This window comes from Rhamphochromis longiceps, linkage group LG16 (assembly GCF_057381845.1).
Source record: "Rhamphochromis longiceps isolate RC_006_pf linkage group LG16, R_longiceps_female_GT1.1, whole genome shotgun sequence".
NCBI classification, from domain to species: Eukaryota; Metazoa; Chordata; class Actinopteri; order Cichliformes; family Cichlidae; genus Rhamphochromis; species Rhamphochromis longiceps.
In genome coordinates, this window is record NC_140572.1 from 37,029,415 (window position 1) to 37,151,310 (window position 121,896).

The 121,896-nt window shown below is 41.5% G+C and overlaps 3 protein-coding genes and 2 long non-coding RNA genes across 11 annotated transcripts; 3 read left to right on the plus strand and 2 right to left on the minus strand.

Annotated features, from left to right (window-relative positions):
• Positions 1–12,257: 12,257 nt before the first annotated feature.
• Positions 12,258–90,888, minus strand: ramp1 (receptor activity modifying protein 1). Of its 2 annotated transcripts, none has more exons than XM_085385396.1 (3): positions 90,317–90,888; positions 46,103–46,241; positions 12,258–13,005 (listed from the first exon to the last, which is right to left on the minus strand). In XM_085385396.1, the coding sequence occupies exons 1-3, from the start codon at positions 90,372–90,374 to the stop codon at positions 12,750–12,752; spliced, it is 453 nt and encodes a 150-aa protein (XP_085241522.1). In that variant the 5' UTR covers positions 90,375–90,888; the 3' UTR covers positions 12,258–12,749. The 2 variants fall into 2 exon arrangements, with proteins under 2 accessions (XP_085241522.1, XP_085241524.1); XM_085385398.1 differs by having other exon boundaries at positions 46,103–46,238; positions 90,317–90,887.
• Positions 79,098–79,802, plus strand: LOC146651621 (uncharacterized). The gene is made up of 3 exons (XR_014907979.1): positions 79,098–79,234; positions 79,308–79,478; positions 79,558–79,802. It is a non-coding gene; the product is annotated as an uncharacterized LOC146651621 (long non-coding RNA).
• Positions 84,211–84,779, plus strand: LOC146651622 (uncharacterized). Its single transcript, XR_014907978.1, has 3 exons — positions 84,211–84,345; positions 84,419–84,589; positions 84,669–84,779. It is a non-coding gene; the product is annotated as an uncharacterized LOC146651622 (long non-coding RNA).
• A 2,189-nt stretch (positions 90,889–93,077) lies between the features above and the next one.
• map3k19 (mitogen-activated protein kinase kinase kinase 19) lies at positions 93,078–108,344 on the plus strand. 5 transcript variants are annotated; one of them, XM_085383547.1, is made up of 18 exons: positions 93,078–93,204; positions 94,029–94,161; positions 94,607–94,801; positions 98,280–98,440; positions 98,605–98,720; positions 100,114–100,274; positions 100,904–100,964; positions 101,819–101,906; positions 102,607–102,735; positions 102,896–103,050; positions 103,118–103,152; positions 103,269–105,491; positions 106,289–106,393; positions 106,650–106,888; positions 106,985–107,237; positions 107,347–107,555; positions 107,654–107,707; positions 107,923–108,344. In XM_085383547.1, the coding sequence occupies exons 1-17, from the start codon at positions 93,194–93,196 to the stop codon at positions 107,667–107,669; spliced, it is 4,290 nt and encodes a 1,429-aa protein (XP_085239673.1). In that variant the 5' UTR covers positions 93,078–93,193; the 3' UTR covers positions 107,670–107,707; positions 107,923–108,344. The 5 variants fall into 5 exon arrangements, with proteins under 5 accessions (XP_085239673.1, XP_085239672.1, XP_085239671.1 ...); XM_085383546.1 differs by having other exon boundaries at positions 107,654–108,344; XM_085383545.1 differs by lacking the exon at positions 107,654–107,707.
• Positions 108,345–108,491: 147 nt separating this feature from the next.
• Positions 108,492–121,155, minus strand: ccnt2a (cyclin T2a). Of its 2 annotated transcripts, XM_085383551.1 has the most exons (10): positions 120,958–121,155; positions 120,174–120,255; positions 119,953–120,081; positions 119,589–119,649; positions 118,331–118,393; positions 116,864–116,909; positions 113,123–113,286; positions 112,888–112,958; positions 110,483–111,758; positions 108,492–110,306 (listed from the first exon to the last, which is right to left on the minus strand). In XM_085383551.1, exons 1-10 carry the CDS (start codon positions 121,113–121,115, stop codon positions 110,233–110,235), a joined length of 2,124 nt encoding a protein of 707 aa, XP_085239677.1. In that variant the 5' UTR covers positions 121,116–121,155; the 3' UTR covers positions 108,492–110,232. The 2 variants fall into 2 exon arrangements, with proteins under 2 accessions (XP_085239677.1, XP_085239676.1); XM_085383550.1 differs by lacking the exon at positions 108,492–110,306 and having other exon boundaries at positions 110,346–111,758.
• Between the last annotated feature and the right edge of the window lie 741 nt (positions 121,156–121,896).

The window sequence follows — 121,896 nt, forward strand, 5'->3', positions numbered from 1 at the left end:
TCCCATCACAGACCGATCAGATGAACAGGTGATGAAGGGCCTAGATAAAGAATATTAAAGAAATATAACAGTAAAACAGAACAGGGATGTTGCATGAAAGAACTGTTAATCCTGTGAATCCATAATCATTATAAGTGAAATGAGCTGAAAAGAAGGATGCTATATTTCTTTTACCGCTCTGCGCTGCTGTTTATTCAAACGTGACAGCTGAACATCAGGGCTCTGAAACCTTTGGCACATTTCAACGTGTTCACTGCTTACACTCTCCAACAGGCTGATGAAGGAGATGTGGAAAACACTTTCGTTTGTTGATGGCTCGAGTGTATGAATGATATATAGCTTACAAATGTAACTGATCGGTTTTCCAATCTGCGATCTATCAGCGGCAGTCCCAGCAAGTGAGAAAAACATTTTTTGTATTTCTACCTGCATACATTTAAATTCCAGTGATAACACAATGCAGTCAGGTTGTGCTGCTACAGTTTTTCAGCTGCCTTTAATGCACTGATTTTAATATGATGTGAAGTTGAATATAGAATAGAATAGAATAGAATAATCCTTTAATTGTCAAACAGGGGGAAATTTGGTTGTAACAGCAGAAAAAAAACACAAATACAAACAGAACAGGACATAGAACATCTTAAGCAGAAAATGTATTTAATATAAGCTAATTGTAAATAAAACAGCCCATTTAAAACCCAAATCTGAGCTCTGGAGTAGGTTATGTGCTCAGCAGTTGTTACCATGGTGATTTTGGTCCCAGTCACACACAGGTCTAAAAACCGGTTGGCAACCATTTGGAAACCACTGTCGTATTCGGTGACCAACTTGCAAGTGGATGCTGGTGGTTTGCTGTAAAATCAGTTGCTGAAGCATAAAGTCTGGTCAGTTACCCCAGTAACCACTGTTTGCAAGGGAAAAGCGTTTTTATTCCACAAGTGGCAGGAGAGCAGGGGAGGGGTTTCTGGAGGTTGCTGGCAGCTTGCTTTGTTAGCAGGTTGCCATGGTCACCAGTAGGTTGCATTGAAGAAATCAACTTATCCGCAAATGCAAACTACTCATCAAGCAGTACTGGGACTCTGAAAGATACAACGTGAACTGGAAACAAAGAACCTTCAATGTAAAAGTTGCAACTTTGGAAACGTGCTGTTTGCAGCAGTAACTTTGATTTGATAGTGATGTTCTCCATTTCAAGTTTGTGTCACACTTTTTTAACTTTCACTATACTTTAAAGAGTAAACAGTGAGTGTTTTTAATGCAAACTGTGGGCAGCTACGGAAATCTGCTAGCAACCAAAACAATCACAAAGAGGATTTTGGTGCAGTCGATTGCATCTGGAAAATGCCGGCAACCTCCAGCAACCACTCGCCAACTGGCCAGAGTACACAGATTTTTCCTGGAGATTCCCGTTTGTGTTGCTGACAACTCTGATTTTAATCTCAGCATAACCCACTAATGCATTAATCTTGCTTCTGCATGTAATCTGACAGGCAAAAAATCAGCAGAAAACAACATTTCACAGAATAAACTTGAACCTAAATAGGCGTGCAATCAATATGACTGATTCTGATTATAGATCAGATTATACATGAAGGAACTTGAGCTTCTCTTGATTGTAGAGTTGCAGTCACAGGGCAAATTGTTGTTGCTGCACATTCACACATTTGTGTCTAAAATGTGTGAATGGCACACATTTTAGACACCTTTGTTACACAGAGCAGTTTTCAGTGTCTGAGAAACGTCATGAAAGAACTGCATCTATTTTGAATGTAATTATGCACGTCCAGGTGTGTGTGTGTGTGTGTGTGTGTGTGTGTGTGTGTGTGTGTGTGTGTGTGTGTGTGTGTGTGTGTGTGTGTGTGTGTGTGTGTGTGAATGAGCAGATGCATATGGAGTCACACGTGTCTATGTGTGCTTCACAGTGTGTCTAAGAGTAAGTGCCTCTCTATTTCCTTTTGTTCTGTTTCAAAAGCTGCCCACACACTTGCTCCAGCTGTGGGAGGCATTTCATTGTGCTGTGAGATTAGCTTGGCAGACTGCAAAGAGTAATACATACAGCCATGCCAATTTAAACAGAAACAATGAACACATCACTGTAATTAAATAAAGCGCTATATCTCTGCTGCTTTGCTGAATCGGGACAACATTAATGTCAGATGAGCATGTACTTTTCACATTAGTGCTTAACTGCAGCTTTACAGTGATTTCCTGATCATGCAGATGCTTAAGTCATAAAAAACTGCAAAACTGATCCACTTAGTACAGGTTCATGAAATGCTGTCACACAAATGCACATCAAAGTGCTTTGTGCAGTGGGAGAAGATCAAAAAGTATGTGCCAACAAAACAAATCTGTGCAACAGCACCCACAAGCTGCACATGTATTTATACCCATATGTGTGGTTTTTTCCGACACTGAATCATTAACTTCAGTGAGCACTGTGCAGGATTTTACATCTCTAACAAAGTATAATGATCACCCACAACATCATTAGGATCAAGCCAAACCACACTGCACACATGCTGCAGCGTGATGTGAAACCGACTGAGCTTATCTCTTGTAGGAAAAATGACTTTCAGCTGTCATTTAAATAAATCCAAACACAAAAGCTCCAGTCACAAAAACAAAATGAATCATGCCACATCGCCTGTATCTGCAGCTTGAATGCAATGTCTTTCTAATGCCGGGATATCGAGGGAGTATAATCTAAACTTTAAAGGCTGTCTGTCACTGACGTGTGCTGGAATTACAGGAATCAAGCATGTGCTCATAATTGCGTGAGCACAGCAGTTCCTATCAAGCAACGTAAATGTGAGGACAGAAAATGGCGTTATGACGGTGTCTCAAGTGAGAACACATTTCTTTCTTTACATATACATATAATTATACCATTAATTTGACTGTGCAGGGCTCAGTGAACTGTTATTATATTGTCAGCTTTAATATAAGGAAGCATAAAAAACTGTTCCTGTATTTTCTGGACTCTCTGTAAAACAGTGTTTTGCCTCAGTAAACATAATGTGGATAAACTGAAAAACCTCCCACTCTTCGCTGTTATGCAAATTGTCAAAGACTGAAATATTTCTGCCAAGACTTTTCTTGCAAGTAGCATCCTACACCACTGACCTCAAGCATTTTCTGAATTTTCCTGTAATGTTTGGCTGCTAATTAGTTTCAAAGGGCACAAAGTTGTCTCAGCAGGTTTCTGTAAATGCAGGTGTTCATGCAGACTGGAGAAAATAAATGGATGCTAAGACGTTAGACTTATTAATTCTGTTCTCTACTACATTTTATTTCCCTGCTTCAGTTTTTGCAGTTAATTCAACCTCATCATAGAGAGTTAACCTAAAATAGAAATTAGGGGGGAACTTTAGAGGATGCCAGATAAAAATTAATGTGTCTTAAGGTGTACTCACACTGGCCAGTCTGCACCCCCTTTTCACCCCCAAAGCCCAGTTTGTGTGACTAGTGTGATGTTTGCCCCAAATAAGCCACAAAATGCATGAAATCATGAAACGTTTGCGCTGCAAGAGCGCTTTTCAAACCAGTGTTTAAAACATAGAAAGGGTAAACACGAGAGAGGAACTGAGATGTTGGAGCGTAGATCGTTAAGGGCAACATGAGCGCAGACGAGTGGTGAGGGGGACAGTGACGCTCAAGCAATCCCTGGTGTTAGCACTGCCTCACCCACAGAAAGATTTGGTGCTAATGACCGAGATGTTAAAAATGTGTTCTTCTTAATTTAAAATTCATTTTTTAAGTGATATAGTTCTCCAGGCTTGCTGAAGGTCTGTCAAAGTTTTCCTTTGGACGTTGGCTGTTTTATCCTCATTTTCTGTCCAGTCCTTGTCCCTGACAGAGGAATGTTAACTGACGTCTGAATCACTGAAGGATAAAAAAGGAGCCTAAATGATGAACCACTGTTATGTCTACACATAAGAGACAACTTAGACAAGAACTAGTTTGAAATCATGTCGTGAATTTACAAAAGAAATGCCAAAAATAACAGTTTGACAGGAAGAAAAGAGGATGAAACATGATGTATCTTTGCACAGCGTGTCATTAATAAGTTTTGAGGAACCTGGAGGACAATAAAACTAGCAGGCCTAAAAAACGATCTGCAGCAGTTGATAAATGCTGCTGTTTACTGATTCTGATCAGAAATGGTGTGCGGAGGAGTGACTCATTTTACAGCACGACAATGATGCCAATCACTGCTAATGCATTAAAAGCATAACTGGATAGAAAAACACACAGTGGAAGAATACCAGTGATGGACTGGCCTCCCCAGAGTAGCAGCATTACTGAAGCACTTTGGGAGCAAAATGCAGAAACATCCAAAGAAAACTTTGACTTTAACTTCATGAACTATTCCTGAAGATACTTGGGCAGCTTTCTGTAGTCTTTAACTCTAAGAAGGCTGAAGAATAAAGGTAGTCATACCAAATAAAGGGTGGCTCAATACTTATATATACATATACATCCTGTTTCACTTCCTCTCTCCCACCATTTTTCCTGTGCTCTACATCCGCCTTGCTGTCTCCTGCATCTCTAGAGACAGAACAGTGTAAGGCTTCAGAGAGCGGAGCGTGAGACTCGTATGATAACACTACTTAATCTTATGAGAAGACAAATTGGCAACGCATGACACATCAAGACCCCTACACCGAGAACACGCATTTACTGTTTCGTGTTTTCACGTTTTTCACAGCACATTCCAGATGGAGTAATTGCATCATGTACGGATTTTATACTACAGTACCCCAAGAAGTTAATTTCTTTCTTTTAGGCAGTGCTTTGTTAGGTTCAAATCTCCCAAGCTGCCTGCTGGCAGACTGAAACGTTGTATGAGGTTCCACTGGGAGGTTGCGAACAAGACAGAAATACACCAGAGCCACTTGGGAACAGACGAGCTGAGCTCCGAGCCATGAAAATGACATGCATTAACATCTCCAGCAGACATCTGTGAATGACATTAGGTGGTCTATTATCAACATGCGGGGACATCAGGAGGAGGCGAGTTGGAGCACTTCCTGACATGAGGCACTTATATACTTTTCTTTCCATCATTTCTCCTCCACGGTTCTCTTTTTCTTCTCGTTTCCTGTCCCACAGATATTTACTGGAATGGCTGCAGGAAAGTTTCTAATGAAACTGTGTTTGGCTCGAAGATGGAGAGATTCTTTGTGGTGTCATTATTTAAATGTTCGAAGCTCTGTTTGACTGGCGTTCACAACAAACCATAGTTCAGGTTCGATTACAGAGAAGTTTAATGACTGTTGACACAGTATTTCATAACTAGCACTGCCTGTGGTCACCTGCATGGCCACATGTAACTTGGTAGACTGGTACCAGTTTGGGGATGGTTTTGTTTGTGCCTCCACAGTAGCTGTGAGACACTGGATGTGACTGCACTGGCTTAGTTGAATTCAAGTGTACTTGATTACATTCATACTCAAGTCTAGTCAGTAGTTTTACTTTCTCTGCCTTGTTTGTGTCGCCGGTTCCTCGTGTTTGGTGTCTCTGACAACTGAAGCTTAAATAGCTTCAGTTGTCCTTAGTTCTTCAAACACCAGATGGATAAAAGGAAAAAAGCATCAAACAAACACGTTTTTTTTTCTTAGGGAGTTCAACCACAATCAGCTAGAAGAAAAATGGTGGAGCGGTCTCCAGCGGAGAGACCGGCGTCTACTTTTATTTTTACCAGAGCGTAACAGTAAAGTCAACTGTGTCCAGGACAGAAACATAACTTAGTAGAAACACGAAGAGTAGAATCAATTGTTTTAACGTCTGTCAACTTTTGTTCATACGTAAGTACTAAAAGAAAGCTTGTATGTGTGTCCTCATTAGGACAGGGCTTTGTGTGTGTGAGTGTGATGTAATAAGTAGTGTAATAAATTACTTTCTCCTTTTTTAATGTATCCTCTTTCATGACTGTATTTGGGTCCGCCTTCACGCTTGGTGTTGTTGTTGGTGCTTGGTGTGAAAACTGATAAAGCTCTAACATGAACAAAAAAACAAATGTGGTGAGAAACGTCTTTTTTTTATTTAGCTGAGGCAGCTCTCTAAACTTAAACTTTTATCTCTTTTAATAATAATAATGGATTGCATTTATATAGCGCTTTTCGAGACCCTCAAAGCGCTTTACAATTCCACTATTCATTCACTCTCACATTCACACACTGGTGGAGGCAGCTACAGTTGTAGCCACAGCTGCCCTGGGGCAGACTGACAGAAGCGAGGCTGCCATATCGCGCCATCGGCCCCTCTGGCCAACACCAGTAGGCGGTAGGTGAAGTGTCTTGCCCAAGGACACAACGACCGAGACTGTCCGAGCCGGGGCTCGAACTGGTAACCTTCCGATTACAAGATGAACTGCCAACTCTTGAGCCACGATCGCCCACATTTGACATGCATTAATGAACCAATTGCTTTCCAGGACCCCGAAAAGGTGAGCTTTCACCAAATTCACACGTCTTTATAAAGGCCACGTCTGTCTGACTTGGCAGGATGTTTTTATAAATACACCAATGGATATTTTCCTGTTTGTTACCTTCTGTGATGATGACAATGAGGTTTCAAGCATAGTTTTCTTGTTAATTAGTTTCAGCAGGCGCAGAAGTCCCACTTGGCGCCTAACAGCATCCTCCTATTGTACCCCTATAGCTCGTCAAGCATCCTGAAGTAGAAATAATGTTTCTGTGAGGAAATGAAATGGGCTGCTGAAGTCACTCAAGAGGAGGTGTCTAATATTTTCCCCAGTTTGATGACAAGGTTCACAGAAAGTCAAGGAAATAAGTTGGACTTTAGATGTCAGATAGTGATACCAGCATCGACTCAGGCTTTTTTACACACACAGTTCATTTTGCAGGGCAGAAAAACTGTTAGTTTGATCATTAGTATAATTAGTCTCGTACTATAAATGAAAGCTACAAAGTAATTTTTAATTACAGAATTAAAAGGAATAAATGAAGCTCTTCACTACAGTTATGAGAAACATCATGCATAGAAAAGCTATTCACAGTTATAGGAAGCACCTTTGCTCTCAGTGTGTTTACTTGAAATTCTTCACAGTAGCTCTCTTTCACATTTCCATGCTCATCTGCAATCGTGAATAATTGCAGGTGACATAAATGAATCGGGCATTCGGGAAGCATTCATGTCTTCATTCAAAACCTGCACCTGTTAAGTATTTACGTGCATTAAAATGTTTTTTGCAAGAAATCAGACCTAGATCTGTCTTCTTGAAAGGGTTACACAAATCTGATCTTTCTCTTCCACCTACAGCAGGTCAGCCACTCGCACTTCATTCGTGACGTTTCACTGTCCTGCAGTTACATATCTAAGTTAAAAAATGAAAGCTTTCGTGATCTGTATCAAAGACGAATGAAAATAACAAGAGAAAACTTTCACATATCACTGACATTAACTTTTAATGCTCATTTCAGCAATAGATGTACCTCAAACTCAAAAAATTGCTAGAGACCAGGTCCCTGCAGCATTCCTCGGCCAGCAGATTAACCCCAGCAGGACAGAAACAGCACAAGGAACACTTTGATACAGCTTCCACAGTCCCCAGATCCCAATCCAATCAAGAATTTGTGGGATGTGCTGGAAAAAGCCCGATCCACACGAGCTGCGGTGTGCTGCCAAACAACCCCCCCCCCCCCCCCCCCCCCCCCCCGAGGTTTCCCGTCCATGGCCCGACAAATGATGGGGACGAGGGGGAACCTGCACAATATTAGGCGGGTGGTTTTAATGTTGTGGCTGCTGGATATATGTTCCCCTCCAAGCAGAGCAATTTAACTGCAGACAGATGTTTACGTTCACCCAAACACCACACATCATGCTCAGCAGCAAACACAGAACGTTGTGTGGAGCTGTAATTTTCATCTACTGTAGATCGATTGTGTCCCGTCTTTGAAATACAGTCCACAGATCTCTAACCTCGTGGCTCATGTGCTTCTTTCCTTTGCAGCCACTCTGTTGTTGGAGTGCAAAATGTCTCTGCTGCAATTCACAAGAGCAGTTCTGTTTATATCAGGACAAGGAAAGTAAACGGAAGCCTCTCCAGCGTTGCACGTCTCTGGAGAGCAACTAAACTTTCTTGACAGAAGAGTGGCCCGAAGACTGAAGAGTGGCAAGCCCTCGTGAACTTTCAATATTTCCAGTAAGAGTTCAAACACGTCTTTTCTTTGCAACATCTGCTGGAAGACAAACCAATTTTGAAACTTTGAATATGAGCCTTCTGACCTCAACCCACTCAGTGTCCTTGGTCATTAAATAATCAAATCTGCACAGTACACATTTGTTAATGTAAGTGTATCTGCTGCTGTTGCACTCACGTGGATTTTGCACTTGAATCTCCTCAGGTTGCTATTCTCCTCCATAAATTATTCACCAGGGAGCTTTAACTCATTAATAAGGTCAGCTAGAGTGGGCGGAGAAGGTTATGTCTGATAGTGAGTCCTTGAAACTCTTAAACACATTTAAGTTTGTATTCCTGCATTATTCCATAAGAATGCACATTTGTTTGAATGTGTTTTAAAGTTAGCTTGCTAGCATTGGTTTCCTGGATCAGTATTAAATAATGCAGTAAACAAGCACAGATCCCTGTGAGACAGGAAAACAGCAGCTGCTGCAACAATGATTTCTTGGACCACACCATAAAGCTACCTCATTACAAATACATTACATATAAAGATTATAAGCCGGGGCTTTTGGTGCTCCTGCACTCGAGGATTTAACCATATCCATTTCTTCTTCCTGATTTCAATTAACCACTGACCGCATGACTACATCTCAGCATGATAATGAGCCACTCTGACAGACAGACTGCAGTTAAAAACGCACTCTCAACTACTTCATGTTTAATACAAGTGGAAGGATGCTGGTACATCAAAGAGACTTTACCTGAACACCATGTTTCTCAGTGTTAGATCGCTTAGCCAGAAATGATAATCAGGTGTTAATTAAAATAACAAAGAAGTCCTTTTATTCTTTTATTCCCAGCAACATTCTGGCTGATTAAACCTGGCTCAGGTCGAAGGTGGTTAGAACTAGAACTACTATGTGTAGTCGCTGCGTATGCACAGGGCGAGTCAAAAAGAATCATCTAATTGTAAAAGGCTGTATTTTTAAAGTAATGGACATGGAAGCTTACGAGAAATGTTTAAATACATGGCCGAATATAAAGTTTTACATACAAAACAATAGTCACGAGTGCTCAACGTGTACCCCTCTCACGGATTATGTCCATGCGCAGTCAAACTCCTCCCATACTTTTCCAGCATGTCTGGAGTCACTGCAGCTGCTGCTGGCAGCAGTCAGGTGAAAATGTGCTCTTTGATGTAGTTGCCAATTTAAACTAGTGTAAACCACAGAGATGGGGGGGGTGAGAGGGGGACGTTAGCCTAGCTGATGTCCATTAAGGACTGCACTCCTCACCCCCTGCATAGTGCAGACTCTGGAGCTCCTTCAGCTGCAGACTGAGCAGCATCACAGGTCCTTCATCCCGACAGCAGTCAGACTGCACAATGCACGCATGCAAAAGTTACCTGCAACAATATACATGCAAATATTTTATATCAATCATTTATAAATAGTATATATATTACTCTTGCATAGTTTTGGGGTGTTTTCTAGTATTAAAGTCATTTTTTCTTATTTTTTTTATTGTTTTTTAATCTTTTAAAGAAGTATACATCTGTAATTCACTTTTTCTCTCTGACCCTTTTGCTGCTTTTTGAATTTCCCTGGTGTGGAATTAACAAAGTCCATATCTATGTCTATGCCACGGAGTGTAGGTCTATAAAGTGTGACAGTTATCTCTCTGTGGCCAATACAGCTGCAGCAAGGAACCAAAAACACATTGTGTGTATTACTGGTGTTACTGGGATCACTTTCTGGACAAGGTCTTCAAAAGTTTCCTGTATAACAACAATGACGGGGGCACGAAGGGGAAAGCTTTTTCTTTTTTTTCTCTGTAAGTGGACAAATGAGATTCATGTGCTATTATAAGATTATGCTTACAGTTAAGTCGTGATGTGGCCTTAGCTATTTAGAGACTTGACTCTCAGAAAGTAAAAACTCCTCAGTCCTCACTACATGAAGAAAGCAGTAGTTTGCAGGCACCTGGAGTATTTACTTATCAGACAGAGTTGCAGTGCTAACAACAACACTCAAAATTTTGACTTAAAGGCAGTGTGCACTTGAACAACACTCGACTTCCATTTGTCAAGCGTAGTTCAACTCGGTCTTTTGTTGATGAGATTGAATTAAGACTTGACTTGGATTTCTCTTGACCAGGTGTCTGTTATCTAATCAAGTTGCTGGACTGGAGTTGCCGTAGACGTCTCGAAACACTTGAGACTTGATTTGGTCTTTTTGTTAATTATTTGAGACTTGGTGCTGCCTCTAGTTACTCTCATCAAGCAAAAAGCCAAGTAAAGAACAAGATCTTGTGGCTGTCTTATTGGTTGGGCTTCAAGCACGCACCTGTGACAGCACCAATACAAACAATTCATATCTGGCATCTTCACAGGCTCATTTTATGTTTTCCCAGTGGTTTACTGTCATGCGCCGTGGTGCGCGGGCACGAAAGGATCCAGGCGCAGACTCCGAGCTAACAAAAAGACACTTTAATAAAACAACGAAAGGCGACCCGGGGAAAGTAGAGAGCAAAACAGAAACTAAAAATCCGGGGAAACAATGACACGAGGAAGCCGGGATCGGGACGGGGGGGGGATAGAACGGAACCGTGGGAGCTCGGGAGGGAAGTGTGGCAGTCCGTGGGGGCAGAAAGTCCGTGGAATGGCGAGTGGGCCAGGTGAGCACCGCGAGATCCAGTCGAGCCAGAGGACAGGCAGGTAGCAGACGCCGAGTAGAAACCACTGTGGGGATGACTACGGACTGGCGTGGAGCATCCGTCAGCGCCGGATTAAGTGGATCTCCGTGTAATCACCGGGATGGAGAGCAGGTGTGCTGGTGATGGCCCAGCCCGGGGGTGTGGCTACCCGAGCATCACGCATTCCACAGACACAGGACCACGGACCATGACAGTTTAGTGTGAAAACAAGATCTTGATGATATTTAATTGCTACATTTATCAGTAATTACTGAGTGAAAAACACTCTTTTCTATATAAACAGGAGCTTCTTGCTTTGTTTATACATTATTTAACAGTTTTTCCTTTTTCACGTTTCCTACTTCAGCAAATGACACATGCTTGAACCAAGTGCATTCATTATGACTCAGCATGGTGCACTAAGGCCTGCATATATTAATGCTGGATTCATGATTAATATTTAACACATCCAGGAGCATTTTGCACTATTTACATCTCATATAATTTCCCCCAGGGATCAATAAAGTATTCTGATTCTGATTCATAAGAAACACAAGTGCAACTCCCAAGCGTATTAGACACATTAAGCAGACGTTTTATTGAACTTTGCTTCTTGGACATAGATATTTAAAACCAGTCAACAGAAGTCACTCCAACAGAAAATTAGACATTCCACAGGAAGCACCGCCCTTTATTTTTCCAAGAACTTTTGGCACAAGCAACAAGAAAAGATCGTGTCGGGAAAGTGTGGGTGTGTTTCTGACAGGTCAATGAATCTATAAAGGGAAGAGAGCATTCGAAAATATCAATGAGGAAACAGGTTGCACGGCACACTCTGCCACACTTGGAGATCATGAATCGATTGAAGCCTAAGGTTCACGATCTCTGTGTAGTTAGAACTGTGAGTTTTCCACTGTGAGTTTGCAAGTCTTTGCTCTTGTTTTCATTTTTTTAATCCATGATGGAAGCTGCAAAACACAACATCATCAAAGTCCTCAACCCCTGCAAGCGAAGAAAGACCGAGATGCAGTCCTGACATATGAGTCTGGATGTCTCTGCTCTTAATTGTGTTTCTTTAGCATATGCATGATTAATAAACTGTATATTATATATAAATATAATACACACGTCTGTTAAAGCGACTACAAGAAATCACAAAATTTAATATCTGACAGAAATAAATGTATTGACCTATAATTTGTTGTCTCGGTTATGTTACAAAGACAATCTCACATTGTATATAGTGTATATATTTATGGTATGCTGCATACACACACAGTTCATTTCCCTGGGTTCCCTAACAGAAGTCTAAACTTTGTCTCCTGCTGTATCCTCGTCGTTTGAGTCTCTGTTGATGCGTGAGGTGATGCTCATGGTTTCCAAGAATAGTTGTAAAATTCCTGTTCGCGTGTGTGTGTGTGTGTGTGTGTGTGTGTGTGTGTGTGTGTGTGTGTGTGTGTGTGTGTGTGTGTGTGTGTGTGTGTGTGTGTGTGTGTGTGTGTGTGTGTGTAAATTGATTAGCATCAGATCCAAAATGATTTGCAAGCATTTTCTCAGCAAAGAGATTTTGGTGTTTACGATGTCCTTTTAGCCGTTTCCTGTTCCTGGTCTGATGGAGGTGACCTTTGTGCTCTGTAAACTAAAGAAATGACTTCAATCCATGTGGAAGGAGCAGGAGCTGTAAAGCCTTCACTCTGGTGTGGATACAATGAAGCATCACTGAAGTAGTATATGGTTTTTAGTCTCATTTATTTCCTCTTCTGGGTCCATGATATAGCGATACTGGTCCTTTGTGTTTTACCCAGACACTGACACTCAGGAGAAGAGAGTCTTTGGTCACTGAAGGTGAGAGTGGCGTGACAAAAAGCACCTCTTGTCTTGAGTCTTGTGAACCGCCTCTTTCCTACACAATCCCCTCACTGCGCTTGCTCCTCCACACCACCAGCGCCGTCATGAGAAGGGTGACCAGGATGGGCACGACAATAAACGGACCCAGGATGCGGTTGGGAGGGTCCATGGGAAGCCGTCCGGTCAGAGAGCAGTTGTGAAAGTAGTGCCTGTGGACCCGGATGAAGAACTCATCCACCAGCCGGTTGGGCCAGAAGCAGTCCATCTTCAGCGCTACCAAGTACGTGCAGTTTGTCAGCTCCTCGTAGAGCCTGCAGAACAAAACAAAAAAAGAGAAGGCAGCAAAGTGAGACGCAGAACAAACTCGCTATACACTTACCCAACAGGAAGTGTCGCTACATCCTGTCAACACTCAAACTTCAATCATGAACTTCAGGCAAAAGCAGATCCCGATCATCGGTAGCCAAGCTAGCGCCCAGTTTTCTTGCTAACGTGATAGCTGATGCATGTAGATTTTATTGGCTGTGTCAAGTTAATTCGTTTAACTAACAGCAGCTGTCACCAGGTTTTATAAAGAATGAGAAGGAAAAAAACGGATGGCATGGCTTTGCGGTGGTTAGCACCATCGCTTCACAGCAAGAAGGCCCAGACTCCAGTCTGGGGTCTCTCTGTGCCTGCCTGAGTACTCCTTCCTCCCACAATTCCTCCCAGTTAAAGAGTCACCAGTTAACCAAAATCCATACACAGTCAGGTTAATTCTGGGTTAACTGGCGATTCTAAATCACCCTACGACAGCTGGATGAAGCTCCAGCCCTCTTTTGGATAAGTGGAAGAAAATGGATGGATGGAGAAGAAATATCAAACTTTTATATTAGAATGTTTTTAATGAAAATGATTTATTATTATTGACTACTATAATTTACTTTGTGATTCAAATGAATTTTCTATAGTTGATTTAATCCAGTATGTTTCATTCATAATCATTTGTGCAAGGCCTGGAGACATCTGAGGATGGCGATGCCCTCAGCGAGGAGACAGGATGGCTAGACAGCCCAGACTGATAGTTAAGAGTGTTTCTACTCAGGAGTGACTCGGGGACATTTCTAGGGTAGAAGGAGGTTGTCATATCAAGTACAAAGCTGTTCTGTCTCTTTGTGCAAGCAGCCGTACTGACGCAGCCGGCCTCCCCACATCTTTGTGGAAATAAAGGAGCCCGTTAAACTTGAAAACAGCACAGCGCTGGTTCTGTGCGGGCTGCTCTGATTCCAAATCCATTACGCTTCTGAAACCACATCTAGGACCACCTTCCACACTGTGGGGAATTTACACAGATAAGATGTGCTGGTTTCTGTGCCAGGCATTTTACAAGATAACCTTCAACCCCCCCCAAGCTAATGGAATTATCCAATGGCATGCTAGCACTCAGGAGAGCCTCCTGTCAGAAGCTGGTTTGGGGAACATCTTTACAGGTGCGGCTTGTGTTAGTGCAGAAAAATATGACTGATCATTTTTTTTCTTACAATCAGAAAAATAGAAAGCACAGGCTAACATCTTTAAATGTTCCTGTCTACTTCTATCACTTTAGCATGTAATAAAATATAAAAACAACCTCTTACTGTATTTAGTCTCGGGAGTCAGGTCTCCTGTAGTTACTTCATTCATGTGTCTTTGTGCTTCCTGTTTAATTATTGCACTTCCTGTTTTACTTTGAAAGTCGCATTTAGTTTAGCTTCCCTTGTCTCATCTTCTGTGATTTGGTCCAGCTGTGTGTGAGACGCTGTCCAGTGTCAGTCTGTTCTTCCTGCCTCGGTTTTTTCTACATGTTTTGGTTTTATCAAATCAAATCAAATCAAATCACTTTTATTGTCACATCACATGTGCAGGCACACTGGCACAGCACATGCGAGTGAAATTCTTGTGTGCGAGCCCCACAAGCAACAGAGATGTGCAAACACAACAACACAATTTCCTGGTCACAATTTTATTTATACTTCTCAGTTTCCCTTTTTGTGTTTTGCCTTTTACCATCAGCCACAATAAACAGCTCGCTTTTAATGCTCCACCTGCTCCACCTTTGACCCCTCAGCGCTGTGAAAAAGCCAAACTGTGTGGCTTTATCTCATAAAGTAACTTTTTCCACTCATATATGAACCAAACCATAATATTTGTGTTTGCACATTTAGCCAACATTAGCATTCACCCAGAGTGGCCACCTTCCACTTTATTCTCCTTTTAGCTCTGTCTTTTAGCCTCCTCCTGAGGGAAACTTGCGGCAGCTTACTATTCCACTTTGTTCACTAACTAGTCGCTCACTGTTATTGCCATTTCATGCTGGGCGGGTAGCGTGCAGCAGCTTTATCTGAGGATTTTGCTGAAAACAGCTGTCGGCTGCGACAAGAAATTTGGTTAATGAGACCTCTGAGACTAAACTAAAAGAGTAAGGACCATAAAACAAGAAAGAGGCTTAAATGCGCTTACAGCTCTGCGGGGAATTAAAAGGTTAGATGATGATTTTCTGTGGATGGATCGCTACTTCTAATCAGCGCATCAAGTACTGAATATGTGCTCTCTGTTTTTAACGTGTTAGTTTAATATTGAAGCGCTTTTGCCGATGCAGCCCCAACACGAGGTCTTATTTGTGGAAGGTTTGCTGATGCAAACAGCTCAGGGCAGCTTGGCACGGCACCAGCGCTACAAAGCACTGTGTGCTGCTGTAGGTAGCAAGTTCACTTTTTCTGGGTGTATACCTCCTTCCTCGACTGTTTCCTTGAAGTCCTGCAAATCATTTGCAGCAGAGATTAAAACAAAGAACATTGGTCCTGCTGCTGGCCTAATGAGCACTGGGGTTTTAGGGGATGCTTATGAGTCACTGAGCGAAAGAAAGCACAACAGAGTCGAGGCAGGCGCAGTGCACACACAGAGATGGAAGTGGTTACCAGTTCACCCCGCGTCGCTGAGGTTAGCGTCAAATTAAAGCCGACAGTATGGAGCGTGTGTGTTTGCATGTACGCGCTTCAGCAGGCTGCTAAATGCAGCTCTCGGTGTAATTTCTGTTAGGCACCATTTCATTTGATCATAAAATCTTATGCAACAGAGAAAAGAGTGATTCAGCCTGTGTGTCAGGAGGCCATTTGGCTGCTATACACACTGCACTTTGAAAGTAAATGGTATACTATTTCAGTTTCAGCACTATCTAAACTCGGCATACAGGCTGTGACATTTCAAACTGCTCTAATAGGGTAAGTGCAAGGTAAGTTTTGCAAGGTGCTTTGAACGCATTTATGCTTCTATTGCAGATTAAATGTTTTCCAACTCAAAAGGAAGAAAAGGTTATTATCTTGTGTCCACGGGAGCAGCTTAGGAGCCTCTGTTTTCTTGTAGGACTGACCAAAACTGCAGTTCCCTAGACGACCACTTGAGGCTGACTACAAAGTTAAAGTCTGTGAGGTCAAAGTTAAAATATCTCCATGTCCCCTTTAATCACAACTATACATCAATTTCAATTGTATTTTGAACCATATTAAGATTGTACTAAGATATGCGTTGTATATTGACATGGGCAACTTTCTCTCAATATATATTACTTTTGTGCAATATCTGTAAAAAAAACTGTCACAGAGTGACGCTGAAAAACTAGTTCATGCATTTATTACTTCCAGGCTGGACGACTGTAATTCATTATTATCAGGAAGTCCAAAAAACTCACTGAAAAGCCTTCAGCTAATCCAAAAATGCTGCAGCAAGAGTCCTGACAGGGACTAGAAAGAGAGCAGATTTCTCCTGTTTTGGCTTCCTGTTAAATCCAGAATTCAAAATCCTGCTCCTCACATACAAGGTCTTAAATAATCAGGCCCCATCTTATCTTAATGACCTTGTAGTACCATATCACCCTATTAGAGCACTTCGCTCTCACACTGCAGGCCTACTTGTTGTTCCTAGAGTATTTAAAAGCAGAATGGGAGGCAGAGCCTTCAGTTTTCAGTGGAACCAGCTTCCAGTTTGGATTCAGGAGACAGACACTATCTCTACTTTCAAGATTAGGCTTCAAACTTTCCTTTTTGCTAAAGCATATAGTTAGGGCTGGACCAGGTGACCCTGAATCCTCCCTTAGTTATGCTGCAATAGGCGTAGGCTGCTGGGGGACTCCCATGATGCACTGTTTCTCCTGCACTCACTGTGTATTTATACACCTGTCTGCATTTAACCATTAGTTAATATTAATCTCTGTCTCTCTTCCACAGCATGTCTTCTATCCTGTCTTCCTTCTCTCACCCTAACCGGTCGCAGCAGATGGCCCCGCCCCTCCCTGAGCCTGGTTCTGCTGGAGGTTTCTTCCTGTTAAAAGGGAGTTTTTCCTTCCCACTGTCACCAAAGTGCTTGCTCACAGGGGCTGTTCGATTCTGTATTTTTGTGGGATCTTTACAGTATAAAGTGCCTTAAGGCAACTGCTGCTATATAAATAAAATTGAATTTAACTGAACTGAACTGCTCACCTGTGTCTCAGGTGTTGATCATTCTTAATGCGATTATATAGCAAACATTATGGATTACCTTTTGGTTCATTGTAATAACAGTCAGTCCAAGAAGTACTGTGAGTTTCTTTCCTTTCAGTGACTGCAACTTTTGTATTTTCCTTATACATTAACACTAGTTAGCGGGCTCCTAACCTAGCTTGCTTTTACTTTCCCTCTAACCTTTTTTGGTAAATTTTGGTGACCAACCCTGGTCTGCTTTAAATAAAGCTTATGTGTGAGTTCAACATGGAAGATGTGCAATCTCTCATCTTTCTCCTTCCTTGGTGTTCAGCTGCTAATCTTTTCTTTACATCACTTTCATTTTCTTGCCCACTTTCTGCGAGCTAATCAGCCTGTGTGCTTTAACTCTCAGTGCTCCTCCGTCAGTCTGTACCTCCTCCTCATCTCCACCTCACCTGCTCACTCAGAGCTCCATCCAAGCCTCCATCTTCATCTTCACCACCACTGCTGGGATTCTGTTCTGCTGGGTCATCAGAGTGTAATTAGCAAGTAGCCTAATTTAATTCTCAATAAATCATATTCAGTTAGTAAACAGTATTCTTAAGAGTAGTCTAAGTACGGAGACACCGAGCTGAGGGCCTCTCGTCCTGGTCCTTGCTTACAGTGAATCACACATTTAAATTTAACCCAGAAACATAAGCTCCAAAATATGCATGTAAGAGTTTTGTTTTCAACACAGAGCTTAACCAATGTGAGGGTATCGAGTTTACTCAGAAAATTAAGAAACACAAAAATAGTCCGCTTCCTCGAATTCAATTTTCCATTTCAGCATATATCCCAGGACTGAGAGGAGAAGGTTTACAGAGATGGTTTGCCTCATTTAAACAAAGAATTAAGATAGCTTCATGCAAGGCTTGCTATTACAAACAGTAACGAAGCCTCTCGCTCTTGCTGCTATTTAAAAACCGCTTCACAATTGGCACTAATCACATGCTAAACTTGTACAGGCGGCATTTTTCTTTAAAGGTTAAAGTATTCTCTGAAGTCAAACGTGGGGAGGTGGATAAAAGAGAGAATGGAGTTCAGAAAAGGTTGTCACGTTTTATTTGTTGTTGTCTAAGACAAACAGATGATGAGACCGGAGCTTTAGTCGACATGCCTATCAGCAAAAACTGAATTCGTTAATATTGTCATTTAGTTTCTGTAACAACAAATTTCAAACACGGGTTTCCGAGGCAGAGAAATCAGCTTATGTAGGTTATCGACAACCTTTAATTCTTTGTGACGCCTCGAGCACGCGCACCCTCCGCAGCACTGCCACAAGCACAATCCTGCAGATACGACTTTGCTTCCTTTGCTAAACGTTACGCAACTTTTTATCCTCCCTACACATCGGTAAGGGGTTTATGTGGAACACAAACGAAGCACTGCACATCTAGATATTTCACTTTGATCCGCGCTGTGTAGGTGTTGGTGTGTTGGTGTATAAAACAAGCCAGTTGTTTAGTTCATCAGCATAAATTAAAGTATGCATGGTCAAACCTCAAGTGGTTTTTTAAATTCATTTGATCCATTTGGATCCCCTGAATGTGTGAGACAGAGAGAGAGACAGACGATGTGTCCAATCTCACTCATAACAAAAGGGTGTGAGATTGGAAAAATATGTCTAAATGTACAATAATTTCACAGCTTGTGCTTCGGTATGCAGAATCGTATTCTCTGAAACATCCCGCCACCGACCATCTGTGAACCACATGCAGGGAAAGGTGGAGAAAAGGCGAAGGACACAAGATGCAGACGGAGGGTCAGGCTTTTAAACCATGAGGGCGGCTGAATTAGACACGACTCTGCTGTTTCAACTAGTTTGATCCGCTGACAGAAGAGCAGTGTGAATAAATAAAACCAAAGATGATGAATAAGTAAAAAAAAAAAAAACACAGACGCTGCTCCGGTGACTTGCCGGCTCAAAACTGGTCCTTTATTCTGCAGACCGGAATACGAGGAGTCGGGCTGGCAAAATGTCCAGGTACGGCGGCAGATTGATGGGGCGTTTATGAAAAAATAATGGCGCACTGCACGCTTGTATTTTGTGAGGGACTCTGCTGTCATGTTGAGTTATTCACAGTAACTGGAACAACAAACATCGTTATCTCGACCATGGAAGTCATGCTGTCAGTGGAAAATTAATTATTAGCTGAGGAGACTTGTTGGTGGTGCAGATCTAGATGGATTATTAAAAACGAAATAGTGACAAAATAATGACACACAATCCAGGGAAAACCTCCCCTCAGTCTCACAGCGTGAGGTAAGGGGAGGGGTGATGCTTCCTGCAGAAACGCTCTTTTATTCTCTGCTGACTTTCTTTTTTTTTTTTTTTTTTTTTTTATCTCAAACTGAAAATGTCACTTGGGAAATCCAGTTAAAGTAAAAAATATACCCTTGGTTTCCTGTATAATGTTGCACTCCCCATGACCTCCGAGTTATATTATATTTAGGAGTAGTTTATATTTAGTGGCATTAAACCACTCTATGAAATTACAATCAGAGTGGCGAGCGTCCCTGGAGTCTCGCTGCTGTTAGTTCAGGTCGACTGTAACCACGCATGAAAGAAATGCAGCTCCGTTTTTCATGTCTGAAGCGAGTCCGGCCGGCAGTAGGTGTGTCGGCACAGCGGGGAGAAAAATAACTGAATCTGGCTAAACCTTGGCTGCAAATCAACTTGCTTCTCATCACCGAGCCACATGATGAATGGCTCGGCCAATCAAATCTGTAGAAAGGCACTTCCCTGGTATTACTTTGTAATGGGAATGCCATATTCTTCCTCCTTAAATTGCAATCATCACGACAAAAGATATAGCCTAATAACTGCTGAAGAAAATATTATGAAACCCTGTGCAGTGTTCAGCCCTTAAACTATAACAGGAAGTATCAGCCCACACCGCTGCAGCTGTATTAAAACGATGACACATCTCTCATGTGAAAGTCGACTCCTCACGAACAATTTTATAAACTCTAAAGAAAGCTGAATGCAGCTTTCTCACCACCGCAGGATTTGGGACATTTGTCTTAATGCTTGATGCTCCTCCTGATGCAGCTCTGAAGGGATTTTGTCTCCTGGGAATGAACTGAGGATCAGTCACTTGTCAAAACCACTGCACTAAGAAATCATACATTTTTTTAGCACTAAATTATCCAAACATGATCAATGGACACTTTGTTGCCATGCAGCATATCTAAAAAGCCAATCAGATGGCAGCAACTAGGCATGGTGAAGATCAGAATAGGAAAGAAGGTGATTTAATGAGCAGCAGACCAGTTGCCACTCCTGTCAGCGAGGGTCTGGAAACTGAGGCTGCAGTTTGGACCTGCTCACATAAATTGGACATCACAGGTTTGGAAATGTGTTTCTTGGTCTGATTCTGATGGTAGGATCATAATTTGGTGTAAACAGCATGAATGGATCCATCCAGCAGATGTTCAGGCTGTTGGTGTTGGTGTAATAGTGTGGGGAATCTTTTCTTGGCACTCTTTGGGCCTCTTAGTACCAACTGAGCATCATTCAGACTCCACCTCCTGCTTCCAGCAGGACGACGCACCAAGTCACAAAGCTAAAATCAACACAAACTACTTGAACGTTGAGTTCACTGCACTCAAATGGGCTCCACAGTCACCAGATCCCAATCCATTCGAGGCCCTTTGTGATGTGGTGGATAAAGAGATTCGCATTGTGGGCGTGCAGCTGACGAATCTGCAGCATCACGTCAGTGTGAACCAAAATCTCTGAACCATGTGCCACAAAGAATTAATGCAGTTCTAAAGGGAAAACAGTGTACCTAATAAAGTGTCTGGCGATTCAAATGAGACACCGTTCTGACTCCTGCCCTTATACATCCCTTGCTAATCACATTATGAAAGTATTCAGATGTCGCTTGTGGGCAAAGATGTTAATAAAGTCAAGAATGAGTTTCTCTCTGCTCATCAGAGTCAGGCCGTTACTACGTTTTTAATTATTTATATTCAGAGAGTGTTTATCATCTGTTTCACTTCCATTTTGTGGAGACGAGTTAGTCGACCGGCAGAGATGCCGTTGTGTTGTGAGGAGATCAAACAAAAAGAGCACGCTGCTGTAACAGTCTTGATCAACAGCGCCACGGTCACATCTGATGAGATATAAGAGATCCCTTGAAGAAAAACTGGGATGACAAGCATCAAAGAGCTAGAGCTGAAGCTGAGGACGGGGAAATTAAAGGTTTTACACACAGATACAAATCTATGAGGACCTCAAACTGTATAAGTCAGCTGTCAACCAGAAAAACCTCCTCATCACTCACACTCATTGTTGAAAATATTCCTGCTATGAATTCTTGGAGATATTGTCTTAGAGAAAAACGGAAGAAATCCATCCAAACCAAAGAAATCCAAAGAAAACAAGTCAAACACTCTACAAGGACATCTGACAAAAAGTCCTACTTTTTCTTCCTACTTTGTTATTTTGTGGACCTCCAGCGTCTTTCTTCCTCCTCTGTGTGTAATTTCTTTCCCTCCCAAGAGGAAAAGTGATAAATATTTAGCAACGTTTGAAAGGTGTGCTTTGTTCTGGTAGTGCAGTGTTTTCTGTTGCTTTTGGCACCTGAAATGCGCACATGCCGTCACATGGTTTCTCCCTCAGATTATATATGTTTTTCACTTTTCTTTTCTCTCACCCGTCGTATACATTTCAAATCAAACATCATATCATGGGGTGAACAGATGGAGCTTTGAGTGTGTGAGGATGTTTATTTTTGACATGTGTGTGTGTGCATTTGTGTGTGCGTGTGTAGATAGAATCGCTGCATTTGTGTTTGTACTTGTGTATGTTTTCTGCTCAAGTATAAATTACTCTGTCAGCTCTGTTTGCGTGAAAGTCTGTGAGTTAACATTTGCATGCGTGCGTGTGTGTGTAGTATGTTTATAAATCTTTGTGGGGACCAAACGTTGGACGTTTACTACACTTGTGGGGACCAACAGCTGTTATGGGGACAAAATCCCCGTCCTCACCAGTGTAAAGGCATTTATGTGACTCCAAATGTGGTTTTAGTGTCAGGGTTACAGTTACGTTATGGTTAGGTTTAGGGTAAGGGTCAGGGTTAGGAATGAATCTTTGATGGTTAGGGTAAGCGGCTAGGGAAAGCAATATGTCAATGAGATGTCCCCACAAGGATATGAATACACACATGTGTGTGTGCAGAGGTTCAGACATCACTGCTGGATTTGGACACATAAACAAAGTCAGATGCTACGAAGTGGTCATTGCACTCTGTGAAGTCAAGATACAAAAACCCAAAGAATTATTGCAAACAAGCATGAAACCTGCCGATGGTGCATGTGTTCATACACAGCTTACGCCTCAGGTCCAGTTCAACACTGCATTACAGTGAAGTTAAGCTAAAACACACACATGCAGTATAACCTGGGATTAAAGTGGATGTTTGGGATTGTTTGCTTTTTCAGTGGCAGTTACTGGAAGTCCTGCGTTCCACACAGCTCACCAAACATCATCAAACACAGTTTTGTGCAGTTTGACCCCCAAAAATATAAAAAGCTAATCAAAGCTTCAGTTACTGCATTCACAGACTGGACATTTAACCCTTTAAAGGCTGAAATATGATATATAATTATATTTTAAATCTACAAATTAAACGTCAGCTGATTGCAGCCTGTACACAAAGAGACAAATCTACTAAAGCGCACAACAAAAATGATGTGTTTAGTGAACCTTCTGACAAGTTTTTAAAATAATATTAATTTGCAAATATGAGTTTAATTTGTATTGCTTATAAATGTGCAATTATTTAGGTTTTGCACAGTAGGTCAGGGTCAATTTAAGCAGATGATGTTCTTTTCTAACGCGTGCTAAATTCCACCTTTTCATTTGGACAGAAGCCAAAACGGGTCACATAACATCTGCCTACATGCAGAATATTCCAGGAAGTATTTGGTTAAATCCACAAAGTAAACATCAGCTGATCGCAGAAACAAATCTACTAAAGCTCACAACAAAAATGATGACATGAGTGAGTCATTTTCTTACACTACACTGCTCTGTCGTCCTTCGGGGTTCCCCCATCTGCCGAGTGCTGCTGAAAATCCTGAATATATCAATATGAAACAGGTTGGGATGGAGAGACACAAGTTCAGAAACAAGATAAATAAAATATATATATATAAAATTAATACTCTGCACCACTTCCACTTCCAGATTCTGTCTTTGTATAGTTCCATATGTGTGCTCACTCATATGGATTTAACCCTTGTGATGTCCTCCCGATTTGCATACAATGTGAGCCATCAGGGGTCAAAAATGTCCCCACTTCATTTGACTGTTTTTTAAAGTATAAAGTATAAATTGTCAATCAATTCAGTGTTACACCTTAGTTTTACTTAAGACCAACACATTAACACAAAATTTACTCAACATTTTACATTTTAGGGCCACCAGACCTTCTTTACAAAAAATAAACCCTGTTTTTTAGCGAAAACAAATTGAGAAAATTAAATATTTAATTGTTTAGATAATTTTGACTATCTGAATAACTAGAGAGTGCTGTATGTTGAACTTTAGTGAGAAAGTTTTTTTTCAAGCGTTTGAAAATTTTTAATGGCAGCAAATAATCACACTGGTGGTCCTCAGGGGTCAAAAATGTCCCCACTTCATTTGACTGTTTTTTAAAGTATAAAGTATAAATTGTCAATCAATTCAGTGTTACACCTTAGTTTTACTTAAGACCAACACATTAACACAAAATTTACTCAACATTTTACATTTTAGGGCCACCAGACCTTCTTTACAAAAAATAAACCCTGTTTTTTAGCGAAAACAAATTGAGAAAATTAAATATTTAATTGTTTAGATAATTTTGACTATCTGAATAACTAGAGAGTGCTGTATGTTGAACTTTAGTGAGAATTTTTTTTTTCAAGCGTTTATAAATTTTTAATGGCAGCAAATAATCACACTGGTGGTCCTCAGGGGTCAAAAATGTCCCCACTTCATTTGACTGTTTTTTAAAGTATAAAGTATAAATTGTCAATCAATTCAGTGTTACACCTTAGTTTTACTTAAGACCAACACATTAAAACAAAATTTACTCAACATTTTACATTTTAGGGCCACCAGACCTTGTTTACAAAAAATACACCCTGTTTTTTAGCGAAAATAAAACAAGAAAATTAAATATTTAATTAAATTAAATATTTAAAAAAAAAAATTTTTTTTTAAATTCTCACTAAAGTTCAACATACAGAGTGCTGTATGTTGAACTTTAGTGAGAATTCTTTTTTTGAACCATTTATAAATTTTAAATGGCAGCACATAATCACACCTGTGGTCCTCAGGGCTCAAAAATGACCCCGTTTGCTTTGAAGCAACAAGTATAAAATATCATCCATCTCTGTGTTTCAAGGTTTTATTCAACTTTATTCCAACTCATTGCCTGACAGTTTTCTATATTTTGGCATGGTAGGAGGGCATGAGTCTGAGTGAAGGCAAACTTTCATGAGGACAAAGGCGTGTCCATATTTGACCCAAGTGCAGGAGGAAGCTCAGGTTTATTCCTCTGCACTGGTCCCATCATGGACAGCATTCTTTCTGCAGTTGCAGGCCAAGGGGCATATACAGTAAACAAGCTGTTACAGGTGATTGTTTTCTTTTGGAAACCTGCAATGTTAGGGACAACTCGTGTCCTGACTGCAGGACAGACGGTTTGCCATCGCACACGAGCATGTTCCATGTACAGCTGGACCTGCATCACATGCTGCCCATGTTTTTGTCTCAAAGTTCCCTGGTTTACTTGGATGTTCTGTTGGAGGGGACAGAGTCCTCTGAAGGGGACTTGGTGCTCATACAGTCACATCAGTACCAGGATCTTACATCACAGCAGGAGGAACACCCACTTGTGTTTCAAGTCAAGTCAACACCAACACACATCATACACCTCAAATGGGAGCACGTTTGTGTCATGAACGACGATCATCTATTGTGTCTTTATCAAGAAATTATGTCCTTTTTGTGCTTCTATGATTAATCTTGTGTCAGCATGAAAACTTCTCTACCAGACTCAGGATGTCATAAACTGGCCGTAGCGATTCTACTGGATGCACGGCAGTAAGGCAAGGCAAGGCAAGGCAAGGCAAGGCAAGTTTATTTGTATAGCACAATTCAACAACAAGGTGATTCAAAGTGCTTTACAGAGACATTAGAAACAAGAACAAATAAAAAGCATGATTTAAAATTGATTAAAACAAGCAAATAAACTAACTAACTAATTAACAAACAAACAAACAAACAAACAAACAAACAAACAAACAAACAAAACAGTATATAAAATCAAAACATAAAATCAGAACAGTAGATAAAATCAGTAGTTAAATGTAAGTTTTGAAATTTAAGCTTAAAGTGTGGATTTGGTGCTTTATTCAAATGCAGCTGAGAACAGGTGAGTCTTCAACCTGGATTTAAATAAACTGAGTGTTTCAGCTGATCTGAGGCTTTCTGGGAGTTTGTTCCAGATATAAGGAGCATAAAAGCTGAATGCAGCTTCTCCGTGTCTGGTTCTGACTCTGGGAACTGATAAAAGACCGGATCCAGATGACCTGAGGGATCTGGAAGGTTCATACTGGGTCAGGAGGTCATTGATGTATTTTGGTCCTAAACCATTCAGAGCTTTATAGGCCAGCATCAGAACTTTAAAGTCTATCCTCTGACGGACAGGCAGCCAGTGTAAGGACCTCAGAGCTGGACTGATGTGGTCCACTTTTTTGGTCTTAGTGAGGACTCGAGCAGCAGAGTTCTGAATGAGCTGTAGTTGTCTGACTGATTTTTTAGGTAGACCTGTAAAGATGCTGTTACAGTAATCAAGCCTACTAAAGATGAATGCATGGACTAGTTTTTCCAGGTCCTGTTGAGACATCAGATCTTTTATCCTTGATATATTCTTGAGGTGATAGTAAGCTGACTTTGTTATTGTCTTAATGTGTTTTTCTAAGTTTAGGTCTGCATCCATCACTACACCCAAATTTCTCGCCTGGTTTGTGGTTTTTAGATGTATGGATTGAAGTTCTCTGGTGACCTGTAATCGTTTTTCTTTGGCGCCAAAGACTATTACCTCAGTTTTGTTTTTGTTTAGCTGGAGAAAATTGTGGCACAACCAGTCATTGATTTCCTCAATGCATTTACCAAGAGCCTGTACAGGGCCTCGGTCTCCTGGTGACATTGTGATATATATTTGTGTGTCATCTGCATAGCTGTGATAGTTTATTTTGTTGTTGTTTATAATCTGTGCCAGTGGGAGCATGTAGATGTTAAACAGAAGGGGTCCCAAGATGGAACCTTGGGGAACTCCACATGTGATACTTGTCTGCTCAGATGTGAAGTTACCTATTGATACAAAGTATTTCCTGTTTTCTACGTATGTTTTGAACCAGTTTAGTACAGTTCCTGAAAGACCTGTCCAGTTCTCCAGTCGTTTGAGTAATATGTTGTGGTCAACTGTATCAAATGCTGCACTGAGATCCAGTAAAACTAGGACTGACATTTTTCCACTGTCTGTATTCAGACATATGTCATTAAACACTTTGGTCAGAGCAGTTTCAGTGCTGTGGTTCTGTCTAAAACCTGACTGGAAGGCATCGTAGCAATTATTCTGTTTTAAGAAGTAACTGAGCTGTTGAGAAACTGCTTTTTCAATGATCTTACTTAAAAACGGGAGATTTGAGATCGGCCTGTAGTTGTTCATTTGTGTCTTGTCAAGATTGTCCTTTTTCAGTATAGGTTTGATTACAGCAGTTTTTAGTGATTCTGGAAACACACCTGATAATAAAGAAAAGTTGACGATCTGTAACAGGTCTGACTCTAAAGTCTTTGAGACCTTTTTGAAAAAACTTGTTGGCAGGACATCTAAACAGCAGGAGGAGGAGTTCAGTTGACCTAAGATGTCCTCCAGGTCTTTGCTGTTAATAGGTTGAAACTGTTTCATGGTGTTTAAACAGTTTTTTGGTGGACACAGTACATATCCTGGATCTGCTGTTGATGTACCAATTGCTTGTCTAATTTTTTGGATTTTTTCAGTGAAGAATTTGGCAAAGTCATTGCAGGCCATGGTCGAATGAAGTTCAGCTGCCACTGACACAGGAGGGTTTGTTAGCCTGTCAACTGTAGAAAATAAGACCCGAGCATTATGGCTGTTTTTAGTGATGATGTCAGAGAAGTAGGACCTCCTTGCATTCCTCAGTTGTAAATTATAATTGTGAAGTTTCTCTTTATAAATGTCATAATGAACCTGGAGGTTTGTTTTTCTCCATCTGCGCTCAGCTTTCCTACACTCTCTTTTTTCATTTTTCACCAGTGTGGAGTTTCTCCATGGAGACTTTTTCCTTCCAGAGATAACCTTCACCTTAATGGGAGCAATAGTGTCCATTACATTTAACATGTTAGCATTGAAGCTATTGACGAGCTCATTGACTGACCCTCTGGGCAGGTCAGGTGTTAATGGGAAGACCTGGTTAAAAATTGCACTACTGTGTTCAGTTATACACCGTTTTGTGATCACTGTTGTTGATATATTTGTGTGGGCTGAGATTTTACTTTCAAAGAAAACACAGTAATGATCAGACAGGCCCACATCAGACACAGTAACCTTTGAAATGCTCAGGCCTTTGGAGATCAGTAGGTCAAGAGTGTGTCCTCTATTATGTGTGGCCTCTGTTACATGCTGAGTCAGCCCAAAGTTGCCCAGAGTGTTACTCAGGTCTTTAGTCCCTTTGTCCTGAGGGTTGTCCACATGAATGTTAAAATCCCCAACAATAATTACACAGTCAAAATCAACACAGATCACAGACAGCAGTTCACTGAGGTCATTAAAAAAGTCTGTGCAGTATTTGGGAGGCCTGTAAACATTAAGAAACACAACTTTGGATGGGGCCTTCAGCTGTAAAGCCACATATTCAAAAGACTGAAAACTTCCAGGAGATAGCTGCTTACATTGAAATGATTCATTAAATAAGACAGCAACCCCTCCTCCTCTCCTGCTCGCCCTGACCTCACTGATAAAACTGTAGTTAGGAGGGGTCGTCTCGATGAGAACAGCTCCACTGTTACTTTGGTCCAACCAAGTTTCAGTTAAAAACATAAAATCAAGGCTGTGCTCAGTGATTAAATCATTAATTAAAAATGTTTTCCCAGCTAGAGATCTAATGTTTAATAAAGCCAACTTAAGTGTTTTAGAGGTATTACTTGTCCCCTCGTGTTTGGGAGCAGTCTGTGGCACACAAGGTATGTTTACTATGTTTAAAGATCTTTTAGAGTGCAGCTCTCTGTGTTTTGACCAGGCCACATGTCTCCTGTCACCTAAAAGTACAGAAATTTTAAAACCTTCTAGTAAACAGGGTCCCAGCTTCTCCTGGGAAAAGTCATCACTGCCATAATCCTCACAGCCCGGACCCTTCACACATCACACATCAGACTGCGGAGACAGGGCATGAAGAGGAACTAAGGGGGGCGAGGCTGGGCAATGTGACTTCGATTGCTCTGTTGAGGGTGGGGCTCGATGGCGAACCTTTGGCCGCTCTGGTGGGGGGTTTATGGGGGACAAAAAGGGATTGGGACGGGGGGTAGATCTGAGCCCAGCATTGACCCGCTCCATCATCACCTCAGTGAATTTCAGGTGTGGGGAGGAGGGAGAAAGGGAGGGGGAGGAGGGTGATGGCCTGTCAGGGGTTTGGGGGACTGGGGAAGGTCGTGGTCCCTGGTCCTGGTCGTTGGTGTTGTTGAGAGAGTTGGAGGCAAATAGGGACCCCTCTTCTTGCCTTAGATGTCTCTCCTTTCTGAGGCTCTTCCTCAGATGCCATGGATGTCTCTCCTTTCTGAGGCTCTTCCCGGGTGGGGGCAAATGGAGCTCCTCTTCAAGGTTTCTGCTGGGCTTTGTCTGTTCTTGGAGTTCTGTTTGTTCCTCTTTATGAGATAACTCCTCGTTTATCTCAGCCTTGGCACCAAGCACGGATGGATGACGTATGAAATAAAACAAGTTGGAGGTGAACAGTTTCACCCCTGACTTGTTAAAATTAAATCCATTTGCTTTGAACAGATGCCTGCGTTCCCAAAAAATATTAAAGTTGTCGATAAAGTGCACTGAGTGGTCAGCACATGCTGATATAAGCCATTTATTCAGTGTAAACAACCTGCTGAATCTCTCGTCTCCTCCTCTGACCGACGGTACAGGTCCACTGATGAATACAGCTGCATTCAGAGAGTTTACAGTATTTAATAATCCAGTAAAGTCCCGTTTCAGAACCTCCGACTGTTGTTTGGACACATCGTTTGACCCTGTATGCAGAACAATGTTTGTCACAGTTGGATATTCATCTGCAATTTGAAGAATTCTCTCCTTCAGGTTGTTGACCATATCGTTAGGAAAGCAGAGGACTTTAGTGTTCTTACCGCACATCCTTTGTACATCCTTTACGGCAGAGTCACCCACAATCAGAGTTTCAGGCCTAGCCTTTAGCTTTCCCTGTGGCCTTTCACTTTTTAACAGATTTTCAGACCTTATTTCGCTGCTTTTAGATGGATGGTTGTCCGATATAGATCCAGGGTCCTTTGATAGTGGAGCAAATCTGTTCTGCAGTTTCACATTCAGTTGTTTTGGAGGTTTGTTGTTAACCTTCCTATTCACGGTTGTCCAGTCCTGTTTCCTCCCGTATACAGGGGTAGAAGAGCTTCTCTGTCTCGTAGGAAGTGAAGGCCAGTCGGTTTCAGAGATTTCAGCTCGCTGTGCCCTGCCTGTGATACGTCCTCCCCCTTCCAGGAGACATGATTTATGTCTTGGTTTTGCACCAAGACAGTCTAAGGGGGGATTATCACTTGAGGATTTATAATAATGCACAGAGTCTACTTTCTTGGTCATGTTATCTGTGCTCCTTAGCTGTGTACTAGCTTGCTCATCGCCATTGTTTTGAATCAAAGGCAAGGTTGTTTCATTTCCACACAGTCCATTTACCTCCACGTTTACTTCTAAGCGATGAATTTTTGTCTCCAGTACTGCAATCTTCTGCAGGAGGCTGTGGTAGTCATCTGTGGAGAGGGAAGGCATCTTGTTGCTAGTTAGCCTAGCGGTTAGCACCTTTCCAGGCTATTGAGGCTGCTCGGTGCCCAGACGCTGTAATCAGGCTTCAGCTGTGTCTAGGCCACAGACACATGGAGCGCTGAGGACAAGGTAACCATAAAATGTTGCTGTTTCTGTTAAGAACACTCTAGTCCTAATGATCTACAAGTGTCCAGAAGTTATCGCAGGTAAGCTCATACGGAAAAAAGGGAAAAAATCAGCATAAAAATCAATAAAAATCAATATAAGAAGCAAAGCATTCAAGAGCAAAGAGATGAAGCGTCCACACTCACAAAGGGGAGGAGCAAGCAGGTCCTCACACACCCACATATGCCTACAGCTGCATTCGGTCCATTTTTCTTCCTCTCTTGTTGTCCCTCCTTGTTCATCATTGAGTTGGCTGTAGAGCAGGTCATCTGCTAATTGGATGGTTGTTGGTTCAATCTCTGTGTGCTCTAGTCTGGAGTTCTTACCAAGGTGTCCTTGGGCAAGTTACTGAACCCCAACTTGGTCTCTGATGCATCCATTGGCATGTGAACGTTAAAAAGCAGAATACAAGCAGAATACACTGTGTATAATGCTTTCAGTACTCGAGTAGAAAAGCCACTGAAGGAGTATGGGACCTGGCACATGTGCTTGGACTGTGGTAGATCATCTTTCTCTGAGGCACATGAGAGAGTCAGGCATCGTCTGTCACTGGGAAGGTTAGAAGACCAGATCAGTGTTTCCTCACGTTACTGCAAATATTCCTCTGTCTCAGCTGATTCCTCTTTCCTGCTTGATTCTTTGTCTTCATCATAATTGAAATGGATGATGTGTAGTCCTCTGACACATCTTCTATTTCAGTTTCACATTCTGAAAATTCAAGAAACTTCAAGAAGCCCAGTCACTTTCTCTCCAAGCTCCTCAGACTACCATGTCCTGGATGCCTGAGAACCTACTTGAACATAGTTCAGATTCTTCATCACTTTTCTTCACTTCATAGCCTTCTTCCACTTCTGCAGGTGGCTGATGTGCTTTTTCAGAGAAAGGGTAGCATGTGCTCTAAATATTGACAATATTTTCTATATCTTCTAACCCTGGATCTTCCTGAACATTGATTCTCCCTCCTCATTATACTAGAGGACAATATGTGCTTTGTCCTACTGGTCATTGCTTTGCACAACATGGTAAAAAAAAGTATGCTCATCAAAGTATGCAAATCTCCAGTGCAATGGAGGCTTTTGAGGATACTTTCTGTGTATGTATTATTGTAGAGTCTACCTTACAATACGAAACACTTTGATGCGGCTGTTGTTGTGATTTGGCGCTGTATAAATAAAATTTCATTGAATATAGAGCACCTGCCTCCTCATTGTGCTGCCTGTTGTGGTTGTTATGACCAGTGCTTGACCCCACACATCAGTGATCCAAGATCAAAGATGTTTGAAAACAGTATGGTGTGAAAATACGGCTCTTTGCAACACTTTGTACTTTGGGGTCATTTTTGTCCACGAGGACCACCAACGTTATAAAATTCAATAAAAACCACATAAATAAATCAAATTACTTGAAACTTATTCCAATCATTCATAGTATAGTAATGAATAACTTCTGTTATTTTCAGCCCATTTGATGAATAACAAATACATTTTTGATAGCAAAAGATTTCTTTAGAGGACAAAAATGACCCATGGACAACACAAGGGTTAATCTATTCCTCAGAGGCTTTTTTTCAGCTAAATAAACCTGCAGCCATTGTTCACATGTTATAAATTTGCCGTTGGGTTTAGTTTCCGGCAACATTGCCTAATAAGTAGTCTTGTGATGGGAGAAAGCATCGGAGTTAACACAAAGTGTCAGAAGTCAAATTGGTATTCCAAGCTGAGAGAAGATTTCTCGACACTGAATCAAGACTAGATTGAAGGTTTCTAGGAGGGCAGTGCATGTAATCAAAGCACGTTCAGGCAGGTCAAAACTGAGCACACTGTTCAATACATCAGGCGTTGTTCACAGAAAGATAGAAAGTAACTTCACCACAGATGCAGAACTTATAAAAAACAAAGGAAACAAAAGTCAATCAGCAAAAGATCTGTGAGGAGACGTTTGGTTTGATGTGAGTCTCTGTAAATAAGGATTCTTACTGAAATCAGATCATGTCTCAAAACTCTGAAAGAACTACTTATTTAAACTAAATAAGCTCAAGGTGGCTATCAGATTTCCGTCTTATGGAGGCACTTTGATGATGCTGGGATAACAAATCTCAAGTATATGCTATCAATAAATCAATTTGTAATTACACATATTTACTAGTGAGTATGGAAAGAACTTGAAAATTAGTTACTTTGTTCCTTTGAATAATAGTCTGCAATAGACTGGTGTCTACTCCAGGTGGGTCCAGCCTCCTGTGACCAGCAATCCATCCATTTTATTGTCATAAACTTCTAGATGTCCACATAAAGGTGTGTAGTGATGGTTTATCTTCAGGGAAAGATCGATGTATTGCACTAAGGCCCAGTGCTTCCTCCAGCTTCCTTGCTGTGGATCTACAATTTCACTTTTCCACTCCTGTCACTCACATTTGCCTAAACCCACATGTGGCCGGCGCCACTATGAAATGTGAAAACTATGGACCATAACAAGCTGATTCTTACAGTCCATAGCTCACAGTGAAAAAATACAATACTATGCTTGAGAGCACGCTGTAACGTATTTGCAGTAATGACACAGATAGAGGTGAAGACTTCCTGTCATATAACTGCAATCTGATTTCTTTTTTACCTGCTTTTGTCGCAGGAGCAACAAAGGTAGCAGCAGGTGACCACAGTGAGTACATCAAAGCTTTTCTCCTTATAATGAGGCACAAACTTGTAAAGGCAGACGTGTTATTTATGATACCGTTAGAACGCAGATGAAAAACGTGGCAAATTAATTGATGGGCTGTATAAACAGGCATGGTGTGTTTGTGTTTGCTTATCTGAAAAGATAGTGTATCACTGAACAGCGCTATAACGATAGAACAGAGAGAATGAGAAGCAACGGTGCACAACAGCGGGAGGAAAATATTCTCATCTTTAATTCCTTTCCAGCTTCAGCAGAAACCCGGTGGGACCAGTGAATCGTCAAAGTGAATGTTTGCAGTATTGATGTGAAGGCACAGAACAAGAAGACGGCTCAATTAAAGCAGAAAACACCTTTTGTTGTGTGCTCCTCTAAGGGCTTCTATATATGCACATTATTAGCTTACACTATATTGGCATCTGCACACAGTGCAGTCCTAAGAACTCCTGAAATTACATTTCGAACTAAGCGAAGAAAAAGATTATAAAGATGCTGACTTAGAGCAACAATGGGAGAGAAAATGAAATTCTACGTGGGGGTTTTTTTCGGATTGCAAAGATTTCTTCTTCTCACAGCAAGATTTCTTTCTTCTTTTTTTACAGTGTGGATATGATGTGGTTTGACTTTTTTTCTTTATGGAAAATAAATCAGAGCTTAACAAAATGTAACTGGAGTTTTCTTCCTAAATTACAGTCTGCATAAATGATGCTACTGACAGGCTGCTTCCTGTTCTGTCCGTGTTTGTGTCCAGCTATCACATATCAGGCTAATGCGAATGAAAAACCACCCTTACTGAGGCAAGTATTCGAATCATCGTCCTAACGCTATTAAAGATTTATTGCATAACAGCTGCAATCATGCAGCAACGCAGCCACTGCTGGACGTTATCCAGTCATTAGAGTTATGAAAACATAAGCAATCCATTTCTAATCACCAAGTAATCAGCTGTTTAATCACACAGGTCCACAGAGAGGGAACTTCAGTAAGCTTTCCACACTACTGAGCTCACTAGATTTATCTGGCCCGGGTTTGTGCATAAACCAATATGAACTCAGCTCACCCACAAAAGGGTTTTTAAATTATTACAGACGGCTTACGAACATGCATGACTGACTGACCAAAATATCCTCTAACAAAAACACAGGCGGAAAAATCTCGCAGAATCACAGATGATGGTTATTTTCAAACGTGTGCAGTCTGAAAATGTATTTAAGGTCAAAGGCAGAAAACATCATATCATTCTTTGTATTCTAACCCTTTACTTGTGTCCAGCTGGATGCTGAGTTCAAATAATGGCTTTTTCACCTGACAAACAGGTAACTGTAGCTGAAATGACACACATCAGATTATTTAGTAATTTTTAAAAAAGTGTTTCAACCCAGCAACTACACCCAAAGGCCATGTTTGATTCTTATAACATATTTCTGTTTACAATTCTCGACCTGGAATGGCTTAAAATGAAGTTTCTTTCATTTGGGATCATTAGCTGTGTCGGTACAGAGAAATTAGCTCCAGCAATCCAAATATTGGCAAGAAATTTTTAATTGAGTGAAGAAAACCAAAGTAACGACAAGCCGTTATTTCTAGTGTGTAGCAAACAAAGTCCAGAAAAACCTTCACAAATGCGGAAGTGGAGAAGTTGATCAAAGCTCCAGAAACCAGTCGTTAAGGGAAGATCAGAGATTTTATGAAATACTGCTGCTAAGAACCAGCAGTGATGGAGACTGATAGGAATAAGAGAACTGCATGAGCCAAGAAAGAGAAAAACTGCCGGCACAATGCACTTTGCTCTCATGCTTTTTGTTTTGAGAGCTGTTTGTGCAGAGAACATCAACATACGGTATCTGCACGCATGGTTCCCAATGTTATAAATTTCATCCCACGGCCGGACCACCGCAGCCACCTTACCCAAACCCCACTCACATGACTTTGGATGAATTCGACCACAAAGTGAAAGAAAAGCAGTCAACAAGTGCTCAGCATATGTGTCCTGTTAGACTGTCTGACAGGCCAATGCCAAGTGTGCAAAGCTGCTATCATCCTCTGAAGGATCTAGAACACAGTTTTTCATTGTTTCTGGTGCATTTTTCTTTAATGAACAAACAGAAACAAAAAGAATTCCCATTTTTCATCACTAGTATCATTTTACACAGCATTTAAAAACCGAATCATGTGATATAGCATGCTGTAAAAGTAAAAATGAATACCTGTAATGAAAGCATGAATCCAGGCTATAATGATTTCTAATGAATCACCAGAATTGGCCTTTTGAGATTCTTTAAATCAGTTCACCTTTGAGGATTTCTAATTATTTCCTTTTCACAGCAAATCAAGACTAAAACAGAGCAAAGCTTAAGTGGATTTCAGAGCGTTTATGGACTAAAGCTGGAGAAGTGTGTCTGTGCATGTGTCGGGAGCTAGAATAAGCTACTTCCATAATGAGCGCAGTAATGTAATAATGTGCTACAATTAGCTGACTAACCCAACAGACGGTGTAGATAGATGAGCAGACACAGCCCTCAGTGTCTTGTGCTACTGAGGCTGGCAGATGGACTGACTAAAGCGAAAGCGTATCTAATAGACCCCATAAATATTTATAGGCACGCAATTATCTCGAGTTGTTGGTATTTTTAGAGGAAAAGATGCACTCAACAAAACCAAACTTCTCAGGATGATTCGGACTCAGCTTCTTATATCTGGTCACTGATTAGACGTTAGTGGGACTTAATTCACAAACACTGGCATGTTTTATGTCAGCAGTGCCTGAAAGAACCACTTTAAATGTCTTTACATGTTTACAGCAAATAAAGGGATATTAGGCTTTCAATTAGAGAGGAAGGACGTGGTTAGAACTGCGAAGCATTTAATTGAACTTTTCCATGATGTAACCTAGTCCTCACTGAAAGCTGCTACACGAGGAACATAGGAAGGAGTCTGAGTCAGCAAACTGGCTCAGACTTGGCAGTTACATCGATTGAAAAATTGCTAGCATTAGCAGGAAACTGTGGTGACTTTCCAGAGTGAATGTGAGGATGAGCCTGTTATTTCTTCTTGTAAAGGTTGAAAGGGTTTTAAAGTGGAAGCATATATTAAAACTTTCAAACTAGCGTTAATTCATGTTTAGATACTACCTTCGAGGTTTTGCTTTTTCATTAAATATATGTTTTTTTCTTTTTAAACATGATTAGAATTCAGTTTATTACTCATTTTATCACAAAACATACACAAAATCTGAAATGCAGGATCCGGGACGCAGACTGCTAAATAAAACTCTAAATGAAAGTGAAGTGAAATGAAAGCAAAGCAAAAAAAATCCAAAGTGACAGGTGTACATGGATGAAAAAAATCTTGGTAAATTAACATACACTGTGACAAAGACAGAGGGAAGGACTATTTATACACATGGGAAAAACACATGTGTATAAATATCTATACACATTGTTTTTTCCCCACCTGTCTCCACTTCCCGATGAGGTGAGGTGATGAAAAATACTCAGCAAAAGCAAGGATGCAAACAATATTGTCAAACACAGGGGAGGAATTAAAACAAAGCAAAACACCAGAGACAGAAACTTTCAAAGTAAAACAGGAACTAAGCTGCAGGAACAGACTACACTGATCCAAAGGAACGCTGGGCAAACTAAACATAAAGGACAAGCTGCATAAAGAATAACTAGAAGTCAAGTAAAAGCTGAAACAAAAACCAACTGGGGTCACACTTATTATTTGGATTGATGCTTTTATGGCATTTCTCTACGCTTGCTGAGTGTACAAAGAGCTTTCTGCTACAAATTTCATATATACAACATTTATTTACCTTTACTGTGAAGCACTTTGTCTAAAATCTGTGCGAAAACATACAGATGAGACAATCAAACCACTGACCTTCCAATTAGCAGGTGACTCTAGTACAGATTGTGTTTTTGAGCAACTATTACTGATTTTAATTTCATCACATTATCACTGGAAAAATTCACAACTGCCACGAAACACTTTATGGCCGGTATGGGGCTTGAACCCACAACCGTTTTAGTAGTAATAGTTGCATAGCTTCTTCAGCACTTTATTCTATTTAAATAGTTGTAGTCAATCATAAACTGAATCACTGTTTAACATATTTGGTTTGCTAATGTCGCTCAGTCCCAACTAAACATAGCACCATATAGTATGGAACTAGCTCAGTAATGTCTGCTACTCAAAGCAAAACCAGATGAGTGGGTAAAACAATGACTTCTGGTGTAGACAGGAGGATACATTTTTCTTCTTTAAAAACTTACACAGCAGTTTGGCTTAAAGTGCCAAGTTACATTTAAGCCTTCAGGCTAGTCTTAACGCGATGATAAGTGTCTGTTTTGGCTGAAAATACAGTTTAACTGTGACAGTGAGCCACACGGATAATGAATTGTGGGCTGTGTAAGCAGTGACGTTCAAGAGTTTACCGGCCTCCCTAAAACCAAACCTTCATCATGCTTTACTTGACAAGGCCTGGAGGCTACATGGTGATTCCTTGATTCCTAGCTGAAGGAAATGAAAGCACTCAGAAATTATATGGTACTTGCAGATGGATTCATAGATGCGCAGTTTAAAAAAACAAGGGTGAGCTCAAAGACGGCCCTTCATATGTTGATTTAGATTAAGAGATAAAAACAGACTGCAGACGACAGATTAATACTTAATACTGCAGGTTGATCATAAACAACATGTTCTGTGTTTTCTACACAGAAAAGAAATATGCTAATCTGTCCTCCTCGTGTAACAGCATGGGCGCATACTTTGTCTTACATTTCAGCAAGCTCGTAAACAAACACATGGTGTCTGCCTCAGGTTGTGATTAATTAACCCTCCCTGCTCAGCTGTCACTCAAAACCATTTACTGTTCTCGCACTTAGACGCTTAGAGGATAAACACACTCGTATTTTTTAATTTACCGCCAAAAGGCCTTTAAACGGTTCCTTCATTTGGTTTTGGACTGAGAAAAATGAACAGCTAATCCTGAGAGGGATGCTTGCATTCAACAACCAGCATTCTAGAAAACCTGTTATGGCACTCAGATGTCATTTATAAAAAAACGATTACAGTGTTTATACTGAGAAAGTGTGATGTGGATAGACATATACAGCTTCTAACAACACAATCTTGTTGTTAGTGTCTTTATTGCTGTAGTTACATTTCTTATATTGTTGTGAAATTTCCAAAAGGACAAATAAACGTAAATTGCTTAAACTGTGTTGTAAAATCACTCTGGTCTTTGGATTAAAACACTTCTGTCATGCCTGCTGAGAAGATCAATGCCAAGTTATAGATGTTTAATAAAGAGTCGTCTGCCTTGTGACATTAAACAGTTCTTCTGTTTTCACTTGAGTAATTTATAACAATCCTATTATCATCGTAGTAACACGTCATTCTGATTAAATTGTTTAGGACGTGACAGACCAAACTCCACTAAATGGCTCTTTGGTGTGAAATACACAGAGTATAATCTGCAGCTTACAGTCCAGCCTTTACAGGTGAAGACCTCGTAGCTGCACATCTCCTCTGTGTAGGCAGTGACCGCTGTCATGTGTATTATTAAGGGGTCTGTGGTACTCTGACAGAGGCTCCGGGGCTCTAACAGCTATGAGAACTTTAGCGAGAGCTTTCACAGCTGAATGAGATGGAAGTGAAATATGAAAAATAACAGAATAAACCTTCGTGGCTCAGACTGGGCAGCAGTGTGGGATAATTGGAGCACATCTGGCTTTAAAGAGTTATCAGAGCAAACACTTACAAGTAGTGTGAGCTGCTTTCTCGTAGAGCATCTGTGAACAGCTGTTTTAGTTCTCCCGCCAGGAAGTGAAATACTCACCACTTGCATGTTGGATCATCGTGACCTTAAACTGGAGTTTAATTTTAGGGAGGAAGAAAAAGTTGCAGGAAGCAAAGTCTGGCAATTGAAAGATAAAGTTGTGACTAACATAAGCTGCCCTCGTGCGACAGCATGAGCTACAGTCCAGGTGGCTGATACAGCACAACTGTGCGACCCTGAGGGGACGAATCCACTGTGCATACTGTCATGAATGTGGGAAAAACAATGAAGAGGCTCCAAGTTATAATCTCAATTTCATGCAACATCTTTATTACTGCACACTGCAGACCTCCTCCTGTAAAAACAGCTGTTTGGTCTCTGGATGAAAGCCAGAGATCCAGCTCTCATCGCCAGTGACGATCCTCAGCATCAGTGTTTTGATCCGTGGTGAAATTACAGATGCTGACATGTAGGTGGTCAGGATGAGACTTCCATGGAGGGGTCTAAAAATAGCAGCTCTGCTGGAAGCAGTTCCGTGGCACACCGAGAGATGACCTCAAAGAGGCGAAATTTGAATCAGATATGGCTCTCAGTTTTTACAGATGCTGAGCCTTTTGATCGCAGCTCATATGATGGGACTGCTGTAAGTGTTTTCTGTTGAGACACAACAAGCAGCTCCAGCAGGGCCACAGGCTGAATAATTATAAAATGCTGTCATAGCTTTAATTTGATTTTTGTGCAAGGATTAATGAGAGAAAGAACAATGACATATGTAGTTTCATTTATCAGAGCACTCCAAATAATAATCAGAACGATTTGCTTTTTTTTTGCAGTTGTTTATAGCATTTAGAGAATCTTTTAGTGTCTAAATTTTTAAAGTGGTGTCATCAAAGTGTTTGAAAATGGAAAAAACTGAACATGGATGGTGACACGTTATCATTCGTGTCTTCCGCTGGTTGTCTGTCTTCCCATCAGCCTCCCATCTGCAATCGTGGACGTGTCATTTTTTTCCATCTGCTAAGTGTCTCATTCATACCTGAGTGCTGGCAGGCCAAATGATTCATTTCATCAGCATTCTGCTTTTCAGTTTGCCACAAAACCACCATGACAGCGACATGCAGCAGGGCATCACGTAGCACAATAAGTTGATTAGTTTCAATTAAAGATCCCACTGCTGATAAACTGGCGGTGCCGCTGACACTTCCTCTAGTTGTGGGGACATTAAAAACGCATTGTTGTTTTTGCATCTTCCTGTTGTCGTTCTGGATGTACAAATAAGCATCGGCGTCTTTTCCTCTGCCTCTGAGGAACCAGGTTGCCTACTTTCCTTTTCCAATTCTTTGCTCTGTTTTATGCAAGCTGTAATTCTTTGGGGGCAAAGAGGCGTTACAGTTTTTTTGTTTGTGTTTTTAACTTTCAGCAGTGATGAGATGATTGTGTTCTTTTTCCTGTCCTCGCGCAGCGATGCTGAAAGTGTCTAAACAAGCTCGACAGCGGATGTTAAATGGACTCACTGAGCCACACGTCCTGCACTTAACATTTAAACGTCATTACCGTGCACAGGCTCGACGCTCACATTTGACCTCGTGAATTTCACTCGTGAAACTTTAGCTATAGATTCGATTAAACACGGTGAGCAGATCCAAATTATGAGGCAACATTTAAACTGCTGCACATGAATGCAGCATAGTCAAAAATTAGCACAGGCCCTGACGTACGCTGTGAGAGATTAGACAACTCTAGCAAAATAAATCAATTATCAGAGTGTTGCAGAACAAATGTCTGCACAGTGAAAGAAAGAGAGTGTGTGCACGCTGGGGGCTATGCTAAGCTACACTGAGCACAGCAATGCATCAACGTGTCACGATTAGCTGACTAACCCAAGAAACACAGCAGATGGATGGTAGGAAGAAAAAGAATATTAATGATGCTAAACATTAACAGCATTAATTCAAAAACTGTAAAATATTTACGATTTGCCAGCATGTAGATAAAACTTGTAGTTTTATCTCTAGTACACGGGAAAATCTCTTGAAATGCATGCAGAAGGTTTATCTGAACGCTACGATGCTGGAGGGGAAAAAAAAAGTAAAGGTCACATCATGCGAGCGCCTCAGATATTTCAATTATCTCGTTCTTTCTTGCAAAGGCTGCAAAAGCATTTTCTTGCTGATTGGCTCTGTGGCAGTGTTGTTATCGTCACTCTCACAGAATCAAACTGGCTCCTGTGGAAAATACGCTTATTTAAGCACACCTCCCTAAAAAGTCTTGTGTCAGGAGGTCATCTTATTTAAAATGATCACACGGTGACGGCTGCATCTCACACACTGCAGACCGATCAGGAATGCAAAGATGTGACTGGATTTTCTGCTGATGAGCTTTACAGCAGCTCGGTGATTAGTGCCGTCACCTGCGAGTCAAACTCATATCGGTGCAATGGATCGTGCAATGCACCTGTTTCCTCCACCAGCCTCAAAATGTCTCTAATTTATGGTGTGTTATTGAGCAATGATGCGGTATCTGCGCAGGGCGTCACTCTGGACGAGATGGGGGACGTTACAGCACACTCTCTCGACAGGGGAACAAAGTGCTGTGACGCAAAAATAGCTGCACGAGGGACTCGGGGACACCAAATGTATTTGAGATGTTACTTAACCAAAAGAGGACGTGCAATATAGCATTAGCAACTTTGCAGAGGGAAATAATACAGCAGAGGGGGAAAGGGATGATAGGGAGCAACGGAAAACACATTAAAATATGGAGCAGAAGGGATTGTGGAAGAAGCAGGGGAATGAAGGAAATAGAAAAACATTTGACTGTAGTTATGAGGGATAAAAAAAAAAAAAAAAAAAAAAAAGAAGCTGTTCCCCTTTCCAGCAGATGAAAGAGGAGATAGCTGTAAAGATAAAAGATGAAATACTGTATTTAATTAAATTTATGCCGTAATGCAGAAATAGATGGGCATGCAAAGTCAGTTAGGCGGCCTTTGAGCCTTTTTTTTCCTGTGCGAAAGCTTCAGACATCTAATAGAAGTATTGTGAGGAAAATACGCAGAGGCATTTAATAATGTATGCTGCAGTGAACATAAGGACAGTGTTAAGTATTCGATGCGGTGGGAGCCGCGTATAAACCCCGGCTGATGTGATAGTTGTGACAGCAGGAGACAGAAGTGAGACAAGATAGCTGAGGAACGTTACTACTTTTAATAGCTGAGGCACACTGAGTGGTAGGAAGGAGCCCCATGCAACTGCCCCCCCACACACACACACACACACACACACACACACAAAATGTCATTGGAACTGAATTAGAACTCTCCAGAGGAATCTTTGCCCGAACGCAGCACTTCCTCGAAGGGGAGCGACTGTCCTGATATTTGACCTTTCTTACTCAGCTGGACCGTTTTTGACATTTCGGTCCGTCATTCCCTTTTTTTTTTCTTCTTTTTCCTTTTCCCGCTTCCTGTTTTGTTTCAGACCAAAAAATATATATAAATTATGGAGAAATTAAATACTACATACATTTGATAAAACCTTTTTTTATTTGGGATTTACAAAGTTGTCCAGTATTTGTACACAAGCGTCGATGAACTGATAAACTGCACGTGTGGAAGTAACCTTTGAAGTGTATTTCTTGTAGAGCAGCAAGATGAGGATGTTTAAATGAGCTCAGATAGTCTACTAAACACATCATGGTTCTCGAGTATGTGGAACAAGGTCTACAGATTAAAGAAATAAGGTTATTTTTTAACTTAAATGCTGACATGATATAACACATAAATCATTACTGGCAAATAAACCCTGCGTTTACCCTTGAAGGAAAAGTTATGCACATTTAATCACAACAGAGCAAACCTTTTGAAAAACAGAAGAAAAGTTTGATAATTACATGCTTTTTATCTGGTTTTTAAGTCTCCCTGAGATCTTTGATAATGCACGCACTTAAACCCTATGGTTTAATGACTTCTACATCCAGATAAATTTGACCAAATTTATTGCTAGGACCTTGGAAAGCAGTGATATCACTAAAAAGACCCTGCAGAAGGGTTAAACTAACATTTATCTGAATATATAAACATACAGCACTGCATAAAAGTCACCACGCATTTCTCTAAACTTTGCTAGAAAAGTGGCCAATAGGTGCAGCGATTTATTGAAACATTTGCAAACACATGGAATATAAGGTCAGTAAATATTTGCTGTGACCACTTTTATTGTCAAGTGTTCCTCTGACTGTGAGGTGTCCACACTTGAAAAAGACCAGACTTTGAATTTCACTCAACTTTATTTAGACCAACTAGTTTGATAGCTGGTAGGTAGCAGCAGGTAAAAAACCTTTCAACACAAAAATAAAGAACATTTCATTAACCATTCAGATAAATTACACAGAAGACAGATGAAATAACAAAATACACTTCAGTAAAGCCATTTACCATGTGGTTAACTGTGTTAATTTAACTGTGGTTCTTAAATAAATATACACAATGTGTCTTCTTTGCATTTAACACTTTTTTATAAACAATTGTATTTTAAAGTATACATTTTAGAGTTCAAACATTTTAATAGACTTTAACTAAGGATTTTCTTTACAAAGAATTATTTTCTTTAAATCAAAACCAAACATTTATTCACTAGTTTTACGATCCACCCAAGGATTTGGGGTAACTATTTTTAATATTAATTAACATAAATATGTGGGAACACTAACTGCACAAACAATTTATTCAAACTTAAACATTCATTTTTGTCAATATAATTAAACTTAAATGCAGCAACTATTTCCCTAAGCGTAAAACATTTGCACAACTGAGCTTCCATAGTCCCAGATATATCTGCAAAAGCAAAATGTGAACTCAAGAGCTTACCGATAGCCTGTCTTGTTCAAAGTCTTCCTCACAGTGGAAAAGTGCTTTGTTTGCCGTCCTCTCAGTATGTTGCACCCGGGTCAAATGACTGCTGCATGCATTTAAAGGTTTACTCGGCACGCCCACCCTTGATTGCTCTAATGTGGCTCACCTGGCAGGGCGGCGCACACCAGGCCGTGCTTAGTTGTTGATTGCACCCAAGGTCTAATCAGCGGCCATGGGTAAGCAGCAGCACCGAACAGGTAGAGGGCAGGAGGAGGAAAAGAGGAATAACAGCCACACCTACTAGGTCAGCGCGACACCTCCCACTCGATCTTTGCTCAGCACTGTCTGGAAAGATCGCACTCAGGTGGGCTGGTCCCTCGCTTGATCTTCCACCGGTAAAAGGACCACAAGACGCCGGATGTCCCGATGTAAGGTGGTGCCCAGCTCAGGACTTGTGGTAGCAGGTTTTGGACTCTTGATCGCAATGCTGGAACTTGGAGTGACCCTCACATGCACATCTCGAACGATCCCTTTAGAATCAGGATTCACGCTGATGACTTTTGCGAGTCTGAACTGCCCTCTAAGGGCATTTTGGTCGCAGAGCCAAACTATGTCTCCAACAGCAATGTTTCTCTCTGCAGTATGCCATTTACTGCGGATGAACAGGTTTGGTCCAGCGAGTTGGCTCCAGGACCTCCAGAAGTTGTTGACTATGGTTTGTATTTCCTTCAGCCTTTTGAAAGGATAATTTGTGAAGTCAACAGTTTTGAAGTCCCCACTTTGTGTGGCTCGACCAAGCAACAGATTATTCGGCGTGATGTAGTCAATGCGATCTTCTCGGCTCTGAAATCTGGCATCAATGGGTCTCTCATTTGCAAGGTTGGCGGCTAGCTGGAGTGCTGTCAGAAACTCACTAAAGGTAAGAGCCTCTGTATTGCCGAGAGTATGGAGGGCTCTCTTGGTAACTCTGACAGCAGCTTCGGCGGCCCCATTTCGGTGTGGTGAGTCAGCGGGAAGAATCTTCCATGCCCAGATGGTCTCATTTTTGGCAGAGTATTCTTCAAGCGACTCCTTGTTTTGTCGTCTCAGGTAAGCATACATTTCTTCCAAGACAGGTTTGGCGCTGACCTACTAGGTCAGCGCGACATTTATACTTTTTATATGTCCAAAACTCCTTCACAAATCCTGGAGAACTATTACTCAAGACCATCAGAAGAAAGTCTGGATCCTTGGAAGCAAAATCTAATGAAATGAGGGATTTTTCAAGACGTTTGCACAGTACTGAACATGTTCCTGGATGTGTTTAGTTTATTATTTTAATAAAAAACTACTTACAGCGTCCTGGCACAGTCTTCTCACTACATGTCGTGCAAGTGCAAATGAAAATGCAGCATCAGACACGTACTCAAATGTTATTCGAGATCTAATTGTTTGAAAAGTTTTTCCGTTGTTAAACTAAATTCTATTTCTAAGATGCCAGATCTCAGCAATTACTCAGTGTTATCGCAGGTACAGACGGATGAAGGTATGAAAATAGAGTTTATTTGTGCAAAGTAAGGTCAGACCTGATGTGGAGACAGCTGACCGTTTTAAATACAAACATGTTCTTAAAACACAGTCAGGTGGGAGGTGTGTGTGTGTGTGTGTGTGTGTGTGTGTGTGTGTGTGTGTGTGTGTGTGTGTGGGGGGGGGGTATTTATGTGATTACTTAATTGTAATTTATGTTCTCAAATTGTAAAAGCAAATCTGAAAAGCTGTGACGATGCTGCCGTTTTTTGCAGCGAGCACAAAGATAATATTTGCTCACGCACAAAAAGATCTGTGTTTATGCCAGAGGCGTGCTGCTTTTGTTCAGACTGTTTCTCTGAATCCCTTCTACCCCCCTTTTTCCAACTCACTGTCTTTCTCTGTAGTCTCTCACTCAGTACATAATCAGCCTTTGGACTCTAACCAAAGCTGAAAAAAATGCAACAGCTCAAGTGAGGGATGAACAAATATACAGATTTTTTATGTAACACTGTATCGCTGCCTTATTGTTTCGATTAAAAAAAAAAAACACAGGAGGATTATTAATTTAAAAAAATCATGTGTTTTGTGTGGTGATAACAGAATGAAACCAAGGCTTTTTGGAAGACATCACAGTGACAATTTAAGCATTTTTATTGCTCTAAGTGCATAAAACCTAACAAAAAAAGGATGAAATTGCTTTTTAATGCCTCACCAAAATGTCACCATGTCCTGTTCGTGTTAGTGTGAATATAAAACAGATTTCATTCATGTCTGGCTGCTTCTCTCTCTCTCTTTGTGTGCATGTGTGCATGAGACTGTGATTATCCCACTCACTCGACTGTGTCCTCCCAGTTACACCAGTGTCTCTGATCCAGCTCTTGCATGTCCAGTCTGAACTTGCCCAGGCAGAAATCCTCAATAGCGTATTCGTAGTGAGGTCCGCAGCCCAGCGCTGACACACACTGAGACGCTGCTGAGAGAAAGGGGAGGGAAGAAAAGGGAAGGACGGCGTTAGAATAATGAAGGAAAGTGGGCTGAATGTAAGTTGGATCGCAGCACAATGCATAATTCAGTGCAGGGCTAACAACTTTTTCCAACTTTTAAAAAGTGTAATGCAAAGAGCTCTGGCCGCAGCGGGATGACGGCAGAGGGCAACACTCAAGAGAGTGTCTGTAACTGCTGCCACCTTTTGTGGATCAATGCAAACTGATCCATTTCCCCATCTGTTGAAGATGACAGTCTGCTGACACAGTGTAAGCTTTATCACTGCCGTACAAGACCTCCAAAACCACAAACAGACAGATGAGAGACAGACGAGACAAACTGAACACCAACGTTTCCGGTAAATTCTTGGTGGACATGAGGGAGAGTGCTCCAGATGCTGAGAGGGACACTTTGACATATTAACAGAAGGACTGTGTGACAAATGATGTAACGCAGGTAAGAAAGTATGTGATGGCAAAGATGTTTGGTAACACCCATTCAAGATACAGTAGTATCGGTTAAAAACGACATGTCGTAAAAGAATAATGCGAGAAGACTGCAGCTGTGGTAAGCTCCACATAAAAGCTCTGGGCTTAAGGAAATTGGTAATTTCTCTGCATTCAGAGTATCAGTGCTTTTACACCTCACTAGTTAACTTTTCAACCTTTGTTTATTTCCCTGCCCGTGTGGGTGTAAATGCTCAGATTATTCAGCCAAATTACTCAGAAACAAACAGGGTGAAGAGTCACAAGGTCAAATATAAAACCTCTCCTGCAGTGACACGCTGCATTTCAGAAACGTTAGGCTGAAAATGCAAATGAGATGCTAAATATCAGCATTTTCACAGATTTGTAAATTTTTGTTATGCAAGAGTAAAAAAAAGAGTTTCAATTTGTTGCAACGTTGTTGCAACGTTGAAGCCCCAGCTTTTTATTTTTTTATCAGTCACAACAGAGACGAATAAAACTGGAAGGTTTGTTGAATGTAAGTATTAGGAATTAAAAACAGACTTTAGAGTTCGGGCGTAAAAGTAATTATGTATCGACCAATGAAGGCCATTAAAGGTAAAAAATGTAGAACCGACAATAAATCGATAACTACATTAATTTATAATATTATATTTTTAAGGTGTTCTTCTTACATATCTGACAGCTTCAGCTTTCTTTTTTCATCACAGTCATAAACTTGACAACTTGAACTCTTTCTGACCAGTGTTGTAATAGTAATTAGTTACTTATTACTGATTACTTCTAAAAGAAAGTTATCGTTGCTTTACTGATTTTCAAAAGCAGTTAGTTACTTTATTACTTAGTTGCTTTTTAAAAACATGACACACAACCTCAAGACATTTCAGGCCAATTCTAATTTTTTCAGCATAACCCATCATATAAAGTTGAATCAAAACTTGTTTTATTAGTTTTAATCTTTTAACTTTAAGCATCAAGCAAATTCTGCAAATTTTCCAGCAAACTTTCAAACAGATGCAAGTAAAACACAGCAAAAATAAATAAAATCAAAGGCTCAGCAGCACTGAGTCCTGTCACTCTTAAATCTATTTCCACCTGTTTAGCAGGAGTGGGAGGTTTGCCCGGTGCCGCAGCGGTCATGTCAGTGGGGGGATCCGAGGGTTTCTCTGTGAATTTCACATTCCCGTGGCAGCGTGCATGGAGCTTGCTCAGATCTGAAGTTACATTTTTCGTTGTAGAAAGAAGTTTTCTTCCCACGCAGAGTGAACAGGGGACTAATGTTTTTGTAGTAATGTCAGTACTTCTACACATCCGGCTTCCTCCATATTATCTATTGTTGATCTACACACGTCTGTTGCTGCCACGGACGTTGCACGCTCATACGTCATTGTCATGAGACACTCTCACAAACAACATCACGGTTTTCTAACGCAGCGTGCTTATGGGAGAGTAACAGTAATCTAATTATTTGTAATAGTAATCCCTTACTTTACTCGATACTCAAACGCATTACTTTTAACACGTTACTGCCCATCTCTTTTTCTGACACTCTCTACTGATCTTCCAACCTGTATGTGACACCCACATCACTCTAAAGCACATCTTACTCATAATTACTCATAATACTAATTATTAGTGCTCACTCCCCGAAAATAACAAATGCATAATTTAAACACGATAACCTTCTACTTTGACCAGCATATAGAGACGTCTCTTTTTTAAAGGTAGACACTACCAATGAAGTCATGTCTCAGGAAGGAGATTTTCACATTAAAAGGTCTCCCACAAAACTGCACAACTAACTGTTAAAAAAGAGAAAACAATATATATTTCTACAATAAATTCCACGGCGGTATTTTGCTAAAAGGAAATACTGAATTATCACGACACAGAAATCAATCTCTTTCATCATTCTTCCTCTTCCTGTTTCCCTCCAGCGTTTACTCACTCCCTAAGCCTTTTATCACCTTTTGTCTTGTTTTGCGTTCTTATTACAACCGCCTTCATTTCTATTCAGCTGTTTTCCTTTTCCCAGTGAATCTTCTATATTCGTCTCTATTAATCCCTCCTTTGGCAGCTTGCTGAAATCTTATTACTTCTGGAGTCTTCTGGGAGTTTTGTGAAGTGGACAAACCATTTTGTGAATTTTAGTGTACTTATTAGGACTCATTAGTAACAACAATATAGAATTTTGAGATATATGCAAACACTTTTTGATCTTACATCGCTGTGTGCTTCAGAATATCTGAAATTAATAAATGGAAACTATATTAAGGTCAAGTCACAGCTTTAATTTACATCTAGTGTTAAAACATCAGAAAGTATCACAATTAAACACATGATGTTTTTGGGAAGCTGGTTGTTGTTTCGGTGCTAGTTAATGCAAAGGAGAGCCCACAGGTGATTTAGACTGGTGACTGGTTGTATTCTGCTAACACCAGGAGTGAAACTGGTTTATTTGTAAGAGAATAAGTTCCATTTTTTCAAAGCACTCAAACAAACACTGCCACAAAAATGAACAAAAAACATGAAGATGAGCACAAGCCTTGTTGCTTATCTTAAAGAAACACCTTGATGGCAGCACAACAAATCAGGATTGTTCTGTAGGAGAATTCACTGCATGATGCAAACCCCCAGCAACCCACACAAACAAACAGGCCAGTTGTACAGAACGTGTTGTAAAGAGGAACGTTGTGTGTCCTCAGAATATCCTCAAGTGGCAGATCTTTGGGGAAGCATTTGACTCAGCGTTCTCTTAACAAAGTCTCTTTGGAGCGTCTAAAGGTTGGTCACAACAGCGCTGCGAGTCGTCTCAGTATTCACAAATCACACCTTCGCTAATTCAGCTACCCTGGATCCCCATCGAGTTCAGGGTCCACTTTAAGATTCTTTGATTATTTGACTTTTAGAGCTCTGTGTAGCGGTGACAGGCCTGTTGCAACAGAGCCTTTCCCAAAATGTTACTACGGCAGAACAAAAATGTCTTTTTTCAACTATTTCAAGTTCCTTCCATCACAGGAGGAGCTGGGTTGACATGATTTAGTAAGCATCTGCCTCTGTAACGATGTAGGATGCTTTCTGGCTGTCTTTTTCCCAGTATAATATTAGCTCATCATCTGCATGAATGATATGAAGTGAAAATAAAAGAGGCTCAAATAAGAAACCCCTGTACGACTGTTTATCTTTAAAAGCCTTCAAGGTAAAAAGGTCTGATAATGGCAGTAAATACATGCTTTACACAGAGGCGATCTATTCCACAGAATAGCTTCTTCAGAAGAAACTAAGACTTGAGACTTTAATTATTTTCTATCAAAAATGAGCAAGTTTACAAATAAACTTAAAAAGTAAGTCAATTGATTGGTTGATTACTTCTTTGTTGTAACAATACTCTTGGGAATAAATCTTACACTGCTGTAAGGAAAATGCAACTGTGGGTTGCGCGCATGACATTTATTACAACTACACGTGTCAGTGTTTGTCTGTTGGTGCAGAGCAAAGGGACTTTGGGGCACTACACAGTATCATCATGAGGATGGTTTAAAAACAAATCTGTACAAAGTGGAGGAAATATGAGCAAACAGCTTGTGTACATTCACACTAAAAGTCCCGCTGTGAGGAAAGAGGATGAAAAGGCTCACACGACCGGATTCAAAGATGGTGATCAAAGAGTAGGATCAAGTGAACATGTTTGTGAGACAGAAATGGTGTAGAGAGAAGAAACGGAGGCTGAAACAGAGAAATAGAGATTTTTCCATATTTTTTTCTCTATCACATCCTGACAGTAATTCCAACACTTCAAACTGACCAGAACAGAACACAAGCATCAGAATGCAACCATTTCAGTATTTTCTGCACAGAGTTATTGCTAGGTTTATAAAACAAAACCAGTTTGTTATGGTTAAAAATAGATTAAGCACAAATATGCACTGGATCACAAAGTCCTGACTCCCACATGTTGGACTCCCTTATTTTCCACTATGATTAATAAAGGTGGCTCTACTCCCTACTCCCGTTATTAATGATGAATGCTTTTGTTGGCCATAAATTGTGTTTTCCACACTTGCCCAACATCTACATAATTCTTCATGATGCCGTACTGAGGACGGGGTTGCTACTGATTTCCACTGAGGAACTGGCACAACAAGCAAAACTGTGACCATTTACAGTGGCTGCCTTCATTGTTTAAACAAAAGTGAGGTGTGAATCCACACAAGTGCCTGTTGAGGATAACTAGTTTGAGTAAGTGCCCCAAAATGATTCACATCCAAGTGATGGGGAGTTTGAGTGTCTGTAGTAAATATGAAGGGATGAAAGGATGATTTTTGATGATGTTATTGTAGAATCAGGTCTGTGCAGGGAGAAGGGAAAATCATTTTTAATTTACAACACAAAAAATGATCCGTTACATCAGCCATTGGTTGGTTATTGTTTTCATCATAGCTGCCACTGAATTTTGAAACTGAGACAAACTGGACACTCGTGAGCTAAAGATGATGTTCCTTTTCTTCTCTGATGGCAGATGGCCCCGCCCCTCGCTGAGCCTGGTTCTGCTGGAGGTTTCTTCCTGTTTAAAGGAAGAATTTGCTTCTCACTGTCGCCAAGTGCTTGCTCATAGGGGTTCGTCTGATTTTGGGGGTTTTGACGCAACTGTTTTTGTGATTTGGCACCAGTAGCGTTGTATCCTGCAGAGAATGCAGCTTTAAGGGGCTTCTGCATTGGTGTTGTTAGCCTTTTAGCCTTCTCTTACATAAAATGTATGTTTCCACACTCCTCAAACCTTCACCTGAAAGCAAGCGTCTGCAAATACTGAGCACAATAAGCCTCATAGTGCATAAATTGGTTGGTCTCTCTGTTTAAATTTACATCCAGCAATCAGTAGTGGTTGCAAGACCCTAAGACCATGTTCACATGATAAATTCCACAGTGAGTGGGCTAACTGAGCTAACTGATTTGTGAGAAAGCCTAAGAGAAGCAAGAAATTACATACTGATGTGTACTAAATAAATTCTGTATGGATCACAAGTATAGTATGAGGTATTATTTGACCACTACAGCAAAATTAGCCAAATTTGCACACACAGTAAGAAAAGGGCCATATTGCACATTTGTCACATGCAGACTCATTTTCAGCGTAGACCTGTCATGTTTTCGACCCAGTTTTGCTTCATTCTACCAGTTAATTTATCGGGTATTTAAATACAGGAACTGCTGCCAGTATGAGACCTGGGGAGGCAGCAGCACTGTGGCCAAAAACCTTCCATTAGGTTGTCTTCAACCAGAAACAGAGTGGTTGGTAATGTAGCAACAGAAGATATCAGCATTTCCTGGTCGTGTGGAAACTCTACATTTATCTTCCAGTCCAATGGAAAAACAAACTCAACTTGGAATAACATTTATCTGCCTGATCTTTTCTTGGGTAACTTGACAAATAGTTGGACTGAAATATCCCAAAGTGTCTTTGATAAAAAGTTTTTTCTTTAACACGAGATGCCCTGTCCTGTTGCTCTAACATGTACCTCTTCTTGTCAAATCAATTTTATGTTCCAGACACACAGAGCAAAGGCAGAACATGATGAATCTGAAGGAAAGGTCGTGATTGACTGAAGATTTTCCCATTTTCTCCCGCGACCACGTATTGATTTCGAGCTGCAACTAAAAATAATGCCACCTTTAGACTTTCACATCTGCACCTTATCCTCCATCCTCAGACAAGAAGCAGACGCTGGAGACAAATTTATTTCTAGAAATTGATTTTCTGATTGTAAAAAAGTTTTTTCTTCACCGTGTTGACTTGCCCTTCCTTCCTGTAATTTCCTCCTGTTTGATGGAGGTAATTACTTCCTTCAATCATTCCTCTTGTTTAAGGGGAAAAGTTTGTCTCTTCTGAGTTGGGATTATTTAAAGTGAAGCGGCCTGAAATGTCTTTTCCCATGAATTAAGGATGTTGTTATAGGTGCAAGTATGCTGTTGATCTTAATTAGTAAGGGTAACTAATACATAAGAAGATGGCATAGTTTTCCATGTGCATGCCAGTGTCTTTGATCTTTAACACTCCACTATTTCTTCTTTGTCTCTAAGAATCCCATGCTGCCTCAGGAGGCTCTGTTTATGTGTGTTATTATGTGTGCGAGAGAGATAGCATTGAACTATCTATCTATTTATAATCTGTTTTGCGTGCTCATCATCATGCAAGCTAAATAAGTGACTAAATTCAGAAAGACACTAACAACAAGCCTTGCAGCGAGACAAAGGAGCTGCATCTCACAAACTGACTGCTGAAAGAATGTATCTGTTTGTGTTTGTGTTTGCGTGCTTCACAGTTATGATTTTGACCATCAGATTTCCTCAGAGCAGTGAATTTTCACATATGAAATGTTAGTGAATGCCCAAACACACAGGTCCTGACGTCTAGCTTCACAGTTCACAATCTGCTGTTGTTCCATCACACTGCAAAATATTTCAGTGTTTGAAGCTACGCAGAAACAATATGTGAGAATCAAGCAGGAAATTAATGCAACATTAAGGCAGATAGTTTAACACAGAGCAGAACATCAGTGAAAAATTCAGGTACTTCATTCAAAGCAAACACAGAAAGAGGAGTGCAGGAGCAGATGACGATATTCTAGTCAGATGAAGTAAATGTCTAAATATAGATGAAGCCACACTTCAAAACATGTTGTCTGTGGAATTGGACTTTTTTTTTTTTCATTTTTCTGCTCTGACTCATTCCCAGAATGTAAAAGATGTTGAAGCTGTGGAAAATTTCCTTTTTGAAACATCTAATGAATGGGAGAAAGTGGAAGACTAGTTTTTCACTGGGATGTGAAAAATCTCCGTGCAGTGCAAGATGTTTCCAGAACATTACACAGAATCCTCTATGATCCCATTTTAGTTTTAGACACAGTTTGCAAATAGTTTTATAACAAACCACATTAGAAACCATGAACACCAGAAACCACCAGCCACGACAAATAAGCATGAATAAAAATGTAATCTGTAGCATTTTGTTAAGTCAGAGGTTGTTTTCTCATGAATTACTAACATGTTCCTCAGCAGCATCCGGCAGTGGTACACACAGCAGCAGAGCTTGGCAGAGGAAGCAGCTCCTGGGAGTAAAATGCAAATTCAGTGCAATGCTTGATGATGGCTTGATGAAGCAGATTGGGGGCATTTTCAAAAGTTTCAGCTGTGGCCTCTGCAGCAGACAATTTGATCTCCTGTGATTGGAAAGCATGCCTGTGAGCGTGGGAGGCAGACAATACTAGCCCCGCAATACTTCCTTCATCTTATCGCCATCCTGTGAATTTTATTTGTGACAGACCAAAAGTTACTTATGTATCTCTGTGTATTTGTCAGTAATAATGTGACTGTCATCATCAGCCTGTTAGAGCTAATGTTTCTGAAACTTTGTCTCAGGCTACGTCCACACGCATCGTTTTCACTCCGTTTTGGCCTCTCGTCCACACTGAGACGGCGTTTTCCCCAAGGAAAAACGCAGCGTTTTGAAAACGCTCTTGAAAACGCATACATTTGAAGACGGTGCGTTTGTGTTGCAGCGTGGACAGTGAAAACGCAGACTTTCTAAAATGATGACGCATCATGTGATGCAGTCATGTGACCAATTAAAAAAAGATAGCGGAGGACATTATACAGCAGTTGTTTTGTTTGACAGTCCTATTAAAGATTAATATCAGTCTGTACATGCTGCAGAGAGCTTTTCTTCAAACTTATTTAATTCTCACTCACTTTTGCAACTTTGTACTTTTGTGTTACTCGCAGCAACAACTCCACCTCATTGTTAGTCCATTTAAAAAACTCGCTGCATGCTTTTCCTCAACATTCTGCAGCGACGTTTCAAAGAGCCGGAAAGTAAATAAGCAGCAGACAGAAATGAGGCAGGCCGAATCTTCTTGCGTTTCACGCATGCGTAGGACTGGAACGTAAGTGTTTTCGGCTGTTTCAATGTGGACGCACAACTCTCTGAAAACGACTAAAAAAGCGCTAGTGTGGACGCGGAGTGTTTTCAGACGAAAACGCCGTTTTCAAGTCTATCTGGCCTAGTGTGGATGTAGTCTCAGTCACCCCTCAGCTGTTCTGCAAGTTTTAGTAAGTGTTCCCACATGTTTGTGATGCAAATAAGAAACTACAGCTAACTGGAACAGTGCAGGTAAACCTGCGGTGTAAGAAATCAAGAATAATTATGAATTTATGGATTTTTTTTTTTTTTAAATGAACCAAAACCCCAGTTTGGCTGCAGAAGAAATTTCACAACTGTGAAAGTTGAAGCAAATGGATGGATTAAACCAGCTTGTTTCAGACTCTGAATCAACTGAAAAGCTGCACAAAGGCTTGGTATAAGATAAATAATGATTATTTTTTAACTGTTAACCATGCAAAGCTACTATAAGGGTCAGCATTTTGGTTTTACTTCCAAATAATCTGTGCAAAGAACCTCTATATTTGATAGCTCTGTCACTTTATCGTTGCAGTCATCAATATTTTAAGTGACAGACGTGATGAGCACAGCTACAAGGACACAGGTGGTTTAAAGTCCAGCTAAAGCACTTTGTGAATGATGGACTCTTGATACACCGGCTATAGCAGATGTTCTGCAAAAGATTCCTCGAGGACAGAGTTGAGTCACGGATGAAGCCGTTTTCTTCCCGTGTGGAAGTGACAAACAGGCATGAGAGAGGCAGCCAGATGTTTGCTGTCAACAGCCTGAAGACTAATTAGATCGCGAGAGCTGATGTTCACAAATGGACGGGCATTCTTCTCTCTGTCACTCCTGTCTGCTTCCTCCTGTCTCATTTTCATCATTTTCTCAGCGATGATTCATGGAGAAGGAAGTCTTTATCTTTGGCCTCTGTTCAGAATTTTTGTTTTGACCAATGCTGCTTCATAACCCAGCTTAATAACAAAACACCCACTTCTTTGACTTTAAAGCACATTATATTCATGAATCATCTCAGTTCAGGGAGCAGTGGAGGATAAGAAGAAAACAGAAGCCTGTTTCTCTTCCCACCTATCTGACGGCTCAATTTAGATTTTATAAAGTTAACCAGGTTTTATACATATTTTTATAAAAGCACACACATTCAACGGCTCCTGTGCCTTTGTTCTCACTAGGAAAGTTTAGAGAATGTTTCTGGTAGCACAGTTCAGTAAACTTCTAAGAAAAATCAATGCGTGTTCCCTTTTCTGCAGGCAGAAACATGACCAGAACCACAGTGATACAGCAAATGGAAAAGTAATATTAAAATCACAAGCCAGTTTTTAACAGCTTTGAATGCAGGTCTCTGTATGTGGACGGTGAAAAGAATGTTTGCTGAGAGACTAAAATCCCACAGAGACGTCTCACACGTCACTAATTAGTTGTTTTATGGCCACCGTTCTGACATGCACATATTTTAAAAACAACCAGCTTATTTAATTAAGAATCATGTAAAAACATGTGAGCCCTGCTGTATTTGGACATGGAAGTCATGCATACACGGGTAAATGATAAGTAACCGAAAAAAAACCCCAAAACCTATTTAGTCAACAGTGATTGGGTATTAAAAGATGACTGTGACATCACTGATTAGAAAAGCAAAAATTACAAACTTTGTTTGATGTTTTGCAAAGTTTGAAATAGATGCCACTAATATATCTGGTTTTGCTTTGTTTGTTTTAGTCTCTATGTCTCTCAGTTAGTTACTGACCTCATCACAACTATCTGCAGCAATCTGCAATATGTTTGCACTGAAGCAGCAATTATTTCTCCTCCACTTCTTGATTTTTTTTTACTTTGCCTGAAATACAGATAGTTGAACAGAAGTAGGCTAGTTTATGAACATGTACATAAACCCCCCCAAAGACAAACAAACATGTTCCCACAGGCCAAACTTGTGGGGGGAAAAAAATCCCCTTCCCAGTCATTAAATTAGCAGTGTGTGTGACAGATAAAGCATTGTATGGGTGGTGTGATGTTGTTGTATTAATGGCAGCCCATCTATAGCTTTACCACGCTTTCATATTTCCATTAAATGAATATGTGATACATCGTATGAAATTATATATACAACTAAGAAGTCCCACAGCTAAACTTACTTATCTCACCTCTACAACAGAAATACAGAAATGATCTACTTGATAATATGTTATACAGAACCAATGACTTGTGGAGTCCACAGTTTCATTACTGTATTCCTGTGATATAAATTATAGGTCTCAGAGAGCAACAATGAAATATGAAAGCAATTTTCCACACGTTGGCCACAGTGATGTGAAAATTCAAAATGCCAACCCTGAAGGTTGTGCGCTTATGTGCTACGAGGTGTGTAATTTCACCTACCACTTTATGTTCGACAGCTGATCAGCGAGTGCTTTTTGAGACCACACAATAGGGCGACAAAGCCAGCGGAGTACTTACATGTATAAAATTGGCTGTTTACCACAGCTGGATACAAATGATCTGGATGAAGTGAGTCATCGCTGCTTGCTTGTTTTCTGGCGAGCAGTGCGTGAAGTATGTGACGAATTAGCAGAAAGGAACGCCGGTAGCGATACATCAGCCGCCGTCATTACATCTTGTTACGGCCTCGCCTCTAGCCCTGTCACTCACACTCGCGTACACACAAATTAGTCCTTTCCTCCACCTCTCTGTCCTAATCAGACAGCTGGAGACCTCGAGGGTAGGAACTAACATCCTGGAAAGTTCTCAGATAATTGAAGTGAGAGACAGAGAGAACAACAGAGGAATGATTTCCTTCAGAGAAACCTCGAGCGTAGCGCAACGTACACACGACCCCATTCACAATGCAGTGACTTGAGATGACCGTGAAGCTCAACAAGCCCCTCTTTCTCTCCCAGGTACTCTTATCGTTATTATCAACGCTTGAAGCTGCCACAGCAGCAAAGAAAAAAAAAAGAGCTGAAGAATCAGAAAAATAGATGCATACACACAATCTCACCCACTCCCACACCCTCCTACACACTCACACACACAAAGGCTACAAAAGTGGCTTCGTACAAAGTGCTTTCAATTTTCACATCAAACAATTACAGCTTTTCATGAGTGCTTTCAATTTAGGGGTTTAATAAAGGCTCTGGGTTTTTAACCTAAAGAGGCTGAAGTGCTTTTTTGTTTCTACTCTATTGTTAAGTTTGAAGATAATTTAAGAATTTTACGACTGGTTCTACTCATTATTTTGCATCAGTTGTTACATCATTACTTTATTTTATGCATTTTTATGGTTGTTAAAGTTCTTCTTATAGTATTAATCCAACATTTAGATACGACATTAAACCTGAACGTTTGAATTTAGATAAGAAAACTGACGCCACGATCATGGACGATATGTAGCAAACCAGTTAGCTGAGCATAGGAAAACAGAACATTTATGACAAAGAAAAGAATATAAATGACCATTGTCCATTTCCATATTCATATTTAAACTATTTTTCTGCAAAAGAAACAGGAAATCACTGAAGATCTGTTACTGTTAAGCATCACACTCAGCCTCCAGCTCCAGTAAAACACAGCGTGCTTGTGCTTCTCAGTCACTACTCTGTGTAGAGAGCTAACAGGACCCTACCCCGAACTTACTGTCAGAATAAAAATAAACAGCTCAAACACGTCGCCTGAATATTTTATTGGTGTTCTTTTCGGATGTAATAATACGGCATAAACAGGGGAAAACTAGCAGTAATAAATAAATGAAAATAATCAGACAAATGTGCTTGTTATCGTTACACTCGATGTGATTAATGTGATTAGATAACCCCTGCCTGGAGATCTATATGGATTTGTGGTTCATATGAGCGCCGATATAATGAAGTGGATTCAGGCTAAGCTCTCTGCATCACTGTTTTGAACATCATGAAAAGTGGTCAATAAATTAGATTTATTTGTATTTATGCTCCCTCACTGTAAATAATAGTCCCCCATAGATTTATCAAACCATATTAAATGCCCAGCAACAGGCCAGGCAACAAGGCACGGTGATAAATAACTGCATGGTTTCCCTCATAACAACACGATTTGTGAAGGCTAATGAGATTTTTATCACGGGGATTAGGCTTCAGGAATTGTTATCTATCCCATGTAAGAACCGCTTTGATTGCATTTAAAGTAGTCAGGTGTTGAATAAACACTAATGCGTGTACACACACGCACACACTCAGAGAGATGGAGGGAGAAATTGGTTCATATCCCTCTATCAGAGCAGGCCTTGTACGCTGCTTCCATGAAATGCTTATTGATTTTGCATCTTCTGCTTTTATAGATTTTAACAGTCTTGTTAGAGCATGTTCACAGTCTGCAATCAGGCCTACATCTGACTTCTTTGCCTATGATCATTGTCTTCTTTCATTTTGATGTTGAAATGTGTGATTAGCATCCACAGATGTAAAAAGGTGCTTTAAAACTACCAGATAGCTCCTGCCTGGTCCTTTAGACAGGCTCTGTGACCTGCTGGTTCATTTCTCGTGGTATCCGCTCTGGACTTACACTTGCTGTAAGGAAATATATCAGTTCTTCTTTCACGCTGCCAGCTTCAACACACTCTGTTACAAAGGGTTAGTAAGTGGGAAACTATTGGGGTTAAGTATCCATCCCCACACAGTTTTAAACACATTCTTGGTGTAATCGATGTAATGCCGACAGCTGGCTGAGTGCTCTGCCAGGTGTCAGGCTGACACCTTCATGCACACCTTGCAGTGTTGCAATTATTTAAAAGGCGTGCGTGTCCTTGTGTGTGTGTGTGTGTGTGTGTGTGTGTGTGTGTGTGTGTGTGTGTGTGTGTGTGTGTGTGTGTGTGTGTGTGTGTGTGTGTGCATTTGCACATCACATTTAGCTCTGTCAACTTGAGTTCCATTTGTCACCAGCTAGTCATTACAGTGAGCCGGGCTTTCATCACAGATAAAGGGCTGCTCAGACTGGCCAGGCCTCTTCGGTAATAGCGCACAATAAATACTCTACATTAATGAAAAACGGCACACAACAATCAGATGAGCGGATGAATGCTACAGTAACACATTAACAAAAACAAAGGGCAGATAACAGGAAGACATAAGAATAAAGACATATTCTTCTTCCTTGGATCGACTTCTATTTACCAGAGCAGTTATACACAGTGCAGCAGTGCATGAGGGGTGTGGCGATCATTTTAAAGCATCCTGTAAGAGGTGGCTTTAAAATGAGTGGAATTTGGGGAAATTGAGTTTGAATTCATATCATTTTTGCTACATTTTGTATTCTGTGCATTTTATTACTCACAGTTTACTTATCTTAAACAAACAGTAACATATAAAGGGTTCAGGGCTGACAGATCACACTGATAATCATTCTGTACATACGATCATTTTTAATCCTACAACTGTTTATAACTTGCATAGTTCACATTTCTGTATAACTGTATATCTCATATTTCTGTATAGTTTTTTATTTCATATTTATATCCTGTACATAGCTTGTACTCACTACAGCCTGTACATACTTATAGTTATAGAATATTCATAACATACTTCATACCGTGTACATTTTAACATACCATAATAGACCCATTTCTGTAATATACTTACATATCTATATTATTGCTAATATATATTGTAATATATCTATATCATGGCTAAAGCACTTCTGGATTGATGCAAACTGCATTTCGTTGCCCTGTACCTGTGCATGTGCAATGACAATAAAGTTGAATTCTATTCTATTCTATAACATCAAATATGATACCACTGGTGCTCCAGTTACATATATCTGACACATTGCAAAGAAACTGAACTGAATTTAAGGGGAAAAAACTGCAAAAACACTGCAACATTGTAACCTCACTGCAGAGCACGCTGGGAAATATATGCACATAAGCTCACAATGATTGTAAAAACTTTGAGATGAACAATCTGTTTTGTCAGTGAAACTAATGAGCATATAATGAGTCACAGTTGAATATATTTATGAAATGTATTAAAGCTCCGGTTTGCTTGTTTATTTTCATTGAAGCAGTGGCCGCGGCTGATGAGCAACAAGCAGCCACACAAGGACATGTTTATAATGACCAAGGTCTCAGAGCGAGTAAGAGGAGAATCGGGAGTGTTAATCGGTGTTTTGAGCCTCGGGAGGAATCGTGCCACTGAGTATGAGCGAGAGCGAAGACTGCCTCTGATGCGCTCGAGAGGAAACGTTGACAGCAGACACTGATGTGACTGAAAAAACTCAAAAATGAAGCCCCTTTGAGTTACAGGTTAAAGAATAGATTATAGTTTGGGTTTTTGATTGAAAGCTCGGTGTGGCTGAATCTACACAGTGTGCATGTGTGTGCGCGCGTGTGTGTACTGTGGAGTGATTTAGAGAGGCTGTCAAGAGAAAGAGACACAAAAGGAAGCACCAAGAGGCAGAAAGCATTTAACAGCCAACAAACAAAAGAGAGCAGGCTTGTAGTGGATGAATGCAATTATACAACACATCAGAATGACTTTAGAGAGAAAGGTGATAAACACACACACACACACACAGTGAGTGTCAGAGAAGGTTTGATTAGAGGTGAGCAGCTGGTGAAGCCCCGAGGAGGAGATAAAGGCTGTAGCCCTGTCACGATAATTTAGAAGGAGGGGGCAACAAAAGAAATGAGCTTTTCTTTTTTAGCCATCAACACACGTTCATGCTACAGATCTCTGTGCGGTGTGAAGGTGTTGTAGCAGAAAGTTGTTGCAGGCTGTGAGCAACAGCCGCAGTTTTGGTAACCCTAGCCTTTTGTCCTCACATATTCTGGGAGCTGGTGGGTTAGGTTTAGGGCACGGCTTTGAGTGATTTCTCAGCAGGCAAGTCAACTTTGAATTTTCAATTTCAATTTCAATTTTATTTCTATAGCACATTTAAGAGTCACAGGTACAACAAAGTGCTTCACAGACGAGCCATATTTGCAGATTTACAACAAAATAACCTGACTCAGTGTAAAGTCGACCGTGCTTTCTCGCCGTCTAGTCTTGATCGAAACTAAAACTACTGTTTTGTATCATTCTTTAATAGATGAGGACAAAATCACACTGGGCTAAGCAATCAAAACTCTGAAAAGTCTCTCACAACAACAGGTTAATGGTGCTGACACGTCACTGTGACACTGCAGGCAAGTTTAACATGCAACAAAAAGACAGAAATTCACACACCAAACATACTGAAGCATAAAAAACATAAACTGACCCCGTGTGGGTGTCTGTTCACTGATAGTTAGCAATTAAATTAGATGACAATAAAATGTTCTTGTGTTTTAAAACATTAATAAAATGGAGAGCACCAGTGTTCCTCGTCCCGCGAGACGTGCATAAAGCTCCAAACATTTAATAAGCTGATTAATACATCTTTGGACTTCTTAATAAGATCATGTAAATCTCATCATACACCGAGGTGACGGGTCCATAGTCGCATCTGGCTTAGCACACTTTTCCGTACCGATATCTGGATTACCTACGGCATCCCCGATTCCACCTACTGACTCAGTATTCTGGCATTTGTGATGCCAGAACATCAATTTAAAGTTGGAAAACTACCGCAGCTTTGAGTGGATGAAAATAGGTGCAAACGCGCCCAAAGGCATGAGGTTTATTCTTGTCTGTTTTTATCAAAATGTTTATTTTCCCGCTTTGAAATGCAAAGCAGTCGATTTGGGATTTGAGGGATAAACTCGCTCATGGAAAACTGCTATCTTTAGTCTGTAGTTTATAGACTGATTGGATTTTGTTTCTCTTTTTTATGGGGCAGGGGTTTGGTGTTGGCTGTTCACGCTGCATCTGAGCAGTGGCTGCAGATTGCAAAACCAAACCACTCTTCCACTTCAGTGCTGCAGTGGAGGATTTATAAAGTGGGCAAAAGCACAAGTTAAACCACAGAGCTGCTGCTGCTATGTGTGAGTCCTGTCGCGCTATTTTTATTCCATGTTTCGCCTTTGGAAAATATTTCAGGATTATTTCCTCATGTCGATTTAACAGATTAATAGTTGATCACACACAAAAAATTTTATCCAAAATCTTCTACTGATATTAGTCTGATTTGCATTTTAAATAATTCAAAATTTTGCAAAATATATTTTTAAACTATTTTAGTTTTAAAAAAAACCCCATCTGTTTCTGACTGTGTAACCTACCTGAGGTGAATGTGGGTGCTTACAGAGGCTGTAACATGTACAGCTGTAGATTATGTTGCAGTGAAGGCGATGAAGAAACCTCCACAGAATTGTCTGTTCTCCTGCTCTGCCCTTAAACCAAATTGAGGCATAAATCTTCTGCCCTTTGTTGTTTTGTCCAAGTATCTGTTCAACACTGAGACACAGAGGAAAGTAAAGACATTATGTACTTGGAAAGAAACTCGTGCCCAGGGGCCTACGTTTCAGTCTCTCTCTGTTTTTCCTCTCTTTGTTCTTTAAGCTTTGAATTAAGTTCAGTTTTAAGTAAGTAAAAACAGTCCATCCCACACTTAAACATTGATTATTTTCCCTACATATATATAAAACACACACACACACACATATGTATATATATATATATATATATATATATATATATATATATATATATATATATATATATATATATATATATATATAGATAGATATATATAGATATATATATCTATATATATATAGATATACACATATATATAAAGCACACAAAACACAACGCAAATAGGAAATAACTGATTTCCAAAAAGCAGAAGGGAAGTGTTTCTGGGGAGATAATAACCCGATGGACCAGTTGCAGGAACCAAAATATGCTAAGAATTGCGCTGGGAGACACTTAGACGAAGTGGAGGATCTTGAACGAAAGAAAAGATGAGAGGTAAGTGTGTTAGCCTAACTATTAGCCTAAAAATCCATCATCAGTATTATATGAATCATGATAAAACACACATAGCATGTTTTGGTTTCCTGCAACTGGTCCGTCGGGTTATTGTCTCCCCAGAAACACTTCCCTTGTGCTTTTGGAAATCTGTTTTTTCCCATTTCCGTTGTCATTTTTCCTATTTCTGCTGTGTTTTGTGTGCTTTTGCAGCGTTTTTCTTATTGCTGGTGGTTTCTTAAGTTGCAGTCCATTTGGCCTCTCAGGGCCACCGTATAAAAGTGATGTTTTGGCACGCATTGTTGTGGTTAGTATTTGGGGAACAAGTGTGAAGTTAAAGCATTTCAGCCTATGGATTATTTTTACCCCAGCTTAGTAAAAACATGATGCTCTCTGCATTAATTAATCCCTGTCTGAATGCACTGGTGATCCCATCAAGTGATCCAAATCAAACATAGCTACAGTGTTGCAAGTTCCTAAACTGTAACAAGAAGATGGACGTTGCCACTACTACATCACCCGCTGATTTGGGAGCTACATTTCCAACTGTTTTTATGACGACACCAAAAAGGAAGAATAAGGCTACGTCCACACGTACAAGGGTATTTTTGTAAGCTGAGATTTTCCGTTTTCGTTTAAAAAAAACAAAAATCTCGTCCACATGGAAAAACAAAAAACAAAGTCAAACGCTGTCAAGAACATGCCAAAGCAACAGGTGGAAATATAATTGTAACCGTGTAGAAATGTTGGCCAATCAACTCCGCCCTCATATGATACCAAGTAGACAATAAATAACAAATGAAATAAATACAATAACACTGCTGCATTTTTCCTACACTGAACGCAATCATTTACAAAACTGACATCATAAATAAGATTTCAGACTTCAGATTATACATGTTGTAGGGAAAGGATTTGTTGAGGTAATAAATGAAGCGTGATGTAGGGTCTGGCTTCATCGATGGCACCGCTGCATCACTTTTGCCATTTTTGAGCATCTGCGTCACTGCAGACGTGCAGAGACTCTTCCAGACTGCACTATAAACAACCTTTATGTGAACGAGTACAGTCTTGTGTTTGCTTATAGATGAGTTTTTGGAGATCTTTAGCAAATCCATTGAAAAAGTACGCAGTAATATTTGTACACAGTGAGTGAAATGTGGTTTTATTCTCAGTTGTCAGTTTGTCTATAGAGACAGGATTTGTTTGACAGTCTTGTTTCTGGTAATTGCATGATGGTATTGTCATTTATTTATGCCCTTAATAATATCTATCATATGACTACGAGTATGTCTAAACTGCTTCTTTATTTTTATTTTTGCGCATGCTTGTTGCTGTTGCTTCATCTGGTTGGAATCGCAAATTTGCTTTCCTTTAATAAAGTACAGGCAGCAGGGTTTAGCCAAAATATTCAAAGCAAAATATGTAAAGTTAAATAAAACATTGCAGAGTTGTTGTATTTTTCCTCTTCTGTAACCCCATCAGAGAGCTGATACTAAGCCAGTTCTGCTGTTCTGCCCGCAGCAGAACCAGTGAAGGCCACTGCTGCTCCTACAAACAGCTGAGATCTCTTTCTTTTTCAGTGGAAATGATGTGTTTCCACAGTTTCAGTGAAAAAATAATAAAAAATGTAACAAGTTGTCTTTGTGATATGAAGGATGGCTGTAAAAACACCGGCGTGTCTGCTCAAGCATGTGGCCGAGTCTGTTTCACAGACAGAGCGAAAGCTGATTATTGGATTTATAGAAGCTGTAATTTCATTGAACTAATATGATACTCCTCTATGCTGCAGAGTCCAGGGCTCTTCTGCATAATGTATAACGGCTCAAGTAAAGTGCTGTCATGTATAACCTACAGTAACTCTATCCTGCTGCCCGATGGCTCTTTGAGTGGGACTTTATTTTACAGCTGATGTCAAATTCTTAGTCTGTTTTCTCCTTTTTCCAACATTAAATGTTCTCCCCCTCCTTGCATCTATCATCCACCTGCAAGGGTTGACTTCAAAATTTATGAGATGCTCAGATTACACCTGTAATCTGTTCGTGCAGGGATGACAGGCTTCAGATTACATGCTTGTGATGTGCTTTATTAAACTTTTAATAGTTCCAGTTGACTTGCACTGACTGGTATATCTGAACACAGCAAGAGATAAATACGGATGATGTTTTTCAGTCAGTCTGTAGGGAAACATCTCTCCATCTGGGAGAAGACTTTTCCAAACATAGTTAAGCCATTACTGGCACATTTTTAAATGCCAGATAGGAGACTAACATCAGCTGTAATAACTTGAAAATGTTGCTATTTGAAGATTTAATATCAGCGTTATCCCTGAGCTCTCATACACTTGCTGCACCTGCTGACGTAGCAACTGAAAAATGTCTGGATTAGGGGTCTCGAGTGGTTGCAGTAGAGTAAATATCAGGTTTGTCAACCATGAAGCCATGTTCATGCTGTGCTTGGGAGCTTTGATTTCTCACTTAGGTTTTACTGCAAGGAAACAAACTGAACAGGTTTGGAAAAGAGTTTCAGTCTAAATACGCTCGCTCACAATTTGAATCCTTCATGTAGAAAAAAATTGCAAGAACATTTCACGTTAATGTTATAAAGTGATGTGAAAAAGTACACTGGCTTAAATTTTAGAGTTTCAAGGGCCCAACCAATATAAGATTTTTAAGACTGATTTAAAAATCTGACACACAAAACCTGAAGTGTTATGTGGAGCTATTTATGAGTCAGAGGTCAAGAGGAACTCACTGACGTTCCCCGACTGTCTTCTTCTTATTGTGCTGTCACGAACTTTAACATTTAAAATGATAACTGAGGCTTGTAAAGTCTCAGATGTAGCTCTTGGGTTTCCCCCTGTTTTTATTACCTGAGCTCTGGTTTAGTACCACCAAAGGACAGTAAAAGAGGGAAAATAATATCCTCGCACTTTATTTTCAAATTCTGAAAAATGAACTCCCTGCAGGAAGAGCTGATAGTCTGGACTCTCCATAGATTAATATGCAGAGCTATCAAATACAAAAACTCCTGCTGCGATGTGAAGAAAAAATCTGTAAAATGAAAAATGCTTTCACTGTGAGCAAAAAGTAAAAAATAATAATGAAAAACAGGATTTAATGGTTTTTAACTGTTAACTGTTGAATGTCCATGTGCTGTGTAAAAAGCATTCATCCTGTTTGTGGGGACCATAAAAATTTTGTTCAAGGTTTTCATGGATATAATGTATAATACCAAAGTAAGCAAAGCTACCCATATGGAAAAGAAATAGTAAAAACTTACATGATTTACTCATGAAAGGGGCCACTTTCTCATTACTGTCATAGATTGTTTTAGTAAGTATCCAAAACATACAAGTTTCATTTATATAATTTTTCAAGGGATCTTATATCTGTTTTAACTCTTGTATGCTTTTCATACAAGTTTCACACAAGATAGATACAAACTTTATAAGATTGATATGTATCTTTTCCATATGGGTAGTGAGATTTAATTACTCTTAGTTAAAAATCAAGAGAATACTGTTAGTGCTGTTTGAATGTAGTCTTTCCAATAAAACAGTCAGAAGCAATGCCCAGTGAATTATTTTAATCATCACTTAATAATGACTCATAAAAGGTTCACATACATTTGTAAATATTTTTTTGGAGAGCAGAAGTACTTGGTACATTTTATTTCTTTATTTCTATTTTGTTTATTGCCAGGAGGAAACATTAGCTCCAACTGTTTCAGTGTTCAGCTGGACACTGTTGTGATAAGAAAGACTTAACTCTTAACCTTTGCTTACTAAAAAAAAAACAAGTAAGTGTTCTTATAATTTGTGGCCTCTGTGAGCTTTTAATCTAATGATTTATAAAGCAGAGTAATAAAAGTCTGTGATAAGACAACTGCTGTTGCAAACCATATGGTTGAAGTCTTCGTAACACGACCTTCACCTCAGTTTTTATTACACTGGACCAATTTACAATTTGCTCTCATCACTTTACCTGCCACCTACACTGCAAACACTGAGAGCTGTAGTCTTCTTAAAAACACACTTCAGGAAATTCTACCAAACTTAGGTGAGTTAAATATTAAATTCAGAGTCAAATAGCTGACGATGTGGCACCAAACAGCACCAACGCAGCTGAGCACAAGGCCAAGGAAGCCGTTTGGTCAAACTAAAGAACGAAGCAAAGCTGACACGAGTTCAGAGCTCGCATTATAAATACAAAGCTTACTCTTTCTGTTCTAACACTATCAACGAACGGTAAAAGAAAAAAAAGAGGGTGTATATGAGACATTCGATCCAGTCACAAATAAGCGGTAACAGGAATACCTATTACCAGTTTAATATTAAGTTAATGCAAAAGCCTGGGATCAAATTTCATCCATATACATACAGTGCATCCAGAACAGGAAGCATATTGAGCATTAAGTGTCAGCAGACTCACTTCACAAAACTAATCATCTAAAATTAAGATGAGAGCTTTGGTGGTAAAGTGTGTGCATGCTAGCTTTCCTTAATTTCATTAATTTGATTGTTCCTGTGTTTACGCAGAGCATGCAAAGATCCTTTTCTGCACAGCGACAGATTAAACGTATAGGTGGTTCAGTGAAGCTGCTCTAAGGTATCAGTAGTCTATTAGGAAATCTTTGGTGAAACATTAACTGAGGAAAAACAACAGCAGAGAGAAGAGCCTAATTTTACGCAATGGCCACTTAATGACATCCAGTCACAAATAAGTTATTCTGATGTAACACATTTGTTTAAGTTTCTACTGAGTTAACGCAAAAGTCTTTGATGAAATGCATCAAGAACTGAAAATACAGTATGAAACTGTGCAAAAATCTTGAGCCACCCATCATTTCTTTCTAGTTTGTTTCCAAGGAGCCAGACTTTCTTCTAATTTAAAAACTATATATTCTCGAGCAACAACTCTCAGGCTTTCTGAAGGTCTTCTTTGGACATTAGCTGCTTTTTACCTTGTTTTCAGTCATGTCCTTGCAAGTGATCAGTGGCAGAAAACGGAACAAAAGGCAGCTAAAATCCAAGGACGAGCTCTGAGTGTCCTTGAAAAAGCCTGGAGAATTATTCCTGAAGAATACTTAGAGAAATTATGAGAAAGCTGCCAAAGAGAGTTCAGGCTGTGCTGAAGAATGAAGGCGGTCGTAGCAAATATTCACGTTCAAGCTCCTTAAAATTGTAACTTGTAAACTGTATTTCCATGCACGTTTCAGTAAATCGCTTCTACCCATTTCCCATTTTCCCAGCAAAGTTTAAAGAAATGACGGGCGTCTGCGCAGCGCTGTACTTTTGTTAAGTGTTAACATCTAAACCATAAGCAGGAAACTGGCATTATTTCCTTTTGGATATGTGCAACGGTCTCAGGCAGAGCTACTTCGGTCGTTGCTGTGCTTTTTTTGGAAGTCGAATTTCCCAGAGGAACACACCCGAGGGATTAATAAAGTTCTATCTTATCTTATCTTATCTTACTTTTGTCTGATAGGATATGTACCGTATAATGTGTGTTTGCACGCCGCCGTTCGATTCCACACTTATGAATGTATTCATGTTGTTGCACCATGTAACAGTTTATGTCAGGATGTTGGCGCTGAATAAATTTGAGAGGTGCAGTACTTTAAGATATTTTATGATCGGTGTAAATTTTTATGAGAATAACTTACACACGCTTCCCGAGAGTCTTAATGTTTATAGTTTAATGGGAAGACACATCCAGTTCCACCAGCAGCATCTATCACTTGGCACATGGTAATATAATTCCAGTCAACATACGGCTCTCTCTCTGAGGTAGTAGGAAACACATCATAACATAAGCATTTCCTGTTTTTAAGGGGGAGAACTCGTTTTTAATATCTTCATTGTACTTATAAGCATTCAAAGGCTGTTAAAGCTGACAGCTCACTGATTTTCTCCAAAGCCACGAGACTGGTATAGTTTCTTTATCCCACTCATGTTACTTCCTTAAATACGCTGTAGCTGCACAACGACCTGTTGGCACATTAACACAACTGAGCACTGAGTGTTTTGCTTCAGGGCGCTGCTCTGTTATAAGGGAGAGCATGGGTAAATATGTAAAAATTGTGTATGTTTCTGTTCTTTGTCTTGTGTACTGTTTGTTTGTATATGTGTCTTTCTTGCTGCTGTTACACCCAAATTTCCCCTTGTGGGACAATTAAAGGACTATTCTATTCTAGTCTAATACACGAACGTGTTCACACGTACGCGAGGTGGACGCTGATCCTTTTGAGTTTTGTGGGTTTGTGGGTGTCAAGCATGACAGCATGAGCTAACACGTGTGTGCATGTGGCACCTACTGCAGCTCATACCAAGGTGCTGAAATACTGGCTCCATGTTGCAAGACAACACAACACAACCGCAGACACACAAAGACACGCATGCACACTCGGACACGCTTCGTTTACTAGCGGCGCCTGAGTGATGCTCATTAGCTGCTGAGGCATAACAGTTAAAACTGGGTTGCTGCTTTGCAAATGCGCAGATGTATATCCAAGACAGGCGTAAACAAACACGCACACAAATCCATAAGTGCACACACACCCGTCATGAACAACTATACAACAGACAAATGTGGAGAGGTAAGAAAGAAGACAGCTTCATGCATTTTTCCCCCTGCGGTGAAAAATTGCATCGTATCTTAATGCTATTTTTTCCCCGGTGTTGGATTTATCCAAAGATGTTCTCCATTTTCACAGCAGTGGGTGTGTTGTTGCACTCATGTCTTCATGATTAATGTCAAAGCAATCACTTTCATGTTCCCCAGAAGTACAAAATTATGCCAAACAAAAGCTGAGCTATGTATGCATGTCTCTGTGTATGTCTTTCACAAAGAAACAAACAAAAAAGCAAGGTGTGAAACCAGTTCCAGCATCTTTGGTGGAGTTTTACCTGAGAGAGAAAAGCACCGTTAGTTTGTGCTTCACTGTATTTATTGTGTGAAATGTGCACATTCAATTCTCTCTGCCATTTTTCATTCATCTCACTGCAGAACACCTAGGACTGATTGCCTTAGAGGATGAGTAAACATTGTCTAATTTTGTTTTTAAGTCTCATTATATAAAAAGAAATTAGCTTTATTGATATTTTTGTTTACAGTTTTGTGAGAACCTTTCTCTAAAATCACTAAGAGGATGGGGTGAGTGCTTTTATTAATTAAGCTCATTTCCATATGGCAAACTCTGAATGACTCTAATAAACTAAAGGCGAAGGATGATGAAGGTAATGTTGTACCTCTGTTACCTGAAGTAAAAATGATATATGAAGCAGGGGGATCGCAGAACAGATGAGCTGTTAAATCAGGTGATCACTGTGGAGCAGCAGGCTATTTGTCCAGATTTACCAGCAGCCGCAGAGCTACAGCGTGGCGTGAGATTAAACTCATCTCACCTCGTCCGAAGGGATGCTGGTTTTATTGAAACTGCGGCTTAGATCTGCCTTGACTTGATCACTCACAGAGAAGAAATTTACACCCTCTGGATTTGGCTTTTTATTACTATAGCTGGTTGATGTGGTCTTGTGTGAAGTAAAGCATAAATGTCTCCCATATATAATCAATATTCATTTCAACACTGTGTAACCGTTACAGTGGCGTAAGGATATTTCTGCATCTTGATTTACTTTCATGTTTAATTCCATTGCATGACAGGCAAATTAGCTGCAATTACATGTCCAAATTCCAAAATGTGCAAAACACGTTGCTCTCATTTGGTCCAATTTGGGATTTTCTGCCCTGACTCGCTCAATTTGACATTAAATCCCCTTCAGTAAATCGGTGAGTTATGCATCACAAACACTAAAGAGGGAAACAGTTTAAAAAAGGGCTCATGGAAGGCGATTCATTTGAGCTCCAGCGTGTAATTCAACCTTAATAGAGTTTTTTTTCCCAGTTGCAACCTTTACGGAAAACCCGACGTAAATTTCTAACGTGGGTTATTTTACATTTTGACCTATGAGAGAGGATTTTCATGGATGAAATGGCTGTAAAAATCTAATCCGCAGCGTTAACTGCAACACTGCAAGGCTGGGAAATCTGAAGCCATTGTCACAAACAGAACTGAGGAATTAAAGGTCACAGATCAAACGATCTGTGCGGAAACCAAACGCCACCAGAAATCCTCACCCCGAAATGCTACATGTATTATTTAAAGCCTATTAAGGTGGAGGAAGACTGGCCAGCAAAGCTCTTCTCAGCAAATGCAAACCCACCTTTTCTATACCTGTATGTGCACCTGCACTGTAAAAATGTACAAAATATAAATGCAATAAACATACAGCATCAAGATTACCACATTACTTCACATCACATTACTTAAAAAAAGTATCAAATTCAAATTCAAATTCAAATTTTATTTGTCACGTACACAGTCATACACAGTACGATATGTAGTGAAATGCTTGGACAACTGCTCGTGACCTAAAGAAAACAAAAAAGGAAAAGGCTATGAATAAGATAGGAAATAAATATGAAAAATTAAAAAGGGTAAATTTAACTAGGAAGGAATAAAATATAAATTAAGGTTAAAAATGAAATAACTGTACAACACAAATTAGAATGAAGGGTAAATTTAACTGGGAAGAATAAGATAAAGATAAATATATAAATTAAAGTTGAAAATAAAATAACTGTACAACAAAATACACAATACACAATATAGAACTATATAAGAATGTATGAAGAAATCTAAATATAAATAAATATATACACAATAACAGCAGCTGTACAAGTATTAACTGGAAATGAAGAATATAGTGACCAGTGTTGTGCAAAAACAATGTCCAGAAAGTCCAGTGTGTGTGTAAGAACCATATGTGTGGGTCAGTACTGTGTGGTGGTGTGATTGAGAGACCGTATCGCCTGCGGGAAGAAGCTCCTCCTCAGTCTCTCTGTGTTGGTCTTCAGGGAGCGGAATCGCTTTCCTGACCTCAACAGAGAGAACAGTCTGTTGTTGGGATGGCTGAGGTCCTTCACGATCTTCCTGGCCTTGGTCCAGCACCGCCTGCTGTAGATTGAGTGCAGGTCAGGGAGCTCGGAGCGGATGGTGCGCTCAGCTGACCGCACAACCCTCTGTAGAGCTCGTCTGTCCTGCATGGTGCTGTTCCCGAACCAGGTTAAGATGTTTCCCGCCAGGATGCTCTCTATGGTGCACGAGTAAAAGTTCCTGAGCACCTTGGAGGGCAGTTGGAAGTCTCTTAAGCGTCTGAGGTGGTAGAGACGCTGTCGGGCCTTTTTCACCACGGTGTTGATGTGACAGGACCATGACAGGTCCTGCGTGATGTGAACTCCGAGGTATTTGAAGCTGTCCACTCTCTCCACTGGGCACTCGTTGATGACGGGGGTCTGGTAGTTCCTCTCCTGCTTAGTGCTGAAGTCCACTATCAGCTCCTTTGTCTTACTGATGTTTAGAAGGAGGTTGTTCCTCTGGCACCAGTTCTCCAGATTCCTAATCTCCTTCACGTAGGCCGTCTCGTTGTTATCAGAGATCAGGCCCACCACGACGGTGTCGTCAGCACACTTGATGATGGTGGTGGAGCTGGTAGTGGCCACACAGTCATATGTGTACAAAGAGTACAGCAGGGGGCTCAGAACACACCCCTGGGGGGCTCCAGTGCTGAGAGTGGTGGAGGCTGAGACATGTCCGCCCATCCTTACTGCCTGTGGTCTGCCAGTTAGGAAGTTGGAGATCCACTGACACATAGATGAGCTGAGTCCCAGATGCTCCAGCTTGGTGGTGAGTGTGGAGGGAATTATGGTATTAAATGCAGAGCTGTAGTCTATGAAGAGCATTTTAACATAATTCCCCCTTCTAGTGTCCAAGTGAGTGAGTGATGTGTGGAGGAGATGAGAGATGGCATCGTCTGTGGAACGATTTGGACGGTAAGCGAACTGTAGTGGGTCCAGTGTGTCTGGTAGTGAAGAAATGATGAAGTCTCTGACCAGGCGTTCAAAGCACTTCATCACTACTGAGGTGAGGGCTACAGGGCGATAGTCATTGAGAGAAGCAGGGTGGGGTTTCTTCGGGACAGGAACAATGATGGACTCTTTGAAGCATGTGGGGATCACCGACTGAGATAAAGAGATGTTGAATATCTCAGTGAACACAGGAGCTAGCTAGCTAGGCAAAATATGCATTTCACTGACACAGATCAGTGTACTGTGTTTTCAAAAATCATTTCTTAGAAAGTAAAGGAGATTATGTTTTTTCCTTATTATCTTTGGTCTTTACTGACATGACATGATTTCGATGTCAGTGGCACATCCACATCCAGTCTGGTCTTCTGCTGCTCTAGCTCATCTGCTTCAAGGTTTGCCAGGTTGTGTGTTCAGAGCGTTACTGTTGCCCTCCTATCAGCCTGGAGCTGTCTGGCTTTTCTCCTCCAACTTCTGGCATCAACAGGATATTTTCACCCACAGAAATGCCACTCACTGGATATCTTGTCTTTCATGGATGATCCTCTGTAAACGCTACAGATGGCTGTGTGGGAAAATCCCAGCTTTTAAAATAGACCAGTTAGTCTGGGACTAACAGCCATCCAGTTCAAAGTCACTTAAATCACCTTTGTTTATTTATTCAGATGCTCTGTTAGTCTTGACCACGTCTACATGACGAAAGGAACTGGGTTGCTGCCATGTGATTGGCTAATTCGATCAGTGGTCAGTGAGTGAACACACAGTTAAATGTATTCACATTTAATAGCTCATATTAAAAATGGGTAAAGTTTCAAATAAATCCACTACATGTGCGAGTTTCCCTGAGAGTCAGTAAGAATTAGAATTAGAATAAATTATTAATCCCAGGGGGAAAAACTTTCAATAATAGTAAGCCGTCTTCAGGCTGCCCTAAACTCTTGCTTTCAGATGTTTTTTATTTCTGCTTTTGGCTCATTATGATGTTCCTAATACCATCATCACAGGCACGCAGCACTGACTGGATCCTATTGTTCATGAACTACTGAAAACTCTGACGTTTGATAAAACAGTTTTATATAGCACCCTTATTAAAAATAAAAACATTATCTGGACTGAAAATAAGAAAATACTGAAAGTAAGTTCTATATGTACTCTGCCATGTGAGATAAAGTTGTAACATTAGCAGCAAACTAATCCTCAGCAGTGATAAGACAAAAGAGTTATGGATTTAGATCAGGGGGTCGTAGGATCATTCAGGAAGGACCGAGCAGCGTGTCTCTGACTGGTTCTGTATCTGATGAGCCATCTGTCAGTGATCTGGAGCCTCAGAAAAAGCTTCACAGCTACCAGAGGTGCTTGTAGTGTTCAAGCACATCTGTCCTGTATTGAACAATTTTAAGATCCTACAGATGTTTTTTTTACAGCTGTCCAAACTGACAGACTAAAGTGCATAGACACGATTTTCTCATGTCCACCGTCTCAGCTTTGTGAGTTCAAGTTTGCTTATTTGCCGATGGAATTGTCTTCAGCCTCACATGAATGCTGGGATAAACAAAAGCACTGTGTATTGGGAAATTTAAGCGGATAATTAAAGTTGTTGTGATTCATTCTGGTCACACAAGAATGTCCAAATCAAACGTGTATTTCAACATAGACCACAGAAAGAGTCAGAGGACTGTCAAACAAAGTTGGACTCCATGGTAAAAGATAATTCTGTGTGAGTGAAGTCCAGCAGAAGATTTTAGTAGAGCTTCTTAACCCCAGAAACCATAAAATGTGCCAGCAGCTCAGCAGTTTTCCTGTAAGAGAGCTCCTGAGCACAAAAAGCATGCACTGCGTGTCCCATCACTCAGCCACTTCTACCTCAGGTCATTACTATAAATACCAATGTGTTACTATTTGACCAGCCTGGTAGGATAAATGTTTGGAGAAATAGCTTTCAGGCTTGTTGGTGGCATTACATGACTGCTACGTCTCAGGCGCTTGATGCCGTGGGCTTGGATCCTGCACACGACCACTTTGACGTATCGTCATGTGAAGCAGAAATGCCGCAGAGGGAAAAAAATCTTCAAAAGAAAGCTGCAGCCTGATTCACTGGCTGAGTGAGCCGCTGCGACAGGCTTACTATGTCACTGCTCTGTGAGGTTAAATGTAATATATGAGAGTGTTGGGCCAGACAAATGGGCAGTGAAACCTGCTCTCTGTTTCTTAGTTCGAGGACTAGAAGAGGAAGAGGAGTTATGTTCACACTTTCTGATTCTTTTTCATAATGGATCGTCTGTCAGCGACACACTCAAACCCCTATGACGCTTCTCAACACAGATTTTAGTCTACAACACCAAATGCAATTAAGCCTTGTAAATGAAACTTGATTAAAAATATAAATGTTAGTTTGAGAAATCAAAGTAATCTAATGCAATGCTCCAAAAACTCTTCTTGTTCACTTTTCAACAGTAATGAATAAATGTTGACTAAAATTGGCTTGAAATTATAAATATGTTCATTTTATAATAATTTGCAGACATCTAACTCTAAATGAATGCGGATGTTGATTTGTGTCAGATGTACAGAAACCTCATTGTTGTCTAATAAACCAGCTAAAACCACATTATTTGTGGATAATATGATATAATAATGTTGTCTGCCAAGAGCTCACAACAGCATATTTTTCCTGACCACAGCGATTTCTACACACGCACTGACATGCACATGATTCATGATGTCCTGCACACGTTGCCCAAAGTTTGTCCACTGTATTGGATAACGACACAAACTAAATGTGTATTCTCAGGCTAGCCTGCAGTGGCTCCTGGAGGTCGACTGCAGAGAAAGTGGTGCACCAAAAACCTCCTTTGGTTGCTAACAGATTTCCACGGTTGGTACAGTCCTCACTTCCACTCAGTTGGCGACCACAGAAATAGTAACCAAAACAATTGCAAGGTTTTTGACAGCCAGTAGGGCAACATGTTTTCCCTAGTGAAAGGTGGGTCACTTATCGACCCATCTGGAGCTTTGACCATCAACCCCCTCAGCTTTTTGCAACTGCTCAGTGAATACTCATTTATCCCTCACAACGGGTGATTGCAAAGACTCCAGTCCAGCCCACTGGATGGTTTTGGAAAATGTGAAGGCGGACATAGATTTGGGGATTTAAAGGTATTTTTATATGTTTTACATCTTCTTCTACTGATTAAGATCTTCTCTATGGCCATTCATACTACACGAAAGTAACAGATAAATAGTTAAATGACGGAAAAGTCTCCTTTTTTTCCCACAATGGGTCAACGGTACAGGATATAGAGAAATCTGGCCAATTAGCTGCCAGAACCTTTCCTGTAATTCTACCCATTAATTTCTTCATTCTGACAGATTTCATTTATTTACCACAGCAGCATTTTTTTTATCATGTAGAAAAACTGACACGTACTGTTGAAATTGGCCTTCTTTTACCTTCTACAGTTCTGACCTCAGCTATATTTTGCTATAGCAAAAGAATAATCAGACAGAAATGCCAACACCTGAACTTTCAAAAATCATTCATCACTGCGTGTCATCGGCCAGCTTTATGGAAATGCAAAACAGAATCGATACCAGCATTCGGTTTGGAGAGTGGGTTCAACAACTGAATTAAATGGACTGTGAATGCTCGCTCACATACACACAAACACAAACAGGCAGCCTATTCATTAGAAAAGCACCCCCGACCAGAAAGATGGCTGCTCTCTTGCATAACCACCGATCCTATAGCTAATTAAGAAGATCTGATCGTTAGTGATCCTTGACACTTTGCACCTCTTCAGATCCCCTCTCGTAAAAACTGTAGGCAAACACGGATCTGTTCCTACTGCTCGCCAATTATGGCAGAGCCTTTAGGCTCACTAATCCTCTCAAACGAGTGTTAAATGGGCTCTCGAAAGAAAAGTTAAAAATAGGCCTTCCATGGGTTAGCACATATTGACTCTGGTACAGTAAACTGCTTTTGCTGCAGCTTTCTGTACTACAAGGAGATTTGAAAAGCTAAATACTGGAAACACTCATATGGAGTGCATAAGAGGGGCCTTGGGCTATTATCTGTGTTTCCCATTGTGAGTAGAGCAGGGCGATATGACCAAAAATATTTATCACGATATACATTTGAAAATTTGCGATAATGATATAACTGACGATATAATTGACACTAGACAAAACACTTTACAACTCCACAACTTTATTAGTGCAAAGAAAACCCATCAATGTATTTTCACTTAAACAAGCAACTGTTTTTTATGTGCATTAAAGTTATATAAAAATGTAACAGTGCAAATGCAAATTCCTTGCTGACAGTTTAACCAAAAGGCATTTCCAGTGGAAAGTGGCCGACATATCCTCAGCATAACCATGTATAATATCCACAAAACTTAAAAAGAGGTTATACACACACAATACGGTAATATTATGTTGAAGCACAGTACGTATCACTCCGCGAGGCTCCTGCCTACGATAGCCGTAATGCTCCGACAATCCATCAAGCGGTGCGGCTTCGTAGCTTAGCAAAGTCATACTAAAACATTTGACAGATTTTCCAGCGCCGTGTACATAAAATCGTTTCGAGGTCAGTAAACACAACCAGAATTCATACATAAGGCACACGGGATTATAAGGGGCACTGACGATTTTTCCAAAAAACACGGTAATAACGACGGCCTGCTAGTATGCTCTACCAAAAATAGTGCTTTGTTTTGTATCTGACGGACGAAAGCTAAACCAGTTCCACAAAACTGAAGTTGTAACATTTTTACAAACCAATTCTGGTTCATCTTTTTCATTCAACGATCCGCTTTCGTCCTTCTCATTCTGCGTCACCGCCATGCTTTTTCCACCATGTGCATATGAAAACAAAGGCACTGTGCATGCGCGTTTTACCCATATTCTATCGCGATATTTCATTTTCTTGTCGTTGCCGAACATTATACCGGTATTACCGTGAACAGTATGATATGGCCCAGCCCTAATTGTGAGCTTTGCTCGCTTGAAGACATCCCACTGAAGCGTGAGGCAGAGTTATTTAATCAGAAAGAGGATATCTTAACTTTCCTTATAAATAGAGAAGCCGCAGAAGGAGATGAACTCACACAGATGAAGAAGTGCACGAGGGAAGTTATCTAGTATTACGCATGATTATTAGATAACCGTATGAAAAACAGCTCCATCAAACAGGGCATGGCTACTTTTGTTGGCTGTCTTTGGCTCATTCACCATCTATCTAATTAGCTGAGGTCCAGTGGGCGGGCTTGTTGCACAGGATGCACACAGACACACACCAAACGCACACTTTACAAAACAGACACAATTCTAAATCAGCGCGATTAAAACTTTCACAGCCGGGCCACACCTACCTCGCTTATCTCTTTCTGTCTCGTTAAAGCGATTCGAGCTCTTGCTCGCCTCCCCCGCTATCTGCTGCTCTATGAAGCTTCTTAAAAATGCTCCCTTGAGTCCTTCATATTAGAAATACGCACCCTGTCCAAGCAGAACGGAGACAGAAAAGCTTTTGCACAATCTATCCAGATATTTGATAGCTCAGCTGAGGAGCGAGGCGAAAACCTGACAGAAATATTATCATTTGTCATGGTCTGGTTGGGCACCTGCAGGTCTCAGACAGCGGCTCCTCCTCCTTTAGGCGGAGTCCGGTTGCCCCTCCCTGGCTGACCACCTGTGAGCAATCGTGCCAGCGGTATATCAGACCTGCGCTCTCAACCACTCATCGCCTGAGTATCTGCTATTCCCATGTTAGTTCAGTGGAGCATCCTAAACCTTGTCTTAACGCCGTGTGATGACTGACCTGTCTTTTCTTGTCCTCAGCGATAGCACCCGGAGTGGAGATCTTGTTCCCCTCGCTCCCGTCCTCCTGGACCTGGGCCGCCAGCTGCTTACACAACGTGGCCTGCCGGCCCACCGCTCACCTGCCTGCCTCCCCACGCCTCGACCGCTTCCGGGTTTTCCGCTCCACCTGTCCCCTCCATCTGAAACCAAGTAAGGCAATTCAATTCAACTGCGGAGGATTATTGGTTGTCTGCTGGATCCCTCTGATCGTGATCTCCTCTTGTTCCAGTGCCCCCGGCCCCTACCTAGTCCTGTTTCTACCTCCCCGCTGTCCCCGCTGTTCAGCCGTCTCCTAGAGGTGTCTAGGTCGCCCTCATTATCACCGACGAATCCTACGCGCCACTAGTGTGGTGGCGTCGCTTTGTGTTTCACCTTTGTTTACCTGTGGGCGGAAATAAATCATTTGTTTTCTGTCACCTCGCTTCCGGGTTGGTTTCTGCGCCTGTGTCCATCCCTGTTCCCTCGTGCCGTTGAGCCGTGACAGTATACTCAGGCCAGTTATATGGACACAGCGGACCCAGCCCGCGTAGCGATCAGTAAGCAGGGGGCTATTATCGGTAGCCACGAACAGACGCTGCAGTACCTACTGGCTCAAGTGCACACACTCACAGACGAGCAGGCTAAAATGCAATCCGACATTCAGTCCCTTCAACCCTCGGCGGAGTCGGAACCCGCCGCCGGTAGCTCAGCGCTGCCCGCCCCGACCGCGCCGTTGCCTCAGCCCGCGGCGGATCCCGAGCCCCAGCGGGGTCACCTGTTTCGCGACGCGGCCTCCCCGGAGCCGGAGCCGTATGCGGGTGACCCAGGGGCCTGTAGCGGTTTTCTGTTACAGTGCGAGCTGGCGTTCGGACGTTCGCCCCGCTCTTTCGTTTCGGACACGGTTCGAGTTTCTTATATAATCGGGAAACTGCGCGACCGAGCCCTGAATTGGGCCGAGGCTTACCTGAGCACACACCTGTTGCCGTCCTGTAGCTACGATGCTTTTCTCGGCGAATTCAAAAGGACTTTTGCCCACCCCGTCTCGGTGGGCAGTGCGGTTCGCCGGCTGTTAAATCTCCGCCAGGGCCGCCGTAGCATCGCGGACTACTTGATCGACTTCCGCACCGCCGCAGCGGCAGTCGGCTGGCCCGATAAAGCCCTTCAGGGAGTCTACTCGCAGTCGCTTAACGAGGACATGAAGGATCAGCTAGCGTCCCGTGACGAACCGGTTACCTTCGAGGAGTTAGCCACGCTCTCGCTTCGCATTGACAACAGACTGCGGGAGCGAGAGCGGGAGAGGAACTCCAGTACCCGTCGGCCAGTGCGGCGTGCGTCACCTGTTTACATTCCCCCGTCGCCGCTTCCGGTTCAGCCATCAGCCCCAGTCGCTGGGGAGAGGGCTGACCCGGAACCGGAACCCATGCAGCTCGGGCGATCCCGGTTGTCTCCGCAAGAGAGAGAGAGACGTCGCCGCGCTCGTTCGTGTTTTTACTGCGGTTCCGCGGAGCATTTCATTGCCGCCTGTCCGGAGAAGGGAAAAGGGGACGCCCGCCGGTAAGTCCGGGGATACGGGTGGGCGGTACCTATAGTGATTCTAAGCCCCGCTTCCTGTTGCCGGTTACACTCTTGCTCGGCTCCGCAACCCACACGTCCCGGGCGTTAATCGATTCGGGCGCTGAGCAGAGTCTCATTGATATGAAACTAGCCAAGCAACTGAATATTCCCCTGTTCGAGTTGGAGTCTAGCCTCCCAGTTAAAGCACTGGATAACCAAGTTTTCTCCCACATCACTCACCGTACCGCTCCTGTTACTGTAGTCGCCTCAGGCAACCATAGGGAAAGGCTCCCCTTCCTGACGTTCCATTCCTCCAGCATCCCCATCGTCCTTGGTTTCACCTGGCTAAAGCTACATAACCCACATCTGGATTGGACTGGGCAAAAAGTAATAAGTTGGAGCCCGTTTTGCCATGCCAATTGTCTCGTCTCAGCCCCGCCGTCAGCCGTTGCCGAGCCCGCACGTGACGCGAGTGCTGCCGTGGACCTTTCTGTCGTACCGTCAGTGTACCACGATTTGAGGGAGGTGTTTAACAAGGACAAAGCCCAAGCACTGCCCCCGCACAGGCCATATGACTGTTCCATTACGTTGTTACCGGGCTCCCCCCTACCCACGAGCCGCCTTTACAATCTGTCTCATCCTGAGAAGGCAGCCATGGAAAAGTACATAAAGGACTCCCTGGCGGCCGGCATCATCAGACCCTCCTCTTCGCCTGTCGGGGCCGGATTCTTCTTTGTCGGTAAGAAGGACGGCTCGCTCCGTCCCTGTATTGATTACAGGAGGCTTAATGACATAACAGTAAAAAACAAATACCCATTGCCGCTGATCAGTTCCGCCTTTGAGCCGCTTCACGGTGCCACCATTTTTACCAAGTTAGACCTCAGGAATGCATATCACCTCGTCAGAATCAGGAAGGGCGACGAGTGGAAAACCGCTTTTAACACTCACTTGGGGCACTTCGAATATTTAGTGATGCCCTTCGGTCTCACGAACGCCCCGGCGGTCTTTCAAAACCTGGTGAACGATGTCCTGCGAGATTTCCTGGACCGCTTCGTCTTCGTTTATCTCGACGATATTCTGATTTTTTCCAAAGACGTGGTGGAACATCGGGCGCACGTCAGAGCCGTGCTGCAGCGGTTGCTGGAAAACAAATTGTACGTCAAGGCGGAGAAATGCGTGTTCCACTCACCTTCCGTCTCCTTCCTGGGCTACGTCCTCGCGGGGGGGCAGGTGAAGACTGACCCGGCTAAGGTTACGGCAGTCGTGCAGTGGCCCGTACCTGCGTCCCGGCGGCATCTGCAGCGCTTCTTGGGCTTCGCAAACTTCTACCGGCGCTTCGTCAGGAACTACAGCCAGGTAGCAGCGCCGCTGACCCGGCTGACGTCACCGAAGCTCCCTTTTATTTGGAGCCAGGAGGCCGGAGCAGCGTTTACCAAGTTAAAGGCACTGTTTACCTCGGCGCCGGTTTTGGTTCACCCCGACCCCGGGAGACCGTTTATTCTCGAGGTGGATGCATCTGACATCGGGGTGGGGGCGGTGTTATCCCAGCGCTCCGGCACGGCGTCCAAGCTCCATCCGTGCGCCTTTTTCTCCCGTCGTTTATCACCTGCTGAGCGGAATTACGACGTGGGGGATAGGGAACTGTTGGCTGTGAAGCTGGCCTTGGAGGAGTGGCGGCACTATCTCGAGGGGGCGGAGCACCCATTCATAGTGTGGACAGATCACAAGAACTTGACGTACATTCGTGCAGCCAAGAGACTGAACTCACGTCAGGCACGCTGGTCCATGTTTTTCAGTCGCTTTAACTTTTCAATCTCTTACCGCCCAGGGTCCCGCAACGTGAAACCGGATGCCCTTTCCCGGCAGTTTGACGCCGCGGGGGAGTCGTCCGCCGTGCCCACCATCCTCCCTGCGAGCGTCAAGGTTGGTTCCCTCACGTGGGAGGTGGAGGAGGACATCCGTCGGGCACTGGAGACCGAGCCGGACCCCGGCACAGGGCCCCCTGACCGCCGCTTTGTCCCTAAGGCGGCCCGCTCCAAAGTGATCGACTGGGTCCACAAGGGGAGATTCTCCTGCCATCCAGGAGGCGCGCGGACGAGTGCCCTTATTAAAAGGTATTTCTGGTGGGGGTCTATTGATAAAGATGTCAAGGAGTATGTGGCCGCCTGCTGTGTTTGTGCTAGGGGCAAATCTAACACGCAACGCCCGGCTGGGTTGCTGCAGCCTCTCTCTATTCCACGGCGCCCCTGGTCGCATATTTCTTTGGATTTCGTTACTGGTCTACCTGTTTCTTCTGGCAAGACCGCGATCCTCACTGTGGTCGACAGGTTTTCCAAAGCAGCTCACTTTGTCGCCCTCGAGAGACTCCCCACATCCACTGAAACCGCTAATCTGCTAGTCGACCATGTGTTTAGGCTGCACGGGATACCCTCGGAGGTCGTCTCAGACAGGGGACCGCAATTTACATCGCAGGTCTGGAGGGCGTTCTGTACATCCCTGGGAGCGAAGCCATGTTTGAGCTCTGGACACCACCCTCAGACTAATGGTCAGACTGAACGCCTCAACCAGGAATTGGAGGCCACTCTCCGCTGCGTCGCTGCCTCCAACCCGGCTTCCTGGTCATCGTTATTGCCGTGGGCGGAGTACGCACACAACTCCCTCACCTCGTCAGCGACGGGTCTCTCGCCTTTTGAGGCCTCTCTCGGCTACCAGCCACCCCTTTTTCCGGAGCGCGAGACCGACCTTGAGGTCCCCTCCGTCCAGCACCATCTGCAACGCTGCCGACGGGTGTGGTCGCGCACCCGCCGGGCCTTGGGCCTGTCCGTCGCCCGCCAGCGCCGCTACGCGGATCGCCGCCGCAAGGCGGCACCTGCCTACGCCCGGGGACAGAAGGTGTGGCTATCCGCAAGAGACATTCCCCTCAGGACGGACTCCCGCAAGTTGGCCCCACGCTTCATCGGTCCTTTTGAGGTGGAGCGGGTGGTTGGCCGCTCCGCGGTCAGGCTAAAGTTGCCCTCCTCGTTACGGGTCCACCCGACCTTCCACGTCTCCCAAGTCAAGCCGGTTGTGGTGAGTCCGTTGTGCCCGCCTCCTGCTGCCCCGCCGCCCGCCCGGCTCATCGGTGGGCATCCTGCCTTCACGGTCCGCCGCATCCTGGATGTACGCCGCCGGGGGAGGGGCAGGCAGTTCCTGGTCGACTGGGAGGGGTACGGGCCGGAGGAGAGGTCCTGGGTTCCCCGGTCCCGGATTCTCGACCCCGCCTTGCTTTCGGCATTCTACAGAGGCCGGTCGCCGAGAGGCGACCCTTGGGGGGGGGTGGTGTCATGGTCTGGTTGGGCACCTGCAGGTCTCAGACAGCGGCTCCTCCTCCTTTAGGCGGAGTCCGGTTGCCCCTCCCTGGCTGACCACCTGTGAGCAATCGTGCCAGCGGTATATCAGACCTGCGCTCTCAACCACTCATCGCCTGAGTATCTGCTATTCCCATGTTAGTTCAGTGGAGCATCCTAAACCTTGTCTTAACGCCGTGTGATGACTGACCTGTCTTTTCTTGTCCTCAGCGATAGCACCCGGAGTGGAGATCTTGTTCCCCTCGCTCCCGTCCTCCTGGACCTGGGCCGCCAGCTGCTTACACAACGTGGCCTGCCGGCCCACCGCTCACCTGCCTGCCTCCCCACGCCTCGACCGCTTCCGGGTTTTCCGCTCCACCTGTCCCCTCCATCTGAAACCAAGTAAGGCAATTCAATTCAACTGCGGAGGATTATTGGTTGTCTGCTGGATCCCTCTGATCGTGATCTCCTCTTGTTCCAGTGCCCCCGGCCCCTACCTAGTCCTGTTTCTACCTCCCCGCTGTCCCCGCTGTTCAGCCGTCTCCTAGAGGTGTCTAGGTCGCCCTCATTATCACCGACGAATCCTACGCGCCACTAGTGTGGTGGCGTCGCTTTGTGTTTCACCTTTGTTTACCTGTGGGCGGAAATAAATCATTTGTTTTCTGTCACCTCGCTTCCGGGTTGGTTTCTGCGCCTGTGTCCATCCCTGTTCCCTCGTGCCGTTGAGCCGTGACAATCATTATTGTCTCTGGTGGCAGCATCACAGACTGCTGAAAAGGTGTCTGGAGCAGTCGGGTCGAACTTGTGCTCTTTCTGTCTCTCACCCCCTTGTGTTCCCTTGTGTTCACACTCTTGCATCAAAAAAGATCCGTGCCTGCTGGGGCTCGTGGATGTCAGCCAACCGAACACAACATCTCACTGGACGGATAAACCTTTCCACACTGATGAAGCAAACTGCTTATCTGCTGAAGAAAAAGGCAGAATTTCATCATCTAAAAATTCTGCTTTCTCCTTCAGGTGGTGGGATAAACATTTGCTGAAATCATACTAAAGAAAATGGTTTCTTGTCAAAAGAATTTACATCTTTTTTAAATACTAAAGATTTTCATATCAGGACTTAATAAAAAACCATCTGGTTCTGTAAGAGGTTACCGTGTCATTTATTTATTTGGGAAAAACTGAGCCAATATGTGTGGAAAACTAAGTGCACCCTTACTGCTTCTGTAGGAATTAAGAGGGTGAGTACAGCCAGGTGCTCCTCCTGACATGCACTTGATTCGTTGATCATCAACAAGTGTGAGCATCAGAGGTTTTGGGTAGTTTGCTGGTCTGGAGCATTCAGGTGTGCGTAAACACAATCCCAAGAAAGAAACACATCAGCAATGACCTTACAGAAGCAATTGTTGCTGCCCATCAATCTGGAAGGGCTAAAAGGCCATTTCCAAACAATTTGAAGTCCATTATCCTGCAGTGAGAAAGATTATTCATGAGTGGAAAACATTCACAACAGTCATCAGTCTACCCAGAAGTGGACGTCCCAGCAAACCGACACCAAGGTCAGACCATGCAAAGCTCAGAGAAACTGTATAAAACACGAAACACATCTCAGACTCCACAGGTTACAGCGAGCATGCTAAATGTTAAAGTTCAAAAACAGCACAATTTAAAAAAATAACAAGTATGACTCATGTGGAAGTTTTGCCAGGAAAGAGCCTCATCTTTCTAAAAAAACATGACAGGGCGGCTCGGACCATCACGCACAGCAGCACATATCAGCACAAACACTTCATACCAGCTGTCGGGTTTAAGTGAAGACTGATAACTTGGCTGGACGTTGCTATTGGCCAATATTGGCTCTGTTGACCGATATGGGCCAATCGCCAAGCAACGATGCATTTGGAAATGTCAGCTGTTGACGATTCTGTTGTTCACGTCAGCGTAGAAAGAAGATTTCTTTATTTTCTTGGCACGAGACAAGAAATAGTTATAAAAAAACATGATACACAAACAGAAACGATATCAGTGTCTGCATCTGCTATAGGCCAAATTCATACTTAAAACAATGGTAAATGGACTGATTCTTATCGAGCGTTTTTCTACTTGAAAGAGTACTCGAAGCGCTTAATACAACATGCCGCATTCACTTTTTTATGATTTTAAGTGCTTACTAACTTTCATACTTGGATGCATGCATTGGAGAACTTAGGGTTAATATCTTGCCCAAGGATATTTGGCATGCAGAGCTGGGGGGATGGAACCACCAGCCTTCCAGTAGATGACCTGCTCTACCTCCTGAGCTACAGCCACCCCACTAGCTTTTCAGTACTATCAATTACTATCAGTAAAATTGCATAATTAGCATATCCGTCTTATTAATTTTGCTTAATGACTGGACAGTATGTGGCAGCACAGTGGTTATTGCTGGTTATTGCAGTTAACGTGTCATTTATTTATTGCTAAATTGCTCACAGGTGCAAATGGATGTCTGTGTCTATATGTTAGCGCTGCCTGCCTGGTATAGATGGACTGGTCCATCCCCAGCATCACTTTTAAACAGTCTTTGCAGATTTAAAAACAAAATATGCAAACTATCAAAACAAAGAGCAGATGCACACATTTGAAATTGTTCGCAGCGTTTAGCAATCATGATGAGCCACAAATGTTCCACAAGATTTAAGCGAGTTGTTATCCAACCACAAACAATTGTCGTGTTCCCTTCATCATTTTTACGAGGTAATAAATTAGTGTTGAGTTCATATCTATTTCAGCTTCTGTGTCGCAGTTTCATTTTATCTTCCTCTGTTTTTACAACCATTTTAGTGAAAAAAAAAAGCTTTATTATGGTTCCCAGGACTGTTTATGTTGTGTGTCCTTGGCGTTCCCACGTATGCTTGTTGCCTGGACACAATAACACCAATAAACTGTGTAAACAAGTAACTGCACGGAAAGAGACAGCCATTATTTTTGGCTAACTCGTGCTGCTAAAGTCTCATAGCAGCTTCGGCTTGGGACCGCTCTGTGGCCAGCAGGAGAAACGGTTGCAATGGCCAGCAAGATGAATCTGAAAGACCAGTTGATTCTGAATAAAGCCTCCAAAATGAAATTCATTAAAACTGGCTTCTCCTCTATTATAATTATATTTAACTTTGGATGAAGAGTCGATTAAAAACTCGCCCGAGACCCAGATTTATGAGAGCAGCTCCCACAATCTTGGTTACGGGGACCTGACAGGCGGCGTTCTTTGATCCAATCTGAGCTTCATACTTCAGTTTGTGTAAACTGTGTCAACCATTTTGATTGTTTATAAAATATTCAGTGAATATGGCCAAATTGTCAGAGACGTTTTCCCCCCTGAGTCATTCTATAAAGTGTTTACCTTTTGTCATTTCACATTTCACTGTGACTGAGTTGCTTCTGTGTGCAAAATGTTTGAAAGGATTCAAATCAAATCCTGAGCCGTCAGATGAAAGACGATCACGTCAGAGAGAGAAGATTAAAGCTTCTCTCTATGTGCCAGGCCCTTTTTGAACGAGTGACAGACTCCTTCCCCTTCATCCATTCTGCACTCTTTGGTGAAAGAAAACTAGCATGGAAAATTAAAAGAAATAAATGCTTCTGTCATGGCACAAATGACTGTGGCGAGTTCCACAGCAGGGTTTGTTTTGATTTGCCATTTCCAAGTGTTCTGTTAGATATTAACAAAAGTGAGTTTTGGGAGGAAAACTTTCGAAATTCCCATTTTAGACAGAAATGTTGTGGAGCAGTAATGTGGCAGTTCAGCGGTACTGCGATGATTCATAACTTTCTCTTTCTGTAAATATAAAACACCTACACAGAGCATTAGTTACAGGAAACAAAAGACAAAGAGTAGAGGAAGCTTGCCTGAATGCTGCTGTTAGACTGTCACAGTCTGAGCGTGCATACATTTGCCACATATTTCCAGTGCGTATTTCAGCTGTGCAGATGTTCATTTTCTTTTTCCACTGACAAGCTCATAGCTTCAAAACACCCGAGGAAGGGACAGCGACCACAGTGTCAAATATTTAGTTCAGGGTTAGCAGACAGGTTTCATATTACAGTTCAGCTAAGGGTGAAGCATTCAGTGGTTAGCATTATGTCTCAGACTATGTCAGCTGAATCTGATGATAAGTCTAAAATTACGAGTGCCGTGAACATGTGAGTGCTCTCAGCGAGAAAGAGGGAGAATGAAGTTAGGGGGAAAAGTGATCCATATACAGAATGAGATGCCCATAATCTTTCTGCCTCTAACAGGACTCTGCTTATTGTTATTTTGCTCTTGATGGGCATATCTCGTCTTTGCACGTCCCACTTTTCCTTCATGTCTTAATTCTGCTGCACATGATCGCCCTTAAACCCCATTCTGAACCTCACCAGGCCTTCTTCAGACCATTTCTGAGAATTGCTAGCACCAACACTTGTGTCATACCTCGCCAGCTGTTCACTAATTCTTTGTCACACAACTGTTTGTTAAGCTTTTCCGGTCCTGTAAAAAACTGAGTCCAACTCCACGAATGTCTGTCTGCAAAGACTGTTTAAAATATACGTGCACAGTCGTCCCACCTGTTTGAAGAATATCACCTCTCAACTGTATCGTACAACAACCTGTTCTCCACTCGGCTTGGACGTGTGGCCTTTCAGATCAAATATAAACACTTTTAAAAACCCATCTTAGGCACTAGTTTTGACAAACATAGTGGCACTTACCGAGAGCCTAACCAGAGGTTTTCTGGTTAGGCTCTCGGTGGCTGTCTTTGCTAAGATTATTTAAGTTTCCAAAGCGAGCCGCTTCACCAAGCAACAGGTTTGTACCAACAACTTTAAAGAGCTGCAAACGCGATGACCAAGCACAACATTAAAACCTGGCGACAGGTGAAATTAATAACATCGATCATCCTGTCACAATCTCATCTGCAGGGAAACCTTGGGTCCTGCCATTCACGTGCACGTTAATTTGATACCATCAGCCACCTAAACATTGTTGGGAAGCCAAAAGCAATGGTTTTAATTAAGAAAGTAAAATAAATTGTGCCCGCTACAGAGGCAGATGGTGTCACAGTGGTTTAGAGAAATACACTGAGTGGAACACAGTAATAGAACAGTGTCGTTCCTTCGTTATGAGCACGCTGTGACACCTAAAAGTGGGATTCACTGTTGTGTTCGAGTCAGATTTGCAGCTTTGCATTCTCTGCTGTGTTGGCCAGTGTTTTGTTTTATGCAAATATCATGTGTGTGTTGTTGTGTGTTTAAAGGAAAGAGCAGAGCGTCGTGTCCTGCCTGAGCTCATCTTGGTTTTAGTTGATAAGCATCCAAACAAACAGTCACCACAATTAAAAAGATAACTTGTGAGATTTGTTGTGTAGAGAATACACTTTTATTCAGTGCATTATTGAGATAAAAAAAAATTTTTTTACAAATTATTATGTTAAAAATTTATTAATCATTTGAGAACAAACCAAACAAAGGAAAAGCTGCCCAAACAAAGTCAGTTCCGCACATCTAAACCGTTTATAAACTTTAATAAACCTCACTCTCACTAATCTCACTAAAGTCTCACTCTCTGGGTTGTTTTCAAAAAGAAGGAAAGTTTTCAGCCAACTGCAGTCTCCAGCGCGCACATCTATCCTGAAACATGCCACTTCCCAACATCGTTGCTATGCTTTAGTTTAAACAGAGATTATCGTGTTTACACACCACTCAGCCTCCAGTAGTCCAGTAATAAATCTCATATCATGTTATGAGAAACACTCGTCCTATAATTGATATAAAACTGTTTGAAATATTTTATATTCTATTCTTACAATTAAAAGCAGTTTGAGAAACGCTGGCATGATTTCGTATTTTATGTTGAAAGGAAACAAAAACTTCTCATTTTCCTTCACATGTCTGAGGTAAGTAAAAGGCGTGAATGGCACCGGGTTGGAAGGCGAGTTCAACAGAAGTGCATCCAAACCCGTTTCTTTTACACTGTTCTGGCAGGATGCGTCTTTTTCTTTCCGTTTTAGGATCTTCTTTGTGATATTTTTCAAACAAAACTTATAGTTTAGCCCAGAAATATTCGAGTGCCTTAATCAGAAGAGCATCCGTTAAACCACGGTGTGTGGGACTCACCTATAACGAACCACAGGAGCGCCTGTTTCTGCAGAGCTGTGCAGGTTTGCGAGCCCATTCTGTCGCTCTCAAAACGATCCACTGACTGAAGTTTGGAAGCGAGGAAGTGAAGGGAACGGCAACTAACAAGAGCTCAACGAGTAATTGGTAGCATCATAAATAACTGCTGTTTAAGAAGCCCATGTAATCCGGCCGCACGGTCAATCAGCCCCAATAAAAGCTTCACTGTGTCACCCTGCGCAAACCGCTCGGGGGAGAGCCGAGGCTGCTCCTTGTTCCTGCTGTAGGCTACCTCAACTCCCCCGAGTCCTCCTGTCACCGAGTCATCCAGACGTGAAACATAATGAGTCGTAAAGTTGCAACTCTCTCTCCAACAAGCCGTCCACAGGTCTGAAGAAATCCGAAAAACGTCACTGGAAGCGTGCGGTGTTTGGTTCAAGCGCTCGCGTGCGCAACGAGACGCACCAGTATGGAACCAGTGGAGCTGAGCGACTGTGTCAGGGTTCACTGCTTCCCCCCGAGGACATGGGTCCCGGTTAGTGATGGGGACACCGGACAGACCCAAACAGTGCGGGAAGGGGGAGCGGGGCTGATTTGGAAGAGCGGAGGGAGGGGGGGGGAGCTGTACTTCTTTTCTCACTCTTTGATTGGTTAAATTAGAGAACCCAGAAGTCTGTAAAAGATATATCTATTACTTTAAATAAACAATAAACGATATATCCAAATAATAAAAAAAATCCTAAATGATCAAAAACTATGAAGAGAACTCGTGAAAATAAACAGGTGCAAATAAAAACTCGACTAAAAGACAGAGGAGTCTGCAGAGTTCAGAGTTCCATCTGAAGAAGCTGCAACAATAAACTTTAAAGTCCAAAAAAACAAGAAATGTATAGTTTTGTGATTCTATACAAAATTATATTCTCTTCACTATATTCTATTCACTGTGCATCCGCCTGTGGTGACGCGATGAGGACAGGTGCAGCGAGTACGGATTCAAGCGTGGCACGGGTTCAGAGCAGTTGTCCAACAGCGACATCTAGTGTTCATATGGAGCGTTACACAGCGATTTACATCAAATATCACAACTCCAGTCCTCAGGAGGTAAAGTTGGTGAAATAAGTGTTTCTTTTTCTCCTTCATAATTGTATATTTGCACCTCTTGTGTAGATGTAGGCCACTGATAAAAACTGTTTCACTTTAAGCTGTTTTCATAGCCATTATCAGATTCAGGTGGTTGCATAGTTTAATTTGCAGTATTTTTTTTTTCTATAAATTTTTTATATGTACAAGTAAGAATATTTTTTAAAAGAAATAAAATTAATAGAAGCGACAGATTTTACTTTGCAGCTTTAGCATTAATTAATATAACATTCAGAAGCTGCAGAAACATAAACCTACTCATGTATTTATTAAAACTTCATATTCTATGGAAAGGCACTTTAAAATTTACTGAAAGTTTTTTTTCTTTATTTGTTTTCATTTATGTTTTATGTATTTTAAAGTGTCAAAACAAAATGTCATCAAAAGGTCTAAAGCTGACTCATATATGCATTTATACAGGCCTTCATGTCATTCCCTTAGGTGTGGCTTTGTAAAATCATGATATCAGAACTACAGAAGAAGCTCAGAGACAATTTAAATTCAGAAAGTGGCACGACTGAAAGGAAACCTGAAAGTGGCCAAATCATCTCCCACTGACAGAGTCAGGACCCAATTCCCTCACCGCGGGCTCCACAGATAAGGTCAGACAGGAGGATAAAACAGAAGAAAAAGAGTTTACACAAGGTCAACGATGCCACTGCTGTGCTGCCAGCGCAGGGACTTAAAGAGGAGACAACTGGAGTCAAATGCATTAATTTCGGGGAAAAAAGTCACATCCATCTGTTCAGCTGAAATGCAAAGGTCCAGAGGAAATGACATCACAGAGCAAACATTCTGCAAAAACAAAGTGAGAGGACACAGAATATGGTCTCTGACAGAACCAAAGTCAGAGTTCAAAGGAACAATGAAGAGTTTCTCAGACTGACCTAAGAGTCACTTATTGACCTGTCTTGTTTATTTGTGATACACAAATGACAGAATAATAGGAAAGAAGGAGGAATTAACTGTTCCATCCAGTTTGCTGCTGAAACTGAAACCAACACAAAGTTGCATCTAGAAGTTAAAAGCAGAGACTTTCACGCTGCTGTGGAGAAGTAATACAGCGTTAGATTATACCTCAGTTTGGTGTGACTGTCATTAAGGAAGCTCACACCTGAACATTCAGCTGTAATCGTAGGTACTCTCTGAACATACAGACTAGCATGTTTTAACCATGTCAACAAAATCCAACAACACAAGAGCAGGTTTGGAGTTTAAAACAGCACCGTGTGCACAAGCAGTCATCCTGAAGCCTCATTTAGAGAATATGTTAATTATACAGTATCGTATTTATGGATATAAAGACTGGATATATATATATGATCGTGCTCACTTATAGGTTTCTTCAGCCTCCCTGTTTAGTTGAGCTTGATGAGTTAAAAGATTGCTTGTGCATTTCTCCCCTTCTCCAAAAACAAAGCCTGATCATGCGCAGAAGCAAACTTTACTACATGCACAGTCTAACTGCGTCGAGCACACTAGACAGAAATCATATTCGTGGTTTCACTTAGATTTAATGCATCAGGCAACAAACAGACTGAAAGCATTTAAAGCCACAGCTTGTCTGTCTGACTGTCTCCAAGGTAACCAAATGTAAACGTACAGCAGAAGGCATGCAGGACAAAACAGAGGAAAGTGGAGGAAATACTCGAGTGGAGAGTGTGCAGTAAAGATCAAAGGTTCACTGATCAAACGTCCACAGAAGGTTTGAGAAGATATACAAGTGGATTCAGACAAATGAAACAACAGTAAGTAAACAATAGTTCATTTTAGCTTTTTACTCCAATTATCATCGTCTTCCCTTAATGCTGCTCACACAGATGAGCACCACTTACAACTGTTTAATGTCAGGAAATGTGTACAAGGCACTTTTTCTATTGTACTTTTAAATTAGCCTTCTCTCAGCACTCGCTTTAGACACTTCATCCATTTTGACTGTTACTTTTGTCAAACATTAAACCAGAGGGAGTTCAGTCCTCACAGACACATTTCTACTTTACAAATATACAAACACTTATAAAATGATTTCACATTACATTAGGGGGGAGTGTTAGCGTGCGCGAACATGGTCAAATAAGGTGGTTTACTAAAAAAACACACACTTTTTGTTCATGAAGTAGTCAATCCTGAGACTTTGGGCTATTTTGTTCTTCCTGTCGTGGTGACACATAACCACACAGAAACACAGAAGTGTTTCCAGATCAACACAAGTTGAAATATTATTATTTAGCTCCACAAACTCTGCGTTTATGTAGTACCATAATGCACTAAGATGTGTATCGCTAGCAGTAATAATGAGACATAATACTTCATACTCTGCCCTGAGTCTAGTCTCTGCGGGGAGCACTAGATCACCAGAGACTTACATCACAAGGTTAATGTCACACTAATAATCGCACAGACACAGAGACTGCCAAAGACATCTAGCTGAAAGTGCTTGGTAATATCTATCAGCGGTGTGTTTACAATAATTTCTCCACCTCGTTTGTTTCTCTAAATAACGATGAAAGTAGCAGTCTGCCCTGACTCACAGCTCAGACACTGTGCTTTTCTTTGGCTCGTGTTCACACAGGTCTGACTGGGAGATGGTGAAAGGGTGTAAGAAGGGTGAGACTGATGATGGGGTGCAGAAAGGAGAGCTGAAGGAAGACAAGGAACAAGGATGCACTCCCCTTATCGCTGCCTGCTGCGGTGCCATGAGCGAGGTAACGGCGTGTGCATGTGTGCGGTAGAGAGAGTTTGGCAAGTACATGTCTATTGTAACCATGCTTCCGCTTTGGTAAGCTGGCTACTCCAGCCCTGGAAAGCACCAGATGGATATGATTGGTTGGGTAGACGAAACCAGTTTCTGTCACGTAACACGTCGTACTTTTCCTTTCAATAACAACAAAGTGCTGTGATCACATGAGATTATGCAACTTTTTTTTAACATAGCTCCTCTGCATCCTCTGAGGGAGACATTCAAAACAGGCTTGTCTGGAGGGAAACTCTCCAATTATAACTCAAACTTATGTTTTCTTAAAATACACCCAACCACAAGGTGTTTACACTAAAATGAGCAACAACAGTCCTTTTACTGACAGAAACGACACATCTACGCTTCACATTTTTTTGAGATGTTTCAGGTTTTTTATGTGGTGGGTTTAACAGGTGGTTCAGCAGCTCCTGAGGACAGATGCTGACCTGACCTTGTGCAACTTCAGCCAGCAGACAGCGCTCCACATAAGTCCGCCAGAGCTGCGGGAAGAAATGGTGAGGTGGATGTCAAGGCCTCATCTGCCCCCCCAGGCGCAGCTACTGCAGGCTGCCTGGCAGGGAGACCTCCACTCCTTACAGCACCTGCTGGTAAGCTCACTTCACACACACACACACACACACACACACACACACACACACACACACACACACACACACACACACACACACACACACACACACACACCTGAGAGTCAAAGGATTTCCCAGATGAGTAAAGACAACACAACAAGGGCAACAATCTTCTCCCATTACAAAAGCACATGCAGTTGTTGTGCACTGTGTGGCTTTGGAAAATGTAAAGGATGACATAGATTTTGGGCTTTTAACTGTATTTTAATAAGTTTATTTTATATAAGCTTTTCATACTAATAAGGCCCGCCCCATAGCCACTCACGCGACACCAAAGTAATTAAGTAACTAATAAACAATTAAATGACACAAATGTTTCAGATTTTTCATCTACTGTAGAATCTTTTTAATGAGTTCACAGTAAAAAAAAAAAAAAAAAACAATAAAAATGAACAAATAAATACAGTGGGGCAAAAAAAGTATTTAGTCAGCCACCGATTGTGCAAGTTCCCCCACTTAAAATGATGACAGAGGTCAGTAATTTGCACCAGAGGTACACTTCAACTGTGAGAGACAGAATGTGAAAAAAAAAATCCATGAATCCACATGGTAGGATTTGTAAAGAATTTATTCGTAAATCAGGGTGGAAAATAAGTATTTGGTCAATAACAAAAATACAACTTAATACTTTGTAACATAACCTTTGTTGGCAATAACAGAGGTCAAACGTTTACTATAGGTCTTTACCAGGTTTGCACACACAGTAGCTGCTATTTTGGCCCATTCCTCCATGCAGATCTTCTCGAGAGCAGTGATGTTTTGGGGCTGTCGCCGAGCAACACGGACTTTCAACTCCCGCCACAGATTTTCTATGGGGTTGAGGTCTGGAGACTGGCTAGGCCACTCCAGGACTTTCAAATGCTTCTTACGGAGCCACTCCTTTGTTGCCCGGGCGGTGTGTTTTGGATCATTGTCATGTTGGAAGACCCAGCCTCGTTTCATCTTCAAAGTTCTCACTGATGGAAGGAGGTTTTGGCTCAAAATCTCACGATACATGGCCCCATTCATTCTGTCCTTAACACGGATCAGTCGTCCTGTCCCCTTGGCAGAAAAACAGCCCCATAGCATGATGTTTCCACCCCCATGCTTCACAGTAGGTATGGTGTTCTTGGGATGCAACTCAGTATTCTTCTTCCTCCAAACACGACGAGTTGAGTTTACACCAAAAAGTTCTACTTTGGTTTCATCTGACCACATGACATTCTCCCAATCCTCTGCTGTATCATCCATGTGCTCTCTGGCAAACTTCAGACGGGCCTGGACATGCACTGGCTTCAGCAGCGGAACACGTCTGGCACTGCGGGATTTGATTCCCTGCCGTTGTAGTGTGTTACTGATGGTGACCTTTGTTACTTTGGTCCCAGCTCTCTGCAGGTCATTCACCAGGTCCCCCCGTGTGGTTCTGGGATCTTTGCTCACCGTTCTCATGATCATTTTGACCCCACGGGATGAGATCTTGCGTGGAGCCCCAGATGGAGGGAGATTATCAGTGGTCTTGTATGTCTTCCATTTTCTGATGATTGCTCCCACAGTTGATTTTTTCACACCAAGCTGCTTGCCTATTGTAGATTCACTCTTCCCAGTCTGGTGCAGGTCTACAATACTTTTCCTGGTGTCCTTCGAAAGCTCTTTGGTCTTGGCCATGGCGGAGTTTGGAGTCTGACTGTTTGAGGCTGTGGACAGGTGTCTTTTATACAGATGATGAGTTCAAACAGGTGCCATTCATACAGGTAACGAGTGGGGGACAGAAAAGCTTCTTACAGAAGACGTTACAGGTCTGTGAGAGCCAGAGATTTTCCTTGTTTGAGGTGACCAAATACTTATTTTCCACCCTGATTTACGAATAAATTCTTTACAAATCCTACCATGTGGATTCATGGATTTTTTTTTCACATTCTGTCTCTCACAGTTGAAGTGTACCTCTGGTGCAAATTACTGACCTCTGTCATCATTTTAAGTGGGGGAACTTGCACAATCGGTGGCTGACTAAATACTTTTTTGCCCCACTGTAAATACATTTAGATTTTACATTTATCATGTCAAAAAACAGTTAAAAGTGTTTAAAAGTTAATACTGTTAAAAGTGCACTTCTTTTTCTTATGTTAAGCTATTTCAGGGATTTTAAACATGTGATGTCTACACTGGCACAAAGGGAGAGTTTCACTGGTCCAGCCCTCCTCTGATCAAAGTGAGCTGCACGTGGCCCACAACTGAAATGAGTTTGCCGTCGTTGGATTAAACAGTGGTTGAACCAAAAAAAGTTTTGATTCTGAGACTGAAAATGTTGTTAAACCTCTAAAATCATGAGAAAATATATATGTGATTCTGTAATGTAATAATAAGGCACATTTAATTTGGCATTTCCAAATGCATTCCTGAATTATAACCAGCTCAGAGCAGCAAAGAGGCCTGCCATTGTTAGTGTGTCCTTTGGTGACTTTGTGTATCTGGAAATGTGATACTAACGCTCAGGTGCTTTTGTAAAATGACTGGAAATAGCCCACACTGTTTGGGTATGCTGACAGCTGAGTACACAGGTTTATTTATTTATTTATTTATGAATTAAACATAAACTGAATGAACTAATAACTTACATATATCACCTTGGTTATTTATTTATGAAGCACACAGGTGTTTGGGGTATTTCATATGCAGGATTCTTTTATATTTAAAACGTCGGTCTGTCGCTGCTTATTTAATTCATTTTTCCAAAACTCTAACTTGTTACAAACATTTCCAGCACAAAGTACAGCTCACTGAATGCAGGGTACGGTCTGAGCCTCGTGGCCTCATTTCACACTGCAGCACTTTGTTACTCCGTGTGCAGTTTTAATAAAGAGAGATCAGTTGGAACAAAAGGCCAAAATCTGTTTTAAGAAATGTGAACATGCAAGATGAAATGTTTCTGTGGTGTTAGGGTCCATCGTGGAGCATTATCTGAGACAAATGTAGGAGATAGAGTCTAAAAGGCTGGAGTGGAGAAAGCAGATGGTTGATGAATATTTTGAATTAGATGCCATGGACAACCTCGATGAGGCAGAGATGGGGAGAAAGAGGATTGAACAGAGTCTGAATATGAACACGATGCATTTATAGAACAGGGACTGGGGCTGATGGCTCTGGATGGGAAAAGTGATCAAATGTTGCATGAGGTGACTACATGAGAAAATGGGAGGAAGACGAGGAGAAAACAGATCTTCATTAGTGTTTAGTTCCCTATAAAGCATCAAATTAATTCTCCCATAGCCGTGAAGAAGTGTCTGTTGGCTAACTAGTACCATCTGACTGCTTCACAATAACTAATTCACACACATTGAGGCCAGTAACATCTAATGGTGGAAATGGATGACACTAAAATGTGCTGCTTGTTATATCAGCAGTTTAATTTAGAATTTTTCCCCCTGTGTTTGTGTTTGTGTGTGTTTGCACGTGTCAGCTTCAGACCGACGGGCTGGATGTGAATGTTCCAAACAGCGACGGTGTGACAGCTGTGATGCTTGCTGTCAGGGACGTCGACCTGTTTGAAGACTTAGGAGCACATCTGCCATGGGAGCACAAACCCGTGGAGGTCATCAAGGAACTGCTGGGAGTTTCTGCGTAAGAAAGCACAAATACATGCTCACATTTATACAGTAGACAGGTAACATTAAAGCCTTTTGTCATCGAGCAACATGCTGATTTAAGTATTAAATATGTAAAGTTCACTAGAAGTGCAAAAAAATATATTGAGATTTGTTTCATCTGTCTTTTAACTTCATCAGTGATTTGATGGTACGAGACCATAACGGCTGCTCTGCTCTCCACTACGCTGCTAATACCAACAGCTTTCTGACAGAAGACATCATCCATGTTCTGATGGAGGCGCTAAGTCAAAAAGGTACACACACGCACACACACACGCACACACACACCTTAACCTCATTTGTCTCACTCTTTGCGATCAGTGTTCATTCAGCCAGCAGCTATTTCACCAACAAGTTCTCTTTAACTGGCAATAAACTGATCACCCGACCAGGTAAACTGAATGCCACTGATGATTTTGTCACAATGGCAAGTCCTGCTGGAAATCATTGTGCCTTGGCATTCACCTCCCACCTACCTACATTGTGCAGTCCTCGCACAATCTCCATAGCTACAGCATCCCCGATGGCAGCGGTCTCCTCCATACCACACAAACTGCTCAGGAACAGCTTTAGAGATATGAAAAACTGACCAATCTTCCAAACTCCATCAGTAACATACACGGGATTTCCCTTAACCCGTGGAGGCCCCATCCCACAGGATTCACAGGATCAGAACATCAGCAGTTCCTAAAGAGACAGATGTTCCTCCGAAAGTCAATGGAGACCAAAAAAGGAGGTAAAGGGACAATAAAAAGGTTCAAAGGAAATAAACGTCCCTGCTCAGCTGTGCGAAAATCATGAAATTCCTTATTTCAACAGTGTTTTTAATCTTCTTTGGAAAAGTAAGGATTATCATTTCATGCTCTTTCAGAACGATCACAAATCGGATCATGTCATGCAGTTTGTAAAGGTTTCTGTAAAATGTAAATGATCCTGTCTACAAGCACTTTAACACTGTTGTCCAGCACTACGGCGCTCTGGGGTGTGAGTGTAACATCACAATGCATGACTTTGATCTGCAGATTATAAACCAAATCAGCTGATATCCCTGTTTCTTATTCTGTGACACTGCCTGTAGATTATATTAGAGTACTCTTATTGTCGAGTGAGTTATTTGCTCTTTACTCTGGTTAGTGTTTAATTGATCAGCTACTTATTAAACTTATTAAAATGAATCTAAAGTAAGCATGTGCCAATGTACGAAGTATAAAGCCTCAAATTCTCCGTTCTTGATCTTCCTGGCTTTCTTATACGGATACAAATAATCGGCATACCAGATTCATTCATAATCCTGTTTATCACAGTAAAACGTCTGCACTCATGTGGGTATAAGAAAGACTTGTTTGTTAATGTGTGAGGGAGCACTTTACTAAGAGCCTTTACATGTGACGGAGTCTGCGTCAACAAACTGAAACCATGTGACAGAGAGAGCATGGATCAATATGGATGAGAACATTGTTTAAGCCAAAAATAAAAATAGCTTTTTTTCCCTTTTTCTTTTACTGTTTCTAACCTATCAGACGCCTGCACCCCAACCCCAGGAGTGTGGCCCCAAACAGGGATTTGCACAATTTCTGCAGGAAGAAAAAAAGTGGACTTATTTTACTTTACACTTTACTACTTCTTTCTTTTCCTGGTTTTGTGTAGATGCCGTTCCTATTTCACAAACACGGGATTTGGTCTCAGAGATTGGAGATTCAGACGGAGAGTTGGACATTGAGAGCTTTTATCCTAACCAGTCGATAGTAGCCACGCCCACAATGACAGCAACCCGTCAAGATCACTTTCTTCAGTACAGCCACACCAGGGTGAGTTTTACGTCTGCAGTGTGACCAGCAAGCTGTGTGTTTTTCAGTGCAGTCAGTTCAGTTAACAAACACACAGAGAGACAGTGTGGTCACCCAGAAGACATATATATGGACCAGTAATTGGCTCTCTGTTTGAGTGTACACGTGCTCTGTGTAGCTGACACCGTACTGCCATACTACTGTATTGTGGGTGTTCTTATAGGAAAAGTAGATGAGCAGACAGCTGGTTAGCTGGAGGAGACCAGCAGGTGGTTTACAGGGAAGATCTGTAGTGTATGTACACAGGTATAATGTCTGTGTGCACAACACATTTAGAGTAATACATATATAGAATACAGGGCGAGTCCATAGCAGCATATTAGACTCAGTGTAGAATGAAGAAATTCAGCTTACAGGAAAGTTCAGAGTCATATATTTAAATTATAACGTTATAAAGTTTTACGTTTTTGTGTCAAAGTCACTTGTGGACATTGATGCTACAAGTACATTTAATCTAATTGAAATGTATATATTTGTTTTAAATTATTTTAAGCATTATAAACATAAATTCCATCTGGAAGATCTTTTATGAGCCTCATTTTTAAGACTGGAGCATGTATTGACGACCTCACCTTTGTTCTTGGTTCCAGGAAGTTCCAGAGTCTCCAGGGAGCCCCCCTCAATCTGACCATCATAAAGACCTGAGCCAAGGTAAGGGAGCTTTAAGAGGTTTTAGCCATGTTTACTTGAAGTGTTTGGTGAAAATGAAGCGGCATTCCTTTTGTGGACTTATTAGATTGGACTAAAATTGTGCCCTAGTTAACCTAACCTTTTAACCTAAGAGGTCAAAAGGGTTAAAGACAAAGTTAACATTAACTTGCAATAAAAATGCCTCTCAGTTCACGGGTCCTGGATGGCAGCTAACGCTTCAGATTTTGAAAAAGGAACATAATCAGCATCCCAAATAGGCCATGAGATCAAATCACCTTCTAAAAGGAGGGGGTTGGGGGGGTGACTGGATAGGAGTGGTCTCGTACTCAACCCCAGACGGCATGGTTTGGACACCACAGAGGGAAAGCGAGGGTGTTAGACAGGACACCAAAAGCATTTCGACTACAGTGAGAGAAAGAAACTACTGACCAAGAAATCGGGATAGAGGAGTGATAGTTTAAAAAAGAATTCTTTAAAGTGGCCTCATCATGGGATCAGAGACCAACAGGCTCAGAAACAGGTAAAACCTATTATTTCCTCTGTGATGAGCATTAGTGCGGTAAATATGAACGCTGTGCTGCTGTACGTTTAATGTAGAAAATAGTAAGTGTGAACTTAAGTTGAACTTGTTCGTTTGTATGGTTATCAAGGCTCTTTGTGGAGTTAGAAAACTCTTTTCCTGCTGACTGTTACAGGAGGTACAACGTGGCTTTTCTGTTTTTGTACCACTGACAGACTGTTTGGATGGTACGTGTTTGAGTTTCAGCTCAGCATTTTACTACGAAGACTGAAAGAATAAAAATGACATTTGATGAACGGGTGTTACGCTGTGTGTTTGTGTGTGTCCGGAGCAGATAAGGGGATCCCCCCCTGTTCCCAAGAATCCATGGAAACACTGATAGACATGAGGGAAGCCTATCAGGAGGCAGGCAGGGGAGGCAGGTGGGCACGCTAAAATCTCTCTCTCTCAAGCACACACATTATCATGTGCGGTCTTTTTAAGTGTGCATTCACTGTATCAGGATAAGAATATAATTTACAAGCTGGTGATCCTGCGCTGACTCCTGTGAACGCATCAGCATCTGTTTATAGGTAACCACAGACTGTTGTGTACAGACAAACATCTTTGATGTGTACAGGTAACAGCCTGCAGCTATAACACACAGTCCTGTATATACAGCATACACTCTCAATGGGCTGGTCAACAAATCCCCCGTCCTTTAACACCAACAGCAGAAAAGTGTCTGGTTACACCCACAGATCTGCGCACAGGCACCTGTCACCGTGTCCAGAGGACAACCTGTTCTAGCCAAACAGGTTAGGAACAGGGGGAGAGGGGGCTTTGGTGAATCAGCCCATTGTCTGTTATGAGCAGCTCTCACCACTGAATCAACTCCAAGCTCTCCAAGGAGAACAAAGGTCTTTAAGCCGGTCTCTCCTTTCATAGCGTCAGCTTCCAGAAATGTGAGCAAAGTGAGGCTTTACATGCAGTTTGAAACAAAACAAACTTCAAATGCATCTGTACATGTCTTTCATTAATGTTCTTCTTTATAATTTCTCAGTTCAGACATTATAGTGTGTCCACAAATAATAATGAGTTTCTCCATGACAACCATAAAGGGTTTTCCACTCTTTTCCTCAGTCAAGATGTGTCTCTGCCCAGTTTGCACAAGAGCAACAACAGCAGACACCGGGGCCATGCAGACCATCCTCTGGCATCTGGCTTGCTGAGTGTGAGAAGCCCCTGCCAGCCAGTACCCCCACCACACAGGTATACATACACGTGAACTATCAAGCAGCAGATAGCTAACTTGTTACGCTACTTGTTACCATCACAGATGAAGAGAAGCAGGTGCAGCAGTGCTGACAAGAAAAAGTTTAACAAATCACTGGCACTCACAAAAACTAAATATTGCTTCTTCTTTTTTCAGGAGACGAAGAACAAGAAGTGTGGTTGCTGCATCGCCACCCTCCCACTTGTTGTCTGTGCCAGAGCCCAGTCAGCTCAGCCAATCGGCTCCCAGCATCATGGAACCTCTGCTGTGTCCAAACACTATGATGCAGGCCAGAGCACACATCCAGACCCGTATGTACTCTGCATTACACGTTATATTTCAATGACGTTTGATGATTACATCTCTTTCTATCTGCAGGGTTGGGTTCTCATCATACTATAAATGAACAAAAGGTATGTTTTAATTACAATCCTTCCATTTTCCCCAATACTTTCATTTCTTTTTCATCCACATAATGTTTTTATAATGAATAATTCCTGTATTATTAATTTGCCACGGGTTTCTCCAGGGTCTCCTGCCCCGAACACCAAAACTCTTGGCACCCCTGGACAAACGCTTCAGAGACGGCACCGCTCTGCCTGTACTAAAGCAACATGTTCCCCTGAAGCCCATCAGTCAGAGCCCTATTTCTACAAGGACCAGGTTGAAAAGAGAGAGACTGTCCTGGGGCAGCTCATGCATTGACCCTTCAACGACGAAGGATGGCAGTGTGGAGAGCGGGTCCAGCAGCAGCCACAGCTCAGTCGATTTAGAGGATGAGGACGCTGACAGGGATCAAGATGCATATCTGACTGTCAGTCACGACAGGATGTTGGAGCTTCCGAAGGATGCGAGCACCGCTGAGGCTGATAGGACTGGGAAGACAGCGCTGCATTTTAAAGTTCAGTCAAAGATTAATCATGTTCCACTGATCCGCAGATCAGGACATAGCCTGAAGGAAGACCTTATCAATCATACAAGTGATCTTCACAACAGTGAAATAGCTTTGAACTCTCAGAATGAAGGCAAAGTGAGCCGTATGAATATTACAAAAGAGTGTGCTGACAGTGAGTCATCAAAAGCATATGACTCTGCAAAAAATGGAGACACTCTGACTCAGGATGAAGGCATTTTGAATAATGTAATAGTTTTCACATCAGAGTCAAAGGACGAGAAGAACAACGTGGGGAACACTTCTGAACCCGGGACTGAGATTATCCACGGAGTTGTATTTAATGTGAATAATGATCTAAATGAATTGAGGAATGTGAAACAGACAGAAAAAACAATAATGAAGTATTCCTGTGATGAAGAACACCAGGTAGACAAAACATTAGTTTGCAGTCCAGTAGATGAAACGTTAAATCCCAGAGCTGCTGTGGGGAATATTCAAATTTGTGCTTCACCTGAAAACATTCATCGGAACGATGGAGATCACAAGAAAGATGAGAAGCTTACACCGGATAAGGAGAAAAGAACCAATGTGAACTTTGAACTGAGAACAAGCAATCACACTAAGCAGCCTTTCAACATACTAGCACATAAAGACAGAAGCATTTTAAATCGGAATAAGTCCAAAAGCAACTTTAAGTACTCCTTGCTGAATACTCAGGTCAAAGATAAAACCAGGAAAAGTCCCGAGCAAACTGGTAGCAGAGGGGGTACTGTAGCTAAAGCCAAGTCAAAGATGAAATCAAAATGTGCTCACTCTAATTCTGGCACTTCATCGCCACGGAAGAAGGTTATTGATTATGCACAGAGCAAAATAATACATCCTGTCACTACTCAGCAGCACGCACAAGGGAGGGAGCTGAGAAGTGCCCAGCAGCTGAGAAAACCCTGTGTAGAGGAAACACCAAGGTCTAAATCTGCCGTTGACCTCATCACCTACAAGGATATGTTTCAGCAGATACAGAGTCAGAGTCAAGAAGGGCCAGCCATCTATGAGATGTTTGCCGGTCCTGTCTATGAAAACCTCAGAGTTCCCTACACCTGTGAGAAACTAAACGAGAGAAGCCCTCCCCAGTGTGCTCCACCTAAGAAGACACAACAGGGCCATAAAGCAAAACACAGGCAACTGAAATCAGCACACAGTAAGCCGAACAGAAGCCCAGCTGAGACAACAGTGGTTTCAGCTAAAAGCAAAGCAAAGCCTGTGCCGTCCAGGATAAAAACTCCAGTCACACCTGTCAGGAAGGGCATCCACAAAGGGCGAAATAATCCTCAACTAGACACTGAGGTAGTTCTTAACAAAAGTGTCAACATTTGTCAAGACAAGGGTGAAAGTCACCTGTCTACAATAGAAGAGACCTTTCCTACACATGACTCTGAAACGATCAAATGTGATGATGAAAGCACTCTCACTACACCAACATCTGCCTCTCATGGTGCAGATTTCAGTCACACACACAAAAATATTCAAGACACAACAGTAAGTTCATTAACAGGAAATCAAAACGGACCACTTCCAGAGCCCGTGTTATCAAAACGTCCTCATCGGCCAAAGATGGACACATGGACATCTTCAAGTAGCAACAGCTACACAATTACGTCCCCTGTTTACCAGAAGTTTCTGGATGAAGCAGGTGACGGGCCACTTACAGACGATCTGCTGCAGTGTCTGGCAGAGGAACTGATCTCTTTGGATGAGAGGGATGCATCCACAGGCCCGCTTAATCCAAATAAGGAAAAGAGCAACCAGGAATCCAGCAGAGAAGATGATCGTGTCATGGGACTAAATATGTTTTCCGAGGTAACCGTTTCGGAAGTCAAACTGTCAAATCTTTATCTACTGATAAATACTGCTGGTTGAGGAGGAAACAATAAGGTTTTCAGTTCTGGTTAGAGAATCAGGGTCTGGAGAAGAGATGCTGTTAGATTGTTTATTCTTCAAAGAAGTGGAGCAGCGGAGAGTACATGCAGAACTGGTCACGGGGTATACGTGCCATGTGTTAATTAAGCACCGTGATTCTCCCAGGACTCTTGAAGTAGGAATGTATGTGTAATTTGCACAATACGTATTAGAGAATAAACAATGCAAACAGAACTGGTAAATGTGAAACAAACAACACATTCAAGCAGATGCTGTTTGTGATGGCAGGAGAGGGATTACTTTCAGTTCGGTGGTATGTCTGCTGTTAGATTTCACTGGGCAAGCACTGCTTTCCTTGCTTGTCCTGACAGAATAACGTTGCATTCATTAGCTATTTCTGTGCTACGGTGAACTCTAAATCTTGACTGAAACTATTCTAATAATCATCCTTTTGCAGAAGATCACCCAGCTGTTTTACAACTATTCTTTCAAGAATTTTTAAATGAAGGTTAAACATTGGCCTGCAGTTAACTAAGACAGGGCGATCAAGTAAAGGTTTAAGTAATGGTTTAATTAACATTGCCTTTAAAGCCCATTTAACAAAGATAAACTGATCATATTTAAAACTGAAGCATTACTAATGCATAACAAAATGTTGAATGAGCTGATAATTAAGTTCAGTCACTGTGATAACGCTTTCTTGTAGTGTAATTATCATTATGTGCCTTTTATTGAAGATTGCTTTAAGAGGCAGTGGCACTGTGCTTGGCTCTGGGTTGGTCTTGGATGACACCGTCACATGGAGAAAGGGTGAAGTACTCGGCAGGGGCGCCTATGGCACAGTATGTATCCTAACTTTTGATAGCACATAGCAAAAAAACTGAACAAGAACTGAGCCAAAAATTGTTAAATTACTCAGAATGACCTACTTTTGCCACTGTGTTCATTTAGGACTAAATGAACTACTAGAATTGACCTTCTTTGACATTTTCTCTGACATGAAAATTTGCTTTTCATTTATTAAAACATGCACTCCAGAATATTCCAGAAAAACCAAAATCATTTACAACAGCAGGTCTTATTGCCTCACATTACCAGGTGTACTGTGGCCTGACCAGTCAGGGTCAGCTAATAGCTGTGAAGCAGGTGATCCTCGATTCCTCGGACGCTGATGCTGCAAATAAAGAATACAGTCGTCTGCAGGGGGAGGTGGAGTTGCTTAAAACCCTCAGACACATCAACATTGTTGGCTTCCTGGGTACCTCGCTTCAGCAGCATGTGGTTTCCATCTTCATGGAGTATATCCCAGGAGGCTCCATTGCAAGCATCATTCACAGGTTAGTCTGAAATATTTTGTCTGAAGCTATCACTTCTGGCAAAATAACTGTTCTTCACAAGAGTCCCGAGTACAAGTTATTATCTGATGCCCTCAGATTTGGTCCACTGCCAGAGCGAGTCCTGGCTCTGTACACTCAACAGATACTGGAAGGGGTGGCTTACCTTCACATGAACAGGGTGATTCACCGAGACTTGAAGGGAAACAATGTCATGCTAATGCCAACTGGTGTCATCAAACTCATAGACTTTGGATGCGCACGTCGACTAAGTTATATGCATCACACAACTTGCAACAGTGTTGACCTGCTCAAGTCTGTTCATGGCACGCCTTACTGGATGGCACCAGAGGTACACTGGAGTTCAGTCATTAAAAAAAAATTTAATCAATAATCTGCAAACATTTACGCTGCCATGAGACCTCAACTTTACTTTTTAGACATTTGTCTTCTCACTTCAGATTATCAATGAAACGGGATATGGGAGAAAGTCAGACATATGGAGCGTGGGGTGCACGGTGTTTGAAATGGCCACAGGGAAACCACCGCTGGCACACATGGACAAGATGGCTGCCTTGTTCTACATTGGGGCTCAGAGAGGGTTGATGCCTTCCTTACCAGACAGTTTCTCAGAAAATGCAAAGGAATTTGTAAAAATCTGCTTGACAAGGTGAGATGTAGTGCAAAGATTTGTTTTAAAAATGTATTAATTTATTTCACAAGCTCAGTTGCATGCCAAAACAATTTCAGATTTACTATATCAAGCAGGTATGAGACCTGGTGATACTGTGTAGGTCTAACACAGAAGCAGAAATCCACTGTGTAAGTCTATATACTTGACTGTTTTTATTTTTTAACTATTTCAGTGTAAGGTGACATTAATGGTTTGAAACGTGTCTAAAATATAAGGTATCCTGTGCAGAGGTTTCAACATGGTGGGCATGTTGTCCGTTTATTATGTGCAGTCTGTGGTTACATGCAGAAGGCGTTGCATCTTTTATTTCGTTTACTTTGATCTAATTTCATTGTCTCTCTAGTGACCAGAAGCTACGTCCATCAGCTGACCAGCTGCTGAAGCATTCATTCATCCCCACAAATGTGACGTGAAAGAGGAAATATGCACCGCGATCAGACAGGACTGTTTTCAAATTACAAGATTTCACTGAGTTTGATTTATACAACTCAAAACATCAAATGGTCTTTTGTGACCCTGTGAGAGCTTACCATCTATTCAGCACTATAGCAGTAGTGCCAATGATGGGCAGGATGAAGAAGAAAAACCATAGTTATGAGAAGCACTTTTGTATACAGTGATATGATCTATAAAATGTGAATTACATGTAGGATTTTTCCTTCCTCATACATGTGCCATTTAGTTTTTATGGTATTTTCAGTTCTAATAAAAAGAAAATGCATCATCTATACTTCAGTCCAACCATCATTTTTCAGTGACCCCCATACCTTTATATTGAATCACAAAGAATTCAGCATTTAACCGTGTTTAAATATCATGCCACTGGAAAAAAACAGCATGTCTCCTCAAATGTAACTACAAATCAGTACAGTATGTTTTTATTTTGCATGAAATGACAAAGACCACCAGGACTTATTCTGTGTCAGGGTAGTGGCAACATTAAAGTTTATTTGGAATTTTGAAATGAAAAATGGAGAAAAAGGATGTGAAGACTAGCTTATGTTCTACAACTGCAGTAATCCTGTGTGCCCGAATGCAAATCCCCAATCAGGGTACAATATAGCCTCAGCCTAATTTGTATTTTGCACACGCTTAACATAAAACAAGTAACCCAGTCAGAAACAGAGAAGATTGGGTCATATCAAGAATCTACAACGGAAGAGTGTTTAATGTATGAAAGTGATAATAAAGCCGTGTCCAGACACGGACAGGGCTGCAAACATAATAAAACCAACTGAATAAAAGAAAGTCAGTGATACACAAAAACTATGAAGCACGTCTACATTGCAGATATTTGAGGTCACCTACATATCAGGCAGGTCAATCTGCCTGTGGCCAATTATTCACAGCTAAATGAAAGCGAGCCAACAAGTGTTTCATCCTGAACAGTACCCTGTGAATCAGTGACTGAACAATGGGCATCTCCATTTTTATCTAAAGGGCTACAACTTTATGAAATGTCTGATGCAGTTAAAATAAAAAGGGTTATGTAAACTTTAATAGCACAACTACTGTCCTTGCCAGCTTTATTTTTTTTTCCTTGTTGAGGCACAACCTTTGGCATCCAGCTTCAAGTCTACTTAAGAGGTCCAAAAAAATTATTTTTTGGTACAAATTGCATCGCTCTTATGTGATAAGTAGGTGTCGGATGTGCCAGTTGCTGAGGGAATCAAGTAATATTCTCTGATGGAAACCTACAGTACATCACTGTCTTATAGCAAGGCTGTAAGAAGCACTGGAATGCTTCGATCATTTACCCGATGATACCCACTCCACTGATCAACAAAATAAAACTCTTTTATAGGTATTACAATAATCTTGTTATACTTACAAGCAGCTCCTAACCTGAGTAGTCATGGTATAGCTTTTTTTCTTTAAACATACAAAAACGTATGTACATTTATCTCCATTTTTGTAAACAGCAAGTTAGCGCTCTCCTTCCAAATCCCTTTGATTGAAACATGCAAATCATACGCACAGTACTTAAGTATAAAAAGAAACCAAGACAAGAAAGTAATTTAGGAGATGAATTTTAAACACCTAAAAAATTGCATCCATCAACAGTACTAAATGGAATATCAGCAAACTGAAGGCATCTCCACCTGGCCACCATCTTCCTCCATAAAAACCACAAAACTGTGATTCAATGAAAATAATAAAAAAGAAAGAAAAAAAAAAAAGAAAAAGGAAGAAAGCAAGGAAAGTGCACCTTCCTTGCTTTTTATAGAACTTGTAATACTTGTGTTTTCTCATATGGAGATCTGACATGTAGGGAAAGAACTTCTCCCCCTGACGGAAACAAGCTTTCCCAAACACACAACCACCTTTTACACGTTCCTAGACCCATTTGAGGAGGAAGAATAACAAAGCAACAATTCAACACAATAACAGAAAGAGGACTGAGCACCAAAGCCCAGAGATGTGACAGTCAGGAAGCATAATTTTTCATCTTTCACATCTCAGAAGCTGAGAAGTCCAACAATACTCTTTTTTTTGCAGATAACTTTCTGCCTTTCAATAAAGGGTTTATCATCACATAGAGGTTTTTTTTTCTAGGGCACTTAACAAAGAGGTGAGCATAGTCTTTAAAGTTTGAACTGTGTGTAGTTTGTTGCCATTTTCATGTGCTGGCCATGGCTGCAGAGGGGTGGACTCAGTGTCTCTGCTCTCCCACTTCATGTGGCGATTCACTAGGAGGAGGGTACTGCTGAGAGGTCCGCAGCCCACCTGGGTGTGACAGGAGGGGAGGAGGAGAAACGAGAATAAGGAGGAGGAGGAGGAGAAGGGTGGGGTGGAGGTAGGGAGGGAAGGAGGTTAGCCATAGAGCTGCAAGCCAGATGAGACACACTGCAGTACAGGAGAGGAGCAAGGAGGGAAAGAGGGGGAAGAAAAAGATGAAGTACCTGCAGCACTAGAGCCACCCTTGGAGATTTTGCTCACTTTGGAGCTAGCAGTGAAGGATGGGGCCGAAGGGTGGTGGTTGTGGCTGGGCTCTGGATATGCCCTCTTGCGTGATGAGGAGGTGGGCCCAGGAGGCCCATGTGTTGTTCCTTCCATGCTGATGAGTCCAGGAGGACCTCGCAGCAGGCCTATCCCAACGCCTGAGCCCTCTGTAGCTCCGCGGCCGTTGCCACTGTGTGTGGGGGCGTGACTGTGTTTATGGTGGCGATGGGGGTTGTGCTCTGCCCCACGATGTTTCTCTTTGCTCACCATCGGGCTGGAATGTTTACTTTTGTTGTTGTTGGTGCCCATGCTTTCATCTGATGAGCTGTGACGCTCAGAGGACGACACTTTAATCTTCATTTTAAGCTCATCTTTGCTCATCTGTTGACTGCTTTTATCCAGCTGGGAACCACTGCTGGCCCCCGGCACAGCTAAGCGAACTTTAAGCGAGCTTTTGTCCCGTTTGTCACTGTGATGGCGTCTATCTTGGCCCGAAGATGAGGAGGGCACTTTCATTTTCTTTGGGGAAGCTGTAGCGCTGCCACCACTGCCATGGACTGTTTGTTTTCTGTTGTCTCCTTGGCTCATCACGGATGGTGCATAGCTAGAAGAGGAGGACAACAAATCCTCCCTTACATCACAGTCCATTACTCCACCATGCTGTTCCTGCCTACGTTTCTGCCCGGAGGCAGCCAGCTCTGCAGCATGTTTCTCTCTGTATTTATCCAGTGACAGCTTCTGAGCTGGAGATGGCTGAGCTGGTGGAGGGTAAGCAGACTGAGGTGCTAGTTGATGCTTAGCAGCTCCACTCGCACCAGCTCCCTTTTGTTCTTGTTTGACTGGGTTGAAATCTATTTTTTCAGTCTTGTATACCATTGGATGCTGAAGCAAAGAGGAAGTAGAAGTTTGCAAAGATTCTGGGATAGGGATGCTGAGTGATTCTTGTTTTATACAGGTGGTAGAGTATCCTTGCTGGCTCTGGTTGCCCTGGGGCCATTCACTGTGGCTACCTGGATTGTATGTGGTGGCTATGGAGTCTAGAGCCAGAGCTACTCCACCGGACTGGCTGAGCATGGGCATAGGAAAGGTAGTGCCTGCTTTGGAAAACCCTGGGTTGGAAGAAGGAACGCCAGGAAATGAGGCATCAGCTTGGTCCTGGGCCAGTGAAGGTCCAGGAAATGAGTTGTCAGTCATCTGGGCGTTTTCAGTCTTAGGCTTTTTGGCAGCTTGCGTTGCCTGCAGGACAGAAAATAAGGCTGGTATGACTTTGGTTTTTGTAGCTGTAAGATGATGGCAAATGTAACCCACGTCAACTACACACTGCCACATGACCTACGTCAGCTGATATGAGGTCCCTCTCCTGATTTGCTGCATAAGATAAGACCTGGGTGTGGAGGAAAACTTTTCGGCTTCTGCTGTGGCTATAAGCATGAACGGCGTCGAAAATGGCGTGGGAAACACGGCTCTTTCCTTCTCTTAAATGAACCATAAAAATTGTAGTGATTCAGCAATAAGTGTCTCGAACCTTTGGCGGTAGCAATGGCAGCTGGTCAGTTGTTTCTATAATTGAATTTGCATTATTCTTTATACTTTGCTTTGAGAACGATTGTTTCCGTACACTCTAGCTTATTTAATCACTTAAACATGCTCTTTTTGAAACAGTGTACACTTAATTGATTATTCTTACTTGTTGGCTTAAATTCGGCTGTGCTGTCTGTTAGACAACTGCCTTTTTTCATGCTGTTTCCGTATGCGTTTGTTGCAAACACTACCTGAACATAGCCTGAAGTGTACAGATAAAGCTATGAACCTAAAACAATGAGAAATTTAAGTGAACTACTGTACTTTTGTGAAATGTCATAATGTAATGTTCAGAGTCACATTATTGTATGGAACAGTGGAATCATAGATGTGTTTACCGGTAAACTGAATTAAAATTGAAATGTTAATGGACTTGGCCCTACAGGTCCTGAATATTCCAGCAGTGAAATTAACGTAAGCAGATTTATTTATTTTGTGGTTGTACTTATTTTGTTCCACTTCCCCTCAGGTCTTCAGCAGCTACGTGATTTTCGCCTACATTGTTCTCTTAAGAAACTTTCTGTCTCAAGTCTCATCATTCACACCACCTGGGCTCCATAAATAACCTTTCCTGCTGCGCATCAGTCAGTTATCTCTACTTAAACTAGCCCTTTAATAATTTACACAAACTGGCAGTAATGCTCAATGTGGCAAGATTTCGACTACAGTTCTCTAACAGCACCTACGTGAGGTATTTGCAATTTTAAAAACCTGCTGCCAATACTGCAAAAATAAAATATAAATACATTAATGGCTAACAAACAGGGCAGTAAATCCAGCCTACCCTCCAGTTGCGTATCCTCTTTAGTCGGCTGGGCGTTTTCTCCAGAATCTGCAGAAACTCATGGGTTAACTCTGAAAATGCAGGATATGCATGTTGTTAAAATTCTGATGTCACTTTTAAAGCTGTTAGTTCTATAAACTTGTCTTGGTTAAGTATGCCTACAAAAGAACCAAGAAAAGGACTTAACGCAAATTGCAAGAGATTACTCTGAATTAAAGGTAAAATTCTGTCTCACCATCAAGCAGCTCCAGAGTGACAGCGTTGTCCACATATTCCCACCAGTGTTTCCCATCAGTAGAAACCGGGATCTCCCAGTTGGACCACTTGCACGCCAGATGGATGCACACACAGGCAATCACTGTGGGCTTGTACTGGAGGCAGAAGGTAGTGAGGTGCAGACTGCACGTTGTGTGATGGTAAAGGCACGTGAGTCAGTTGATTCAGTGCAAGTGTGGTCAGGATTAGTCCCACATGTGGACAAAGGAGAAAAACAAGAGGGGGCCGACAGCTTTAATATAATGTTGGAACAGGTTTCAAGACTCATTGTTTTCTAACAGTGTTCATGTTAAATAGATTTTATGAAGTAAAGGATTTAATAAAAGCACAGCTGTATGGTTGCAGGTATGATAAGGAGATCATTCTAATCGTGTCTAAAAGTAACAAACATCATAAAAATGTAATAAATCAATTCAACAAACAAATGTAAATATCAAGAACAACAAAAAGGTAGTGAAGTAGGGAATGACTCCACTCATAGAATCATAGTCATGTCTTTGCAAAACACAAGGATAATGAGGCCACCCATGCAACAATGACATCATCATACAGTTATCTGACAAGGGTACCTTCCTACAGCACCCCCTGCCCCCCCCTTCTCTCTCTGAACTGTGTTTAAATTGCTTAATCAGGTGGCTCAACATCAGGGCAATGAAGGCATACAACTTAACAGCCCTGTTGTATAGGTATGATTGTACTGAATGAAGTTTAAAACCCTAATTAAATACGTATAACTGCAGTTCAGTTTGACATGTATCTGTAAAACTCAACTGCAAACATGAGAATACTACGGTGGCCACGAGTTTAAATGTACTGAAATGTAAGCAAATGCCAGCAAATAGGAAAATGTTGCTAAGGCACACAAAGCACAACAGAAGTCGAACAAACAAAATCTAACTCGCGTAATGTGATGGACCAGCTGCAGAAGTGACAGAAACCAGAAGATATGAAGCAGAGACACTCAGCGGAAGCAGAGGGTTTTTCAGTGTTAGAGGGAGAAAAAGAGTCAACGTAATGTGTGTAATTAAATAATACTGTGGCCGTTTACTGTTAGGACTGTCACTTATGCACCTGGTCCATCAAGTTATTGTGTTCCACAAATCACTTTTCCTGTGTTTTTGAATTTTTGTGCCATTGTGCTCAGTGTGGTTTTGCACAGGTTCGACCTGTAAGGGTCACTGCAGAATACAGACTAACTACTATTACCAGTAAAACACTGACAGCTAAAATATAAGAAAAACAAAGGTTAGGTTCTTAATTATGGGGGGGGGGGGGGGGGGGGGGGGGGGGGGGGGGGTGTTCGCTTTTTTTGTAGGAGCTATCATTGGACATTTCAAGTGTACCAAGGCCACGATTTAGATCTCTGCACAACATCTCACTGCTAATGGGACCTTAATCCATAATCAAAAAGCCTAAAGGAAGACAGTCGACTTCATAGTTAAATTTAACAACATTTTAATAAATTATTAATGCCGTTGTAGGGAGAAAAACAGCTTTCAATAACTTCTGCATCAGTACATTTTAAACACTGCAGAGAGTACAATGCCTGGAATATGTCTAAATGTTGTGATGATGACAGTTATCAAAGCCAATGCTTTATATGCTCGCTCTCTATATAAATGTATGTTTAACCAATTTGACTGAAAACAAAAACCACACGCACACTAAATGATTTGATGAAATTAGTTGCGCATCATATTTGGGTTTTTCCATAGCAGAGGTAAAGTTGTGCCAAGCCATGCAGTAAATGGTACAACTGTTTTTCCACTGCACCACACAGCAATAATAGTCATTTCCTTGAACCACTGATAAAGATCAGTAATGCAGCGATAAACACATTCTATTTGCTACAACTTATCTGCTTTTCATGGAAGAGAGCAGTTTACCACTGAAGAGCTTTCAAAAAAAAGCATCCTACAACAGCTAAGGTTTGGTTTTCAATTGCAGAAAACGAGTTCAACTATTGTTATTGGGGCGATCGTGGCTCAAGAGTTTGGAGTTCGTCTTGTAATCGGAAGGTTGCCGGTTCAAGCCTGGCTCGGACAGTCTTGGTCGTTGTGTCCTTGGGCAAGACACTTCACCCATTGCCTACTGGTGGTGGTCAGAGGGCCCGGTGGCGCCAGTGTCCGGCAGCCTCGCCTCTGTCAGTGCGCCCCAGGGCAGCTGTGGCTACAATGTAGCTGCCATCAGCGGTGTGTGAATGTGTGTGTGAATGGGTGAAGGACTAAATGTTTTGGGGTCCTTAGGGACTGAGTAAAGCGCTATACAAATACAGGCCATTTACGAGCAGCTAATAACTAGTAAAATGAAACGCTAACAACACAGGAGTCAAACTAAAGGCTCTTTTCCATTACTACCTACTTGGAGCGACTCGCCACAGCCTTCCATTAGTTCATAGTACCAGGTACTAAAGTAGTGCCTGCTAGGCCGAGTTCCAAGCTATCTGAGCAGGTACTAAATTGTGACGTCGTCAGACTGCACGGCACCGATTGGCTGGTCAGAAGCAAAGAGATCATCTCCCTCTGCACTCTGAATCAGAGTTTCTGTGTGGATACATATCATCTCAAGTTTTGGCAAAAACCAATATGATCCTATACTCCCGATTCACTTACACAGTAGAGAAGCAGGGCTTTAAGAGGGTTACTAAAAAGAGCTCGAGCCAAAGTGAAAGTAGAAAAACATTTTTCACAGCACCGTCAGTTATATGACAAAATCGTGTAGCTGCTGAAGACCTAATTTAGTTATTAAAGTTGTTTCAAATTTAATTGAAAAGTCTACTTTGGCAACTCTTGTGCTCTCTTCCTGCCATTGCAATATAATGCAGCATTATTTATGTAACCTGTCATAAATGACAGCAGCTCACTGGAAAAGAAAGATGGAAAACGTCCTTCATTTTATCTGCACTAAATGTTGCTGCCTGCAAGCTGCAATAACCGCTAAACATGATCTCTTTCTCTAAATTGTCATAAACATCAGTATCGCAAATTATGGTGATATATTGTTGAGGCTGTGTCACTCACTCCTATCCTGCTGTAAGGCTGTAGTGGAAATGCATGTCAGGATTGCTTGACTTAGCATGGTGTGGCTCAAGTGGACCAACCTGGGCTAATGGTAAAACCCTGATTTTTTTTACAGGTCCTTAATGGGTTATAATTAGCTTTTTCTTAAGCTTAAATCAACTTTGAACTAGAAGTGCATTTAATGACAAGCAAACATTACAAAGGCTGAAGATATCTAAAGAGATGATACATTTTGAACAGATTCATATGAAAAACAACATTTTAAGAATTAATCTGCGGTACTTACCGAAGGCCCTCTATGAGAAATGTTTACATCTGTGAAATCTTTAGCTGCTATTCAGGCTACCAAAGTGTCTTTCTTTTAGAATTATGCACTTTTTCGCAACCGAACAAACGTGTGGGTTTCAAGCGCACCACTACACTTCACATTTTGCATTCAACCCATCTGTGCCAACACGTGGTCCCTTGTACAATACACCGCACTGCAACTGGGGCCGGTAACGCTACAAGCCACCACGTCCCGCTACCTTGGGAAGAAGGGAGGGGAGCTGAGGGGAGGAGGCAAGCGTCCCAACAACCACCAGTGCAAGTAGGGCCGGTTGGACACTGAAAGGGTACCCTGCATTACAGGAAGCTATGGTGTGCAGTCAAAGTGCAACAAAGAGGGGCAGGATAACAACCTGTTGGTAGCCATGAAATAGGAAGTCTGTGCCAGATCCTTGCTTGCTGAAAGAGAGGGGGAAAAGACAGAAGGAAAAGAAAAATCAATTTTTCTGCAAACCAAAATTATTTTATCATTAATATAAGGACAGAATGTCAAGTTTAGCATTTAAGCAGATTTCCAACGCACTAATTAAGGCAAGACCGAGACTGGATAAAAACTGAGCTAAGCTAGTCCAACATTTTGGAAACTTAAAAGCTGTGGTACCTTTTCTGAATAGAGAAACGTTAATCTCAAAAAAGGGCTTATAGCCAATTAAAGCCACTTCCAAGGTAATACAACAGGGCAACAGGGAATGTAAAGACGTGTTTGTAACCGGACATGGACTGTAAATTTGTCCTTAGTCTACACCACAAAAACAAACAAATTTAATACTACCCCTTATAGACTATTGTCTAGTAAACAGTGAAATTAACATTTTGTTCATTTTGAATTGTATTCATAAACAAGTGCGATTTATATGTCATGTGCACAAAGTAGAATGGTAGCAATACATTCCTGGATGACAGAAAATATTAACGTTTTGGTAGTTTTTTTCCTGCACAGAAGAATTTCTGGCAACCTAAATATAGTCCTTTTGTTAAGGGTTTCACTAACTCAAGTATAATAGGAATAAATGTTTGTCAAACGATCACAAATGCCATGAGGATGCATATATCATTATGAATTAGGGTGCAGGCTAATTCTGAGACAGCAAAATAAGTATGTGTAATCTGAAATTTAAATATATATTTTCAGCTCATAATTATGTCTTATTTTAAGAATATTCCAAACTCAGAACACTTAAATGCACAGCTCTGAGTGGTGATTTCTCTCTCTTTGCTCTCATCTGCTCTGCAAAGGCTGCATGGACTCTGGGTTACAGTTTAGTCAGGCAGACAAATCATGCATGAGGGCTAACACAAAATCCACCAATACTGGAGCAATTTATCAATAACAAAGGCAGCTCCCATTTCTAAAACAAACAAACAAACAAAAGTTTTAGACAATCAGTAATTTGTATGAAGGAAATTTAAAGCTACCAGGTTGGGGTTTTTTTTAGGACTGTAGCTGCCGGTAATCTAGCCTAGCAGTATTAAGATGGACAACGTTTTTTAAAAGCACACATTTTCTTGCTTTTATTAGAAACAAAGATAAATCTGAAAACAGTTTCTAGCTGAATTTTTGTAGCCATTGGTTTATTAAAGATTACAGTTATATTCTAGTTATATGAAATAGTAATATCTCAAAACTAATTTCATCTCAGTCTTGCTTTAATAAGCGTTTATGCTATGTCAAAAACAATGTGAAGGAAAAAACAAAAAACAAGGTTAAGTGTTTTCACGTAAGCATTAAATCAGCAAGGTTTTCTTCCCCCTCCCCACCCACATCTGAGGTGGGATAAACAAGAGCAGAGGGCACAAAGAGCAAAGAAGGAAGCCTCTACCTCGCACTAGCTGGGTACATTTCACCACATCAGTGTGTGGGTGATCAATAGTTATTTCAAAGCCTGGAACAAAATACATGACAGGTGAGTTCAACACAGACATAGCTGGGAGGTGACATGTCATTTTGTGATTAAAAAAAAAAGGTAAAAAAGCAAGGGAATTTGCAATCAATTAATATTAGTACACATCTGTGTACTGTTGTTAAAAGTAGATTTTGGAGCTTGATAATGAAATTGGGTACATTTGAAGTGAGACTTAATTAACTTGTATAAACAGATTTTCCACGATTGAAGTAGGAGAGCACAAACTGTTCTAGTCAAACCAGAGATGCATCAATCCAATACTGGGATTGGTATCTGTCCAACTGTGACTCAAAAAGCTGGCGCAATATCAAGGCTAATGACCCAATCTACACCCGATCTATTTGACTCCATCTCGTTCTGTCTCACAGACGTGTGATGTAGAAGCCAGAAGGATGATTGTTCTGGGGCACTTGTGGGGAAGCTTTTATGTAATGTACAGTATTTGCAGTTATATAACACTTCTCTAGTCTAGGAACAAAAGGAGAAACAAGCATGACTGTAACATAGAGCTATGTGCATTTTGAGCTCAAATAGTGCTATAGCAAATAAATGACAGAAATAACACTAATAAATCTATTTACCCACAATAAATAATGGAATGTTTTGTGTAAGTTTTCATGTAACATTTTACTAATCACTGCAGATCCACGAAATGTAATTTATCTAGGGTACTCCTTTCTTAGCTCTTGTTTTACATATAATCTAAGAAAGTGATGTTTAAGATTAATCTCATGTTGCCTAACATTACATTAAAAACAAACGAAAAACTATCCCAAGTCTCTTCCTAGTGAAGAATACATATTTCAACACTGGTATAAAATCACTACAAAGTATCAGCAGATACGCTTTAGGTATCACAAATGGGAAAAGTTGGATCGGTGCATCCCTCGTTGCAACATAGAATTTTGCAATTAGATGGAGAAAAATAAATAAATAAAAATCAGTGCCACATTCGTAACTAGCATTAGCAAATGAGAGTGACATGTCACCTTTACATGATTCACTGAAAACATGTATGTGAAAACAACCATATGCAAATAAAACATTTCAGTCAGCAGGCTGTGATAAACAAAGTCATCAGTAATCAATAGCACTACTCCCTTACTTATAATTAACCAATGATATTGACAAACAAACCGCTCTCAAGTCATCCACTCCAGTCACCACTACTCACCCAGGGTCTGCAGCACTATGGATTCAAGTATCACCAGCTCTTGAGCTTGCTGGAGGTATGCCTGAAGTTTGATAGACAGTCATTACAACACAACTGTAATGTGTCTATTAATCTAAACCCCTAACATCTGATTGCAAATGGCCAAAACTCCAAACAGAGAGGCTCATTACACTATTACTGCAAGCCTTGATGGGTGATTTGTTTTGTACACACCAACTGCAGGCCAGTGCAGAATAATCAGAACCGTTTTACAGCGTAGGGAAATGCGGCCCAGCCGCTTTAACACAGGCAAACCATGACCACTGAGACAACAGGAAAGAATTTTTTTTTAAACAATACAATATGCACAGATGCCGATACTTACATTACTTTTTATGTCTAGAGGCGGTTCTTGGGGATTTAGGCAAGCATGTGCAACTTTGATTACATGTTCGAGTTTCCGAGGTTGCTCTTCCACTTTTGCAGCCAAGAATAGGGTGGTTGGAGAGATTATCTGTATAAAAAATTAAAATGCAAGTATATCTGTCAAATCTACTCAACAGGTGGCTGGTGGTAAACAAGAGAGCTAGCTATATTACTACTTACATTCCTATGGAATTTGCTGAAAGAATGGTGCATATAAAATCTATGCATGTAAACGATTGCTGTGTTTATTGTTAATTGAGAGCTGAAGGGAGAGTCAAGGAAATATTAAGCTTAAGGTCAGAGCAAAACAAATGCTCTTATATTTATGTCAACATACACACAGTCTTAACCAGCTGAAGGAGCCGATATACGTCAACTTTTTCAACAAAAACGGCAATTTGACAGTTTATAGAGTCACGATTCGCATCTTATTAGCTTTAAATAATGGCCTAAATAACAAAAATCACTGAGCGTAGAGAGAAATCTAAAGTTTGTATTTGTGTCGGTACAGTGACATTAATATAAACCAGAAGAGGGAAATTAATGGATTTTAAAAAACACTTACTACAGACCAAACTATGGAAATATAACGTTATCCAGTAAATAAATGATTTTTTTGTGAAGCTGTGTATTTCTGTGGGCCAATCGAAGCTACAAATTCGCTTCAAGGCCTTCAACACGCGAACTATTAGCTAGGGAAATAACTAGCATGCTACATTAGCGCGAAGCCAAAAGGGAAAACAATTAAGAGTGAAATGCATTACTGTTCTTAAAGCTAAACGACTTAATAAGCTAAAATATTTTTCAAGAACATAACAAAACAAAGCACACCAACTGAAAAGTCCCGCGCCAAGCTCCCGAACCTCAAAAGCGGTTCAAAATCAGCTAACGGGCATAGCTAACGGTTAGTTAGCGCCATGTCTCCGTCCAGGCTGCTGGAGGAGGAGATATTTACAAAGGATACACGTTGAGTCTTTGACCCATATCTTGGATCAGATTTGCCGCTTGCTGTCGGTAGGAGAGTTCTCGATCTGCGTCTACTCCACTTCGGCGAGACGGCGTGTTTTCGAGCTGTTCCCGGGTGAAAAACCATTTCGACGAAGACCCCCGGCACGCCGCCATTACTCTCCAACGTTTGCTTGGGCATCAAGAAAGAGGATATGACGTCAGTGTCGCACAGGAAACGCAACTTTTCCGACTTGTGTGCCCGGTTTTTAAATAAATGAAGACTGCTTTATTGCAAAGGTTATATTGTCACATGCACGATAGAAATAAATATAATGCTTTACAGTTTTACAGTATTACACAGTATAATGAAACTTTTATTTTCCCAGCCTCCCTTCCCACAAAACAATTATATAAATGCAAAAAAAAGATCAAAGAAATGGACAAAAGAAAGTGCAAGTCGTTAGCTTCATAGCATAAGTGCCTAAGTCATTGACTTAGGCAATTATGCTATGAAGCTAACGAAGTAATACATAGAAACAGTGAAATGAGTTTAAAAAATGTTTAAGCTTGAAAGCCTTAGTTGTCCCTTGCATTGCGCAAGTCTAGTAACAGATCTTAATTAGTGTAATAATGGATAATGGTTTGACCTGACAAAAAGCCGGGAAGCCTAGTTGTAGATGTTATAAATTTCATTGGCAATAACCACAATGGACAGGATTCTTAATGAGCATATCAGAGGGACGGCTAAGGCTAAGCAGTTAAGATACAAGATTTGAGAAGCAAGGCTTGAATGGTTTGAACTTGTGCAGAGGAGTGAATGTGGATATATTAAAGGATGTTGAATGTGGAGCTGCCAGGCAGGAGGAAAAGAGGAAGACCACAGAAGATGCTGTTGGTTCTTATATAGCCCTTTTTTCTGCCTCATTCACCCAAGCAATTTTGTTTTCTATGCTAT

What these genes read in the sequence shown, in the direction of transcription:
- ramp1 (XM_085385396.1), bottom strand. Translation starts at nt 90,374, where the DNA reads ATGGGCTCGCAAACCTGCACAGCTCTGCAGAAACAGGCGCTCCTGTGG. An exon ending in GCTCCTGTGGTTCGTTATAG is followed by an intron (nt 46,242 to 90,316) that starts GTGAGTCCCACA and finishes CCTTTCTCTCAG; the next exon opens with CAGCGTCTCAGTGTGTGTCA. An exon ending in AACTGGGAGGACACAGTCGA is followed by an intron (nt 13,006 to 46,102) that starts GTGAGTGGGATA and finishes TTTGTTCTGCAG; the next exon opens with GCTCTACGAGGAGCTGACAA.
- ccnt2a (XM_085383550.1), bottom strand. Translation starts at nt 121,115, where the DNA reads ATGGCGGCGTGCCGGGGGTCTTCGTCGAAATGGTTTTTCACCCGGGAA. An exon ending in ATGTACCCAGCTAGTGCGAG is followed by an intron (nt 116,910 to 118,330) that starts GTAGAGGCTTCC and finishes CCTCTCTTTCAG; the next exon opens with CAAGCAAGGATCTGGCACAG. An exon ending in TATTTCATGGCTACCAACAG is followed by an intron (nt 113,287 to 116,863) that starts GTTGTTATCCTG and finishes CACAACGTGCAG; the next exon opens with TCTGCACCTCACTACCTTCT.
- map3k19 (XM_085383545.1), top strand. An exon ending in GAACTGCTGGGAGTTTCTGC is followed by an intron (nt 98,441 to 98,604) that starts GTAAGAAAGCAC and finishes TAACTTCATCAG; the next exon opens with TGATTTGATGGTACGAGACC. An exon ending in GGAGGCGCTAAGTCAAAAAG is followed by an intron (nt 98,721 to 100,113) that starts GTACACACACGC and finishes GGTTTTGTGTAG; the next exon opens with ATGCCGTTCCTATTTCACAA.